Raw genomic sequence first — 137214 nt, 5'->3', positions numbered from 1 at the left:
AATGTTTGAACAATGTCAGTAATACTCAGTAAATCAGAATCTGACATTTCTTACTTTAGTGGAGGAAATGATTTTACCGAGGATCCAGTTCTGATGCTGACTTGCAGTTCAGTCCTTTTTTCCTGTCTTTGCTTCAATCTTGTTGGCTTCCAGGTAATTATTGCCTTTGAGTGAAACCAACATATCTTGCTCATTTAATTTTTGGCATCATTGTCAGGAAGTGGGTGGAGAGAAAGGTCTTTGGATACTAATCTTTGCACAGAGGGTGTTCTTTTATTATGTCAACAAACCAGGCAGATGACTGAGAGAGATATCGTTCAGGTTAGTTGTGAAATTATTATCAGACTGCTGTAGTTCAGTTTACCTCTCCTCCAGGCACCTGCAAGAACTGACAATCCATCACGTTTTGGTTCATCATGATATCTACAGACTTCCAAACTTCATGTGGGCTTCAGATAAGCTCTAGAACAGTGCATAGCAAACTAGATGAAATAGGTTTCCATGGCTGCGCAGCTCGATCCAAATCCTACAGCATCAACTACAATGCAAAGCCTTAGATGAAATGGTGTAAGGCACACTGCCACAAGACTCGTGAGCAGTGGAAACGTGCTCTTTGGAGTGGCGATTCAAACTTCTGAATCTGACAATCCAATGGATGAGCTAGGAGAACAGTACTCGTCTGACTAGGTTGTACCAAATGTCAAGTTGGGTGCAGGGGAGTGTTTGGGGATGGCCCCTTTCTGTTCCAACATGACTATAAACCACTGCACAAAGCCAGGCCCATCGATGAGTGAGTCTGGTACAGAAGAACCTGACTGGCCCACATAGAGTCCTGACATCAACCCGACAGACCACCTTTGGGATGAATTAGAGCAGCGGCTGTGAGCCAGGACTTCTTATCCAACTTCAGTTTCTGACCTCACAAATGCGCTTCTGTAGGAATGGTCAAAATTTCCCATAAACACTGTCCTAAACTTTGTGGAAAGCCTTCCCAGAAGACTTGAAATTGTTACAGCTGCAGAGCCGACATCAAAAGAATGGGATGTCACTTAAGTTCATATATGTGTGAAGGCAGGCGAGCAAATACTTTCGGCAGCATCACGTGAGTGTGAGTGTTATTTTGTTTCAAACTACTTCTGGGTGCTTTTTGGTTTCTTTGAGAACCAGCTCCTCTATGTGTCAAAGTTGTTTTAGCTAAGATTATAAAAAAGACACTGAGTGCATATAAAAGACAGACTTGGCCATTGGTTTGTGAACTAGACATCGCAAGTGTGAAACCAAGGGACACTCATATTTATGTGGTACCTAACTGTCAATCACAAGGTAGGTTCACTGCTAAGCACATCCTGTTTCAGCATCCTTAGAGATACTAAGGGAAACTCAAGTCTACGGGATAAAAATCCGAACTAATAGGATTTGAAACTAGAATTTAGAGAAATGTATTTCATACCATAATCATATATACAGAAATTTAACATTGCAGCATGGACAACAGGTGACATGAATTTCTCCATGAACTTATACATTTATAATGACAGCAGTATCCCATAGAGACAATCTAAGTTTAAGGCACATTCTTATTTCTTCATTTTTCAACTCAGAAGGTGCGGCCAGTTGTTTTATGCAGTCTATCATCTAAACACATCTCTTTATAGACATACACTCTATAACTGTCTGGGAAATGATCTGCAAATATTTCCTTTCTGCCAGCTGTCTGTTTAGTTTAGTTATGGATATTGGCATTAAGGCTTTGTTTTTGTTATTTTGGTACCACAGATCCTGAAGCCAGAATGGAGACCTTTATGTTCATGTAATAAAATGCCTTAATAAAACAATTTAAGAGCTGATAACTGAGAAACAGCTGAGCATTGCAGTATTATCTTGGTTTGGTTTTATGACTTTACAGCTTCAGTTCAGTCACTCCTTGACAGATTGTACCTGACACAGCAGGTAGCTGTTTTAGCAAAATGGCCCTAATAACCACTGAAGAAACATCTATTGGACAAGGTGGTGAGCATAGTGGATCATTTTCAGCTTAAGAGGAATATATTTCTTTGTTTCATAGCTGGAGAGCAGAACACAGAGTGAAAAGTGGAGTTGGTGGGTGGTAACTAACGCAAGTACAAATGAAGAGCTGCTCTGTGTCTGCTAACTTTGAAAAGCACCTTAAAAACCTGAAGCCCTATTTTTACTTTAAGTCATTTATTGTGATTCAGACCAGTGTCAGGGTTTTACTTTTCAGATATTTTTCATCAATGTGGCTGTGATGATTTGTTGAAATCCTCACATCGAGTATTTAATCCAAGTATCTCAATTAGGTTCTTGTGGCTCGTAGAATCACATAAAAACACCTCTGTGGAGGTCAGTGTAGCTGCTTACAGGCTGCTGAGTCAGTTCCAAACAGACGGGTCATAAAGTGAATCCTCTTCTCTGGTTAGTCTCTGCAGCTGTTCACTGGGGTGAACTAGTGTCACCCGGTAGGAGAGAGAAGAGTTTTGCAACATGTTCTCACTGAAATGCATATAATGACCACAACCTTTTAATACATGAAATGAACAATACACAGGTGTAGACGATCAGGCAGAGACAAGAAGCAATAAAGAGAAAAACACACTGCAGTGGCATTCTGTCGGGGCAGGCAGAGCAGCACTGAAATCTAGAAAAAGGCGTCAATTCAAATGTACAAAAGGGAAAGTGCCTTGAGGCAACTGTTGTTGGATTTTGGCGATACATATACACACATATAAATATACAAACACACACACAAACACCTATACGGGTTTCTATGTATTGTAAGGACACTTTTTCCAAACCAGTCCAGGTGGTGGACTATGGGGACACCACTTTCCGCTTGCCCCTGAGAGATGCTGAATACCACAGAGCACAGGTCTCACTTCAAAGTTCCCATACACGCAACACAACTAGAGATATAAGAACCGTTTTTTTTGCAACCTTATTAGGACATATACTATTGTTAAATCCTCCCAATTCTTTTAATCTCTGGGCTGAAGGAAGGACAATACTCGGTGTATAAATGCTCAATCAACAATCTTTTATTCCATACAATTCAACACTTTATGAGCATAAACCATCCGGATGGGGAGACATGCACGAAGAGGGTCACAGCAAATCTCAAACTGGTGGAGGGTTACTCAAGCTCTTATAGCCTCTAGTGGCCCCCACCTAGTCGTAAAAACCTAAACATCACATACTTTCTAACTCTCAGTGAGCCTGAGTTATGACCTTGGCTCCCTGTTTTTCTGCTTCCAACAAAGGTGGGGGTGAAGCTGAATGTGCTCTGTGCTCTCTGCACACAATATTCTCTTCTTACCTCAGCAGTATGAAATGTCATGAAACAGTAAATCAGCAGTATAGGATAATACAAACCTATCTAATAAATCTAATGATTTTCACACTTTAATTCAGAAGTATAATGCAAACTAAAACTACATACTGATTATACTCTTTATAATAAGTAGTATGATGTGGCTTACAGCAGTATCATGTTCCCTTTAAGTCCCTTTAGAGGCAAAAAAAATATCACAGCCAGCCTGCTGGTGAAAGGTCAAGTTTATTTCAAACACGTACTGCAAACTGGAGCAGGGCGATATGACTTAAAAATATTTATCACGATATACATTTGAACATTTGCGATAACGATATAACTGACAATATAATTGACACCAGACAAAATACTTTACAACTCCACAACTTTATTAGTGCAAAAAACCCCATCAATGTATTTTCACTTAAACAAGCAGCTGTTTTTTATCTGCATTAAAGTTATATAAAAATGTAACAGTGCAAATGCAAACTCCTCGCTGACAGTTTAACCAAAAGGCATTTCCAGTGGAAACTGGCCGACACATCCTCAGCATAACCATGTATAATATCCACAAAACTTACAAAGAGCTTATACACACAATACGGTAATATTATGTTGAAGCACAGTACGTATCACTCCGCGAGGCTCCGCCTACGACAGCCGTAATGCTCCGACAATCCATCGAGCGGTGCGGCTTCGTAGCTCAGCAAAGTCGTACTGAAACATTTGACAGATTTTCGAGCGCCGTGCACATAAAATCGTTTCCAGGTCAGTAAACACAACCAGAGTTCATACATAAGGCACACGGGATTATAAGGGGCGCTGTCGACTTTCAGAAAAATCAAAGGATTGATTTTAAGTGTACCGTATTTTCCAAACAACACTGTAATAACGACGGCCCGCTAGCATGCTCTACCAAAAATAGTGCTTTGTTGTGTATCTGAGGGACGAAAGCCAAACCAGTTCCACACCACTGAAGTTGCAGCATTTTTACAAACCAGTTCTGGTTCATCTGTTTCAATTCAATTCAATTCAATTCAATTCAATTTTATTTATATAGCGCCAAATCACAACAAAAGTCGCCTCAAGGCGCTTCATAGATACAGAGAAAAACCCAACAATCATATGACCCCCTATGAGCAAGCACTTTGGCGACAGTGGGAAGGAAAAACTCCCTTTTAACAGGAAGAAACCTCCGGCAGAACCAGGCTCAGGGAGGGGCGGGGCCATCTGCTGCGACCGGTTGGGGTGAGAGAAGGAAGACAGGATAAAGACATGCTGTGGAAGAGAGACAGAGGTTAATAACAGATATGATTCAATGCAGAGAGGTCTGTTAACACATAGTGAGTGAGAAAGGTGACTGGAAAGGAAAAACTCAATGCATCATGGGAATCCCCCGGCAGCCTACATCTATTGCAGCATAACTAAGGGAGGATTCAGGGTCACCTGGTCCAGCCCTAACTATATGCTTTAGCAAAAAGGAAAGTTTTAAGCCTAATCTTGAAAGTAGAGATAGTGTCTGTCTCCCGAATCCAAACTGGAAGCTGGTTCCACAGAAGAGGGGCCTGAAAACTGAAGGCTCTCCCTCCCATTCTACTTTTAAATACTCTAGGAACAACAAGTAGGCCTGCAGAGCGAGAGCGAAGTGCTCTAATAGGGTGATATGGTACTACAAGGTCATTAAGATAAGATGGGGCCTGATTATTTAAGACCTTGTATGTGAGGAGCAGGATTTTGAATTCAATTCTGGATTTAACAGGAAGCCAATGAAGGGAAGCCAAAACAGGAGAAATATGCTCTCTCTTTCTAGTCCCTGTGAGGACTCTTGCTGCAGCATTTTGGATTAGTTGAAGGCTTTTCAGCGAGTTTTTTGGACATCCTGATAATAATGAATTACAGTAGTCCAGCCTGGAAGTAATAAATGCATGAACTAGTTTTTCAGCGTCACTCTGAGACAGGATATTTCTAATTTTAGAGATGTTGCGCAAATGGAAGAAAGCAGTCTTACATATTTGTTTAATATGTGTGTTGAAGGACATGTCCTGGTCAAAAATGACTCCAAGGTTCCTCACAGTGTTACTGGAGGCCAAGGTAATGCCATCCAGAGTAAGAATCTGCTTAGATACCATATTTCTAAGATTTTCAGGGCCGAGTACAATAACCTCAGTTTGATCTGAATTAAGAAGCAGAAAGTTAGCGGCCATCCAGGTCTTTATGTCTTTAAGACATTCCTGCAGTTTAACTAATTGGTGTGTGTTATCTGGCTTCATGGACAGATAGAGCTGGGTGTCATCTGCATAGCAGTGAAAATGTATGCTATGTCTTCTAATGATACTGCCTAAGGGAAGCATGTATAATGTAAACAGAATTGGTCCTAGCACTGAACCCTGTGGAACTCCATAATTAACCTCAGTGTGTGAAGAGGACTCTCCATTTACATGCACAAACTGGAGTCTATTAGATAGATATGATACAAACCACTGCAGTGCAGTACCCGTAACACCTACAGCATGTTCTAATCGCTCTAATAGGATATTATGGTCGACAGTATCGAATGCTGCACTAAGGTCTAGCAGGACAAGCACAGAGATGAGTCCACTGTCAGAGGCCATAAGAAGATCATTTGTAACCTTCACTAAAGCTGTAATCTGGTAGAAGGTTCCGCATCTTCCGGGCAAGGACAGAGAGACTCAAGAGGAGCTTCTATCCCCAAGCCATCCGTGCCCTAAACACACACACCCGCCCTCTCACATCATCTATAATTGACTGAGACAGGACTCTTCCAGACACTAAACCAAGGCACAATGTACATTTCAATTCCTTTAATTTTAAATATGTTTATATTGTCTATCCTGTAAAATAGTCAGATATCTATTCATATTAATGTACAGAATTCACCTGCTTGCTGCTACTACTGCACATTCACCCAGTGTATATACTATATGTGTATATATATATATATATATATATATATATATATAATGTTCTTCCTCTACACCCCCCCCCCCCCCAATTTTTGCACATGTCGAGGAACGTGTCAGGCTACATTTCACTGTGTGTTATACTTGTATAACTATGCATGTGACAAATAATAAAGAACCTTGAACCTTGAACCTTGATATCAGGCTGATCCTGCCACGATTTGTTCCCCCGGTTCAAATCACAAACGGTATCCCACAGTTGTTTATGTTGTTGAACCCATTTTGCACAGAGAGGCATTTTTTGAAAAATGTATTGATAGCAATGTTGATTATTATTATTATTATGTTATTATTATTATTGTTATTACACAGGAAAAAAACAACGACATGTAAAATAATTACACCTTGACGCCTCTGCCTTTCTAAATGGAGGGACAGTAACTGCGTAACTGCGTGTGTATATGTAAGCATGTAAAACCTGAAGATAGTCAGATTAACAGTAACAGTATTTCTTCTCTGTCTGCCATTCTGCAAATATATTAAATATTCAGGTTAAGAAACAGTCTGGATAATTCTTAGTATTGTTCATGGTTAAATGTACAGTACTCAGTACAACTTACTGTATTTATAATTTTAATAAATGACAAATTAAAAAGGCATGAACATTTTTTTTGTATCGAAAAAAATATCGAACCGTGACGCCAAAGTATCGAACCGAACCGTGAATTTTGTGTATCGTTGCACCCCTAATATATATATATATATATATATATATATATATATATATATATATATATATAACACCCAGCACGCCCCTGCGGGCGGTTTATCCTTCAAGCTCGGGTCCTCTACCAGAGGCCTGGGAGCTTGAGGGTCCTGCGCAGTATCTTGGCTGTTCCCAGGACTGCGCTCTTCTGGACAGAGATCTCCGATGTTATTCCCGGGATCTGCTGGAGCCACTCGCCTAACTTGGGAGTCACCGCACCTAGTGCTCCGATTACCACGGGGACCACCATTACCTTCACCCTCCACATCCTCTCGAGCTCTTCTCTGAGCCCTTGGTATTTCTCCAGCTTCTCGTGTTCCTTCTTCCTGATGTTGCTGTCATTCGGAACCGCTACATCGATCACTACGGCCGTCTTCTTCTGTTTGTCTACCACCACTATGTCCGGTTGGTTAGCCACCACCATTTTGTCCGTCTGTATCTGGAAGTCCCACAGGATCTTAGCTCGGTCATTCTCCACCACCCTTGGGGGCGTCTCCCATTTTGACCTCGGGACTTCCAGATTATACTCGCCACAGATGTTCCTGTACACTATGCCGGCCACTTGGTTATGGCGTTCCATGTATGCCTTGCCTGCTAGCATCTTGCACCCTGCTGTTATGTGCTGGATTGTCTCTGGGGCATCTTTACACAGCCTGCACCTGGGGTCTTGCCTGGTGTGATAGACCCCAGCCTCTATGCATCTTGTACTCAGAGCTTGTTCTTGTGCTGCCATGATTAGTGCCTCTGTGCTGTCTTTCAGTCCAGCTTTGCCCAGCCACTGGTAGGATTTCTGGATATCAGCCACCTCCTCTATCTGCCGGTGGTACATACCGTGCAGGGGCCTGTCCTTCCATGATGGTTCCTCATCTCCCTCCTCTTTCTTGGGTTTCTGCTGCCTGAGGTATTCACTGAGCACTCGGTCAGTTGGGGCCATCTTCCCAATGTATTCTTGGATGTTCGTTGTCTCATCCTGGACTGTGGTGCTGACACTCACCAGTCCCCGGCCCCCTTCCTTCCGCTTAGCGTACAGCCTCAGGGTGCTGGACTTGGGGTGAAACCCTCCATGCATGGTAAGGAGCTTTCTTGTCTTTATGTCAGTGGCTTCTATCTCCTCCTTTGGCCAGCCTATTATCCCAGCAGGGTACCTGATCACGGGCAGGGCGTACGTGTTGATGGCCCGGATCTTGTTCTTACCATTCAGCTGACTCCTCAGGACTTGCCTGACCCTCTGCAGGTACTTGGTGGTTGCAGCCTTTCTAGCGGCCTCTTCATGGTTCCCATTCGCCTGCGGGATCCCCAGGTACTTGTAACTGTCCTCTATGTCTGCAATGTTGCCTTCTGGTAGTTCAATCCCCTCAGTTCTGACTACCTTCCCTCTCTTTGTTACCATCCGACTACACTTCTCCAGTCCGAACGACATTCCAATGTCATTGCTGTATAGCCTGGTAGTGTGGATCAGTGAATCGATGTCTCGTTCACTCTTGGCATACAGCTTGATGTCATCCATGTACAGGAGGTGGCTGACAACTGCTCTGTTCCGTAGTCGGTATCCGTAGCCAGTCTTGTTAATGATCTCACTGAGGGGGTTCAGGCCTATGCAGAACAGCAGTGGGGACAGAGCATCTCCTTGGTAGATCCCGCACTTGATGGTGACTTGTGCTATGGACTTGGAGTTGGCCTCTAGTGTTGTACGCCACATCCCCATTGAGTTCCTGATGAAGGCTCTTAGGGTCCCATTGATCTTGTACAATTCTAGGCATTCCAGTATCCAGCTGTGGGGCATTGAGTCATAGGCCTTCTTGTAATCAATCCAGGCAGTGCACAGGTTGGTCAGTCTGGTCTTGCAGTCTCGGCTGACTGTTCTGTTTACCAGTAGCTGGTGTTTTGCGCCTCTGGTATTCTTGCCAATCCCTTTCTGTGTCCCGCTCATGTATTGACCCATGTGCCTGTTCATCTTAGCAGCTATGATGCCTGACAGGAGCTTCCATGTAGTACTGAGGCAGGTTATTGGTCGGTAGTTGGAGGGGACCGGTCCCTTCTTGGGGTCCTTGAAGATATATATATATATATATATATATATATATATATATATATATATATATATATATATATATATCATAATAATCTGACAATAAATATAATATAATGACCAAAGTGAGATGATGAAGGGTGATAAAAGCTGACAGCTGATAATGGCTGATAAGGAGTGATAATGGCTGGTAACAGCCTGCAGTAACACAAAATCTACATCAAAGCTCAAAAGAACACAGTATTATCTTTTAGTATTATCTGTATTGGTTCATACATTTCACACACACAAGTAAAACCTGTTTTCATGTACACTCTTGTGCTTACACTAAACAGCAAAACAACAACAAATAATGATTTTTGTAAAAACCACAGACACATCCTGCTGTTAAGCGATATACCCACAACTGTTTAATCAAACACATTACAAAACTCTTTTCACATATATCCGTCACCGAGTTCTCAGTGCAAATGATCAGTGTACCCAAAAGATCCATTACACATGTAAGTACCCACAAAATTATTATGAACTGACAGTTTGAGCAAACCTACAGTAAAGAGAGTTGAGGTTTTATCCCAGTGCTTGTAGTTTTAGAGCTACACTGTCATGTTTTTATTATAAGTGACTAAATATTAGTTCACATCTCTAAGCAGTCTTAAACATGTCCTTTTTTTTTTTTTAACAAATATAAAAGTTATCACAGTAATAAAGTCTCTTCAAGGAATAAACATGAACTAAACCATCATCTCTGCCACTCTGTACACCCAAAAAACAACCTTAAACCAAAACATTTAAATTTTATCAGGTAACAACACATGCACGGTGACTGAAGTAGTTAAAATAATATCTTACTGTCAATAAATAAAGTTTGTTTGGAGTGGATGTAAGGAGTAAAGGAGTGGATGTAAGGTGTGGTTGTCCTACAGATGCCTGCCAATAAACACTAAAATAGAAAACCTGTTTCTCTGTAAATCTGTAAAACTGGATTACAACTTTCTGATGAGACAAAGAGACGAACTGAATCTTAAACTGGAGACACCAGCTGGTAAAAGTACATCAGCAGGAACACATCTTTGGGACAAAAAAAATTAAAGGAACATCTGCTTATAAAACATACCAACCCAGACAACAAACTGCAGGTGTGAACAGTGTTGTTGGTATCCCAAAGTCATTGTGCTGTTTCAGATTTCAATAATCTGACTGTTTATGGACTTTAGATGTACAGATATGATGCAGCTTCCTCAGATTAATCAGAACGTGACACTGCACTGCATGACTGAACATAAAGAAAACATTTGATCTTACACCCTGATTTGTTTCTGGTGTAAAGAAAACAAAGACACTCTCAGACATCGTGCAAAAACTGTCCAGCTGGAAGAAAAACAGGAGGAACTGTGACTGAAACCAGAACAATGAATATTCCTTTGTTTTGTTTGATGTTGGTAAGTAAAACTTGATGTGTCACAGTGTGTCTGTGTTCTTGAACAGATGTTTCTTTGAGACTCAGAACTCTCATAACTGTTGGGTTTACAACACTAACAACATATGATTTAAGAAAACACCTCTAAAACTCAAACCTCTGACACTTTCACACAACAAGTTCTGATGTTCAGTCAGTCTCACATAAACCTGTGAGATCAAATGTCTCCTGATGTTTCTGGCTGAAGACACAAGTTCTGTCAGTCAGTCTGAGGTGGAAACCACAGTTTAAACATGCTCCTTTCGGACCAGTTGTTCACTCTCCTGCTGTTATGGCATCGAATATTGTAGCTCATCACAGCTCAGCAATCCACGTACTCTCTTGATGAGAGGTCGATGTAGGTATCAGGAGCATTTTGGGGATATTGTGAATGACCTTTTGATGGAGGGTTTGTGCCATCGTTCTGATCAAACTGGTCCAGCTCTAAGGAATGGTTGGCCTCTTTCTGCTCCCTCTCACATGAATCAGTTTCCTGGTTGTTTTTTTTGCAGAGTACTCTGCAGAGCTCAATGATGCTGACCACCAATGACACCAGTGAGACCACCAGCATGAAAATTAGGAAAATGGTCTTCTCTGTGGGACGGGACAAAAAACAGTCCACCCGGTGTGGACATGGGGCCCTCTCACAGATGTAGACTGGATTCAGAGTGAAGCCATAAATGCACCACTGAATAACCAGGAAGGCCACTTCTAACAGAAACTTGAAGAAAATACTGACTGCATAGATTTTAAACAGTTCTTTACTCATCTGATTTTCCCTGTCTTCTTCCATAATTACATAGTGTTTATTTATGAATTCTATTATCTTTAAAGATTTTTCAATAACATTTTTATCAAATTTATTATAATAAGAATTTTCTGGAATTGGCTCGCATGCTCTCTTAAGATCTATGTTTTTCTTGTTTTTCCAAACTTTCCTCCTATTATAAACACGAGTAAGGAACAGAAGTGTGGGCATTGACACAAAGACGATCTGAAGAACCCAAAGGCGCATGTGGGAGATGGGGAAGGATTTATCGTAACACATATTCTGGCAGCCGGGCTGCTGGGTGTTACACGTGAAGGCAGACTGCTCATCCCCCCAGGCAGATTCCACCGCAGTGCCTAGAAGCAGGATCCTGAAGATGAGGAGTGCCAGCCAGAACTTCCCCCACCTACTGGATGAAGCCTGGACCTTTTCCAGGACTCCATACAGTTTGCTCCAGTCACCCATTCAGAAGGAGTTTCAGCTGGTGGGAAAAGGGGACAAAGGTCACCTGACTGTAGGACACCAACCTTTAAATGTTTATTGTAAAGAACTAAATGCATAAAAACGACATAAAATTCTGAATTTTACAGATCCAAACTTGTGGTGTAACCTACAAACTGACGAAACATGTTTCGTCAGCAATTTTGTGTAAAATATTTCCTCAAATAACAAACTAGAAATAATGTAGTGGACATGAAGCAATGATGAGCTGGTGCTGATCTTCCTAAAGAAGAACAGGAACAAACTGAGATTCTGGGTTCATCTAGTTCTCAGCAGCAGGGAGAGTATTATGGTTTGGTCCAGGAGTTGAAGCTTTATCGCAGCTGCTTTTGTCCATATTTCAGGATGTCGGTGGGAAGTTCAACTTTAGCAGAGTTGGAATCACATATGAGGAGGTAGAGAAATCATTTCAGAGAGACGAGTGAGCTGGAGTCGTGTTCAGCTGTGTTTCTGAGGTAAAATTCTCAAAAGATGAGTTTTTAGATGTTTTTTTTTAAAAAGAGACGACTCAGTCTACAGATCTTAAGCTCAGTGGGAGAGAGTTCCACAGTCTGGGGGCCACAGTGGTAAAAGCTCTGTCTCCCTTAGTTCTCAGCTTTGTGTGCTGTATAACAAGTAGGCCCTGATCACATGACCTCAGGGACCTGCTAGGGACATAGGGCTGTAGAAGTCCAATGATGTAAGCTGGTGCTTGTCCATAACGAGTTCTAAAGGTCAGAACCAGAATCTTAAAATGGACTCTGAATTCAATGGGGAGCCAATGCAGATGTATTAGCAACGGTGTCACATGTGAGTACTTGGATGATTTGGTCAGTAGCCTTGATGCAGCATCTTGAACAACCTGCAGATGCTCCAGGGAGTTTTTGCTTAGATATGTAAACAGTGAATTACTGTAGTCCAATCGTGATGAATAAATGCATGAATAACAATCTCCAGTTCAGTACGAGATACAATAGGACTTAATTTAGCAATGTTTCTTAAGTGATAAAAGCAGGACTGAAACAGAGATTTTACGGGAACATCCAATGTGAGAGCCGGGTCAAAGGTTACCCCTAGGTTCCTGATGGATGATTTCACAAACGTCGAAAGGGGACCAAAAGGATTCATTGTCTTATGTACATATCTGTCAGGAGCACATATAATGGCTTCAATCTTTCCTTCATTAAGTTGGAGGAAGATGTCAGCCATTCAACCTTTACAGGGAGTGCAGAATTATTAGGCAAGTTGTATTTTTGAGGAATAATTTTATTATTGAACAACAACCATGTTCTCAATGAACCCAAAAAACTCATTAATATCAAAGCTGAATGTTTTTGGAAGTAGTTTTTAGTTTGTTTTTAGTTTGAGCTATTTTAGGGGGATATCTGTGTGTGCAGGTGACTATTACTGTGCATAATTATTAGGCAACTTAACAAAAACAAATATATACCCATTTCAATGATTTATTTTTACCAGTGAAACCAATATAACATCTCCACATTCACAAATATACATTTCTGACATTCAAAAACAAAACAAAAACAAATCAGCGACCAATATAGCCACCTTTCTTTGCAAGGACACTCAAAAGCCTGCCATCCATGGATTCTGTCAGTGTTTTGATCTGTTCACCATCAACATTGCGTGCAGCAGCAACCACAGCCTCCCAGACACTGTTCAGAGAGGTGTACTGTTTTCCCTCCTTGTAAATCTCACATTTGATGATGGACCACAGGTTCTCAATGGGGTTCAGATCAGGTGAACAAGGAGGCCATGTCATTAGTTTTTCTTCTTTTATACCCTTTCTTGCAGCCACGCTGTGGAGTACTTGGACGCGTGTGATGGAGCATTGTCCTGCATGAAAATCATGTTTTTCTTGAAGGATGCAGACTTCTTCCTGTACCACTGCTTGAAGAAGGTGTCTGCCAGAAACTGGCAGTAGGACTGGGAGTTGAGCTTGACTCCATCCTCAACCCGAAAAGGCCCCACAAGCTCATCTTTGATGATACCAGCCCAAACCAGTACTCCACCTCCACCTTGCTGGCGTCTGAGTGGGACTGGAGCTCTCTGCCCTTTACCAATCCAGCCACGGGCCCATCCATCTGGCCCATCAAGACTCACTCTCATTTCATCAGTCCATAAAACCTTAGAAAAACCAGTCTTGAGATATTTCTTGGCCCAGTCTTGACGTTTCAGCTTGTGTGTCTTGTTCAGTGGTGGTCGTCTTTCAGCCTTTCTTACCTTGGCCATGTCTCTGAGTATTGCACACCTTGTGCTTTTGGGCACTCCAGTGATGTTGCAGCTCTGAAATATGGCCAAACTGGTGGCAAGTGGCATCTTGGCAGCTGCACGCTTGACTTTTCTCAGTTCATGGGCAGTTATTTTGCGCCTTGGTTTTTCCACACGCTTCTTGCGACCCTGTTGACTATTTTGAATGAAACGCTTGATTGTTCGATGATCACGCTTCAGAAGCTTTGCAATTTTGAGACTGCTGCATCCCTCTGCAAGATATCTCACTATTTTTGACTTTTCTGCAGTGACGCATTGTTTAGCCAGGGATTTGATGTCCATTCAGAGTGTGGAAAGAGAAAGGTTTCACAAAGATGCATTTGCGCTGTTAAATTTTTATATAGCTTTAGTGCACATAAAAAACAACTGCTTGTTTAAGTGAAAATACATTGATGGGTTTTTTTTTGTTGCACTAATAAAGTTGTGGAGTTGTGAAGTATTTTGTCTCATGAGAGCCCACAAAGAGGCTCAAAAGTTGGCAGTTTGTCTTGTAATCGGAAGGTTGCCGGTTCGAGCCCCAACTCCAACAGTCTCGGTCACCCGTTGCCTACTGGTGGTGGTCAGAGGGCCCGGTGGCGCCAGTGTCCGGCAGCCTCGCCTCTGTCAGTGCGCCCCAGGGCACCTGTGGCTACAATGTAGCTTGCCATCGTGGATGGGTGGATGACTGAATGTAGTGTAAAGCGCTTTGGGGTCCATAGGGACTAAGTAAAGCACTATACAAATGCAGGCCATTTACCATGTCAATTTTATCTTCGGTTATATCGTTATTGTAAGTTTCTGAATATATATCGTGATAAATATTTTTGGCCATATTGCCCTCCCCTAGTCTAAGCACTCATTCAGAATCTGCAGCTTATAAACATCTTGGGACTTAAAAGAAATGTATAACTGGATGTCATCTGCATAGCAGTGGTAGCCAACGTCCTCAAAGGGACTCAAATAAGCGCCCAGATACAGAACCTTGTGGCACACCATAGGTGAGGGAAGTGGAAGATGACCTGTACTTAGAAACAGCCACAGAAAAATGTTGTTCATACAAAAATGACGAGAACCAGTCTAAGGCAGATCCAGATACACCGAACCCATACTTCAGCCTTTCAAGCAGAATGTGGTGGTCAACCATATCAAAAGCCTGACGCGAGGTCCAACATCAGCAGAACAGAACATTTTCCTGCATCGTTTTTCATCAAAGTGTCACTGGTGACTAAGAAGGGCTGTTTCAATAGAATGGGTTCTACGAAAGCCAGACTGAAACATGTGCAGAATGCTGTGTTTGTCTAAAACTGCTGTGAGGTGCTTAGCCACAACCCTTTCTACAATCTTAGCAATAAACGGTAGTTTTGAGATTGGTCTGCAACTGCTAGTAAGAGAAGAGTCTAACTTTTTTTTTTTTTAAAGAGGCTGTATGGCAGCATTTTAAAAATAAGCATGAACTTTACCAGACACCAGGGTTAATTGTAGTGTTAATTATGGCAAGCACACAGGGACCAATAGACTGGAACACATTTTTGAATAACGATGCCGGTAAAATGTCAAGTGAACAGGAGGATGCTTTCATTGCATTAACTAATTTTACCAGCTCGGGTTGTGAAACAGGTGAAAAACTTTCTAAAATAACAGGCCGAGCTGGAGTAGGAACTGACAATGCAGATGCTGATGGGGAAAATTTTTCTTACATTACTGATTTTTCTAGAAAGAAAGAAAGGAAATTTTCACAGTCTTCATTTGAAGAAATAGGGGCAGCAGGTGGAGCAGGAGTAATAATATCACTAATGGTGTCAAATAGGATTATTAGCATTACATCTGCTCTTTAACCTCCTAGGATCTGGCGTCCACATATGTGGACATCACATTTCGGGTTGTATAGACCAAAATACTAAATTTCGCTCTACAAGGAGCCAGATATCCACTTACGAGGACATTATACTGCCACTGTTCTATTGAAATTTAAAACAAATGTCCTCATATGTGGATCTTTCCCTCCTGCTCTGTTCTAGTGCTACTGTGAGTGTAACTACAACCTAGTGATTTGCAAATCATGAACGAATCGTTCAATACTCAAATGAATCATGATTCACAAGCCCAACTGACTCACTGACTCATCCCTGTTGCTGTTAGCAAACTATTTCAATATTAGAAATATATCTAGCTTAAAATTAAAATTGTGGAGAAAAACACAACATCCAGTATCTTAACAGAAACATTTCTGCTCTGAACTGGAAGAAAAAAACCCTGAGTAGAAGCTCACATCAAGACAATAGCTCCTCAGTTCAGAGTAGCATCGCTCTGCTAACATGCTAACAGCACATTTGAGCTACTCACTCCCTCCCTTCCTGTGCTGAATCGTAGCACGAATGAATTACTCAGGACTCACTAACTCCCTCCCTCTTGTGCTGAAGTGTAGCATAAACTAATCACTCACTCACACACCCCCTCCCTCCTGGCTCACAGCTTCTTCGTCTTCTTGGTTGGCAACTTACCTACTACCGCCCCTCCCCCCTCTGCTCGGCAAACATAAGGCTGTATTTACGCCCCTCCCCCCTCTGCTCAGCACAAACACAAGGCTCACGTGTGGCATGGGAAAAAAGTGAGAGAGAGAGGGTGAGAGAAAGAAAAAAAGAAAGACGGCTCCAAATAAGTAGTCGGATGCTGTCGTTCACTTCAAAGATCCGGCTCTAAGAGCCATTTTGTTCGTGACCAACATATCACAAGTATATATGGACACGGAGTCGGAACCAGGAGTGGTGGGATTGGACGGCGCTGATAATTGGCGCCTGTCTTATGTCAGTAACGTAAAAGACGGATTTAATGCGACATGACCATTCAAACAGCAGTCGCTTTCTAAAACATCAGATATGTATCAGATTCAGTACCACATACGAACGAGACCTAGGCCGGATTTGAAAATATCAAATTTGTGCTGTTCAAACTGTCATACCACGATTGGATATGGGTCGCATAGGGTCAAAAAAGTCAGATTAGATGTGCTTTCACCTGCAGAGTGAGCATAGCCTAATTACATTATTAAAGAAATTAAAAGATCCCTTCCGTAAAAGGGATGAACATTTAAATGAATTTTAGCTTTACGAAAGTCACATTTTAAGCAGTGAATACTGCCATTTAGCCAAGGTAAGGACTTGGAAGCAGAAGCTAGTCTCATTTTAACCGGACGGATTTCATGTAACATGGAAAGACAATGATTATTAAAAAGATGTGTTAAGAAATGAACACCGTTATAAGCAGATAAAAATAAATAAAAAGCTTTAGAGAATTTCTCTACTGTGGAGGAATTTAAGATGTGAGACTGACCATCCGGTGAACAGAGGCTCGTGAGGAGTGTAGAAAAACTCCGTCTTTCAATCATTCGAACAACAATAACAGTCCTCACCTGTTGTGTTTCACTTACACAAAGCAACAGTGATTCGCCCGCTGCTCTGGAGCTGTGGGAGCGCTGTCTCGTGCAAAGTCCCTGCCTTTACCTGCACACACCTGCAGACACCCAGAAAGCAGGAGGACAAGCTTTTTCTGACTCAATAAATCTGTTGAGACACCTGGAGCCCTCCTCCACCTGTGGAACAGAGGAGGAGACAGTGTACTTTGTGTTTGAGGAGGCAGATGTTTCACCCCGAGTCAAGCACATGCGCGCGCGCACATGCAGTGGTTCCACCTGTTGGCACTTTTCTGGTGTTGTGCCAAAAAAAGTGATTGTCTGCCAAAAAGTGATTGCCGTCCAAGGGAGCGCACGCAGTTGCTTGAAGCTGCAGGGCTCCGATTACTTACGTAGAATCATGAGAATCGCAATGGACAGAAACTCTAAGAATGAGGTTATTTTCACAATTTTGAATGTTCTTGGAATGAGGATGCTCACAGAACATCCTCGTTTGTACCTGACATGTCATTTAGTTTGAAGAATGTCAAAGCTCTTGTAACACCTGCTTAGTATAGTAGGGTTAAACTTATAGACTAGATTCGAGAGGAGTAAAATAAATTTGAGAGAATTGAGTGTTGAACAGCCGGCAGATTTATTACAATGTTACAGTGGTGCAATAATCCAATGTAAACAGCATAGAAAATTAACAGAAGATCAACAGAGAAGAGCGCTCTTTTGAAAATAACAACAAAATAAAATAAAATAAGTAGTCTCTTTAGACCTGACTCCTGATGAGCAGGATATTGGGAGTTCAATAGTTTCCCAGAGAAACAATCCGTATGAAGTAAGCAGTTTTTGCTCTTGCTTATCTGAAATCCTGCGATTCGAAGTAATTCAGACTGTAGCTCTGCTCCTGCATCCAGAACAGCTGGCCACACTGCTTTTGGATTCGCCAAGAGTTTTCACAGGGTCTGGCTCGCCATCCATATCCAGAACCACTTCAGATCCAGGATCACAAAAAACCAGTCTGCACATACAGTACAGAGCAATAAACAAAATAGTTCTTAACAGTTTTTCTAAATAAAATGAGATCTCATAAAGTTTTCAAAATCAAGTACACTGTCGTTTTAACATTGTTCTGTCTCTATGAATTCCATTTGTATTGCTTTACAGCATTACAATCAATTGTATTTAAATACCCCTTTTTAAGGCATATGTAATCACATCATGAAATGTTTGTAACGTAACTAGTTTTAAATAACTTATTTACATGTATTAACCTATAACTGAAATGACAAAGTGCAGAAAAGGCACTGGACAACATTTATGGCTAAAAGAGAAGTGCATCCTGCATTAGTTTTGCACATTTGTGAAGATGCCCAATCAAATAGACAATAAAATAAAATACTTATCATCTCTAGTAACTCACCGGAATTCCCAAGAAACAAATACACGCTCTGCCTGGTTTTGGTCGAGAGTAAAACACATAAAGGCCTCTGAAAAGTACATAACTTTAAGTTAGAGACTGTTGAAAATACTTTATAACACTTATTTTATACCAAAAGACTCACTGTGTAGCTTGTTATTTGCTCTCGGTGTCTTGCTCCGTTTTGCCTAGCTTAATGCAGCAACGTGCTTTTGTTGCATTCACTGAACTACGGAAAATCAAAGTGTGTTCAAGGGGTGTCGGAAATAATAATACCAGGTAAAAACAAGAAAATACTAGTAACCATGTCTATAGGGGTTACACTCTCAATAAAAATAAACACAGTGGGGAAAAGATAAGATTGCAACACAAGGGTGTGACACATCCTTGATTGTTCTCACATATTTAAGATATTTATCTCTTTCAAAATTGTTTCAAAGTTGGATTCAACTGAATTCACTGGACAAAAAGAGAACTTACAGATTGTATCTGCCTCTGGTCACCCTCAAATGGTTGTGGCTGATGAAGCTTACCTTGGTGTTAAAAGTGAGATTGTGCAACTTCCGCCAAGCAGTCCAGCTCCTGGATACTTGAGTGTATATTGTTGAGTTGTGTTAAGAAAAAGAAATATTTTTAATGTGTAGCTGCTCATTAGATTGTTTTATGTACTTTAATAATGAAGGCTTGTAGAGCAAGGCCACTTTTGACTCACAAACTAAGTGCTCAGCCAGACTGAAAAACAGGAAGTTTTAGTGCACAGCCATATTAATAGATAAGACACAGAAAAGAGGAACTTTCCATATAAGCAATGTTTGAAACTGTGTGACGTGTAAAGTACCAAAATAACACCTATATGAAGCACAGTTTATGATTCTACTGTTAGAGCTCTTGCAACTGGCATTTGAGCTGTGCAGGGGTCTCTCTCTTCAGGAAGATGATTGAATAAAAAGAAATATCAATATTTTAACACACTATGAGAGCTGGGCGATATGAGATTTTTTCATATCACGATATGTTTTTTTCATTTCAGGCGATAACGATATAAGCCAAATAACTATATTTGTAAGATTTAAATGTGCCGTTGCTCACAAGTAAAATGTGAAATAATCAGCAGCTTGTTTTTATTTAAATATTTATTTCCCATAATAAGTTCAACAGGGTAGATGTACTTAAGGAACATGAGACTTTTTCAGATAAATAAAGGCAAATATTACAAACTACACAAAAGGCAGCCCCTAAAGCATTTAAGTTTCAAAATAGAACAAACGAAACAGACTACTAAATTGTCAGTTCCACTTAGAAACAAAATATTAATTCTAAAAATAAATCTTAGTTCGTTTTACAGAAGAACAGACAAAACTGACTAACTTTTGTCAATATCAAATAAACTGAGAACTAAAAGGAAATTCTCAATCTCTCCTTGTTGTATAGCTGAGCTTTTCAAACAGTTTTAACAGTTACTTTAGTCTGACAAAAGCCGAATGACGAATTAGCGCTTCCAGTCAGAGACTGAGGCTACGTCCACGCGTACACGGGTATTTTTGAAAACGGAGATTTTCCGTTTTCGTTTTAAAACAATAATCCCGTCCACACATAAAGGCAGAAATGAAGGAAAACGCTGCTATGAACATGCCAAAGCAGCAGGTGGCGCTAGATTCCTAACCGTGCAGAAATGTTGGCCAATCAGAAGTCTAGAAGCCTCGGTGGGAAAAAATAAACAAAGCTGGGGCATAGAAGCAGAACCGAGTTGTATGTGTGGAGGGACAGTAACTGTGTGTATATGTAAGCATTTAAACACTGCAGAGAGTAGAATTAACAGTATTGTAGAAATTCATTTCACCGAAACAATAACGTGGCGCACAGTGTGACGCATGCACCAGTTTATTGTATTTCCAGACTTGCTTTCGGCACAATTTACAGTGCACGCTACTCTGTTTTTTGTCAGACTTGAAATAGCCGAAATACCTTCACACTACGGAACTTCTATGGCTCTTCCGTTTGACAATCTCTCCGGCGTTGGAACCATCATCTGTTTTCTCTTCGGTCACGCTCGGTTGATTTTTCTAGTCGGCACACTCATTTCCTCCATTACCCGCTGGCTGCTTCCCAAACAAACACACGTGCTGCTTGGCACTTGTGCTGTACGTAACAAGTCACGCGACGTGACGCTGCGGCTGTGATTGGTTCGGCTCTGCGCTACTTAATTTGGATTGGCTGACCTTTTTTTTTTTTTTTTTTTTTTTTAAGAGGACAAGAGCGGCGAAGTCTATCGCGATAGTTTAATTTCTCTATCGAGTAAAAGTTATATCGCGATACATATCGTTATCGTTCTATCGCCCAGCTCTAGTTGAGTTTATACCAAAAAGTTCTACTTTGGTTTCATCTGACCACATGACATTCTCCCAATCCTCTGCTGTATCATCCATGTGCTCTCTGGCAAACTTCAGACGGGCCTGGACATGCACTGGCTTCAGCAGCGGAACACGTCTGGCACTGCGGGATTTGATTCCCTGCCGTTGTAGTGTGTTACTGATGGTGACCTTTGTTACTTTGGTCCCAGCTCTCTGCAGGTCATTCACCAGGTCCCCCCGTGTGGTTCTGGGATCTTTGCTCACCGTTCTCATGATCATTTTGACCCCACGGGATGAGATCTTGCGTGGAGCCCCAGATCGAGGGAGATTATCAGTGGTCTTGTATGTCTTCCATTTTCTGATGATTGCTCCCACAGTTGATTTTTTCACACCAAGCTGCTTGCCTATTGTAGATTCACTCTTCCCAGTCTGGTGCAGGTCTACAATACTTTTCCTGGTGTCCTTCGAAAGCTCTTTGGTCTCGGCCATGGCGGAGTTTGGAGTCTGACTGTTTGAGGCTGTGGACAGGTGTCTTTTATACAGATGATGAGTTCAAACAGGTGCCATTCATACAGGTAACGAGTGGGGGACAGAAAAGCTTCTTACAGAAGACGTTACAGGTCTGTGAGAGCCAGAGATTTTCCATGTTTGAGGTGACCAAATACTTATTTTCCACCCTAATTTACGAATAAATTCTTTACAAATCCTACCATGTGGATTCATGGATTTTTTTTTCACATTCTGTCTCTCACAGTTGAAGTGTACCTCTGGTGCAAATTACTGACCTCTGTCATCATTTTAAGTGGGGGAACTTGCACAATCGCTGGCTGACTAAATACTTTTTTGCCCCACTGTAATTACAAGTGATACTTGGCAGAGGAAACAATGTAATTTAAAAAACACAAGTTGCGCAATCTTTCTTTGTGACTTTCTTCTATTTGTGTTCCTAATTCCAGCTTCTCGTGTCCTTGTTTCTCCTTGGTATGCTGCTGCCAGTCCGGTGGTCTTCAGGAAAAGGAAATCTACCTGCTGTGGAAAACAGAAGGACACTTATCTACTCCTTACAGGGTTTGTTAGCTTTGGCAGCTGCCCAACCTCCACAAAGCAACTGTTTTCTAGATTAAACTGGCTTTTCCTTCTCCTGCAATATAAATGACATAAATCTGTAAAATTCTTATAAATACTAAAAAGACCTGCAGAGTTTCGAATCAGAGTACTTTAGTAATCTCAGAGGATGTGATTTATGTGATTATGTGGAGATATCTGTTCCCCTGTAAATATTCCATATCACTATACTGACCATGTCTCCATGCCCTTCATCAGTAACAGACTCTTTTCATTTCCTTAAGGCGGTGCAAACCTGCACAGGTTGATATGTTTTAAATCAGATCTGTAGAGCGCTCTCTCAGCTAAAAATTCCCATTATGTTAAAGGACCAGTTAAATAGTACTGTTGTGGCTACTCCAACCAATGGCCGCGGCAGGCTAAACATGAGGACACCGATGACGCGCAACAATTAACGCACAGAACACTTCTGTATCATTTGCTTCTTTATTTACACATGCCACTGTCCAAACTACAAATCAGCACATGGGATCAACTGTCAAACAAACGCACAGAATATCAAATCATTCAAATTGCGGTATGTTGCGATATGTTGCGGTCAACAGAAAGTTTTGCCTCGTGCTCACCCTACCTTCTGCTCATCACATCAGGTGCTGTGCACAAGTGAGTGCAACCACATTTACCTTATACCACACCCATGAGACACGCCCCACACCCATGCACCAATACAGTGAGTCCATTTAAACCAACCCACTTAGTCAGACGGAAACAACTCATATGGCTCCTACATACCGGCCCCTAATTATTTTAGAGCAATAATTACATCATACTTACCATGTAGGAGACATACTGATAAACATGATCAATCTTTTATCGAACATTCAAAGATACAATTTCAATTCCAAATAAATAAATATACATTAATGCAAATAGATATTTGAAAAAAGTCAATTTTCATGACTCTTCTGTTTCCTGTAGAAGACACACTTTAGTGATCGGCCTGTCCAAACAACCAGTCTTTGTCTTAACACGAACCCGACGTACAAGTCCTTTACTGTCAGTAATTGCTTCCACAATCCTTCCAGTCACCCAAGAGTTACGAGGCGCAGAATCATCGACAACGATAACCACATCCCCAGGAATGAAGTTCCGTCCGATTCTCTGCCACTTCTGACGCTCTTGAAGCTGGGGCAGGTACTCCTTGACCCAGCGCTTCCAGAACAGGTCAGACATGTACTGAACTTGCCTCCATCGACGTCGTCCATACACGTCCCCTTCTGAAACACTCCTGGTGGTATCAATGGCTTGGTCTTAAGCAACAACAGATGGTTAGGAGTCAAAGCCTCCAAATCATTAGGATCAGTAGAGGCTTTAGTTATTGGTCTACTGTTCATAATAGCCTCTGCCTCACAAAGAACTGTACAAAGTCCTTCTTCGTCCAAATTCTGCACTTTCAAAATGGAATTTAACACCTTCCTGACAGACCTTATTATTGTACATTATTGTACATTATTGTACATTATTGTACTTTATTGAGCCCCGTGGGACGTTCCCAAACACCGCCATGATGGGAACCAGCAGGAGGATTAAAAATCCACTTTATGCCCTTTTGCAGCAGCATCTCCTGAATCTGTGCCTGATTCCATCCTTCCACTGCCTCTTTCAACTCACGTTCACCACCCACAAAGTTGGTACCATTATCCGATCGTATCTCCAATACCTGACCTCGCCTTGATATAAATCGACGAAGTGCATTAATAAAAGAATCTGTGCTCAAAGATGACAATACCTCCAAATGCACAGCTCTCACAGCCAGGCATGTAAAGATAATTCCATATCTCTTTACTTCACACCTTCCACGCTTAACTTGAAAAGGTCCGAAACAATCCACTCCAACCCGAGAAAATGGAGGTTCATCGGGTGAGATGCGATCTTGTGGAAGGTCTGCCATCATCTGATATCCTGATGCTGCATGAAGTCTGCGACACACTATGCATTTAGCCAAAATCCTCCTTATGGCAATGCTTGCACCTGGAACCCAATACCTTTGCCGCAATTCGGACAGCATGTGGTTACGTCCACCATGCCCTATTTTCTGATGTACATGTTGAAGTATTAGGTCAGAAATATGCAAATCCCTGGCTATAATTGCGGGATGCCTTGCATCTTCAGGCATAGCTGCTCTACTAAGCCTACCTCCCACTCTCAACACACCATTCTCAAGCTTAGGATTAAGCCTATAGAGCTCACTACTCTTCTTCACCATTTCACCCCTCTGCAATCTACTGATCTCATCGGCATATCTCCTCCGTTGACAAAAGGAAAGAACTGCATTCTCAGCATTGTTAAGTTCTTTTACCGAAAGAAATCCTTTAGCAGCATGGTCCTTGACAGTTTGCAACTCTCTTTTAAGCTTTTCCTCAAGATTTTCTTGAGTCACGCTAGACGCAAAGCTCTCTTCCAGCTGTTTCCTCTTTTTACTAAGTTCCTGCAACAAATCTTTGAGTCTAAGAACCCATGCAACCATCCTTTTTAGACGAGTCCACGAAGAAAAATAAGTAATGAACTTCATCGCACCATCCTTATGTTCACTTGCATCAACAGCATTGACTAAAACGGTCATTTTAGTCTCTGGATCATTTATGGAAATCTGTCCAAAATCAAGGTTCACTGGCCAATTAATTTCTGGTTCAGCAAGAAACTTTGGCCGTGACAACCAGGAATCATCCTTGACAAACATCTGTTTAAGGCTCATAGCTCGCTGTTCTACAGCCTTCCTATTATTTGGCATGTTTACCTGATTGTACCTAAAAAGTGAACCAATGGTGTAATGACCATCAACCAACTTAACCGAATCCATCACTGACTTCATAAACTGCTGATCTTCTCTAGACAAAGCAAACTGCTCATCCTGAATACATTCTGGAAAATCAGCCTTCATTTGACGTTCCCACAGCTCATCCAATCTTGCTACGGAAATCCTATTGACACTCACATCAAAAATATCAGTATTACAATCCTCTCTGAGAGGACCATTCACCGTCCAACCCAGCATAGTTTTTACCGCATAGGGACCTCCATTTTGACTTCTGATAACATCCCATGGCTCCAAAGCCTTGGGCACATTGGTCCCGATCAACAGGTCTACCCCGGAATTTATCTCCAGTATGTTAATATGGCGCAAATGTGGCCATCTATCGAGATCTTCCTGTCGGGGAATATTACGTTGATGAACAGGCATGCTTTTTTGAGTAAATAAGTCAGGCAAATCACAGTAATGATCTAAACCCAAACCAGCTACTTCCAAATCTGAAACCACATAGCTACTGACCATTTTCTCCTGACCCATTGTCCGCAAAAGAATGCCAGTTTTCCTTCCTGAAAGATTTAGTCTATTCATGAGCGCTTCAGTACAAAATGAAGCTGAGCTCCCAGGATCTAGAAAAGCATAGGTTACCAATGACTGAGTACCTTTCTTAGACTTCACTCTAACTGGTATTACAGACAGAGCACTATTTTGCTCACCGGCCCCAGTAACACCACTGCTTTGCACAGCACAAGAAGGACCTTCATCTGATGGTTCTCTCCCTCCTATAGTTTGCACTGCGACACTTTCCCTCCGCTTCGAGTAGATATGTAAGAGTGTGGGGTGTTTCTGATTACAAACTTTACACAAGAGACGTTTCCTACAGTCTCTGCTTCTGTGCCCAATGTGCAGACAACCATAACACACGCCATTCTCTTTCAAAAAAGATAATCTTTCACAGTGTAACTTTCTTTCAAATGAAGGACACAACTCCAACATATGCCCTGCTCCACAAAACAAGCAGGCCTTGGTCATAACTGAACCATTTTCTCGCCTCAATGCTGGCTCAATCTTCCCTTCCACCTTGGCCACTGTAGTAGCAAAACTACTCCGCTTAGCCTTAGTGTAAAACTGAGATTTACTATTCCTCGCATCTTTTCTGGTGGCTGTCGGAGGATCCTGTATATCCCCAAACAATGGATCACTTGCAATCTTAACTTGCCTTTCAACAAACTCAACAACATCGCAAAAAGACACTTTACGTTGAAATCTCTCCTGCAAATCGCAGGCAACATTTCTCCACTTATCCCTGAGCTTGTAAGGCAACTTTTTTATAACTGCTTGCATATTAGCAGAGACATCCAACTCATGCAAGGACTCAACGTCTCCCATTGCATTGCAACATTGCCTTAATAAAAACCCATATTCCTGCAAAGCCTTCACATCATCAGATTTTATAGATGGCCATTTACTGACCCTTTCAATGTAGGCAGCAGCAATTTTCAGCAAATTGCCAAAGTTCTCTTGGAGCAACGATTTAGCTTTAGCATATCCATACTCAGCAGGCATATACTGACAGCTTCTGACCATTTCTCTTGGATGGCCTCTAGTGTATTGCTCGAGAAAATATAAACAAATTCAAATTCAAATTTTAAATTTTATTCAAATTCAAATTTTATTTGTCACGTACACAGTCATACACAGTACGATATGTAGTGAAATGCTTGGACAACTGCTCGTGACCTAAAGAAAACAAAAAAGGAAAAGGCTATGAATAAGATAGGAAATAAATATGAAAAATTAAAAAGGGTAAATTTAACTAGGAAGGAATAAAATATAAATTAAGGTTAAAAATGAAATAACTGTACAACACAAATTAGAATGAAGGGTAAATTTAACTGGGAAGAATAAGATAAAGATAAATATATAAATTAAAGTTGAAAATAAAATAACTGTACAACAAAATACACAATACACAATATAGAACTATATAAGAATGTATGAAGAAATCTAAATATAAATAAATATATACACAATAACAGCAGCTGTACAAGTATTAACTGGAAATGAAGAATATAGTGACCAGTGTTGTGCAAAACCAAAGTCCAGAAAGTCCAGTGTGTGTGTAAGAACTGTATGTGTGGGTCAGTACTGTGTGGTGGTGTGATTGAGAGACCGTATCGCCTGCGGGAAGAAGCTCCTCCTCAGTCTCTCTGTGTTGGTCTTCAGGGAGCGGAATCGCTTTCCTGACCTCAGCAGAGAGAACAGTCTGTTGTTGGGATGGCTGAGGTCCTTCACCATCTTCCTGGCCTTGGTCCGGCACCGCCTGCTGTAGATTGAGTGCAGGTCAGGGAGCTCGGAGCGGATGGTGCGCTCAGCTGACCGCACAACCCTCTGTAGAGCTCGTCTGTCCTGCATGGTGCTGTTCCCGAACCAGGTTAAGATGTTTCCCGCCAGGATGCTCTCTATGGTGCACGAGTAAAAGTTCCTGAGCACCTTGGAGGGCAGTTGGAAGTCTCTCAAGCGTCTGAGGTGGTAGAGACGCTGTCGGGCCTTTTTCACCACGGTGTTGATGTGACAGGACCATGACAGGTCCTGCGTGATGTGAACTCCGAGGTATTTGAAGCTGTCCACTCTCTCCACTGGGCACTCGTTGATGACGGGGGTCTGGTAGTTCCTCTCCTGCTTAGTGCTGAAGTCCACTATCAGCTCCTTTGTCTTACTGACGTTTAGAAGGAGGTTGTTCCTCTGGCACCAGTTCTCCAGATTCCTAATCTCCTTCAGGTAGGCCGTCTCGTTGTTATCAGAGATCAGGCCCACCACGACGGTGTCGTCAGCAAACTTGATGATGGTGGTGGAGCTGGTAGTGGCCACGCAGTCATATGTGTACAAAGAGTACAGCAGGGGGCTCAGAACACACCCCTGGGGGGCTCCAGTGCTGAGAGTGGTGGAGGCTGAGACATGTCCGCCCATCCTTACTGCCTGTGGTCTGCCAGTTAGGAAGTTGGAGATCCACTGACACATAGATGAGCTGAGTCCCAGATGCTCCAGCTTGGTGGTGAGTGTGGAGGGAATTATGGTGTTAAATGCAGAGCTGTAGTCTATGAAGAGCATTTTAACATAATTCCCCCTTCTAGTGTCCAAGTGAGTGAGTGATGTGTGGAGGAGATGAGAGATGGCATCGTCTGTGGAACGATTTGGACGGTAAGCGAACTGTAGTGGGTCCAGTGTGTCTGGTAGTGAAGAAATGATGAAGTCTCTGACCAGGCGTTCAAAGCACTTCATCACTACTGAGGTGAGGGCTACAGGGCGATAGTCATTGAGAGAAGCAGGGTGGGGTTTCTTCGGGACAGGAACAATGATGGACTCTTTGAAGCATGTGGGGATCACCGACTGAGGTAAAGAGATGTTGAATATCTCAGTGAACACAGGAGCTAGCTGGTATGCGCAGTCTCTTAGGATACGACCTGGGATGCCGTCTGGTCCTGCTGCTTTCCTGGTGTTCACTCTCTTGAAGGCTCTCCTTACTTCATGCTCGGAGATGACGAGCACGTTTCCGGTGCTGGCAGTATCTTCCTGTCTGCAGCCGTTAGCGCCGCTAACACTAGCATTGTTGGAGACCTTAGCTGCAGCCTCGAAGCGAGCATAGAAAGTGTTCAGCTCGTCTGCCAGAGTCACGGCCGCGTTCGTCATACCGGTTGTTGGTGCTTTATAGTCCGTTATTGTCCTTAGTCCCCACCACAGGCTCCTAGAGTCACTCTGTTGGAGTTGTGACTCTAGTTTCCTCCCGTAGCGCTGCTTCGCCTCTTTCACCGCCCTCCGCACGTTATATGACGCGGCTTTGTACGGGTCCATGTCCCCCGTCGTGAGTCCCGTGTTGTAGGCAGCGGTGCGGGATCTCAGAGCGTCGCGGATGGTTTTATCCACCCACGGCTTCTGGTTGGGAAACGTTGTGATAGTCTTTGTCTCCACGGTATCATCCGCTAGTTTCCCGATGAATCCCACAACCGCTTCCGTAAACACGTTGATGTCATCGTCGGAGCTGTTTCTGAACATGCCCCAGTCTGCGTCATCGAGTGCGTCCTGTAACGCGGCCACCGATTGATCCGTCCAGCGCGCGACCTTCCTCTGAACCGGAACTTCCTGTTTCAGCCTTTGTTTGTATTTTGGCATGAGGAAGATGGCGGCGTGATCAGATTTGCCAAACGGGGGGCGGGATTGTGCCTTGTAGCCGTCCTTGACCGTAGTGTAGCAGTGGTCCAGTGTCCTTTCACCTCTAGTGGGGCAGGTGATGTGTTGATAAAAGTTCGGCGCTGCGCGTTTGAGGTTGGCGCTATTAAAGTCCCCCGTCACAATAAGCGCAGCGTCCCGGTGTTGTGTCTGGTGCTGTGTGAGTGCCTCATGCAGCTCGCATAAGGCGGTGACCGTGTCCGCTTGTGGTGGAATATAAACGGCACAATCCTTAGCACAACAATCCTTAGCACTGTGAGCTTGACTCTCCACCATGTGCTCAAAAGCTCTCATAAATGTTTGATATTGCAAAGGATCGCCATCAAATAACTGAATGTCACGTCTTGGTAACAAAAACAGAGACTGCTGCTCAGCTAATAAAGTTGTAATTTCATTTTGTTTCTTCAAAACTGTGACTAGATGATCATGACCCTCACCACCTTGCACTGTATGTGTGAGAGGTTTTGATTGTGCGTGAGACTGCGAAATCATCTGAGTAGTTGAAACTGCACCTGGAAATACTTGATGTAACTTCGTCTCTGACTTTTCCAATGAAACGACCTTGGGTTGAAAAGTATTTTTAAACTTGGGCCTTACATCCAATACCTGTGCTTGATGATCACTAGCATCCACACCCTGATATGGTTGTTCTGGTAACACAGGTTTGAACGTCGGAGCATTTGGATTTAAAACGGCTAAACGCCCCTGCTCTCGTTCTAAATACGAATTCATTCCATCAGATTTAACATTAGCAGCACTTGAGACTCGGGACATTTCAGAAGTTTTTAAAACATTCACCTTTGCTGCTGAGGCTGCTATTTCAGTTTCTAAGTCAAGCAGCTCCTTTCTTTTCTTAAGCTGTATTTCTTGTTCTTCCAAAGCATGCTTTTCTTTCAACAACCTCTGTCGAACAAGAAGGGCAGCCATGTCAGCTTCTGCCATTATGCGTGCTGACAAGGCAGATGAAACCATTGAGCTACTGAGTGATGATTTGCTTTTCCTGCTTTTGTTTCCAACATTAGAGACGCTATCACTTGGATTAACATCATCTATCGCAGCACCTTTACCAACATTCCCGGTGTGCCTAGAAACACCAGAACCATTTCCAGCAGGTAATGGATCAGAGGAATCAACACCAGGTGGATTTAAATGTGGCAAATCAAGCTCAGACACCTGATTTTTGCTCTTAGGGTTTCCCTTTGCATCATGAAGCCATTTCTTTATTTCTTCCATAAACTCAGTATTATGTGTTCGCACACTTATAAACCAAGCAGTTTGTTTTTCTTGCTCTTCTTGAGGAAGCAAAGGAAGCAAGGTTTCATGCAGATGAGTCGCCTCTTTAAGCAACACAGACAAACTCTCTAACTGAGCCTGAACAGTTGAAACATTATCCTCAGATTGCTTTAACTCTTTAATAATTTTTATGACCTTTTTAATTTTATTAATCTTAGTGTGCCGTTCTGTTTGCAGCCTTTCAATCTGATTCTCCAAAGCCTTAGCAGTCGGTTTCGGCTGTCTTTTCTTTCCATCCACATCACCACATTGTGTTAATTGGTGTGTCTCCATTTTTCTTTAAAATATTACAAAAAATCCAAACGCTGAACTGTACCTATGCCACCCAGCTTCATTCCAAAGCATCAACTTGATGACATTCACTTCATAAACCCTGGCCATACACAATTGACAGGAGCAATATCCCCCACTAACTGCCTATTAAACCTAACTAACTTAACCTAGTCTTCCGTACATACTAGCGGTGGGTATTTATGTACCTCCATACCGTCAGCTGTGAGAAAAACAAACTGTCTTAAACACAAACTGCGGCGGTACTCCCAAGCCAATGGCTTCAGCCGCCTGATGCACAAGAACTAGAAAGAAAATCAGTACAACGCCTTGTGCAGCTGTACTGCTAAAACCTAACAGGGGAACAAAACTCCTGAACAAAATGTGCTCGTGTAGCCAAAGGCTTAATCTAAAAGCGAGTGGTAAAAGACAACAGCAAACTACAAAACTATCATCAATAAAACTCATCTATTTATAAATAATCCAATAAAACCTACAAAGAGCAACTTTCTGTTGACAATTTGTTGCGGCTACTCCAACCAATGGCCGCGGCAGGCTAAACATGAGGACACCGATGACGCGCAACAATTAACGCACAGAACACTTCTGTATCATTTGCTTCTTTATTTACACATGCCACTGTCCAAACTACAAATCAGCACATGGGATCAACTGTCAAACAAATGCACAGAATATCAAATCATTCAAATTGCGGTATGTTGCGATATGTTGCGGTCAACAGAAAGTTTTGCCTCGTGCTCACCCTACCTTCTGCTCATCACATCAGGTGCTGTGCACAAGTGAGTGCAACCACATTTACCTTATACCACACCCATGAGACACGCCCCACACCCATGCACCAATACAGTGAGTCCATTTAAACCAACCCACTTAGTCAGACGGAAACAACTCATATGGCTCCTACAAGTACAATATATTACAAAATTAGAATAAGAAGCAGCAGCTCTCAGTCACATAGAATATTAAACACCTTCTTATAAAGACACTTTATGCTTTTCACTTGGTTTGTTACCTGTTGAAGTTCAGGGTCTAATTGCTGGGCTGATGTCTGCATTCACTCACCTTTAACTCCTGACTAGCCTGTCGTTAGCATGCTTTCTGTGCATATGCTTACAGCCTTGTGTTGCATAATGCAGCTGTTTCTGTCCTGGATTTTACCGTCACACTCTCTTTTGTGTAATAAACAAAGTAACACAGCATGCACAGCACATAGCACGCTGCTGCTGCTGCTAGACTGAAATCTGCTCTCCACTCTGGGATTTTAATGTTCAGTGCTTATTCTGCACAATAAAGAGAGGCTTTGTATGAATTAATAATCTTTAATGTAAAGCAGCCCTCTTGATTTGGTGGTTTGGTGAGTCTGAGACAACGCTCAACCTACTGAATCTGTGTAAAGAAGAGCTGATCTGGGTCTACACGATCTCAACATCTGTGTCAGAAGTTGAGAGTCTCAGGTCTGGGCTTGTGATTTAGCGCGAGAACTCACACCGAGTTTAAAATCAGCCTGTGTTGTGCCAAAAAGTGATTGCCATCCACTGGTGCACGCGCAGCTCCTAAAAGCTGCAGCGCCCAGATTACTTAAGTAGACAGTAGGGGTGGAGCCGAACCCGAATACAGTATTCAGAAAGGCACAAATAACGTGTTTTTTTTTACGAATACTTTTTTCGAACAAATTCTTTAAAAAATATTTGTATTCGGGAACAAGGAAAAACTTTATATCAAAAAAGCTGAGTTTCCTTATGAGACCGCAGTGCATGACTGGATGAGTGAGTGACACAGGCTGCTGCACACAGCAACAGAGAGGCTGAGTGATAAAAGACTCAACTGCATCACTATTATTGTTGAATAGATGTTTTTGTACCATAACTGGGCCCCAGAGGCAGTTTATAACTTTTGTGGAGATCGGGAGATTATTCCATTACGCTGCATTACTGACGTCTGCAGTCGGGTCTCTCATGTTCGCTCTGTTTACGTAGTTCTGTTAGCTCGGTCATTTAGACAATAGGCTGGTGACAGAGTAACATTAACATTTGGTTTAAAAGATTAAAACAATGGGAAGCACCCATTTGTTTTAAACAATGGGAAGCACCCATTGTTTTAAGCACCCAATGCAAAGAAGAAGCTTTGCATTGGGTGCGTGGGATCAGCCGCTATGCAAAGGGCTTTTTTAGTGAGACGGGTGCTGTAAATGTCCTGGAGGGAGGGGAGAGAGACACCAATGATCCTCTCTGCAGCCCTCACTATGCGTTGGAGGGTTCTATGACAGGACGCATTGCAGGCTCCAAACCACACAGTGATGCAGCACGACAGGATGCTCTCGATGGTGCCTCTGTAGAAAGTGTACATGATGGGGGCTGGTGCTCCTGCTCTTCTTAGTTTGCGGAGAAAGAAGAGACGCTGCTGTGATTTCTTGGCCAGTGCTGTGGTGTTGTACGTCCAGGAGAGATCCTCTGTGATGTGCACACCCAAGAACTTGGTGCTGCTCACTCTCTCCACAGACGCTCCGTCAATGGTCAGAGGAGCATGTTGGGTGTGCATTCTCCTGAAGTCCACGACAATCTCCTTCGTCTTCTCCACATTCAGAGAGAGATTGTTGTCAGCACACCACATGGCCAGGCGTCTCACCTCACTTCTGTAGTCGGTCTCATCCCTTTTGCTAATGAGACCCACCACCGTTGTGTCGTCCGCAAACTTGATGAAGAGGTTGGAGCTGTGTGATGGAGTGCAGTCATGGGTCAGCAGAGTGAAGAGGAGGGGGCTCAGCACACATCCCTGCGGGGCCCCCGTGTTTAAAATGATGGTGCTGGATGTATTACTGCCGACCCGTACTGCTTGAGGTCTTCCGGTGAGGAAATCCAACAGCCAGTTGCACAGTGAGGTGTTGAGCCCCAGCTGGACCAGTTTTTGAGTGAGCTGTTGGGGGATTATAGTGTTGAATGCTGAACTGAAATCTATGAACAGCATTCAAACATATGAGTCTTTTTTGTCCAGGTGTGTGAGTGCCGAGTGGAGTGCAGTGGAGATGGCATCATCGGTTGAGCGGTTGGGCCGATACGCAAACTGGAAGGGATCCAGGGAGGGGGGCAGGACAGTCTTGATGTGTTTCATGACTAGTCGTTCGAAGCACTTCATCAGGATGGGAGTAAGTGCAACAGGACGGTAGTCATTAAAGCAGGAGGGAGATGACTTTTTTGGAACCGGAATGATTGTGGTGGCTTTAAAACATGTGGGGACGACAGCCTGGATGAGTGATATGTTGAAGATCTCTGTGAAGACATCAGTGAGTTCCACTGCACAGTCTCTCAGTACACGACCAGGAATGTTGTCAGGACCCGGAGCTTTACGTGCATTGATCCTGCTGAGGGATCTCCTCACGCTGTCCGGGGACAGAGTCATCACCTGGTCACGAGGAGGGGGTGGGGTCTTCTGTGCAGTGGTGCTGTTTTGGATTTCAAAGCGAGCAAAGAAAGTATTCAGCTCGTTCAGCAGGGGGATAGTGCTATCACAGGTCTGTGGTGGGGGCTTGTAATCTGTGATGGTCTGAATGCCCCGCCACAGGCTCTGTGAGTCTCTGCTGTCTTTGAAGTGATGAGATATTTTCCTGGAATACTGTCTCTTAGCCTCTCTGATGCCACGGGAAAGGTTGGCCCTAGCTGTCCTCAGGCTCGCCTCGTCTCCATCTCTGAAGGCAACATTCTGAGCTTTCAGCAGCCTGTAGACCTCTCCTGTCATCCATGGTTTTTGATTTGCCCATACAGTTATGGTTTTCGTGACTGTTACATCCTCAATACACTTGTTGATGTAGGCAGTAACAGTCTCTGCGTACTCCTGGAGGTCAGTGGTGTTGTTATAGGTGGCAGCCTGCTTAAACATGTTCCAGTCTGTGGTGTTAAAGCAGTCCTGTAAAGCCTCTGAAGACCCTTCTGGCCACACTTGTATCCGCTTACGAACCGGTTTGGTGGTTTTAACGAGCGGTCTGTAAGCAGGCATTAGCATGACAGTGATATGGTCTGAGGCGCCGAGGTGGGGGAGGGGAAAAGCTTTGTAAGCTCCTCTCTGGGTGGTGTAAACAAAGTCCAGTGTGTTATTTCCCCTTGTTGGAAAGTCTATGTGTTGTTGTATTTTTGGAAACACGCACTTTAAGTCTGCATGATTGAAATCCCCAGCCAGGATGAGAAAAGCATCAGGATGGGCTGTCTGCTGCTCACTGATGTGCTGGTACAGTTCATTCAGTGCCTCACTCCTGTTGTTGACATTGGAGGAGGGAGGGATGTACACAGCGCACAGTAGTATGGCTGTATATTCCCTCGGTAGATAGAATGGCCGGCACTTAATAACCATAAACTCCAGCACTGGTGAGCAGTGTTTGCAGACCGCAACAGCATCGCGACACCAGGCATCATTGATGTAAACACAAAGTCCTCCCCCGCGGGTCTTACCTCCCGCGACGATGACTCTGTCAGCACGGTAGCATGTTAGCTGGTCGAGCTGAATGGCGCGGTCCGGGACACTGTCGCTAAGCCATGTTTCCGTGAACACAAAAGCACAGCAGTCCTTTACATTCCTTTGAGATGAACGTAGCAGTCGGATGTCGTCCAGTTTATTTTCTAGCGAGCGTACGTTGGCCAGAACGATAGAGGGGATGGCGGGTTTGTGTGGGCTAGCCGCTAGCCTAGCTCGGATGCCACCGCGCTTACCCCTCTTCTGCTTCCTCTCACACCGCTTGAGGCGCATCCATTGTGGGCGAAGTGCAGGAGTGGGGGTCGGTGATTGAGTAGGCCTTCGGAGCAGACCCAGATCTTTCAGCTCCTCGATGTCCACAGAGTTTAACTTAAAAAGTTTGTTTCTGCCGATGTCGAGAAGAAGTGTTCGGGCATATCCTCGCTTGCACACAGATAGACGCGACAAAGACTTACAAAAACACTGCAACTTACAGGACGAAAAACACGAAAAAGTAGTTTGTTTGGGAGAGAGAGAAGCACGCGCCGCCATGAGCCATTATCTATGGCTGATAATTACCATTTTGATTATTTAAGTCAGAGCTGAATCTGCTCAGAGAAACAGGAAAGAAGAAGTGACACCAAGTTACTTTAATTCTGTCAGCACATAGTTAAACAGTCACAAACCGTCAGTGTTGTGTTACATTAGTTACAGAGTGCTCTTACTGTGAAAATCTGTCTGCCCTCAGGTGAAGCCCTGCCTTTCCAGGAAGCAGCTGAGCTATCAGGAAGTAAGTGGAGCTTGTTGTTGGTGTGTGTGAAGAAACTGTAAGTTTGCTTTGTTTCCTCCTTTAACAGTTCAGCTCATGTTTGATTTCTTCACACAACAAACTGTGTGTGTTTGTATTTCCGGTCTCTCCATTAAAGTCAGTGTGTAATGTTTTCCTGGCTAACATCAGCTGTGTGCAGCTTAGTTCCAGCACAAATCTGCGGCTCCATAGTTCACGGTAACGGACTCACAGCTGGACCAACGAGGCCGAGTGTGTCCACCACTCCGAGGTACGTTCGTGTTTGTGTACTTACAGTTTGTACTTTGTGAGTTCATTCAGAACCCACAGAGGACGCAGCGTACGTGATGACGTCACAGCCCTTTACCTCTGCTGTCACTAGTGGTGCAACGGATCACGGTTGATCCGAAATCCGAACCGATCCCACTCCACGGTTCGGTACATACGTGATTCGAAGATTCAAAAAAGAAAAAAAAAAGTATGTGTATGGTGCGCGTGGTCAGTCTTTCAAGCGGTAGTTATCGCTAGCGCTAGCGGTCCAAGTGGAGGAGCAGAGGAGTTTGCGGTATTTAAGCAGCCCTTTGCTGCCCAATCCGACTGGGCTAAAGCTATTACAAAAGCTATTGGGGTGTTTAGCTGCAGACGGGAGGCCGTATGCCGTTGTGCAAAAAAAGGGGTTTAAACTGTGATGAACGTGCTTGAGCCATGCTATGATTGCGCGTCCACTTCAGTGACAAGATCGTTCAGAGCATGTATGAGCAGGAAAAGTTTAAAGTTATGGCTGAACTGTCCCAGGCATCTTCTGTTGCTCTAACTACAAATGGGTGGACCTCCAGGGCAACGGAAAGCCACGTGACCGTGACCGCTCGTTATATCACAGCGGAGTGGTAGACAGAAAGCCCTGTACTGCCCTATAGATTAGATGAAACTTTATTTATCCCTCGGGTGGGTTCCTCCGGGAAATTCAGTTTCCAGTAGCACAGCACCGACAGAAGTTGCAGAATGTGAGCAGAAATATACCATGGATACACATATATAAATACAGAGAATACAAAAGGAATAAATAGAATAAATAGGAATAAGAATACAAGGGAACGGCACATTTCAAGTATTGTGAGTCTATTACACCGTTGGATATTAACAAAAACTATTGCACAGTGAAAAGGCACTAGAGCTTACTTGTTCCCCCCTCCTTTGTCCCCATTTCCCCTCCCTCTCCCCTCCAGTGAGGAGTTAAACAGTTTGATGGCGTGTGGGACAAAGGTCTTTTTAAGTCTGCTGGTCCTTGACTTTGGGAGAAGCACTCTGAACAGACTCCTCTGGTTGTTTATGGCCGTGTGCAGAGGATGCCCAGCATGGTCCATAATGTCCATATTGCACCTCACATTATACCGGAAATACCGGTATAATGTGAGGCAATGATAAGAAAATGAAATATTGTGATAGAATATGGGCAGTGCATGCGCAGTGCCTTTGTTTTCATATGCACATGGCGGCGACGGAGAATGAGAAGGGCGAAAGCGGATCGTTGAATGTACCAGATGAACCAGAATTGGTTTGTAAAAATAGTGCCAACTTCAGTGATGTGGAACTGGTTTGGTTTTTGTCCATCAGACATCCACCAAAGCACAATTTTTGGTAGAACATGCAAGCCGAAAAACCTGTGGCTGCACGGCGTCAACGTGTCAGTGCCGTTCAGCCCCATGCATGGGGCGATCGCTAACGGAGATTTGCATTGTTAATGTGGTTATTGCGTTAATGTCAATTTTAACGAGACTAACGCTGACAACACTAGTTTTAATACGACTTTGGTAAGCTAGAAGGCACACCGCTTGATGAATTGTCGGAGCATTACGGCATATTTTCAAATATATATTGTGTATTTGTATTTTGTATTTGGCCAAATTGCCCTGTCCTAATGTTCACAATGGTATTTTATTAGTTGTTGGTTTAACCATGGATGAGTCAATGGCTGATATGTTATTTTCTTTTCAATGATTTTTCATTGACTTTTAAGCCTATTTTGAATTTTGCTCCAATACAAATACAAATACTCCCCCCCCCCCCTCAACAAATACAAATACAGATACAAATACCGGCTGCTTTGTACAGGCTGGTGGCAGCATTGTAATCAGTTTCTGTCTAATACCGAAAATTTTCCCTGTGGAGTCATTGTAAATATCTTGGTGCGCAAATGCTAACTAGTAACCAGCACTTTCGTTAGCATGTGTCTGTGAAGGTTCTCAGTCATCCATGTCATCTTAGTTTAAGGAGCTTGGAAAGAAAAGCGTCTGGACTTCTTTAAGTTGCTTGAAGACGTTTCACCTCTCATCCGAGAAGCTTCTTCAGTTCTAAGGTCAAATGGTGGAGAGTCCCAGATTTAAACCCATTGAGATTAACCCACTGAGAGGGACAAAAGGACCCCCTGATGATCCTCTACCTAATCACATGAGCCAAGTTGTGAAAACGAGTGTGGGCCCCAATCAGCCAGGGTTTCAGGTGAGCTCATTGTGAGACCTGGCCCCACCCTATCATGTGATTTCCTGAGGTCAGATGACCCAGGATGTGAGTGGGCATTAAGGCGTCTGGGCAGGATCTCAAAACTGGATTATAGATGTCAGACAGGAAGACGGGAGGACGTGAAGTTGTGAAGCTCTGTCCTCAGTTCTCAGCTCTGAACCCTCTAATCTGAGAGAGCTGGACCTGAGTAACAATAACCTGCAGGATTCTTGTGTGAAGCTTCTATCTGAAGGACTGAAGAGTCAACACTGTACATTAGAAACTCTCAGGTAAGATCAAGCATTTTTTTCTCTTCAACTGACAGAATTAGCAAATTAATACTAACGTAATCCTTTTAAACTAAACTATTTTAATTCAGTGTTTTGACTAGTCTAGTATTTTATGCATTTACTACCACCAGCATTGGTCAAGTTACTTGAAAAAAGGAATCAATAACTAATTACTGATTACTTCCCCAAAAAAGTAATCCCGTTACTTTACTGATTACTTATTTTCAAAAGTAATTAATTACTTAGTTACTTAGTTACTTTTTAAAAACACGATTTACACCCTGAATATGTGATAAAGCGATAGATCTTTCAGCCCAATTCTACTTTTTCTACATAATCCATCATACAAAATGTAATCAAATGGAAAGGTCCCTTTTTAAAACTTGTTTTATTAGTTTTAATCTTTTAACTTTATGCATCAAGCAAAAATTTAACTATATGCAACATTCTCTGACTGGAAGAAATTAGTTTAATATTTAAACCTATTTTCTGCACATTCCAGCACATAATATTTTTTTTTTGTGTTTACAGTCACTCTTTCAAATAGATGCAAGTAAAACACAGCAGAAAATAAATAAAATCAAAGACTAGCGGTCCTGTTGCTCTATTTTCACCTGTAAAGCAGGAGTGGCATAGGCGGAGGTTTACCCTGGTGCAGGTGTGCCGCGGTGGTCAGTGGAAGAATCCGTGAGTTTCTCTGTGAGTTTCCCATTACATCGTTGCGCACTCAGTGCTTGCTTGGAAATTTAGGGGGGTTTTTTGCTGTAAAAAGAAGTTTTCCTTTACTCAAAAAGCCATCTCTAGACCCAGCAGTCTTAGCTAATTATAGGCCAATCTCCAACCTTCCTTTCATATCAAAAATCCTTGAAAGAGTAGTTGTCAAACAGCTAACAGATCATCTGCAGAGGAATGGTTTATTTGAAGAGTTTCAGTCAGGTTTCAGAGCTCATCACAGCACAGAAACAGCTTTAGTGAAGGTTACAAATGATCTTCTTATGGCCTCTGACAGTGGACTCATCTCTGTGCTTGTCCTGCTAGACCTTAGTGCAGCATTCGATACTGTCGACCATAATATCCTATTAGAGCGATTAGAACATGCTGTAGGTATTACAGGTACTGCACTGCAGTGGTTTCTATCATATCTATCTAATAGACTCCAGTTTGTGCATGTAAATGGAGAGTCCTCTACACACACTGAGGTTAATTATGGAGTTCCACAGGGTTCAGTGCTAGGACCAATTCTGTTTACATTATACATGCTTCCCTTAGGCAGTATCATTAGAAGACATAGCATACATTTTCACTGCTATGCAGATGACACCCAGCTCTATCTGTCCATGAAGCCAGATAACACACACCAATTAGTTAAACTGCAGGAATGTCTTAAAGACATAAAGACCTGGATGGCCGCTAACTTTCTGCTTCTTAATTCAGATAAAACTGAGGTTATTGTACTCGGCCCTGAAAAGCCTAGAAATATGGTATCTAAGCAGATTCTTCCTCTGGATGGCATTACCTTGGCCTCCAGTAACACTGTGAGGAACCTTGGAGTCATTTTTGACCAGGACATGTCCTTCAATGCACATATTAAACAAATATGTAAGACTGCGTTCTTCCATTTGCGCAACATCTCTAAAGTTAGAAATATCCTGTCTCAGAGTGACGCTGAAAAACTAGTTCATGCATTTATTACTTCCAGGCTGGACTACTGTAATTCATTATTATCAGGATGTCCAAAAAACTCACTGAAAAGCCTTCAGCTGATCCAAAATGCTGCAGCAAGAGTACTGACAGGGACTAGAAAGAGACAGCATATTTCTCCTGTTTTGGCTTCCCTTCATTGGCTTCCTGTTAAATCCAGAATTGAATTCAAGATCCTGCTCCTCACATACAAGGTCTTAAATAATCAGGCCCCATCTTATCTTAATGACCTTGTAGTACCATATCACCCTATTAGAGCACTTCGCTCTCGCTCTGCAGGCCTACTTGTTGTTCCTAGAGTATTAAAAGTAGAATGGGAGGGAGAGCCTTCAGTTTTCAGGCCCCTCTTCTGTGGAACCAGCTTCCAGTTTGGATTCAGGAGACAGACACTATCTCTACTTTTAAGATTAAGCTTAAAACTTTCCTTTTTGCTAAAACATATAGTTAGGGCTGGACCAGGTGACCCTGAATCCTCCCTTAGTTATGCTGCAATAGGCTGCAGTAGGCTGCCGGGGGATTCCCATGATGCATTGAGTTTTTCCTTTCCAGTCACCTTTCTCACTCACTATGTATTAACAGACCTGTCTGCATTGAATCATATCTGTTATTAACCTCTGTCTCTCTTCCACAGCATGTCTTTATCCTGTCTTCCTTCTCTCACCCCAACCAATCACAGCAGATGGCCCCGCCCCTCCCTGAGCCTGGTTCTGCCGGAGCTTTCTTCCTGTTAAAAGGGAGTTTTTCCTTCCCACTGTCGCCAAAGTGCTTGCTCATAGGGGGTCATATGATTGTTGGGTTTTTCTCTGTACCTATGAAGCGCCTTGAGGCGACTTTTGTTGTGATTTGGCGCTATATAAATAAAATTGAATTGAACTGAATAAATATACGGACAACAGGCTCTTACACGGCAATCTCTTGTGGTCAATAAGCAACGTTAAGGAAGCTCTATAGTATTCAATGAGAGGACCCTGCACGTCAATTCTCGGTGTGAGGGGGGTACCCTGCGCGTCGATAAGTGAAGCAGAGGAAGCCTGACCATGCGTCACACATTTGACGAGTTGGGAGTGAGAACGTGTTGCACAGATTTACAACAGCCAGTCAGTTTATTGATTCCTAAAAGGTAGCAGACGTCAGGATGAGCATGGCCAAAACAACAAACAAAACTCTCTAGAAACAGAAGGAAAAACTGGCTTACCTAACAAAGAAAATCCCAAAAGAAAATGCAGTTCTCTTACCTGCCTCCCTAACCAAAAACAGGAGAAACGGTTCCAAAAGGCAATGGCTTCTCACCCCTAGAGTTACCGAGTAAATATATTTACAACTATTTACAGCAAAACAATTTACAACACAGCAAACGTCCAGAACACAGATTCACACGCAGCAACATCCATTGCTAAAGGAGGTAATAAAGGAAGCACTGAATCATTTACTCTATTATTTGAAGAATTCAAGCAGCTCTTATTGTGTTTCATGCTTCCTGTGCGGCACATGCAAATATGACAAAATAACCAGTTTCTCTCATTACATTTCAAACAGGACAGTGGTAACAACAGCAGGCTATGGATAATGTTAAGTTTTAGATTTTAAAAAGGCTGTATAGATTTCAATGGGAGCAACAGGACGGGCAAATATCACTGATTTTACTACAGAGTAGGACGGATTGTAGGGTAGCAAACATCGTCGGGAAACACGTTTTCAACACAGCAGGTTACCTGGGTGTAATGTTTTTCAGTTAAAAAGAAACATGGCCTGCCTCCTACCTAACTATATAAAGAGTAACTGAAGGTTAAATGCAGCTAATATGTCCTGTTTTAAGCCAGACACTAAACCACCTCCACTCCGCTGCGTCTCAGCCACTATCAGAATCAGAAACTTTATTGTCATTGTCACAGGTACAACGAAATTAAGAATGGTCCCCGATCATTGCATCATCCCGAGCAATATCAAAATATAAATAAAACAATAAAATTCAATAAATAAAATAGATAGAATACTTAAAATACTAATAAGATGTAACAGTAAAACATTCACATACATTCCCACACACATGCTTCAGACCGTGCATAGATTAACACAAGAGTGGCGTGATGGACATTTTTTTTGTAGCATTCAGATGTGTTATTGCAGTTGGATAACAGCTGTGTTTGAGTCTATTAGTCCTTGCGCTGATTGCCCTGTACCGTCTGCTTGAGGACAACAGTTCAAACGGAGTGGCCAGGATGTGAGGTGTCTTTTATGATGTTTTGGGCCTTTTTAAAACAGTGGGCGTTGTGTAGAACTTCCAGTGTGGGGAGAGGGCAGCCAGTGATCTTTTGGGCGGTGTTAATGATCCCTTGGAGTGCTTTCCTCTGAGCCCCTGTGCAGCTAGTGTACCAAATACATATGCAGTAAGTTAGAACACTCTCAATGGTGGCTCTGTAGAAGGACACCAGCAGTCTCTGTGTGATGTTATTCCTCCTGAGAAGGAAGTACAGTCTCTGTTGGGCCTTTTTCAGCAGCTCGGAGGTGTTCACACTCCAGGAAAGGTTCTCCTCTATATTGACTCCCAGGAAGCGGAAGCTTGCCACCCTTTCTACACAGTCCCCATTTATGAATAGTGGTTGGATCTCTGCCTTTTTCCTTCTGAAATCTATTATGAGTTCTTTGGTTTTTGAAGTGTTGAGGAGGAGGTTATTGGCCTTACACCATGACGTCAGCTGCTCCACCTCGTCTCTGTACGTAGACTCGTCTCCCTTGGTAATGAGCCCCACCACTGTGGTGTCGTCTGCAAATTTCACAAAGATGTTGCTGTGGTGGCGAGGAGTGCAGTTGTGTGTGTAGAGAGAGTAGAGCAGTGGACTGAGCACACAGCCCTGGGGTGAGCCAGTGGTGAGACTCAGGGCTGAGGATGTGTGATGGCCAACTCTGACTCTCTGTCTACGGCCCGAGAGGAAGCTATTGATCCACACACAGGTGCTGTATGGAAGCCCCAGGTCTTGTAGCTTGGCCACCAGTTTGTGTGGAAGGATGGTGTTAAAAGCTGAGCAGTAATCCACGAAGAGCATCGGCACATAGCTACCAAGCTCTTCCAGGTGTGTTACTGCAGCATGGAGTGCTGTGGCTACAGCGTCTTCCGTGGACCGGTTTGCTCTGTAGGCAAACTGGTGTGGGTCCAGGCTGTGGGGCAGGGCTGCTGTGATGTGTCTGTGGACCAGCTTCTCAAAGCATTTCATTACCCAGTAGTAATGAAATGCTCTGGCAGCAACGGCGCTAGAGCCAGAGCAGGGGAGAGGCGAGCTGGAACAAACCATTTTGGGAGGGGGGAGGGGTTATCTATACATTTGTTGTTAAAATGTTCCATCTCAATTAAGTACTGTATGCTTTTTATATTTTTAGTAGTGTGTCACACAAACAACAAATATTGTCAAAATCTTTGGGTGTCCTTTGATTCATTTTGGGGGTACTGGATCACAAAGAAATTTGAAAGAAATCTCAAAGGTATCAAATAGTAGAGATCTCTATAATATTTGACCTGACCTGAACACAGTCATGTCCTGACCTGTTCATTAAAGTCAGTATTAGCTCGCTACTCTGTTCTAAATCATATTCATGAGCAACAGAGGTATTTTTTAATTATGTAAGGTGTTTTCAGCCAAGGAAACATTCTTTAATGGAAGTTTCAACAACCAAACTAGAAAAACTAGTAACTGTATGCGGTATAGTTTCAGTTTTCAGCATACCTAATCTTTGTGAAGCATCAACAGTAACAACACTTTATTTAACAGACCTGTAAAAAGGCTAACACAGATCATGAGATTGATTTACACTTGTTGTGGCCATTTTTGTTGAATGTTTATAAAATGCAATTTGTATTCATTTTTGTTTTTTTCTTTAAAGGTGTAAGAATATACTGACCTGGTTTTGTTATGTAAATTTGTAATTAATTTTATTGGAGAAGCTTTTGGAAAGTGATTGGTTTATTAGCTTATGGACCCTCCCATTAATCAAGAGATTAAGAGCACCCTGGATGGGTGTGGTAAAGAGGTTTTTTGTTTGCCAAATGTCAGATGGGAAGACGGGAGGGTTAGAAAATGATTTTTTTTTTGACCACTTTTGAAGTTGTTAAAGCAAATTAAGTTAACTTTCGTTTAATTTTAAGTTTTAAGAAGTTATTTGGCTGATTTCTGTTTATAATTTTCCACGAAATAAACGGCATATGATTTTTAAACAATGGAGTCAGAAGTGCGTTCTAAAACAAACCTCCCGTTGCCACCCACGGCCTTTTCTTGGACTTTTTTGGTGTTTGGAACGTAAAAGGCCGCGACATTTAAGTCAAAAAATCATTTTGACTCGCTTGGATGTCAACTCGGAAGATGGGAAAACTTGCAAGATTGGACTTGGAAGATTGGATCTTCGCAGAATGGACTGAAAAAATGACGCAAAGTTCGTGAGTAAATGCGAAATTTTGTTTGGATCAACCGAGATGCTGAGCTGCAACATGAAACATTTGTATTAAACAATTATCTTTTGGACCCTGTGAAATGAATTTTCTGGTTAAAATGGAGGAACAAGAAAGAGAGCTTTTTAATTTAATTAAAAAACGCAGAGCGAAGCTTGGCGTTCTGACAAGAAAACGAAATGACATTAATGCTCTCATTGATGCTGGAGAATCAAAAGCCTCCATAGATGAACACATGAGAACATTTAATGATTATTTGGGAGAGTTTATGGACTTACAGACTTCAGTTCAAAAATTGCTGAACGATGACGAAAAGGAAACAGATCACAGCGATTGGTATGAACCTAAGCTGATCAGTTTTAAAGACTTTCTGCATGAAATCGACACTTGGATAAATGCAGACCCTGATCCACAAAAGGATGAAGTTGTAGCCTCTAATGTTGAATCAAAGGTAGCATCTCATGACAGTGACATTGCGCCGCATGATAGTGTCTCACAAGTAGCGCAAGAAGCGAGCGACATGATTTCTGAACGAGTTGCTAAACCTGTCAGCAAGGGCTCTAGTAAAGCGCCCAGTAATGTTACGGCAGCCTTAAGTTTAAGGAGTAAAAGCTCGCATGCGGCTTCAATGGCTGAAGTGGAAAGAGCCGCTTTAAAAGCGGAGGTGGACGCACTGCAAGAAAAACATGCGAACTGGAAGAAGTTCAATTAAAAGCAAGAAAAGAAGCATTGGCTCTAAGAACTAAGTTGGTTAAGGCTGATGCAAAAATGCAAATTCTCACCTCTGCTCAGGATCGGCAGAGCCTTGCATTCAGGGCTGAGGTTGAATCAGAAGGTGGGATTACAGCTCCTTCTGGAACATCTACTGAGTTCATACCTGCTGCTACAGCTCGAAAGGCTCCAAGAACAAAGAAAGCCCCTTTAGTTCATTCTCCTTTGCCAATGCCCCTAGAGACACATCCACCTGCTAAGGTTAAACCAGAAGGGGAAAGCCCAAGGCCAATCTCTTCTCAGGTTGATGTTCACAGCAGTGCCCTAACAGAGATTATAACAAAGCAAAATGAAATTACTCAGATGCTTGTAAAACAACAGAGGTTGTCACTGCTTCCAGTTATAGAAATTCCTGTTTTTGGTGGTGATCCTTTGCGTTTTAGATCCTTTCTTAAGGCTTTTGAGCAAGGAATAGAAACTAAAACTGATAACATGCAGGATAGGCTTTATTATTTAGAACAGTTTACTACAGGACAGCCCAGAATTTTAGTGAGAAGTTGCATGCACATGAGTCCACAGACAGCTTATGTTGAGGCAAAAAGGCAGCTTGAGTGGAACTTTGGTAATAGAGCAAAGATAACGTCTGCATTTATAGACAAGGCTCTTAACTGGTCAGTTTTAAAGTCTGATGATGCTTCAGCATTACGAGCTTACACATTCTTTCTAAGAAGCTGCTTCAACACAATGGATGAAGCTGGGTTTCTTGATGAGCTGGAAAATTCAACCAATATGAGGATTCTTGTTTCAAAGTTGCCTTTTAGACTTCGTGATAAATGGCGAATAATAGTCGTTGATATAACAGAAAAGTGCGATCGCAGAGAAGGATTTAAAGATCTTCTTGATTTTCTTGAAAAGCAAACAAGAGCTGCATTAGTCAAGTCAAGTCAAGTCAACTTTATTTGTCAATTCTGCCACATGTACTGGACATACAGAGAATAGAAATTTCGTTACTCTCAAACCCTAGATGAAATAGCAATGAACATTTAAATATAAGAGAGTGATTAAAAAATGCAAATAAAATAATTAAAAAGTAAAAATTTAAATAAATACAATACAAATTAACAAGAAAGCTATACAATATACAATATACAGTATTCAGGTAAGGGTAAATGACATTGAGTGTAAACCAGGCAGAGTAGTGCAAATAGGCAAATAGTGCAAATGGAGATTTAGTAATATACAGTAAGAGATAGTATAACAACAAAGTCTTATGAGGTGGTGGCAGTCCAATGCTCCACAATGTGACTGGTAACTTGTGTGTGTGTGTGTGTGACAGAGTTCAGTGAGACCGTGGAGGAGAAGAGGGGAGAGGGGGCAGAATCGGGAGGGAGTTAAGCTTCCTGACAGCCTGATGGATGAAGCTGTCCTTCAGTCTGCTGGTCCTGGCCTGGAGACTCCGCAGTCTCCTCCCTGACGGCAGCAGCTTGAAGAAGCTTTGCATTGGGTGCGTGGGACCAGCCGCTATGCAAAGGGCTTTTTTAGTGAGACGGGTGCTGTAAATGTCCTGGAGGGAGGGGAGAGAGACACCAATGATCCTCTCTGCAGCTCTCACTATGCGTTGGAGGGTTCTATGACAGGACGCATTGCAGGCTCCAAACCACACAGTGATGCAGCTCGACAAGATGCTCTCGATGGTGCCTCTGTAGAAAGTGTACATGATGGGGGCTGGTGCTCCTGCTCTTCTTAGTTTGCGGAGAAAGAAGAGACGCTGCTGTGATTTCTTGGCCAGTGCTGTGGTGTTGTACGTCCAGGAGAGATCCTCTGTGATGTGCACACCCAAGAACTTGGTGCTGCTCACTCTCTCCACAGACGCTCCGTCAATGGTCAGAGGAGCATGTTGGGTGTGCATTCTCCTGAAGTCCACGACAATCTCCTTCGTCTTCTCCACATTCAGAGAGAGATTGTTGTCAACACACCACGTGGCCAGGCGTCTCACCTCACTTCTGTAGTCGGTCTCATCCCTGTTGCTAATGAGACCCACCACCGTTGTGTCGTCCGCAAACTTGATGAAGAGGTTGGAGCTGTGTGATGGAGTGCAGTCATGGGTCAGCAGAGTGAAGAGGAGGGGGCTCAGCACACATCCCTGCGGGGCCCCCGTGTTTAAAATGATGGTGCTGGATGTATTACTGCCGACCCGTACTGCTTGAGGTCTTCCGGTGAGGAAATCCAACAGCCAGTTGCACAGTGAGGTGTTGAGCCCCAGCTGGACCAGTTTTTGAATGAGCTGTTGGGGGATTATAGTGTTGAATGCTGAACTGAAATCTATGAACAGCATTCGAACATATGAGTCTTTTTTGTCCAGGTGTGTGAGTGCTGAGTGGAGTGCAGTGGAGATGGCATCATCGGTTGAGCGGTTGGGCCGATACGCAAACTGGAAGGGATCCAGGGAGGGGGGCAGGACAGTCTTGATGTGTTTCATGACTAGTTGTTCGAAGCACTTCATCAGGATGGGAGTAAGTGCAACAGGACGGTAGTCATTAAAGCAGGAGGGAGATGACTTTTTTGGAACCGGAATGATTGTGGTGGCTTTAAAACATGTGGGGACGACAGCCTGGATGAGTGATATGTTGAAGATGTCTGTGAAGACATCAGTGAGTTCCACTGCACAGTCTCTCAGTACACGACCAGGAATGTTGTCAGGACCCGGAGCTTTTCGTGCATTGATCCTGCTGAGGGATCTCCTCACGCTGTCCGGGGACAGTCATCACCTGGTCACCAGGAGGGGGTGGGGTCTTCTGTGCAGTGGTGCTGTTTTGGATTTCAAAGCGAGCAAAGAAAGTATTCAGCTCGTTCAGCAGGGGGATAGTGCTATCACAGGTCTGTGGTGGGGGCTTGTAATCTGTGATGGTCTGAATGCCCCGCCACAGGCTCTGTGAGTCTCTGCTGTCTTTGAAGTGATGAGATATTTTCCTGGAGTACTGTCTCTTAGCCTCTCTGATGCCACGGGAAAGGTTGGCCCTAGCTGTCCTCAGGCTCGCCTCGTCTCCATCTCTGAAGGCAACATTCCGAGCTTTCAGCAGCCTGTAGACCTCTCCTGTCATCCATGGTTTTTGATTTGCCCGGACAGTTATGGTTTTCGTGACTGTTACATCCTCAATACACTTGTTGATGTAGGCAGTAACAGTCTCTGCGTACTCCTGGAGGTCAGTGGTGTTGTTATAGGTGGCAGCCTGCTTAAACATGTCCCAGTCTGTGGTGTTAAAGTAGTCCTGTAAAGCCTCTGAAGACCCTTCTGGCCACACTTGTATCCGCTTACGAACCGGTTTGGTGGTTTTAACGAGCGGTCTGTAAGCAGGCATTAGCATGACAGTGATATGGTCTGAGGCGCCGAGGTGGGGGAGGGGAAAAGCTTTGTAGGCTCCTCTCTGGGTGGTGTAAACAAAGTCCAGTGTGTTATTTCCCCTTGTTGGAAAGTCTATGTGTTGTTGTATTTTTGGAAACACGCACTTTAAGTCTGCATGATTGAAATCCCCAGCCAGGATGAGAAAAGCATCAGGATGGGCTGTCTGTTGCTCACTGATGTGCTGGTACAGTTCATTCAGTGCCTCACTCCTGTTGTTGACATTGGAGGAGGGAGGGATGTACACAGCGCACAGTAGTATGGCTGTATATTCCCTCGGTAGATAGAATGGCCGGCACTTAATAACCATAAACTCCAGCACTGGTGAGCAGTGTTTGCAGACCGCAGCAGCATCGCGACACCAGGCATCATTGATGTAAACACAAAGTCCTCCCCCGCGGGTCTTACCTCCCGCGACGATGACTCTGTCAGCACGGTAGCATGTTAGCTGGTCGAGCTGAATGGCGCGGTCCGGGACACTGTCGCTAAGCCATGTTTCCATGAACACAAAAGCACAGCAGTCCTTTACGTTCCTTTGAGATGAACGTAGCAGTCGGATGTCGTCCAGTTTATTTTCTAGCGAGCGTACGTTGGCCAGAACGATAGAGGGGATGGCGGGTTTGTGTGGGCTAGCCGCTAGCCTAGCTCGGATGCCACCGCGCTTACCCCTCTTCTGCTTCCTCTCACACCGCTTGAGGCGCATCCATTGTGGGCGAAGTGCAGGAGTGGGGGTCGGTGATTGAGTAGGCCTTCGGAGCAGACCCAGATCTTTCAGCTCCTCGATGTCCACAGAGTTTAACTTAAAAAGTTTGTTTCTGCCAATGTCGAGAAGAAGTGTTCAGGCATATCCTCGCTTGCACACAGATAGACGCGACAAAGACTTACAAAAACACTTCAACTTACAGGACGAAAAACACGAAAAAGTAGTTTGTTTGGGAGAGAGAGAAGCCGCTGCGTGTGCACGCGCCGTCATGTTGAATCAAAAGATCCTGTTTTTGGAGAGAGTCAAAACACAAAAGAAAAGAGAGCTTCAAAACCATCAAAGACACCGCTTAAAACTAAAAGCAGTAGCTTTGCTACTTCTGTTGCTGTAGTTTCAGAACAGAACAATGACAAACACAAACCCGAACGGATTCAGATACAGTAAGCCATGAAGATAAAGGGTTAGATCAAACTCGGTGCTTGTTTTGTGACCAAACTCATTTTTTGGACGTATGTGACTCATTCAAACTAAAAGCCAACAAAGAAAAGGTGACATTCCTTAAGAGTAAAGGTTTATGCTTTGGTTGCTTACAGAGAGGCCACATGAGTAAAGCTTGTCCACATCGTTTGACGTGCCACACCTGTAACAAAAATCACCCTACTGTTCTCCACATAGACTCAAAAGAACGGCAGTGGCAAGCAGCTAAAGCTGAATGTAAAGAATCATCAGTCTCAAATGCTCTTGTTTCTTTGAACTTTGGTAGCCATACTGGGGCCGGGTCTAATGAATGTGCCTTGTCAGTTGTTCCAGTAAAAGTGAAGTTGGAAAATGGGACGAAGGTTGTGGAGACGTACGCCTTTCTTGATCCCGGCAGCTCTGCAACTTTTTGCACTGAGGCGTTGATGATGCAGTTAAATGCATCTGGAAAGAAAGTGGAAATCATGTTAAAGACTATGGGTCAGGAAAGGCCAGTAAGTAGCTATAAACTTTTTGGTATGGAAGTAGCTGCTTGGAAATAGAATGACTATTTGAGGTTGCCTGATGTGTACACTCAAAAGTTTATTCCTGTCACTAAAGAAAATATCCATGAAGAAGAAAACTTAAGAAAATGGCCTTACTTAAAGGATGTTGAGTTGACACCGATAAATGCTGGCATTGGGCTGCTTATTGGTGTAAATTCGCTGCAACCTTGGAGAATCATTAACAGTGAGGGTAATGGACCCTATGCTGTGCTAACTCGTCTTGGTTGGGTTGTCAATGGGCCACTCAATCAGGGTAGTGAAAAGGATGAGCATGATGCTAGTTTTGTCCAGGTAAACCGCATTTCTATAAGTAGTTTAGAGGAAATGCTGGTTAAGCAGTATAATCAAGATTTTGTGAAGAACCAGTGTAATGAGCGTGCAGAAATGTCTGTAGAAGATAAACAGTTCATGAACATAATGTCAGTCAGCTGTACTTAAGGGTGGCCATTATTACTTGAAATTACCCTTTCGTAAACCTGAAGTAAGAATGCCAAACAACAAGCAGGTGGCTCAGCAGAGGGCGCAATATCTGCTAAAACGGTTTCAGAAGGACCAGTTATTCTTTGAAGAATACAAAGAATTCATGCACAATGTTAGTATGGAGGGACATTCAGAAATCATACCACAAGAACAGTTGAAGAATGAGGAAGGGGAGGTGTGGTATATACCTCATCATGGGGTCTACCACCCCCGCAAGAAAACACTGCGTGTTGTGTATGATTGTGCTTCAACATTTTCTGGAACATCACTGAACAAAGCGCTATTACAAGGCCCAGATCTGACTAGCACTTTATTAGGTGTGCTGATTCGCTTTCGGCAGGGTCCAATAGTGCTTATGACAGACATTAAAGGGATGTTTCATCAGGTCAGAGTAGCTGAGGAACACGTAAACTTTTTACGTTTTCTCTGGTGGCCCGATGTGACATCACAAAACAGCTGGTGGAACATAGAATGCTAGTCCACATTTTTGGTGCAGTATCCTCCCCCAGCTGTGCCACCTATGCACTACTAAAGACTGCTGATGACAACCAACATCTGTACCCAGAGGAGGTTATACATACAATCAGGCATAGTTTTTATGTAGATGACTGTCTTAAATCTACTCAGTCTGTTGAGCAGGCCATCTCACTTTATCAGCAGCTTACTGAGGTGTGTGCCAAGGGGGGATTTAAGCTCAATAAGTGGGTATGTAGTGATCGCTCTGTCCTCTGTCAGATCCCGGAGGAAAATAGAGCCACAGGTGTAAAGATGCTGGACCTTAGTCGGGATTAGATACCCACAGAAAGAGCTCTCGGTGTGCAATGGGATATTGAACGTGATGTTTTCACATTCAGTATTGTGAACAAGAACAAACCACTTACAAGACGTGGTATTCTGTCCAATGTCAGCTCCATTTACGACCCTTTGGGTTTCTTAGCTCCAGTCATTCTGCCTGCAAAACAAATTCTGCAACATCTATGTAAACTAAGGTTTGGCTGGGATGAGACAATACCAGCAGAAATGGCACAAACCTGACAAAAATGGGTTGAGGATTTAGTTCTTCTTAACAAGTTTAGTATTAGTAGATGTGTCACACCCAAAGGATTTGGGGAGATAAAAAATGCACAGCTGCATCACTTTTGTGATGCCAGTGATATCTTAGGCTATCTCATAGCAAGCAGGAAGTGTGTGTTTCCTTTATTATTGGTAAAGCAAGGGTGGCGCCGTTAAAACAAGTCACCATCCCACGTCTTGAGCTGGCTGCTGCAGTCTTAGCTGTGCGCTTGGACAAAATGCTATCAGTTGAACTTAATCTTAATCTGAGTGAGTCAGTCTTTTGGTCTGACAGCACAACTGTGCTACAGTACATTGCAAACACAACCACACGGTTCGTATGTAGCTAATAGAGTTTCCATCATTCATACTTTGACAAAAGTTGAGCAGTGGAGGTACATCAGTTCAAAGCTGAATCCAGCTGATGCAGCCTCTCGAGGAATGACAGTTGGCTGTTTCTTGAAATCTTCCACCTGGATCAGTGGTCCAGAATTTCTCAGTAAACCTGTTGTTCACTGGCCTGTAGGCATGAATTGTGTATCTGTCCATTTGGAAGCTGACCCAGAAATAAAAGGTGTTAAGGTTCAAAATTGAGGAGGGAGAGTACAAACCACCCTTGGTCCAGAAGGTCTTGGTCAAACAATGATTTTAATGACTACACACGTGTGGGAAGAACACTCTGTACGCCGACAGCAAGTGATCTCCGACTTCCTCAAAGCATACACAGATTTTATACCGTCAGGGCTTGTTTACTGACGCCCCTTCATGCGTCACAGATACATTTTATACATAGATCAGATCAACACCACAATGACTTTTAACCCAGAAGATCATCTTCTATTTTCATGGCTGGTACTTTCCGTTCTTGTCTTAAAGTGAATTGTTCCTCTTTCTTGCCGAGACATGACTAATCTCTCCTCTAAATAAATCTAACTCATGTGTGTGTGTCACGACCTCACATGCTCTTTGTGTCACCTCTTCACCTACTAACTGTCTGTGTCTCGTCCTCAAATGCTCTTTCTCAATTCACCTGTTGCACTTCTGACCTTTCACCAGGACAGAGGCTCACTGAGACTATGTGTATGTCTTCTACTAAATAAATGTTTTAACCAAGAACCTCTACTAAAACCTTAATATGAAATGACCTGATATATAAGTGTTTTGTAAGCATGTATTGCAATTCCTTCTATGGCTCCAAATCACTTGCACAATAGATTGTCCGAACATCGCGCCGAACAAAGCTTCCAACCCCCAATTAATTGACCGAGCTCCAACTCTTTAATAAGCACAGATATGCATTGTGTATAAAATAGTCATAACTGCACCTGAAATACAAAATTAACATCATCATAAACATCTTAAGGCCATCTTAAAGCTATCTGTTACATTGTTAAAGCCTCGTCTTAGCCTGCTTAGCTCAAAATAACTTCCTGCTTCTGCAAACTCTCTGCAAGCCTGTTTCCTGTCAGCCTGTGACTTTTAGCCTTTCTGAAAGACACACTGTTCAACCCCTGAATGCAATATAAACTCCAGATTATATTATTAATGCAATGGTAATAATGATGATTATTTAACAATAGCAGTAAAATAATTTCCCTGCTCCACAAAGGGGAGGGCCTGATGTGTGCAGCTGTGCTGAAAGAAGATGTGTGTCCCACTACTAAGCTGCTGTTGTACTTCTCCAGCTGGACAAAATTAAAAAGGTGTGTGGCATGGATCCTGAAAGTAAAAGAAAGACTTAAACTGCAAACAAGGAAAAGACAGAAGTTGCTGGGCACGCACTGTGGAAGTCAAATATGTGTTAAGCAAGATGATAAATGGAACACTCTGCTCAAAACTGAGGATTTGTCCAAGGCTGAGGAAGCTATAGTGAGCTTTGTGCAGAGAAAACATTTTGCTGATGAAATGACTGCCCTAAACTCTGGCACTGTAAGGAAGTCAAGTCATCTGTATAAGCTTGATCCTGTAGTTGCTAATGGTGTCTTGAGAGTGGGTGCTGAGCAAAGCGGATTTACCTGAGGAAACAAAACATCCTGCAATTTTGCCAAAAGAAAGCCATGTTTCAAAGCTTATTCTTCAGCATATTCACGAAAAGATTGGTCACAGAGGAAGAAATCACATGCTTTCAACCCTTCGCCGTCAATACTGGATTCCTCATGCTAATTCAGCAGCTAGAAAAATAATCAGAGATTGTATAGTGTGTCAAAGACAACGGCAAAAGCCAGGTGAGCAGAAAATGTCTGATCTTCCTATTGACAGAATCTCAGCTGATCTTCCACCATTTATTTATGTTGGTGTTGATTATTTTTGGACCAATAGAAGTAAAGAGAGGCAGGAGTCTTGTTAAGAGGTATGGAGTTCTCTTCACATGCCTAACCTGTCGTGCAGTCCACCTTGAGGTGGCACATTCTCTTGATACAGGCTCCTGCATTAATGCCATCAGGAGATTCATCTGCCGCAGAGGACAGGTCAAAGAAATCGGGTCAGACAATGGAACCAACTTTGTCAGCTCAAATCGTGAGTTAAAACAAGCTATGTTAGAGCTAAACCAAAGTTCGCCGTGTTCTAGTTAAAACACAAACAAATGAGCTGGCGAGGCCAATCAACAAAATATGTCTCCTGGTGTAGGCCATCTAGAGGAAACAATGAATGTTTGCCTCCAACTGAGCCAAGTTCTGGAACCTCTGGCTCTACATTTACACTGACACTCACTTTGCTCTACACTCCATTATGCAACATCCACCTTTTTTGAATACACACAAAGCAAACACATGAACATCAGAGACTTGAAATCATAGAACATTGACCTTTCCTTTTGTTTGGTTTTTAAGAAGACTTCTACGGACTACTGAAGAAAATTATTGGTATTGCATTTTGTGATGGCCACTTAGACAGATATAATTCATGTTACACAGGAATTAGGGGCCGGAATGTTGTGGCCATTTTTGTTGAATGTTTATAAAATGCAATTTGTATTCATTTTTGTTTTTTCTTTAAAGGTGTAAGAATATACTGACCTGGTTTTGTTATGTAAATTTGTAATTAATATTATTGGAGAAGCTTTTGGAAAGTGATTGGTTTATTAGCTTATGGACCCTCCCATTAATCAAGAGATTAAGAGCACCCTGGATGGGTGTGGTAAAGAGGTTTTTTGTTTGCCAAATGTCAGATGGGAAGACGGGAGGGTTAGAAAATGATTTTTTTTTTGACCACTTTTGAAGTTGTTAAAGCAAATTAAGTTAACTTTCGTTTAATTTTAAGTTTTAAGAAGTTATTTGGCTGATTTCTGTTTATAATTTTCCACGAAATAAACGGCATATGATTTTTAAACAATGGAGTCAGAAGTGCGTTCTAAAACAAACCTCCCGTTGCCACCCACAGCCTTTTCTTGGACTTTTTTGGTGTTTGGAACGTAAAAGGCCACGACAACACTTTAATCCAGATCATACCTTAAATTTACTTCATGTAAAGTAAATCAAAATGTTTCACTTTCTGTTCTGCTCTTTCAATTTCATCTGTTTCTTTGATGAGTGTGGAATAGCGATGGGTATCGTTTAGGTTTTATCCAAATCGGTACTTTTGAAACGGTGCCGGTGCTCAAAACAGTGCTTAAAGAATGGAGAACACAAAATTGGTCCAAAAACCTCTCATGTTCAGCTGTTTGTTTGTTTTTTGGTTTTTTTTTTGTAAAAAGATAGCAATGTTAACCTTTTCTGCAGCTATGGGGCATATATGGTATCACTCTTGGCTGGAAGCAGTGCTTAAACAATGGAATAAACACAAACTTTGTCCAAAAACCTCTCATGTTTAACTGTTTTCCACTTTTTCTTTGGTAATTTTAGCCTTTTTGGCCAGGGTGAAGGGAGTATCTGCCATCAAATAAGAAGACAGCCGCATGTAGCTATGATGGTGTTTGCTAGTTCACCTTACATGCATTAATGTAATAACGTGGTTAGCCTACTCAATCTAAATTACACACGAACAACATTAAGCTACTCACGCAGAGAAGAACGGCTGCTACTGCATCATCATCCTCATCATTTCTGCTACACTGGCAGGGCTAGGGGCCAGGACGCTATTCTTCGGGGTTTTTGGGGGATGTTGCTAAATCCGGGTCCGATAACAGGCACCACACCCGCAGTAGATGTGCTCGGTGTGAGGTCTCGTAGCAAGCTATCAAATACGGCACATTTCTCGGCTTTTAAAAAAAACAAAAAAAAAACGCTATGCGTCGCCAGGTGTTTCATCGGATTTGAGGTGTTACCTCCTTTGACAGTATCACAGTATCAGCTTAAAGCACTTGTTGCAGGCTGCTGAGTTTGCATCTTTTGCTGTGAAGTACAGCCAGACTTTTGACCGCTTCGCCTTGGGCATTTTTAATCTGTAGCTCTGCTCTAAAAGAACGTACGTACCTGGACCCGCCTACTATCCTCGGAAACGTAAAATGATTGGCTAGAAGTGTATCACAGCTCAGGAAAAAAAAAGCACCGAAATAAAGCACCGAAATGTGCGCTGCTTTTCGGTCTGGTTACTACCGTTTATGTCAGAAGCGGTGCCACAATGGCACCGGATACCGGTACCCATCCCTAGTGTGGAAATATTACCCAGGTTATTAAAAATTGATTGCAGTGCTTCTGTTTTTAAATCTATTCTTCAGTGTTTTATCAATAAGTCTCACTCTTTGTAAAAAGAAAGTAAAAATAGTCTGGCTCAAATTGCTTCCTTCTCTTTAGATTCTCACCTCTGATGACCAGAAGCATCATGAGGTCTCAGACAGACTGACTGATCTTCTGGTAACAAGCAACTGAGTCATTATTAAAGTAGTTCAGATCTTTACACTTTAACATTTCCAACACACTGAGAACAGACTCAGTTCAGTGTCTGTAAATACAGGGTATAGCATCCCCTGGGTAACCCCCTCGATGATATGTAGGGTGGTTGATGATTTTGTCCTTTTCAAGTTCTTGAAGACAAGACTCAATTTCACCATTTCTCCTCAACAGTTGCCCATAGTGGACCACATCACAGCCACAGAAACTGGGATTAATCAGAGGGATTAATAAATTACCACATACAAAAGCAGGGTAAATCAAGATGAAGGTTTCAGCCACCTTCTCCAGTGCTAAAGTCCCTCTGTCTACCCTCACTATACAAGAAAATAAGTCAGTCACTTCCCTGAGTGAACCCACAACATCACCATATTACCAGCTGAAAGGGGGGGGGGGGGGGGGGGGGTGCACTGTTGTTCTAAAAAACAATGGATTATCACACAAAAATTCTGTGACAACAATACCTTAAAAAGCCTTAAAACAAGATCCCACAAGCAGGTACAAAAAGAAAGTAATCGGTTGCCTTCAAGAACTTGAAAAGGAGAAAATTATTGACCGCCCTGCACATCATCGTCTATACCAGGGGTGTCGAACTCCAGGCCTCGAGGGCCGGTGTCCTGCAAGTTTTAGATCTCACCCTGGATCGACATACCTGAATCACATGATTAGTTCATTACCAGGCCTCTGGAGAACTTCAAGACACGTTGAGGAGCTAATTTAGCCATTTGAATCAGCTGTGTTGGATCAAGGACACATCTAAAACCTGCAGGACACCGGCCCTTGAAGCCTGGAGTTCAACACCTGTGGTCTATACCAATGGGATTCTATACTGACTTCACCAACAAAGTCCAGAAACTTACACTTGACCCAGATGAAACCATAGTGTCCTTTGATGTAGTCTCTCTCTTCACTTGCCTACCTGCAACAGAGGCAGTGGAGACTGTCAAAAAATGAATGTAAAATGTAAATGTGAAATGTCAAGTACTGCTGTAGCAACAGTTTAACTTTTTAAGCATCAAGATGGTCAATCCCTCAAAGAGCTGTTTAACTGAGTTCAGCCTATGTATTAAAGAGCTGTGATGTGTAAATTTTGAAGTGATTAAGGGGCACTCTTCCACATGAAATGAGTGTTAGCACCTTGAAATGGCACCAATGAGCTGGGACGAGTCAAATCTTCAGTGTGACATTAGTTAGAAAAGGAAGTGCTCTTATTGTGAAAATCTAACTGTTACTGCAGGTGGAATCCCGCCTCCTTCCAGAAAGGAGCTCACCTGTGTGTCGTGTTTAGTGTCCAGGTGTGGATGGGAGCTTGTTGTTGGTGTGTCTGTGTGAAGAAACTGTAAGTTTGCTTTGTTTCCTCCTTTAACAGTTTTACTGTAGGTTTCTGCTCTGTAATGTTAGGACCAGATCTTCAGCTCTTAATTCAGGACAAATCCACATGATTATACATTGTCTGTAATCAAACATGTATAAAGTCTGTACCTGCTAATAATATCTGCATATGGAGGCTGTGACTTATGTCAAGCATAAAGTGCAGAAACATTGTTGAATTATTTCAGCTTTTTCATGTTGTGTCACTGTCATGTTCATTTTGTACTTTTGTGTTCTTAATCAGAGGATTTGATTTTTCTTCTTTTACTCTTTCAAGCTTTTAATCATCAGTAGTTGGTTAGATTTTTCTTCTTTGTGTTTCCCTCTATAATCGCTAAAAAACACCCACTTTGAACATGGTTCTTTTAAAACTGTTTTCAGTCTGACTGAAGCCTCGCTTAGTTATTTGAGTTTGTTGCAATAAATTTGGCTACAAACCTCTCCCAGCTAATGCCAATAACCTTTTTGTTAAATTCATTAGTGCCTTAATGATACATTTGGATGAGTTATATATTAGAACTGCAACATATTAAAATTATGTTAGTTGTAATCAAGTAAAATTAGTGAATCATGACTTTTATGTCAAAGAGAGGTCTCACAGCCAAAAACAAATTTATGCCTCTCCTTCCATAAGGAAAGAATGTAAGTTATAAAGTGCAGAACCTAACCCTGACACCTCTGTTTAATCAATTTTCATTTTTTCTTATTTACTACTATTTCAATAGCCAGTTCATTATTCTGTCAAAATACTGTCGATTTAGGGCATGTATAAAGGTTAAAATCTATCCATGTTACGTTCCATCACCACATCAGATACAAAAAGAACCACAAATAATTACAAATGACCATTAGTTAGTAGAGATTATCTGTTACCCGCATATCTGTCCTTATATATTAGACAGTCAGTGAACTCGATCTGTTTTTAGTGTTGGAAATGTTCAGGTGTGAAGATCTTAACCATTTTAACAAGGATCAGATAGTTGTGTCAGAAGATCAGGTCTCAGTCTGTGTAAGTCCTCATTGTCTCCTGGTCAGTGGAGCTGTGACCTACAGAGCAGGAAGCAATGTGGGCAGACTGCCCATCCTTTCCTTTAAGGCAGGGGTGTCAAACTCAAATACACAGTGGGCCAAAATTCAAAACTGGAACAAGGTCACGGGCTAACTTTAATATTTATTGAAAAAAAAAATCTTCCTCCAGATTTAAGAATGAATCTCTTCTTATGGACTCAAACAAGTTTTGCTGAAAAACTGAATATAGAACAAGCAAAGCTTAATACTAAACAATATATATATTAGCTGTATAATACCAGTAGGCCAGCTCTAACAATAATTTGGTATGGCTTTGCGGGCCAAATGTAATTAGGCTGCGGGCCAAATTTGGCCCACGGGCCAGAGTTTGACACCTATGCTTTAAGGACTCCGATTTATTCATGAAAAATCAAAGAATGGATTTAAAATCAGAAGTACAGAGTAGAACACAGTGTGACACACTCAGACATGAGGAAGTGTTCAGTTAAACATTCCTCTGCTGACAGCTGATGATTGAGGCAACACAAATACTGATGAAGCTGATAGAAGAAAGTGAGACTTTTCTTTTCTTTCATTTACATAAAAATAAATAAATAAATTGGACATATAATCTGAATTGGGGTGTAAATCAAACTCCCGATGTGTGTTATTCCTTTTACAACTATGTTAAATAAAATGTTGTTCCTGTTGATCAAAGATCAGCTGTGCTGAAACTACATTGCATACAGTTACTAGTTTTTCTAGTTTGGTCATGGAAACTTCCAAGAAAGAATGTTTCCTTGACTGAAAACACCTAACATCATAAAAATACCCTTGTTCCGATTGAATATGATGTAAGACAGAGCATCATGCTAATGATGACAGTAGTGAACAGTTCAGGACCTACCTCTTGTGACCCGACTTTTTTTTTTTTTTTTTTAGGGATCTCTATAAGATTTTATACCTCAGAGCAGTGGTGTCAAACTCCACTCCTTTAGGGCTGGTGTCCTGAAACTTTTAAATGTGTCACTGCTGCAACACAGCTGAATAAAATTAGTAGGTCATTAGCAAGACTATAGAACTTGGCTACATGCTGAGGTGGCAACCCCTAACCCTACTCAAGTAAATTTAAGCAAATGTAAGTACATGTATTGCACCATGTTCATTCACTTATAAGCTGCTGTAATATGAATCAAATGGCTTAATTGCCAGTCTTGTTAATGACTGGCAATTACAACACAGCTTAATGTTTATTAGGCTGTGTTGCAGCAGGGAGATAGTTAAAGTTTCAGGACATTGGTCGACGAGGACTGGAGTTGGACAGTTGGCCGCCACCTTAGAAGTTTCTTATGTACTTCTTAATTTCGGTACCTCTGGATTCCCTTTATTCTGGATCATGAATAACTTTGATGTCTGCTCATTGTTGCATCAGTAAAGTCTAGACTAATAATTCTGATGGTATTATGATGTCTGTCTGGTCTGTCAGCTTTCTGCTGGTGCATCCAATGTAGAAACAGTTTGGTCTCATAGTCTGTACTGATGGAGTTAAGTCAGTCACTTCTTTCTGTGTTACTCTCCCAGAACATGTGACCCTGACCAAAGAATAGTTGTTGGACTTATAGGTTTCTCTTATAATGTCCGGTTAGGTAATGCTGCTGATGTGTACTAGCTCACTTGTAGTGGCTGTTTGGCGGGGCCTGGCCCCCCCGGCTCTGTTGGGCCCCTTCCGGGTGTGGAAGGCCCTCCGATCTTGGGTCTCTGGGTCCAGAGCTTGGTCTGCTCTGGGGTAGCCGGCTGCTGGTGGAGACTGCGGGCTCGTCGCTTCTGCGCCTTGGCTGCTGGGTGAACCCCATTTGGGGCCCTCCTGAGCTCTTTTCTAGTTAGGAGACATGATGTGTTTACACAGATGTACAAAGAGGTACTCACACATACACACTGCCTTGGTAGGCTGCTGCCTCTAAAATGTGTGTTGTTAGTCCTGTGTGCTGCTCAGCAACATTCATTATTGATTATTTACTGTTGCTTATAAGATAAGATAACCTTTTCTAGTCCCACATGTGGGAAATTTGTTTTCTCACAGCAAGAAGTGGACAGTGCAAAAGTTATATAGCAAAAATTAGAATACAATGAGAATAAAATGCTGTACACAACTGTACAGAATAGAATAGAATAAAATACTATATACAATAGAATAAAATATACAATAGGATAAAAATAGAATACAAATTCTATATACAACTGAGCAAAAATACAACTTTGTCAGAAAAGAGTATTGCACTTAGTCTTATTGCACATGTGTGGATGTGTTTGATCAGTTAAAGTCTTTGTTGTGGAGTCTGACAGCAGTGGGGAGGAAAGACCTGTGAAATCTCTCCGTCCCACACCGTGGGTGCCGCAGTCTCCCACTGAAGGAGCTGCTCAGTGCTGTCACAGTCTGCTGCATGGGGTGGGAGATGTTGTCCATCAGGGATGACAGCTTAGCTACCATTCTCCTGTCACTCACCACCTCCACTGGGTCCAGAGGGCGTCCTAGAACAGAGCTGGCCCTTCGGATCAGCCTGTTCAGTCTCTTCCTGTCCCCGGCAGAGATGTTGCCGCCCCAGTAGACCACACCGTAAAAGATGGCTGAGGCCACCACAGAGTCATAGAAGGTCTTATGCTTATGTTGGTTCCCAAAAGGTTGATTTTGTTCATCTGGACGTAGCTAGCAGTTAGAGTATGAACACTCTGTAAGCAGTCAGCTTGGTCCTGAGCATTGTTGGTGAAATAAAGCTGCTCTCTGTCATTTCTACAGCCATGTTTTACCTGCTGCTTTCTATGACTACAGTAATGGAGGCATTTCGGCTCTCTGTGACACTTTTTGTAGTGAACTGATGAAAGCTGTGTCTCAGATGGAGTGCATGTTAGTCCAACACATCCCACATGAACTCTGCAGCTCTCAGTTGATGTGCACATGAATGATTTGTGTTTCCTCTGCAGGTGAAGGTAGAAACTGTGTATGTGAGCTGATGTGAATTCAGCAGCATGGGTCAGTGTTGTAGAAGAGAGCAGGCAGTCTCTCTCTCTAAAACCACTCTGTGTGGGGAACATGAGAGCCAGACCAAAGCTCAGAGGTGAGATGACCATCTCTAACTGTCCATGACTCTTCTCCATGTCACAGCTCAGCACTCACATCACTGCTCCATCATTATTCACAGGGACCCACCTGCACCCGCACCCGGCTCTTTGTCCTCTAGGAGTAAACGGTTGAAGAATTTCTTCAGTATTTCCTCAGGGAAAAAGTCATTTGAGAACAAGTAAGTTTATGTTTATATTAGATCATCTAAAATTGTAGGAGTTTATATGTCATGAAGCTTTTATTGAGGAGTTGAGCTTTTTATTTAGGATCCATCAGAGAGTCAAGCCTGGACTTCAACCCACCTTAAGGAGTGATACCCCTAAAGGTTGCCTCATTGATTTTAACGTCCAGCAGGCTTCTCCTGCAGAGAGGTAAGCTGTTAGTAACATGAACTATTTGATATCAGTTTGGTGTCTGATTTAAATGATTTTGATGTTTCCTGTTTTCTAAAATGCATACAGGGAGTGCAGAATTATTAGGCAAGTTGTATTTTTGAGGAATAATGTTATTATTGAACAACAACCATGTTCTCAATGAACCCAAAAAACTCATTAATATCAAAGCTGAATGTTTGTGGAAGTAGTTTTTAGTTTGTTTTTAGTTTGAGCTATTTTAGGGGGATATCTGTGTGTGCAGGTGACTATTACTGTGCATAATTATTAGGCAACTTAACAAAAACAAATATATACCCATTTCAATTATTTATTGTTACCAGTGAAACCAATATAACATCTCCACATTCACAAATATACATTTCTGACATTCAAAAACAAAACAAAAACAAATCAGCGACCAATATAGCCACCTTTCTTTGCAAGGACACTCAAAAGCCTGCCATCCATGGATTCTGTCAGTGTTTTGATCTGTTCACCATCAACATTGCGTGCAGCAGCAACCACAGCCTCCCAGACACTGTTCAGAGAGGTGTACTGTTTTCCCTCCTTGTAAATCTCACATTTGATGATGGACCACAGGTTCTCAATGGGGTTCAGATCAGGTGAACAAGGAGGCCATGTCATTAGTTTTTCTTCTTTTATACCCTTTCTTGCAGCCACGCTGTGGAGTACTTGGACGCGTGTGATGGAGCATTGTCCTGCATGAAAATCATGTTTTTCTTGAAGGATGCAGACTTCTTCCTGTACCACTGCTTGAAGAAGGTGTCTTCCAGAAACTGGCAGTAGGACTGGGAGTTGAGCTTGACTCCATCCTCAACCCGAAAAGGCCCCACAAGCTCATCTTTGATGATACCAGCCCAAACCAGTACTCCACCTCCACCTTGCTGGCGTCTGAGTGGGACTGGAGCTCTCTGCCCTTTACCAATCCAGCCACGGGCCCATCCATCTGGCCCATCAAGACTCACTCTCATTTCATCAGTCCATAAAACCTTAGAAAAACCAGTCTTGAGATATTTCTTGGCCCAGTCTTGACGTTTCAGCTTGTGTGTCTTGTTCAGTGGTGGTCGTCTTTCAGCCTTTCTTACCTTGGCCATGTCTCTGAGTTTTGCACACCTTGTGCTTTTGGGCACTCCAGTGATGTTGCAGCTCTGAAATATGGCCAAACTGGTGGCAAGTGGCATCTTGGCAGCTGCACGCTTGACTTTTCTCAGTTCATGGGCAGTTATTTTGCGCCTTGGTTTTTCCACACGCTTCTTGCGACCCTGTTGACTATTTTGAATGAAACGCTTGATTGTTCGATGATCACGCTTCAGAAGCTTTGCAATTTTGAGACTGCTGCATCCCTCTGCAAGATATCTCACTATTTTTGACTTTTCTGAGCCTGTCAAGTCCTTCTTTTGACCCATTTTGCCAAAGGAAAGGAAGTTGCCTAATAATTATGCACACCTGATATAGGGTGTTGATGTCATTAGACCACACCCCTTCTCATTACAGAGATGCACATCACCTAATATGCTTAATTGGTAGTAGGCTTTTGAGCCTATACAGCTTGGAGTAAGACAACATGCATGAAGAGGATGATGTGGACAAAATACTCATTTGCCTAATAATTCTGCACTCCCTGTATCTGTAGGAGAGCAGTGTCTCAAAGGAAAAACAGGCTAAGGCGTAACTTTCATTTTTATTTTCTTTTTAGCCACATTTTGACAAAATTGTCTGTTTTAACTATTTTAACCACGTGGAAATTTAGACATCAGACATCTGGATCCTAAACTATCATAGAAAAAACTGCTAGCAGTGGGTAGTTTGACTTTAGCCTAGTGGCTAAGCTAACAGAAACAAGTGTACCAGCTGCGCTCTGTGAGGAGCACAGCTGGTACACTTGGTACATCTGCTCAGCTGATATGCTGCTCTAGAAAGCAAACCAAAGGTTTGCAGACCTTAAAGAGGACATCACTCTGATCAGTGGAAGATGAAAGCTTCATAGACGTGACGAAAATACAGTCTGAAACATTGGCTTGCTCAGCGCAGCCCTCCAGAACACAGCTGTGTGGGTTCCTTCCACCTGTCCTCACCCTCCCCCTGCTCCTCACCTACATGTCAGTGGTCCTGGGCTGAAGTGTTAGTCCCCAGTCACAAGAGCGACTCCGAGCTTTTTCTGAACTGCAACACGTGGTGTTTTAGCAGACTGCTTAGCTTCAGCACCTGGCTGCAGAATACAGAGCTTCTAACACAGGTTTTACTGACACTTTAATCTGTTTGTGAAATCATTCCTCTCTTTTCTAAACAACTCTAACACCTGTCGGCGTACAGCTGCCGCTCCCGATCCTTTGTTTCTGACCTGATAAAAAAAAAAAACAAAAACAAACAAACGACTCAAGATAGACTTCTTCCCTTCAACAACTTCTTTATTAAAGTGGTCTTGCTCAACAATTCATCTCTCCTTCTATTCGTGTGTGTGGGTGTGGGTGGGTGGTATATGTCCCTATCTGCTGTGTGTGTGTTGCCGGTGGGGTGTCTACGTGTGCTACGTTCTCTACCTAGTTCTGCTTTTTGGTCTATACTTGCCATCTATGTTAGACTATTATTAATGCTGCCCTTTTGCACCCTTCTCTTCTAATGCTACTTCTGCATTCTTTCCTTAGAAAGAAAGCGCTATATAAATACAGGCCATTTACCATTTACCATTTAGAACACTGTCTCTGCACCTCTTCCTGTAATGCTGCTTTATGATAACTATTTTTGCTCCTGGAGTTACACAGGGGCCTGCTTAAAAGTATAATGCTAAGCAGTATAAGGCTATATCCAATCCCACACACCCTAACAGCATGTCTCCAGAACCACTGTCATTTGGACTCCTTTAAGAGAGTAACAACAAAGACCTCACAGAGGGGATTTTTCTCAATGAAGCCCTCTTCCTTCAACTTGGAGATCCTGCTGTTAGATTTGTACAGGATGTTTGTGAATCTGCACATTCTGTCTGTAATTAATTCCTAACTTCTGATTGGTTCTGTCCCTGTTTAGAAAAATGAATCAATTATAATAATAATAATAATAATAATAAAAAAAAAAAAAATAATAATAATCATCGTCATCATTAATAATAATAGTGATGTCAAAATTAACGCGTTAACGCAAATTAATCCGTCGACGTGATTAAAATTTTTAATGCAATTAACGCATCTTGAGTGCAGAATGACTCAAAATCCCTGAAATGTTTCTGTCAACACATTTTGGGCAGTTTGTCCAAGTAGAGGTACCTTCGCACATGCGCCAATGGGCAGTTGAGCTGGTAGTGAGCGGCAGCTGAACCAATCAACTCAATATGGAAGATGATAAACGTACGTTTCTTAAGTCTGTTTGCGCATGCAAAATGAAATGTGATTAATATAGAAAATGAATGATATTTAATTGTAATTAATCAAAATTAATCCAGTTACCCTGTGATGAATCTGATTAAACATTTTAATTGTTTGACAGCACTAATATATATTATATATTAGTGTATACTTACCTATTAGTATATAGTTTTTTTCAAAAGTTGTATTTCACAGGAGAGAACCTGTTTTAAAAAGATTGACAAACTATTCAAATTCTCTTTGAATTTAAGCATACATCCTTTGTGTTTATTCTGCATTTACTTCATTATATTGCATAAATATCAGTCACAAGCTTAAATATAAAATTGAAAAAATGTAATTGCAACCAGGCTATTGATTAAGTAATTGCGATTAATCGCGATTAATTACAGAAAATTGTGGGATTAATTAGTTAGTTTTTTTTAAAATTATTATTGACAGAACAAAATAATAGTCAATAATAATAAAAATGATAATAATCAATAATAAAATGGATTCACAAGAATTGGGTTAATTACAATGAGATATTAGAACTTAGTGAACTCGTACTGATCAAACTTACATTTCTTTATCCACAGTTCTATCTTTGCCTGGATTAGTTCCTTTAAGTCTATCTTGTAGCTGACACAGATCAGGATTAAATCCAAACCTGAACTGGACAGGGAGAGAGATTTCTTTCTTTCTGTTTTTTGTCTATGCTGTGATTGTGATGCATAAATTAATCACTGGAGGCATTTATATTTTTTCTGTTTCCCATAAACCAGCCAGCAGTTCAAACCTACCCTAGTTTGTGGTTTGTTATTTTGGAACTTCCAGTCAGAAACTGCTCCTGCAAACCTAAACTTTGGCCGAGGATTAGGTCTTGGAGTTTCCTTCTGCTCATGCTCTACTTGCAAAATAGTTTCTCTTTGGGATGATGAAGCTATTCTAAGTCTTCATTAGTAAGCTCTGTGGCTGCAAATGATTTTTATTTTATTTTTATTTAATAGGATCTATGGGAGACCTGCGGAACCTGGACCTGAACCCAAACCCGGACCTGGACCTGAGTCCATATGTGTGTTCTTCAAAAGTGATCAGTCTATAGAAGGCCCCATTACTTTTGAACACCAGCAAGCGTCTGCTGTAGAGAGGTGAGCTGTTAGTAACATGAACTCTTTGAGAGCTGATTTAACTGCTTCTTGTTGTGTGTAGAAGGACTCAGTGCAGAGCTACATTAAACAGCCAGATTTTGAGATAGTGCTAACAGCTTCGAGCAGTCAACCTGAGCAGTTCTGATCACATCAACTCTCCTGCAGATGCAGCAGCTTCAGCTACATCACATCCAAATAGCACATGTTTTTATATGTTTTAAAATGGGAAAGGTTTAAATAAATTGGCTCCCAAACCTGGAGTAAGTCAAATTTCATAATAATTATATTGAATTTTATTAACTTGAACTTGTTTTATAAATTCACTAAAAATAGCACCAATAAGAGAAGACAAACAAAGTTTATTACTTACAAATTTACAGTGAATTATCTGCTAAGGCCTCAGTAAATCAAATTGTTACAATATTGTTAAATTGTATAGTATATAATATAAGTTTATTTTTACACCACCTTTGTAAGCCATTGTATAATACAGCAATACAGAAAAGAAGAGAAAAAGAAGAAATCCTAACAAAAACAAAAATACCAAACTCAAGAATAAAACATTAAGTTGACTTTACACAATCATCAGTCTATGCAGGTAGCTTTCACGTATGGATTTTGAAACTTAAAAAAACAATAACAAATAAAAGGGTGTGTAATACAGTATTCTTAACCACTAGAGTGGAGAGTAAGTTAGGATCTGAAGACATTTTAATTTGGATTCTGAGTTATTTCAGTGATAGGAAGCAGTTTGTGAAATTGAATGGTTGTTTCTTTTTATGAAACAGCAGTTACTGCAGTCATGAACTGAGAATCATCGCCACATCCAAGATGGCGCTAGTGTGCACGGCAAGCCGTCTCTTTCGCTTTTGTTTGCCGTTTGCTGTCCTTCTCTCTCTGTGCTGCCCTGATGTCTTCATGTTACTTGCCTATGATTGTCAAACTCTTTTGAATCTCCGGCCTTTGGATCACCAGACGCTAGATTTGAAATGGAAATCTGAGAATCCTCCTCCGCTCCCGATGGACTTTCCTGATTATCTACGCCATTTACCATCTACTCTCCCACAAAAGAAACATTCACGAAGACAGGGTAAATGCCCCGGTATCCGCATTCACATGAAGGCCTATTTAAACTCACATGTTGTGATAAATCATCGCTTATCTATTGACGTCCTATTATCTCTCTCTGCTCTCCGCGACCACACTAACTTCAGACTGTTCTGTCATCGCTGGATTTGCCCTGTTGGACTTCATGCTTACCTGGACCACACCCAGCTGATCTTCCACCTGCTGGGTGTGGTCCTCTAGAGGAGGTGTGAATCACGCCAACATTCGCCTGCTCCGGTGTTCTCCAACAAACAGCACTGTGACTCCAAATTACCTTGTTAAACACAAGGTCACTGGCTAATAAGACTTTCATTTTAAACGATTTTATTCTATCATAGTGGCTGGATTTCTTATTCTTGATGGAAACTTGGCTGCGCCCCAGTGAGCTTTTTTCCTTCTCGGAACTGCTTCCACCTGACTGCAGTTTTATTAGCTCACCCTGGACCACTAACAGAGGTAGAGGGCTAGCTTCAGTTTTTAAAAACAAATTTCAATGTTGGCAGCTGCCTCCTGTTCTTTACCCCAGTTTTGAGGTGCAGTTATTGAAACTGAATTGTATTCCTGAATTTACTGATCTACTGGGGAGTCTTGTCTTACGTTATGACCGTATCCTAATTGTTTGTGATTTTAATATTCATTTTTGCTATGATGACAGTTCACTCAGTAAGGATTTCCTTGCCATTATTAATACTTTTAATCTCACTCAGTGAACCAACTCAGACAAAAGGTCATATACTTGACTTGGTATTGTCTTATGGGCTGGACATTTGCGTCATGGACATTAGGGACTCTGGGATTTCAGATCACTTCCCAGTTTTGTTTAATACAGTGGTGAGCAATGTGGAATTGAACAGTGATGGTTTTTTGTGGCAGATGCGCACGATTAACTCCAAGTCAATTGTTCACTTCACTGCTGCTTTCTTTGATTCTCCCCTCTCTGATGCTAACTGTAATGTGAATTTATCAGCGGATGAGCTTGCCAACCATTTTAATTCTATATCTGCTGATATTCTTCATTCTGTGGCACCTCTGAGGACTAAATGTGTCAAATTCTCAAGCCAACCCTGGCTAAATGATATTACCCGTGCCCTCATGCGTGAATGTTGTCGTGCTGAGAGAAAATGGAAAAGATAAACTTCATGTCTCTCTGGATATCTTTTTTTTTTTTATCTTAGTATCAAAAGTCTGTCAAAGCTGCTAAATCTGCCTTTTTGTCTAGCATTATTATGACTAATAGCCATAACCCCCGAGCCCTTTTTAATATCTTCAACTCTGTGACAAACCCTTGCACTATCGCTTATAGGGATGCCTCCCCTGCACTTTGTGATAATTTCTTAAATTATTTCACTGAAAAAATCTCAGCTCTAAGGACTTCTCATTCATCTCATTCATCGTTACTTTCCGACCTTGTTACAGTTTCTGAATGCTTGACTGTCTTTCAACAGTTCAAGCCAGTGTCTTATTATGCTTTAAAGGATACAATTGATCATCTTAAAATCTCCGATTCTCCACACAATATTCTTCCCTCTATTTTTTTTTTCATTTTTATCTGGCTTGCTGTGTTGTCACCTATATTGTTTCTTGCCATGTTCCTTGTTCACTGTTTTGCTCTAATTGTCTTATGCTATTGGTCTGTCTGACCGTAAAGCACTTTGGTCAACTCCGTTGTTTTAATATGAGCTATAGAAATAAATTTAGATTTTTGATGTATGCCTGTGGTGTACCCCAATGGGTCAGTTTTGGGCCCCAAATTCTTTAACTAATGCATCAATGACATTTTTAAAGTATTAAAATTTGCACTCTTTGCTTGTTATACGAATATTTCCTGCTCTGGTCATGATCTGCAGCATTTATTGGATAAAATGAGTAATGAAATAAGCAAAGTAAAACTCTAGCTTGATAAAACAAATTATCATTAAAGTTGAATAAAACTAAAAGGAACACTGGACCAGCTCGTTATCCTCTCAAGGATATTTGAGGGCGCATGGGAGTTTGCCCAACCAGTCTACATGTGTTTTGCTGACTTGGAGAAGGCATTCGACCGTGTCCCTCAGGTGTCCTGTGGGAGTATGGGGTGTCTGGCCCATTGTTACGGGCTATTCAATCCCTATACAACTGTTGCAAGAGCTTGGTTTGCATAGCCTGCAATAAGTCGGGATTTGTTCCCGGTGGGTGATGGGCTCCGCCAGGGCTGCCCTTTGTCACCAATTCTGTTAGAAACTTTTATGGACAGGATTTCTAGGCACATCCAATTGGCGGATGGCTTTTCACTTAGGTAGCCTCAGAATCTCACGACCACATCATCCTAATTTTTGCGGATGATGTGGTTCTGTTGGCTTCATCGGGTGATGGACGACAGCTCACACTGGAACAGTTCGCAGCCGAGTGTGAAGCAGCGGGATAAGATAAGATAAGATAGAACTTTATTAATCCCTCGGGTGGGTTCCTCTGGGAAATTCGATTTCCAAAAAGCACAGCACCGACAGAAGTTACATTTACAGAATAATATATATATATATATATGTATATGTATATATGTATATGTATGTATGTATATGTGTATATGTGTGTATATGTGTATATATATGTGTATATGTATATATATATATATATATATAAAAATACAAGTGAATTGCACATTTCAAGTATTGAGTCTATTGCACCATTGACTATTTACAAAAAGTATTGCACAAGGTATTGTACAGTGAGGTGAAGAGGCACTACAGCTTAGTTGTTCCCCCCTCCTTTGTCCTCCTGTTTCCCCTCCCTCTCCCCTCCAGAGAGGAGTTAAACAGTCTGATGGCGTGTGGGACAAAGGAGTTTTTAAGTCTGTTAGTTCTTGTCTTGGGGAGAAGCAACCTGTCACTGAACAGACTCTTCTGGTTGTTTATGGCCGTGTGCAGAGGATGCCCAGCATTGTTCATAATGTCCAGCAGTTTCTTTAGTGTCCTTTTCTCTGCCACTGTCACCAGAGTGTCCAGCTGCATCCCGACTACAGAGCCAGCCTTCCTGATCAGTTTCTCCAGCCTGCATGAGTCCTTCTTTGCTGTGCTGCTCCCCCAGCACACCACAGCATAGAAAAGTACTCCAGCAACCACTGACTGGTAAAACATCCTCAGGAGCTTCCTGCAGATGTTGAAAGACCTCAGCCTCCTGAGGAAGTACAGTCGGCTTTGGGCTTTTTTATACAGATGCTCTGTGTTGCATGACCAGTCCAGTTTATTGTCCACCCACAGCCCGAGGTACTTGTACATGTTGACCACGTCCTCCCCCTCTATCTGAACCGGCAGTGGACCTTCTCTGGACCTCCCGAAGTCCACAACCAGTTCCTTAGTCTTTGAGGTGTTGAGTTGCAGGTGGTTTGTGTGACTCCATGCGACAAAGTTCCTCACCAGACTTCTGTACTCCTCTTCCTGATCATCCCAGATTGAGGATCAGCACTTCCAAATCTGAGGCCATGGTTCTCAGCTGGAAAAGGATAGAGTGCCCACTCTGGGTTGGGGACGAGTGCCTGCCCCAAGTGGAGGAGTTTAAGTATCTTGGGGTCTTGTTTGCGAGTGATGGGAGAAGGGAGCTGGAGATCGACAGATGTATTGGGGCTGCGGCTGCAGTGATGCGGACGCTGCACCGGTCCGTCGTGGTGAAGAGGGAGCTGAGTGTAAAAGCGAAGCTGTCAATTTACTGGTCAATCTATGTCCCTACCCTCACCTATGGCCACGAGCTGTGGGTAGTGACCGAAAGAACAAGAATGCAGATACAAGCGGTGGAAATGAGCTTTCTCCGAAGGGTGGCTGGCCTCTCCCTTAGAGATGGGGTGAGAAGTTCAGCCACCCGGGTGGGGCTCAGAGTAGAGCTGCTACTCCTCCACATCGAAAGGAGCCAGCTGAGGTGGTTCGGGCATCTGACAAGGATGCTTCCTGGGCACCTGCAGTAGTGGTTTGTGATACGGGCGACACGGGCGGTTGCCCGCGGTGGCATCATGGTGGGGGGCGGCATCACGGGCATCGGGAAAAAGAAAAATTACTCGTAGTCATGCTTCCCCGACATCATGCCAGCGCATATCGGGAATGTCGTAGGCACAGATTGGTTTTCTATCGCCCATTTGCTGGGAGTAAGGGCGCCCTCCATTTGCGAGGTGCGCCTGTTGCTTGCTGCACAGGGAGGTGGGGGATTCACTGGCTGGCTGGAGCAGCACCTAATAACCAGACATTATTATACAGACTTATAATTTGCACCGATGTTTTTTCAAAATTCTATACACAAAAAGTGAGTGCGAGGAAAAAGAGAAAAGAGAGCCCTCAGTGCGCCTGCTCGCTGCTGAAGTCAAAGTAAACTTTATTGTCATCTCCGCTACATACAGTCCAGTATATAGAGAGACGAGACGACGAGGCTCCAGTTACAGCAGTGCAAGTAAACAAACAGTGTGTATATATAAGAAGAGTAAGAAAATAAATATACACTTTAGGACTAGGGGTAAAGGGATCAATAACAATTTAAAATATATAATTTACAGGTTGATGATTTAAAGTCTCACACACAACACATCGAAACGTTGAGGGGGGCCGGCTGCTTCCAAATAGAGCACATTTCATTCATAATGCTGTAAATCCAAGCCCATTATGTATTCATGATTTGAATCCTGGGTTGTGCGAAATCCCAAAAATAAACCCTAGACAAAGCAAATCTGTGAACTAAGGTGTAGGTCTATTAGGTTATGTTGTGGTAATCCTCGGGTTGGGGGATGGGTGTTCATACTGTGCAAAATTAAAACCAAGGTGGAATAGAAAAGTTCAAAGCCATCAGGTGCTCAGTTTAGAAAAAAAGAGAAAAGAAGAGGAGGAGAAACGAAAGATACAGGCAAGCAGATGTGTGATTGGATAATGGCGGGTTATGTATCCTGAAACAATCAGAATACTTTATTAATCCCTAAGGAAATTATGTGGGTTACAGTTGCTCCAAGAACTGGTAAAAATAGTAACAGTAACAGACTAAACTCCAAACAATACATTATATTACAGATTTTAATATTAATTAGTCATTGTCAGTTGTTGATTTGTCCTGTTCTCAATGTACGACGAATTATGATGGCTGTTGGTAGTCGTTTGCATACTATGCATACTCTCTCTCTTCGCGTGTGTGTGTTTCTGTGGTGAAATTCAGTATGGTTCCGACAACAGTTTTATGTTAATGTACAATCGTTAATTTTTATGTATGTGTGTGTGTGTGGGAGTGGGGCGCCAGAGGGAGTGTTCGTCCAGGGCGCCAAACAGGCTAGGACCGCCACTGCTGTCAAAGGTACTTGTCTTTGAGTGAAGATTTAAGGTGACAGGAAATATAAATAACTGCAACTTGAGTCTCTGACCCAGAGTTCAAGCTCACTAATCAATCTGACAATACATATAATATTGTCCATATTATATTTACATCACCACAGTGAGATGATTTTAGTCTCATGAACAACATCAGCTAATTGTTACTTACTAACTAATCTTGAATGACTGTTCAGCACAGAAAGGAAGCCCAACAATCATGTTTACAGTCCTGTGGTCTCAGCCTCAGATACTCAACTAATCAAAGTGATGTCATGACAAAAATGAATGACCAACAAAACATTTTTTCTCCTTCATTTCTGTCACACAAAGCTGTGTGAAACATTTCTCGCGGTTAGTATCATGGTTGCTAGGCAACCTGAACAGCGCAACGAAGGCAAGACCGTCCCATTTCACAAGCCTCTCACTTCCGCACTGCTCGTGCGCACCATACGTAGTGCGCGTACTTCAAGCGTGCGGTCTCCTAATTGGGATACAGGCTGTGTCCCAATTCAGGGTCTGCACGCTTGAAGTACGCATTTCAAGTGCGGTTACGTCACCGCCACGCGACGACGGCTGTCCCAATTCGAAGTGTACTTCAAATGCATACTCCAAATTCGCCATAGATTTCCCTAAATATAAGGCGTGGTCCAGTGCACACTTCGTGGTCCCATATATCCCACAATTCATAGCGCGGCAGTGGGTGTGGATAATTTTGCCGCAAAATACGGCAGGAGGGAGCGGCCGAAGGTTCTCTTTTTTTTTTTTTTTCTTTTTTTTTTTCCCCAAACTTTATTGAACTTATAAAGCTGGAATGCAAAATCAAAACCAATGGAAGATGGACAAGAAAAGTTCAAAGCCATCAGGTGCTCAGTTTAGAAAAAAGAGAAAAGAAGAGGAGGAGAAACGAGCAGATGATACAGGTAAGCAGATGTGTCACTGGATAATGGCAGGTCATCCTGAAACAATCAGAATCAGAATACTTTATTAATCCCTAAGGAAATAATGTGGATTACAGTTGCTCCAAGAAGAAATGGTAAAAATAGTAACAATAACAGACTAAACTCTCTCATATAAACCAATAATAATCAGCATATAAGCATTTAAGATTATATATTTATTACCTAACAGGACCTCATTGTGTCTCCATGTGTATCTGCCTTGAGTAAGGCTAGTCCTACAACCAACAAAGATGTGGTTGAGTATTGCTGGGACTGTACACGGGGAGCAAGATGGGTCCTTTCCAAACCAGAGCCGTGTCATGGTGGAGTATGCCAGTGTATTTTCGGTATGGACCCAAAAGCAGACAGGGACGGAGACGAAACGGAGTCGCAGATGAAAAACAAGCCTTTATTGTGGCTGATAACATTAATACACAACTCAAATTAAGGCAAACGGGTGAGAGATAACTGAAAACCTAAACTGGGAAAACTAAAATAACTGAGATCATCAGAGATGAGACCAAGGAACTATGAAACAACTATGATAACTCTGATAAGACTATAATAACTATCACTATGAATACATGAAAAAAAGCACACAGACTAAATATGCACAGGAGGTGATCAGGGGAAGTGGAGACACACAAGGAAACATCTGACCCAAATAAACACCACATGGGAAAGTAACACTAAGCACGATGAACATAGAAACAAGACTTAAAAAACAAACAAAAAAACAAACAAAAAGAAAACAGAATGAGATGCCGACAGGACACAAGCTTGACAACATGACACACACAGAAGCAAAACATGACAGGTTAAGACATGAACCAGAGAGACCTGGTGAAGACGCAAAGGGATTTAATAAGCAAAGAACTAAAACTGAGCAATCTAGGAGCTAATATCTAAATTAACATGACATAAACAATGGATGTCAAAATAAAAGGAAACACAAATCCTAAATAGCATTAGCAATACAAGACGTCAACAATGCAAAATGAACACAAAATTCTGGGTCACAGGCTGCAGATTTACGGGGGAAGGTAGTACATCATATGTGGCTCGGATGAAGAAACTAGCCTATTCTACTCCATTCCCCAGATTTCACTCCATGTGAGAGATAATTTATTGAGTACGAAGCTACCCTCTATTACTGTTTTGCATACTGTGAGAATGGGAGGGAGAGCCTTCAGTTTTCAGGCCCCTCTTCTGTGGAACCAGCTTCCAGTTTGGATTCAGGAGACAGACACTATCTCTACTTTTAAGATTAGGCTTAAAACTTTCCTTTTTGCTAAAGCATATAGTTAGGGCTGGACCAGGTGACCCTGAATCCTGCCTTAGTTATGCTGCAATAGACATAGGCTGCCGGGGGATTCCCATGATGCATTGAGTTTTTCCTTTCCAGTCACCTTTCTCGCTCACTATATATTAACAGACCTCTCTGCATTGAATCATATCTGTTATTAACCTCTGTCTCTCTTCCACAGCATGTCTTTTATCCTGTCTTCCTTCTCTCACCCCAACCAATCACAGCAGATGGCCGCCCCCCTCCCTGAGCCTGGTTCTGCCGGAGGTTTCTTCCTGTTAAAAGGGAGATTTTCCTTCCCACTGTTGCCAAAGTGCTTGCTCATAGGGGATCATATGATTGTTGGGTTTTTCTCTGTATCTATGAAGCGCCTTGAGGCGACTTTTGTTGTGATTTGGCGCTATATAAATAAAATTGAATTGAATTGAATTGTGAGATTAATAATTTTATGTATTAAAATTGCTACTCCCCTTTGTGTAGAGTTCCATTTCCCACTTCCCACTCCTTTTCGATATGTAACTGAATGAGAACAGTTGAAGCAATATTGAAAGGTATTAGCTTTAGTTTGTATTATTATTATTATTATTACTACTATCATCATTATTTTATTAACATTTTTTCTTCTTTTCCTTACTAAATTAACTTTGTGTATTGTTTACATGATTGAAATAAATTAACTAACAAACAAACAAACACACAATAATGGATTACACAGCAGTGGGGAATAGATTTTATCACTGATTTCTCTAAAGGTGGTGAACAGCTAAGGATGCAATCCAGTCAGTCAGTTTATTTATAAGCACATTTAAAAAAAACAAGCAATAACATCTTAAAATCAATTCTAGAACATAATGGAAATGGGCCAAGACTGGGGAAATATGGTCGTGTTTATGTGTGCCTTTCAAGAGTGGGGCTGCAACATTCTGAACAAGCTGAAGATGAGATAGCAGAGCCTGGTTGATATCAAAATAAATCCAATCCAATCCAATTTTATTTATAAAGCACTTTAAAATACCCAGCACAGGAACAAAGTGCTGTACAGAAAATAAGTTAAAACAATAGAATAACAAAAAACAGCAAAATAAATAAATAAAACACATAAAACATAAAATTAAAACAGCCCTATGTTAAAACAAGATAAAACAGCATCGAATCACCTAAAAACAACTAAAATAAAAAACCAACATCTCACGTGGTGTCAAAGGCCAGGGTAAAGAGGTGGGTTTTCAAGAGTGACTTAAAAACAGATAAAGAACTGGCCTGTCTAATCTCTAAAGGAAGCTCGTTCCACAGTTTGGGAGCTAAAACACCATTACAGTAATCAAATCTGGATGAAATAAATGCATAAATCACTTTCTCGTAGTCAGCAGACAACAAAATGTTCCTTCTTTTTGCAAGGGCCTTAAGCTGGAAGAAGCAGGCTTTTACAACAGAATTTGTTTCTCAACTGAAAAACTGCCATCAAAGAACACTTTGAGATTTTTTTGCAAAGGGAGTTCTGAACTTAGCCAGAGAAGAACGTGTATGTTTCATATATACTGTATGTATATATATATATGTATGTATATGTGTATATATATATATATATGTATATATATATATATATATATGTTTTTTATATATATATATTTATATATATATATATATATATAAAAACACCCAGCACGCCCCTGCGGGCGGTTTATCCTTCAAGCTCGGGTCCTCTACCAGAGGCCTGGGAGCTTGAGGGTCCTGCGCAGTATCTTAGCTGTTCCCAGGACTGCGCTCTTCTGGACAGAGATCTCCGATGTTATTCCCGGGATCTGCTGGAGCCACTCGCCTAGCTTGGGAGTAACCGCACCTAGTGCTCCGATTACCACGGGGACCACCATTACCCCTCCACATCCTCTCGAGCTCTTCTCTGAGCCCTTGGTATTTCTCCAGCTTCTCGTGTTCCTTCTTCCTGATATTGCTGTCATTCGGAACTGCTACATCGATCACTACGGCCGTCTTCTTCTGTTTGTCTACCACCACTATGTCCGGTTGGTTAGCCACCACCATTTTGTCCGTCTGTATCTGGAAGTCCCACAGGATCTTAGCTCGGTCATTCTCCACCACCCTTGGGGGCATCTCCCATTTTGACCTTGGGACTTCCAGGTTATACTCGGCACAGATGTTCCTGTACACTATGCCGGCCACTTGGTTATGGCGTTCCATGTATGCCTTGCCTGCTAGCATCTTGCACCCTGCTGTTATGTATATATATATATATATATATAAACTAACACCCAGCACGCCCCTGCGGGCGGTTTATCCTTCAAGCTCGGGTCCTCTACCAGAGGCCTGGGAGCTTGAGGGTCCTGCGCAGTATCTTAGCTGTTCCCAGGACTGCGCTCTTCTGGACAGAGATCTCCGATGTTGTTCCCGGGATCTGCTGGAGCCACTCGCCTAGCTTGGGAGTCACCGCACCTAGTGCTCCGATTACCACGGGGACCACCGTTACCTTCACCCTCCACATCCTCTCGAGCTCTTCTCTGAGCCCTTGGTATTTCTCCAGCTTCTCGTGTTCCTTCTTCCTGATATTGCTGTCATTCGGAACCGCTACATCGATCACTACGGCCGTCTTCTTCTGTTTGTCTACCACCACTATGTCCGGTTGGTTAGCCACCACCATTTTGTCCGTCTGTATCTGGAAGTCCCACAGGATCTTAGCTCGGTCATTCTCCACCACCCTTGGGGGCATCTCCCATTTTGACCTCGGGACTTCCAGGTTATACTCGGCACAGATGTTCCTGTACACTATGCCGGCCACTTGGTTATGGCGTTCCATGTATGCCTTGCCTGCTAGCATCTTGCACCCTGCTGTTATGTGCTGGATTGTCTCTGGGGCATCTTTACACAGCCTGCACCTGGGGTCTTGCCTGGTGTGATAGACCCCAGCCTCTATGGATCTTGTACTCAGAGCTTGTTCTTGTGCTGCCATGATTAGTGCCTCTGTGCTGTCTTTCAGTCCAGCTTTGTCCAGCCACTGGTAGGATTTCTGGATATCAGCCACCTCCTCTATCTGCCGGTGGTACATACCGTGCAGGGGCCTGTCCTTCCATGATGGTTCCTCATCTCCCTCCTCTTTCTTGGGTTTCTGCTGCCTGAGGTATTCACTGAGCACTCGGTCAGTTGGGGCCATCTTCCCAATGTATTCTTGGATGTTCGTTGTCTCATCCTGGACTGTGGTGCTGACACTCACCAGTCCCCGGCCCCCTTCCTTCCGCTTAGCGTACAGCCTCAGGGTGCTGGACTTGGGGTGAAACCCTCCATGCATGGTAAGGAGCTTTCTTGTCTTTATGTCAGTGGCTTCTATCTCCTCCTTTGGCCAGCCTATTACCCCAGCAGGGTACCTGATCACGGGCAGGGCGTACGTGTTGATGGCCCGGATCTTGTTCTTACCATTCAGCTGACTCCTCAGGACTTGCCTGACCCTCTGCAGGTACTTGGTGGTTGCAGCCTTTCTAGCGGCCTCTTCATGGTTCCCATTCGCCTGTGGGATCCCCAAGTACTTGTAACTGTCCTCTATGTCTGCAATGTTGCCTTCTGGTAGTTCAATCCCCTCAGTTCTGACTACCTTCCCTCTCTTTGATACCATCCGACTACACTTCTCCAGTCCGAACGACATTCCAATGTCATTGCTGTATAGCCTGGTAGTGTGGATCAGTGAATCGATGTCTCGTTCACTCTTGGCATACAGCTTGATGTCATCCATGTACAGCAGGTGGCTGACAACTGCTCCGTTCCGTAGTCGGTATCCGTAGCCAGTCTTGTTAATGATCTCACTGAGGGGGTTCAGGCCTATGCAGAACAGCAGTGGGGACAGAGCATCTCCTTGGTAGATCCCGCACTTGATGGTGAGTTGTGCTATGGGCTTGGAGTTGGCCTCTAGTGTTGTACGCCACATCCCCATTGAGTTCCTGATGAAGGCTCTTAGGGTCCCATTGATCTTGTACAATTCTAGGCATTCCAGTATCCTCTCACAGTTGAAGTGTACCTCTGGTGCAAATTACTGACCTCTGTCATCATTTTAAGTGGGGGAACTTGCACAATTGGTGGCTGACTAAATACTTTTTTGCCCCACTGTATATGTACCGTATTTCCCGGACTACAGAGCGCACCTGAATATTAGCCGCACAAGCTAAAATCAGGGGACAATCCTGTTTTGTACATACATTAGCCGCACCTGACTAAAAGCCGCAGGTGTTTCAATGTTGACTTATCATATATAAGAGAATATGCACAAAGGGAATTGTCAGGAAAGAGATGGCTGTTTGGAGACACACCCCTTTTATTAATATTTTGAAAAACAAGTTATGGGTACATATTTGCACATGTAGTACATAACAGTAACCTATAGCACACCAGAAAAATAGATCCGGCCTACCTTTTAGGCTCAGGTGCAGTGACACGGCTTTAACAAGAAGAAAAGTCAGTCATTCACCACCATCTTTCTCTTCTTCCTGCGCACTAAAACCACCAAAGTCCTCTTCTCCAGTGTCGGATACAAACAGGCTCAGGGTGGCTTCGTCATCCACTCTCCGCTTCTCTCCTTCGTTGTCACTTTCAAAACCAAACAAATCCTCGTTGTCAGTGTCAGAGTCGAACACCCTCTGAAGGGCCGTGGCGGTGTCCTCTCCATCATGCAGCAGTCCAGCCCTTCAAAATCCGTTAGTGATCGTGGATGTTTTCACACTTTTCCACGCTGTCAGAATCCACCGGTGGAGTTGAGCATAACTTACTTTTCGCAAGTTTATCATCCACACCTCCCGCTGAGCGCTACTTTGAAGTTTGTTTTTCGCGCTACTTCGTACGACACTACGTTGCCTGGCGGACGGACATGTGACCAACATACCACTCTTGAACCCCGATCCTTCCGCCAGGCAACGTAGTGCCGTACAACAGCGGAACAAACAAAACAAATCCTCTTACGATATGACAAAAATCACGGACAATCCATAGAAAAGCCGCACCTGACTAAAAGCCGCAGGGTTCAAAGCTTGTGCAAAAAGTAGCGCCTTATAGCCCGACAATTACGGTATATGTGTATATGTATGTGTATGTATATGTGTATATATGTATATGTGTATATGTGTATATATGTATATGTGTATATGTATGTGTATGTATATGTGTATATATGTATGTGTATATATGTATGGATATGTATATGTATATATGTATGGATATGGATATATGTTTATATGTGTGTATATATGTGTATATACATGTGTGTGTGTATGTATGTATATGTATGTATATGTATATGAAACACAGACACTAACCAGACTAACATGTTGCCTAGAAACCAAGTCAGCTAGGGACACTATGACAGTTTTATTATTATTATTGTTATTAATATTGTTATTATTGTTATTGTTAACTCTCCTGGAAAAAATGTGTCTTTAAATCCATGAGCAGACAGTAAATGATTATTTCTAGTTAAGGAAATAGTAAACCTGACTGTTTCTTAGCAGAGAACTACTCCACCTTTTCTCTGTGCTTTACCTAATTCTCCATGGTTCCTCCACAGAGTGGACCAGGAGAGCTCAGAGGTTCCCAGTGGTCAGTCTTCCCAGCAGGATCAAACACACCTGGACTCCATATTTATGGTCTGTACATGTACAACAACTACTTTTACATCTATCCTGTTCACAGTCATCTCCATGCTGCTCGTTGTAGACCAGTGGATTGTCAGTGTGTCCGAAATGGATCTGAAGTTTGGCTGTATGATTTCAGTCTGATTGGGTCATTCATAAAGTATTCTGTTCCAGCTGTTGGAGGACAACATCATCACTTTTGTGAAGAGCGAGCTGAAGAAGATCCAGAACGTTCTGAGTCCAGATTACCCAGAATTTTTGCAGCATCAGAAGGAGGATGATGTGGAGAGGAGCAGCAGCAGAGAGGCAGTTATGAAGATCACACTGGATTTCCTGAGGAGAATGAAGCAGGAGGACCTGGCTGACCTTATGCAAAGCAGTAAGAGGATTTCTATAAAGATTTAAGCTGCTGGATGAAGGAATATTTGCAATTGTCATATGAGATTAACAGACTTGTATTGAGTCATTTCTTGAGGGAACTGAAACGTCATAAAGATTTTGTTAACTGATTGTTGATGTTGTATTTTTTATTATTGTTATTCAGAACTTCTAGATGCAGTTTATCCACAGAAATTTAAATCTGCACTGAAGAAGAGGTTCCAGTGTGTATTTGAGGGGATCGCTAAAGCAGGAAACCCAACCCTTCTGAATCAGATCTACACAGAGCTCTACATCACAGAGGGAGGGACTGCAGGGGTCAATGATGAACATGAGGTCAGACAGATTGAAACAGCGTCCAGGAAACCAGACAGACCAGAAACAACAATCAGACAAGAAGACATCTTTAAAGCCTCACCTGGAAGAGATGAACCAATCAGAACAGTGCTGACAAAGGGAGTGGCTGGCATTGGGAAAACTGTCTTAACACAGAAATACACCCTGGACTGGGCTGAAGACAAAGCCAACCAGGACATCCAGTTCATATTTCCATTCACTTTCAGAGAGCTGAATGTGCTGAAAGAGGAAAAGTTCAGCTTGGTGGGACTTGTTCATCACTTCTTTACTGAAACCAAAGAAGCAGGAATCTGCAGCTTTGAAGACTTCCAGGTTGTGTTCATCTTTGATGGTCTGGATGAGTGTCGACTTCCTCTGGACTTCAACAACACTGAGATCCTAACTGACCCTAGAAGGTCCACCTCAGTGGATGTGCTGCTGATGAACCTCATCAGGGGAGAACTGCTTCCCTCTGCTCACCTCTGGATAACCACACGACCCGCAGCAGCCAATCAGATCCCTCCTAACTGTGTTGACATGGTGACAGAGATCAGAGGGTTCACTGACCCACAGAAGGAGGAGTACTTCAGGAAGAGATTCAGAGATAAGAACCAGGGGAAAAGGATCATCTCCCACATCAAGACATCACGAAGCCTCCACATCATGTGCCACATCCCAGTCTTCTGCTGGATCACTGCTACAGTTCTGGAGGATTTGCTGAAAACCAGAGAGAGAGGTCAGCTGCCCAAGACCCTGACTGAGATGTACATCCACTTCCTGGTGGTTCAGGCCAAAGTGAAAACGGTCAAATATGATGGAGGAGCTGAGACAGATCCACACTGGAGTCCAGAGAGCAGGAAGATGATTGAGTCTCTGGGAAAACTGGCTTTTGATCAGCTGCAGAAAGGAAACCTGATCTTCTATGAATCAGACCTGACAGAGTGTGGCATCGATATCAGAGCAGCCTCAGTGTACTCAGGAGTGTTCACACAGATCTTTAAAGAGGAGAGAGGACTGTACCAGGACAAGGTGTTCTGCTTCATCCATCTGAGTGTTCAGGAGTTTCTGGCTGCTCTTCATGTCCATCTGACCTTCATCAACTCTGGAGTCAATCTGCTGGAAGAACAACAAACAACCAACAATTCTGAAAGGAGAGAATTTGCTGCGAAACACTTCTACCAGAGTGCTGTGGACAAGGCCTTACAGAGTCCAAGCGGAAATCTGGACTTGGTCTTGCGCTTTCTCCTGGGACTTTCACTGAAAACCGGTCAGGCTCTCCTACGAGGCCTGCTGACACAGGCAAGAAATGGCTCAGATTTAGGTCAGGAAACTATTGCGTATATCAAGAAGGTGATTAATGAGGAAGACCTCTCTGCAGAGAAAAGCATCAATCTGATCCACTGTCTGAATGAACTGAATGATCGTTCTCTGGTGGAGGGGATTCAACAGTCCCTGAGATCAGGAAGTCTCTCCACATACAAACTGTCTCCTGCTCAGTGGTCAGCTCTGGTCTTCATCTTATTGTCATCAGAAAAAGATCTGGATGTGTTTGACCTGAAGAAATACTCAGCCTCAGAGGAGGCTCTTCTCAGGCTGCTGCCAGTGGTCAAAGCCTCCAACAAAGCTCTGTAAGTAAATATCTACTTATCCTGTCATTTTTTAAATGTTGATTATACTTAACTAAAAGCAAGCAATAAAAAGCAACAATTAATCTTGTCTCCAAGCTCAAGCATTTTTTCCACTTATGTCTTATGCATATCTGTAGTCAGGCCGTAACTACAGTGCTGTGAAAAAGTACAATCAGAGTTCCAGAAAAATTGGGACATTGTTAATATATGAATAAACGGAAAACCAAAAGACAAAAATAACATAAAAAAAGTTTAAACTCATGAACAAAATTTGCTGAATTTCATCATTTGATTCAATTTTGATTCTTGCTACATGTATATTAAAAAAACAAAGAAGCTGTTCCTAGGACTGCGCTCTTCTGGACAGAGATCTCTGATGTTGTTCCCGGGATCTTTTGGAGCCACTCGCTTATCTTGAGAGCCACCACACCTAGTACTCCGATTACCACTGGGACCACTGTTACCTTCACTGTCCACATCTTCTCGAGCTCTTCTCTGAGTCCTTGGTAATTCTCAAGCTTCTCATGTTCCTTCTTCCTGATATTGCTGTCTTTTGGAACCACTACATCTATCACTACGGCTGCCTTCTTCTGTTCGTTTACCACCACTATGTCCGGTGGTTTAGCCACCACCATTTTGTCCGTCTGTATCTGGAAGTTCCACCGGATCTTAGCTTGGTCATTCTCCAGCACCTTGGGGACATCTCCCAATTTGCCCTCGGGACTTCCAGGCTATACTCTGCACAGATGTTTCTGTATACCCGGCCTCCTTCCTTCTGCTAGCATACAGCCTCAGGGTGCTGGACTTGGGGTGAAACCCTCCATACATGTTCAAGAGCTTCCTTGTCTCGATGTCAGTTGTTTTTATCTCCCCCTTTTACCAGCCTATTATCCCAGCAGGGTAGGTGAGGTAGGTGTTGATCTTGTTCTTACCATTTATCCGACATGGATAAGAACCTCTGCAGTGTCAAGTGATAAAACTTGATTGATTTTAGCAATGTTCCTCAGATGATAAAGGGTAGTCCTTGTTGTCTATTTAACATGGGAGTCGAAGGAGAGCCTCGTGTCAAACCACACATCCAAGTTTTTTACCTTGTCCCTACAATTGATGACATAGTCATCAATTTTCAAGGTGAAATTTTGGGACAAGTACTGAAATTATCAGTATTAAGAAGCAGGAAATTATCAGACAATAAGCTCCTAATTGCAGATAGCTGGCTTCTAATTTAGGCAAGTCAGCAGAGTTTCCAATGGTTAAAGGAACATATAGCTGCAGGTCATCAGCGTAACAATGAAAGGTTACATTAAAAGAACATAGAAGAAGTCCAAGAGGCAGCAGATACAGAGAAAACAGCAACGGGCCAAGTATAGAGCCCTGAGGGACCTCATGACTCACTGCACAGGTCTCAGAGAGATCATTTTTAAAACAGAAAGGATTTCAGCTACAATAAAACATTTCCTGTACCTCTGATAAAATGTTCTAGCTTATCCATTAAAGTACAGCGATCCACAGTGTCAAAGGCAGCACTTAGATCTAGCAGTAATTAAACTGAGGTGTGATCATTGCATTTACCAACGGATCATTTACCACTTTGATTAAAGCTGTTTGTGTGTAATGATTTGGTCTAAAACCAGACTGAAATGGTTTAAACAGATTGTTTGTTGACAGATGGTTGGTGAGCTGCTTAAAAACAACTTTTTTAAACGCCGTAGGCAAAGATAGTTGTGAGATGGGTCTATAGCTTGCAACCATGTCAACATCTAGTCCAGACTTTTTCAAGATTGGTATTACCAAAACTAAAAAATTAGGAAACATGAGAACCATTTGGAATGCATCTACACAGGTAGGTTTATTTTACTGTAATCGCTTTGGAAAACACAATCTAACATGATTAAGGTGGTGGTTAAGGTTGAGATAAGGTTATGGTCAGGGTTAGGGATAAGGTTACTGTTAGGGCTGGAATGCACGGCTGGAAAATGTGGTATCATAGAAACACGGAAGGTTAACTTTTGTATATTGCACTGCTGGAAATAGTTTATTTTGATGCATATGCTGCTTTTTTGCAAATTTGCAGTATAATATTTATTTTCGTTTTTCCTGCAGTGTATAAAAATTGGTGTATTTCAAAAATAAAACTATGAAGACACTCAAAATAAATTTCCTGTGGTAGAAAACTATTTTGTGCAACTTTTTTGTATTTACAGTTTTGAGGGATAAGCCTCTTAAATTTCTCTAACTACAAATATATGTTAAAAAAGCAAAAACGATTTTCAATTTTTTTGTAGTTTATTGCACTTTTTTGCAATTTATGTAATTACTATGCACTTAATGAATACATATTATTCAAATCTGGGCTATAATGGTTGTATTGATGTATAGCAACTTGAAATGCTCCCAAAAATGGCTCCACAGCATGTAAAAATATAATATAAGCTCTGGCGGACTTGGTTCTATGGTAGGTCTTAAAGGGTTAAGATCAATTCTAGCTTGAATAATGCGATAGCAATTCATTAAAATTCTGAATCGATTTTTAAATATAAATTTATTTTGCCCAAAATGCCATAATCTCAGGTTAAACCTCACAATTCAACAACTACCAAACAGCTAAAACAGTAAATGGGAGCAGGTACACAAATTCTGCACAAAGACCTAAACACAAAGAGCGGTCCTGCTGATGTATCCAGAGGTGGGTAGTAACAAGTTACATTTACTCCGTTACATTTACTTGAGTAAGTTTTTGAAAAAAATGTACTTTTAAAGTACCTTTTTTGCACGATACTCTTTACTTTTACTTGAGTACATTTGTGAAGAAGAAACGGTACTTTTACTCCGCTACATTTGCAAAATTCGACTCGTTACTTTTTAAAAAAAAATTATTAGTTTAACACATTAGATAACATGCCGCCAATGGACTTTCCGGTAACTTTTTTTTACCAATGAGATGTGGCCATGCAGTCACATGACCAGTTTGAAACTGTAGCGGGAAGAGCGGCCCAAGCGTTTCAAAGTAGCGACACACGGAAAGAAGAAACATGAAAACATGGCAGAGCCACTTGTCTAGACTAGAGCTGAAGAGGATGAACAGCCTTGGCCTCATGTACAAAGAATGTTTCGCTTAAAAGCAGTACAAAAGAACAGCTATGTCTTCAGCGTCGGTGTCTTCAGTGAGAGCCAAAACAAACCAACTTTTCAGCGTGAAACAACTCAACTCGTGTAACCTGAGGAAATGGTACGTTTTCTCTAAATCTCTTTTTAGCTGTGGTTAGCTGGATGTCAGTCTTATGTTACAGCAGCTGTGTCGAGCTCGAGCTGCGAGTCATATTTTCGGCACTACGTTGTAGTGAGATAAGTTTGTGGGTGTTTTGTGCAGCTTCAGCTGTCCTTTTAACTGCTCGCTGGTTAGCTAGTGTGAGCTATAAGCTAACAGCTAGCCTGGTTAATGACGCTAGAGTTCCACGCACATGTAAACGTCTCTACTGCTTTAACTGTTAAAACAGAAGGCAATACTGCGGGTGACAGGGTTTATTATGTGAAACAGCAGCTTGTTTAGTTTAAACAGTCTGCATTAAGCTGGGCAAACACTGTGCGATTTTTTTTTTTTCAGTCACGTTATTCAAGGTTCAAGGTTCAAGGTTCTTTATTTGTCACATGCATAGTTATACAAGTATAACACACAGTGAAATGTAGCCTGACACGCTCCTCGACATGTGCAAAAATGGGGGGGAGAGGAAGAACATTATATATAGTATATACATTGGGTGAATGTGCAGTAGTAGCAGCAAGCAGGTGAATTCTGTACATTAATATGAATAGACATCTGACTATTTTACAGGATAGATAATATAAACATATTTAAAATTAAAGGAATTGAAATGTACATTGTGCCTTGGTTTAGAGTGTCTGGAAGAGAGTCCTGTCTCAGTCAATTATAGATGATGTGAGCGGGCGGGTGTGTGTGTTTAGGGCACGGATGGCTTGGGGATAGAAGCTCCTCTTGAGTCTCTCTGTCCTTGCCCGGAAGATGCGGAACCTTCTACCAGATTGCAGAAGTTGGAACAGTTTGTTGCCAGGATGGGACGGGTCCTTCAGTATCTGCGCTGCTCTAGTCCGGCATCTCCTGGTGTAGGTGTCCTGAAGCGGGGGGAGAGCAATCCTGCAGCAGCGTTCTGCTGTACGGATCACTCTCTGGAGAGCTTTTTGGTCCTTCACACAGCTGTTCCCAAACCACGATGTCATGTTCTGTGTGAGGATGCTCTCCACAGCGCCTGTATAGAAAATCCTGAGGATCTTTGGAGAGACCCTGAACTTCCTCAGTTGTCGTAGGTGATACAGGCGCTGCCTAGCCTTTTTGGTCTGGACCTGAATGTGGGCAGCCCATGTCAGGTCTGAGGAGATGCGGACACCAAGATACTTGAAGGACTGCACCCTCTCCACTGGAGCTCCATTGATGATAATGGGCTTGTAGTCTCTGTGCTGACCCCTTCTGAAGTCCACCACCAGCTCCTTGGTCTTGCCGACGTTCAGCTGGAGGTGGTTGTCCTGGCACCATGATGCCAGATTCTTCACTTCATCCATGTAGGCCGCCTCATCGTTGTTGGAGATGGCACCCAACACCACTGTGTCGTCAGCAAACTTCACAATGGTGTTGGAGCCATGGGTGGCCACACAGTCTGAAGTGTAGAGGGAGTAGAGCAGTGGTGAGAGGACACATCCCTGAGGTGCTCCTGTGTTGATGGTGATGCTGTTAGAGACGCATCTACCCACCCTCACCACCTGAGTTCTGCCAGTGAGGAAGTCCAACACCCATGCACACAGACGGTTGTTAAGTCCCAGATCCCTGAGCTTTGTGAACAGTCTGCAGGGCACTATTGTGTTAAATGCTGAGCTGTAATCAACAAACAGCATTCGCACATAGTTACCCTGTTTCTTGTCTACGTGGCTGAGAGTGGTGTGTACGTGGGCGATGGCATCCTCTGTGGATCTGTTAGATCTGTATGCGAACTGCAGCGGATCTGTGGTGTCTGGGATGGAGGAGGAGATGATGTTCTTCAGCAGCCTCTCAAACACCTTTATTACTACCGAGGTCAGTGCAACTGGCCGGTAATCGTTCAGGGATGAGGGTTTGCTTATTCTTGGGCACAGGGATGATGGTGGATCTTTTGAAGCATGTGGGGACCACAGACTTCGCCAGGGACTCGTTGAAGATGTAAGTGAACACACCTGCTAACTGGTCAGCACAGCAGTGCAGCAGACGGCCGGTGATGCCGTCTGGCCCCGCCGCTTTCCTTGTGTTCACTCTCCTCAATGCTGCTCGGACGTCATGCTCCATGATGCTGGTCACCGGTATCTCGCTGATGACGTCACTGTCCTCGGTAGTCAGGCGGTAGATAGCATTAGCCACCTGGCTAACCTCGAAACGGGCGTAGAACTGATTCAGCTCGTTGGTGAATACAGAGTCGGCGTTGATCGGCGCAGTGTCCCTGGCTTTGTAGTCCGTAATGGTGCGTAGTCCGTGACACATACTCCGTGTGTCGCCCTGTAGGAAGCGGGACTCCACACGTCTCCAGTACCGGCGTTTGGCATCTCTCACCGCGCACTGCACGCCGTATGAGGCCGCTTTGTAGACGCTCATATCGCTAGTGGCGAGACCCGCGTTGTAGGAGGCGGTCCTGGCGTTTACTGCAGTGCGGATCGATCTGTCCATCCACGGTTTCTGGTTTGGGAATGTGGTGACTCTGGCAGTGGGGATAATCTCCTCCGCTAGCATACTGACGAAGCATAATGCTACTTCCGTAAACTCGTTGATGTCGACTGCACATGCTCTTAACATGTCCCAGTCGACGTCGTTGAGTGCGTCCTCATCATTCCGCTCCTGATCAAACTGTACAATTAAATTGCAGGGGTTAGAAGTTCATAGGTCAAGATGCAGGGTCTCACACTATACGGCCTGATGCTCTGATGCGACCTGAGTGCTCAAACTGTGCGTCCATAACATGAAGCTTATCATACAAAATCTGTCCCTCGCTCTCCCTCTCTCTGTCTTTTACCTACACAGATACACACACCATCAACTTTGCTAAATTACTAATGAAAAAAATTAACCAGGCAGCTGTGATTGAGCAGCAATGTCCATCCAGCTCTTTTCATGGTTGTTGTAGTCGTGATAATTTTGTGAGGCCACATTGAAAAGCCTCGGATATGGAAGCGTAGAGCTGCCACCCAGGCAAAGAAAAATAGAGCTATATAACGTTTATAACATGAAAAGTATATTGTTCTAACAATATACCTTTCACGTTTGAACAATATAATATCACGTTATTACAATATACATAATTATCACGTTTGTACGATATAAATATTATATTGTACGAACGTGATATGATATTGTTTAAACGTGAAAGGTATATTGCACGAACATGAAAGGTATATTGTTAGAACAATAAACTTTTCACGTTATAAACGTTATATAGCTCTATTTTTCTTTTGCCTGGGTGGCAGCTCTACGTCTATGTACTCTGATGAGCTTGCCTCATCCTACAAGTTGTGCCTCCATCTCTTGTGTCCAGATCACACGCTGCACTGCCGTGCTGCTCCACCTTTTCTCTTTCTGTGTTTGTGCGTGCGCAGTGTGAGAGGCTGCGTTGAGGGGCGACAGGATTTCAAACAGGTTTGATTATCTTGTAACCATACAATTGATGATTGGGAGCTGGTCGTGAGGTGTTTACTGCTTTTCGTTACCCCATGTAAACTACACGATGCACACACGATTAAGGCAAAACACGGCTGATCCCCAAAACGGTTGCGTGACTGAAAAATCGTCTCAAAATGGGCCAAAAATCGCACAGTGTATGGCCAGCTTTTAGAGGCTAGCTCCAAACAAACATCTGCAGCTTGGCAGTGTATACAGCACTATAATGACCAGACCTAATTCTTTTGAAAACCATACATCTTTCCACAGGTCTCCACTTCATCAGACATCACCTAGACTCAGAGCTGGATGAGGCCAGAACAAACAATAGAATAGAATAGAATAGAATAGAATAGAATAGAATAGCCTTTATTGTCATTGTACAGAGTACAACGAAATTGGAGTGCCACTCCCTTGGTGCAAGTTTCAATAATAAATATAAATGTAAAATATAAAAAGTACAAAAAAAAAAACAATCGTAAGTACTCAAACAATAGTATGTACAATATATACAGGATAGCAGCATTAATATAATGACAGTATGAATAGCAGCATAATATAATGACAGTGACGGTATGGAATAGGTTCAATTGTTTTTGTGCTTATTTACTACGGTGATAGCTCTGGGAAAGAAGCTATCCCTGAATCTGTTTGTCCTGGTTTTATGTGACCTGTACCGTCGGCCTGACGGTAATAGTTCAAACAGTTGGTTGCTGGGGTGAGAGTGGTCCTTGATGATATTGCCAGCTCTGCTGAGGTACCGAGAGTTTGCAGTGACCTCCAGGCTGGGCAGAGAGCAGCCAGTGATCTTCTGGGCTGTGTTGATGACCCTCTGCAGTACTTTCCTGTCTGCAGCTGAGCACCCTGCATACCATGTTGTTATGCCGTACGTTAGGATGCTCTCTATGGTGGCTCTGTAAAATGTCACCAGCAGCCTCTCCTCCAGGTTGTTCCTCCTGAGCACTCTCAGAAAGTGGAGACGCTGCTGGGCCTTTTTAACCACCGCTGTAGTATTTGCAGTCCAGGAGAGGTCATCAGATATCTGCACGCCCAGAAACCTCATGGAGTGTACCCTCTCCACACAGCTCCCGTGAATGTAAAGTGGGGCCGGGTCTGCTCTGCCCTTCCTGAAGTCCAAGATAAGTTCTTTAGTTTTCGTGGTGTTCAGTTGGAGGTTGTTAACTGAACACCACTCAGTCAGTCTGTTGACCTCATCTCTGTAGTCCGACTCATCCCCCCTTGAGATGAGTCCAACCACTGTGGTGTCATCCGCGAACTTTATGATGGTGTTTGAGAGATGGGTAGGGGAGCAGTCGGATGTGTAGAGCATAAACAGGAGGGGACTCAAAACACATCCTTGTGGAGACCCAGTGCTGAGTGTGATGGTGCTGGACCGGTGGGGGCCGAGTCTGACAGACTGTGGTCTATTTGTCAGGAAGTCCTTGATCCAGAGGCAGATGGGGGTGGAGAGTCCCAGGTGAGACAGTTTCTGGACCAGGATCTCTGGGATGATATGATTGAATGCTGAGCTGAAGTCCAGAAAGAGCATTCTCACATAGCTTCCTCGGTGCTCCAGGTGACTCAGCGCAGTGTGGAGCGCTATGGTGATAGCGTCCTCGGTGGAACGATTTGTCCTGTAGGCAAATTGGTGGGGGTCCAGAGTGGGAGGCAGACCGGCCCTGATGTGCTGACAGACCAGTCTCTCAAAGCACTTCATCACTACAGGCGTAAGTGCAACAGGCCTGTAGTCATTTGGGCTGGCCACAGCTGTCTTCTTGGCGATGGGGATGATGGTGGAGGTTTTGAGGCAGGGCGGGACGGTGTTTGATGAGAAGGAAAGGTTGAAGATTTTAGTGAAGACTCCGGTCAGTTCGTCAGCACATGCTCTGAGAACCTTTCCATGTATTCCATCAGGACCTGCCGCCTTCCTGGGATTCACTGACCTTAGAACACACCTCACTTGGTGCTCCCTAAGTGTTAGTGTGCCAGTGCTGGGGGCGGGTGGAAGTGGTGTGGCAGCTGAGGGCTTGGTTGACTCAAAGCGGGCGAAGAAACGGTTTAGATCCTCAGCCAGTGAGGCATCAGTCCTAGATGTTGCCTGGTTATTGCTTCTGTAGTTGGTAATGTGATTGATCCCCTGCCACATTTTTCTGGGGTCGTTGTCAGCAAAGTGATCTTCAATCCTCCTCCTATAGGCAGCCTTAGCTTTCCTGATGCCTCTACTCAGGTCTGCCCTGGCCGCCCTGTACGCAGCCCTGTCCCCTGACTTGAAGGCAGTGTTGCGGCTTTTTAGGAGGGATTGCACTTCGCTATTCATCCAGGGTTTTTGATTTGGAAACACCCTGACCCTTTTGTTGACGGTGACATTGTCAACACAGTTCCTGATGTACGAGAGTACAGTGTTCGTGTACTCCTGGAGGTTGTGGCTGGAGAATAAATTCCATACAGTTGTTGAGAAGCAGTCCTGCAGTTGAGAAAGGGCTCCTTCAGGCCAGGTTTTTATTGTCTTTGTCTGGGGCTTTGTTTTTCTCAGCAGGGGGGTGTAGGTGGGGGAGAGGGACATGCAGAGGTGGTCAGATCCAGCCAGGTGGGGGAGGGGTGTCGCTCTGAAAGCATGCCTGATGTTTGAATAGACATGGTCCAAAGTGTGTTCTCCTCTCGTAGCAAAGTCCACGAACTGGACAAATTTAGGAAGCACAGTCTTTAGGCACGCTTTGTTAAAGTCGCCGGCGACAATAAAAACCCCATCGGGGTGGGCAAGCTGTTGTTTGTTTATGGTGTTGAGCAAGAGGCTGAGAGCCGTGCTAACGTTAGCATCAGCAGCCTAACCGACGAAGATGATGGATCCATGGGGTCAGGAAAGCCAGAAGCAGGGGAGCTGGAGAGGTACCTTTCATGTCCATTCACTGGAGGTGTGGATCTATTGCATGGCGTTCCTCACATCAAGAAACTGTCGATCAAAATCAATACAGCTCTTCCTGCATCTGGAGCTTGTGAAGGACTTCTCAGTCATGCAGGATTCCTGTTCACTGCTAAAAAACAGTTACAGCTTCACAGAAAGAACCTTGAGAGCAAACTGCTGCTGAAGCTTAACCATCACCTCACTGAGTGAAGAAATGGTACATTTCTGCTAAATATGCAGAAATAAATGCACACCCATACAACTTATGGTAAACTGAGCTGCCTTGTATGAACATACACTGAACAAAAATATAAACGCAACACTTTTGTTTTTGCTGCCATTCCCCATGGGATGGACGTAGAGACCTAAAATTCATTCCAGATACACAATATAACCATCCCTCCCAAACAGTGGTCACAAATCAGTCCAAATGTGTGGTAGTGGGCACATCTGCTACATTGAGATAATCCATCCCACCTCACAGGTGTGCCACATCAGGATGCTGATCTGACATCATGAGTAGTGCACAGGTGTACCTCAGACTGCCCACAACAAAAGGCCACCCTGGAATGTGCAGTTTTGTCTCACAGCAAAATGCCACAGATGCCACAAGCAATGAGGGAGCGTGCAATTGGCATGCTGACAGCAGGAATGTCAACCAGATCTGTCGCCCGTGCATTGAATGTTCATTTCTCAACCATAAGCCGTCTCCACAGGCGTTTCAGAGAATATGGCAGCACATCCAACCGGCCTCACAACCGCAGACCTCGTGTAACCACACCAGCCCAGGACCTCCACATCCAGCAGGTTCACCTCCAAGATCGTCTGAGACCAGCCACCCAGACAGCTGCTGGAACAATTGGTTTGCACAACCAAACAATTTCTGCACAAACTGTCAGAAACCGTCTCAGGGACGCTCAACTGCATGCCCGTCGTCCTCATCGGGGTCTTGACCTGACTCCAGCTCGTCGCCGTAACAGACTTGTGTGGGCAAATGCTCACATTCGATGGCGTCTGGCACGTTGGAGAGGTGTGCGCTTCACGGATGAATCATGGTTCACATTGTTCAGGGCAGATGGCAGCTGAGAATGTCCCAGTTCTTGCATGGCCAGCATACTCACCGGACATGTCACCCATTGAGCATGTTCGGGATGTGCTTGACCGGCGTATACGACAGCGTGTACCAGTTCCCACGAATATCCAACAACCTCGCACAGCCATTGAAGTGGAGTGGACCAACATTCCACAGGCCACAATTGACAATCTGATAGACTCCATGCGACGATGTGTTGCACTGCATGAGGCAAATGGTAGTCACACCCGATACTGACCGGTTCTGGGTCCCCAGACCCCCAATAGCGCAAAAAACTGCACATTCCAGGGTGGCCTTTTGTTGTGGGCAGTCTGAGGTACACCTGTGCACTACTCATGATGTCAGATCAGCATCCTGATGTGGCACACCTGTGAGGTGGGATGGATTATCTAAATATAGCAGATGTGCCCACTACCACACATTTGGACTGATTTGTGACCACTGTTTGGGAGGGATGGTTATATTGTGTATCTGGAATTAATTTTAGGTCTCTACGTCCATCCCATGGGGAATGGGAGCAAAAACAAAAGTGTTGCGTTTATATTTTTGTTCAGTGTATGTTGAAGATGCCTTGTTCTAATGTTTTCTGTGAGGCTGCTGTGCCATTTGGAGCAAAAATGAATATAAAGTTTAAAGCATATCTTGTCACTGGAAATTGTTTGCACTGTTTATATATTTATATTATTTACTGTAAGTATTGGTGAAAAAAGCTTTATGTTGTGAAAAACTGAAATCTGGAAATTAGAATTGTTGTGCCTTATTTTGTTGATCTTTTTACATATATTCCTTTTGAAAATAGTTAAATTAGTATATTTATTTATTTTTGTTTGATAGCATTTATTTAAAAAATAAATCGGACATTTCAAACAGTTACTCGCTACTTGAGTGGTCTTTTCGCCAAGTACTTTCTTACTCTTACTTGATTAACTTTTTTGACGACTTCTTTTCACTTTTACTTGAGTAAGAATATTTTAAAGTAATGCTACTCTTACTTGAGTACAATTTTTGGATACTCGACCCACCTCTAGATGTATCAGAATTTCACCCGACAGCATGTCACGTCTTATCACGTCGTCTTATACAGGATGTTATCATGAATAATAAGCAATGCCAATTTAAGTTTGAGGCAGTGAATGCGGAAATGGTAGAGCGCTTATTGATATCACTTCCTGACGATACATCCTCCGGCTCTGATAACATAGAGAGTAAACTGCTCAAAGTTGCAGCCAAGTTTGTGTCCCTTCCTATATGTCACATATTTAATAGATCGTTGGCATGCAGCTTATTTCCATTGCAGTGGAAAGAATCAAAAATAATTCCCATTCCTAAAAACAAGAATGACATTTTTAATGGTGTCAATAGCAGACCTATTAGTCTACTCCCCGTTCTAAATAAAATTATGGAGAGGATTGTCTATGAACAAATTCAACATTACGTAACAGAAAATCAGTTACTCACTCAGTTTCAACATGCTTACAAACCTGGTTATTCCACCAGTTCAGCTCTCATTCACATGACAGATAACTGGTATGAATATCTAGATAATGGGATTTTCTTTAGATTGTTTTAAACCTGTAATTAGTTTAGCAACTTCAGTGTCTGAAATATGAGTGATGGTGAACAAATTTTGACGAACATCATTCACATTATCAGAGCATATGACTGAGTCAAAGCTCTGATTGATCTCCTTAACAGATGAAATAAAAAAAAAGTGTTTAAGTTACTGGCAATAGATAGAGGCTCTCTAACAATAGTTATTTACATAAATGGTAAATGGCCTGTATTTATATAGCGCTTTACTAGTCCCTAAGGACCCCAAAGTGCTTTACATATCCAGTCATCCACCCATTCACACACACATTCACACACTGGTGATGGCAAGCTACATTGTAGCCACAGCCACCCTGGGGCGCACTGACAGAGGCGAGGCTGCCGGACACTGGCGCCACCGGGCCCTCTTACCACCACCAGTAGGCAACGGGTGAAGTGTCTTGCCCAAGGACACAACGACTGAGACTGTCCAAGCCGGGGCTCGAACCGGCAACCTTCCGATTACAAGGCAAACTCCCAACTCTTGAGCCACGATCGCCACGATAAAGTTCAATTGTGTTTTTGCTTTTGTTTGAATGACGGCCAAGTAATTTATTTAGGTGTTGCCAGATAATTTTACCTTTACCTTTGGCTCTTTCAATTATATTTATAAAAAAATTTGCTTTGGCCTGTCTCAAACTTCTTGTTATTTTGTTCCACATTGAAGTCAATCTGTCTATCCAGAGTTGGACCTGTTTTCAGGAACTGTTTTAGTAATTGATCTCTTGTTTTCATTAGATTCTTGCACTCTTTGTTTAACCAGGGCAGATTAGATGTTGTCTTTATTTTTTGTTGACCTCTAATGGAGTATGTTGATATAACATCCTTGACAATGTCAGTGAAGTGACTGCTGCAGAATTGTGGCTCATCACTACACAATAAACGCTCCCAGTTAGCTGATGCTAATGCTTCTGCTACATTTTGTCGCTGACTTCTTGGTATAAATTCATAAAAGGATCTCCTATTAGATGAAATATGAAAGTGATTCTTAACCCGTGATTTTATAAGTTTTCTAGAAAATAATATAAAATTGTGGTCTGAAATACCAGTGATAAAATTATAAGATTTAATAATTCGCTCGAGCTTATTACTGAAAACCAGATCTATTTTAGTTCTAGAGTGTCTCGTTATTCTTGTGGGTTGTTCAATGTGTTGAGTAATGTTTAAAGTCTCCATTATGTCCTTGAGTGTTTTTCTGTCCTTTTCACAGTCCCAGTTGACATTAAAATCTCCCATTATAATTATTTCATTAGACTTATTATTTATAGTATGATATTCAAGTACTATCTGTAGTTGTTCATAAAAAATATTCTTTGCGGAAGGAGGGCGATATAAACAGATCAACGTAAATGACATTTCTGGGGAAAGAGTGATTTTAACAGAAATATGTTCTATTTCAACATCTATTGGTGAACTAAGTAAAGAGCAATCCAGGTGTTTTTTTTTTTTTTACATACACAAGTATTCCTCCTCTTGTTCCAATTCTATCCCTTCTAAATACTGTGTACTCTGGAAAGACAACTGCAGACTCAGGAGAAGAACTTGAGAGCCAAGATTCAGAGATACCCAAAATAGAAATATTGGAATTGCTTAGAATATGTTCCAGTTGCTCATGCTTTGGTAACATACTGCGAATGTTAATGTGTCCACATAGAAGCCCCTTTGGTTTATTTTTAGTGTCCCAGAGTACTTTAGCCTGATTAAATGTCTTGCAGATCTTTGTTCCTCTGTAACTTTTAATAGCAGGATTTCTTGTCCTTTTGTTGACAATGCTATGAGCATTTAATGATGAGAAACCCTTTACCGGAGACTGTAGTTGGGGTACAGCAGATGGAGGCCCAGGCAGCCGAGATGGGGGCCCAGGCAGCCGAGATGGGGGCCCAGGCCGCCGAGATGGGGGCCCAGGCCGCCGAGATGGGGGCCCAGGCAGCCTGGTACTTCGGCGGGTCCACTCTTAGTGTGTGCACATCTTTTTTTGTGCTAGATTCTGAAGCTGCAGCTTTTGTCTCTCTCCAAACAAAATTGACTGAACAGCAGCAAGAAGATCCAAACTACGCTTCACATTTTGCTTCACATAAACATCGTCAGGAATTCCATTTTACCTTTTCTGTTTTGCTTCCACCACAATAAAATGACACTTTCTGCAGAGTTCTCTCTCTCAGTGTACAATTCCCATCTAAAAACCTCTGCTTTCGGCATTATTCACTTGTCTATTACCCACCAGTTTACTGTTGCTTACAGCGCTGTCAGGCGCTTTTTTTTTGGGGGGGGGGGGTTGTTTGTTTGTGTTTTTTTAAATCATTTGCAACAAGAAAGCCTAATTTCTGTTGTTCAATACTGAAGAAAGTTAAATTTATGCCAAATTGCAAAACGCTTATCTGTGTCTCTAATCAAACCACTGTAACTTTGCTCTGCTTCACTTCAGCAGCATAGGGTATTGTTCATATGTTGATTCATGTTTTTATTCCGTTTTTGTTCTATTGCAGAATATTTTTAAGGTTATCTGCTATAAAAATTTGGACCAGGAAAATGTCTTTCATGTTTTTCTGTGTTTTATCCTCAGTTACTTTGGCATAAAGTCATCTGCTGTGATGCTTGCACCTTCGATAAATTCTCGCAAGTGTCAGCTTTCTTTTTATAGATATAAAAGTATGGATATGTACTGATAAGTGATCAGAGTTATATTTCTGACTGAGGCAAAATTTCCCCAATTAGAGTGATTCTAGAAATCAGTGACGATATCCAGCCCTACTATGAAGGTAAAGCAGCATGCTTTCTGAAAGTGGCCAATGAAAATAAAGTGGTCTTTCTGTGACAGGTGAACTGAGAGGGGAAAAGGTTCTAAAACCATTAAATCTTTCTTCTTTTTCCATACATAAATTGTAATGTATTTATGTATATATTGACTAATGATAAATAAATTATATTGCACATAAATATATATTCCTTGTCTTGATTCAACATATGGAGGATTTCATTTGATTACAAATTGTTTTTCAGACTGAGTGCTTGTAACCTCTCAGAGAGAAGCTGTGACGCTCTGTCCTCAGTTCTCAGCTCCAAGTTTTCTAGTTTGAGAGAACTAGACCTGAGTAACAACAACCTACGGGATTCAGGAGTGAAGCTTCTTTCTCTAGACCTACTAAGTCCCCATTGTACACTGGAAACTCTGAGGTCAGAAATTCCTGTTCTTATTCTGCTGTTTTTAATATATTTAATTGCTGCCATAATTGAATCCAGTGTAGAGTAAATGCCAAGATTTCTTATTTTAAATGGCCAAAGGTAACCTTAGTTTTTGTTTTTCTTTTCTGTCATAAGCTGCAGCAGAGCAGTACAAAGCATGCTTTACTAGAAAGCTGTCATAAACAACCCCTTTTAACAGGGATTCTCTTTTATATGGTCAATGTTCCAAAGAAGAATGTTTCAAACACTGACCACATTATAAAGTTTACCACACAGGGATGTCTTTGTTTAGGTTACTTTTTGACTCATGCGCTAGAAATTGTTTTTAATAGGTTTACAGTTTGTTTTCACATCTTCTGCATCAGAAGGCTGAGGAGTTGAAGTAGCATGCTTCTTGAAACTTGCAAATAAAAATGAGGTAGTTTTTTTAGGATGGGTGAACTGAAATGGGGAATGAGGTAAAATGACTTCTTTCATATAAAGGATTAAGTGGGGACTACACCAAGGTCAAAACATGTTTCTTTTTGTCCCCAAAACATAAACTGCAATGTATTTATATCTTTATTCATGTTAAATTATATTGCACATAATCATATTTCTTGTCTTGATTCACCATGTGATTTTGTTTGATAACAAATTGTTTTTCAGACTGAGTGGCTGTAACCTCTCAAGGAGAAGCTGTGAATCTCTGTCCTCAGTTCTCAGCTTCCAGTCCTCTAGTCTGAGAGAACTGGACCTGAGTAACAATAACGTGCATGATTCAGGTGTGAAGTTTCTGTATGCAAAACTGCAGAGTTCACTTTGTACACTGGAAATTCTGAGGTCAGAACTTTTTACTTTTTGTTTGAATGAATTTATGTTCTTTTTTACTATATTCCTCGATTTCCCCACCCCACGGTTAACTGACAAGAATTTGATGGATCATTGGACGATTCAATGAAATTAACTAATTAAAACTTTAGCTTGTAAAGTGTTTATTGCTGTTTCTTAGTTAACTCCATTATTTCTAAGTTTAAGTAAACTGCCACATTCCTAACCTTTTCATTTGACAGTAAGATTCCTTAACAAAAAGTTTGTTATTTATTTTTAATTTTCAGACTGAGTGACTGTAACCTCTCAGAGAGAGCCTGTGCAACTCTGTCCTCAGTCCTCAGCTCCAAGTCGTCTAGTCTGAGAGAGCTGGACCTGAGTAACAATAACGTGCATGATTCAGGCGTGAAGCTTCTGTCTGATGGACTGAAGAATCCACAGTGCAAAGTAGAAACTCTCTGGTCAGAATTTTGATTTTTTTCTACTCATTACAACTTAAAATCTAAATCATTAAACTGCGCAAAGAGCTACTTTTTATAAGGAGCACTATTATGTTTTGGTGGAATTTTACACACTGAATTAGAGTCTACAAATTTGTCATAATAAGAATTTTCTTTGTGATTGTTAAAAAAAAACATTACTTGATGCCCTTTTTCAATTTATAGATGTACGTTGCATCTTTATTACATGTTATATAGAAATATATGGGTCTGCCCCGGGGCCTCCTCCCGGTGGGGCATACCCAGAACACCTCACCCAGGAGGTGCCCAGGAGGCATCCTTGTCAGATGCCCGAACCACCTCAGCTGGCTCCTTTCGATGTGGAGCAGCAGCGGCTCTACTCTGAGCCCCTCCCGGATGGCCTAAGTTCTCACCCTATCTCTAAGGCAGAGGCCAGCCACCCTTCGGAGGAAGCTCATTTCCGCCACTTGTATCCGCGATCTTGTTCTTTCGGTCACTACCCACAGCTCGTGGCCATAGGTGAGGGTAGGGACGTAGATAGACCGGTAAATTGAGAGCTTCGCTTTTACACTCAGCTCCCTCTTCACCACGATGGACCAGTGCAGCGTCCGCATTGCTGCAGCCCCAATCTGTCTGTTGATCTCCAGCTCCCTTCTCGCATCACTCGCGAACAAGACCCCGAGATACTTGAACTCCTCCACTTGGGGCAGGAACTCATCCCCGACCCGGAGTGGGCACTCCACCCTTTTCCGGCTGAGAACCATGGCCTTAGATTTGGAGGTGCTGATCCTCATTCCCGCTGCTTCACACTCGGCTGCAAACCGTTCCAGTGCGAGCTGGAGGCCCCCACCCGATGAAGCCAACAAAACCACATCATCCGCAAAAAGCAGAGATGAGACTCTGAGGCCACCAAAGTGAAAGCCCTCCGCCACTTGGCTGCGCCTAGAAATCCTGTCCATAAAAATTCTGAACAGAACCGGAGACAAAGGGCAGCCCTGGCGGAGCCCATCACCCACCGGGAACGAGTCCGACTTATTGCCGGCAATGCGAATTAAGCTCTTGCAACAGTTGTATAGGGATCGAATGGCCCGTAGCAATGGGCCAGACACCCCATACTCCTGCAACACCTCCCACAGGACACCCCGAGGGACACGGTCGAATGCCTTCTCCAAGTCCACAAAACACATGCAGACTGGTTGGGTAAACTCCCATGCACCCTCCAGTATCCTTGAGAGGATAAAAAGCTGGTCCAGTGTTCCGTGACCAGGACGAAAACGGCATTGTTCCTCCTGTATCCGAGGTTTGACTAGCAGACGAACTCTCCTTTCCAGCACCCTGGCATAGACTTTCCCAGGGAGGCTGAGGAGTGTGATCCCCCTGTAGTTGGAACACACCCTCCGGTCTCCCTTCTTAAAGATAGGGACCACCACCCCGGTCTGCCAGTCCAGCGGTACTGCACCTGATCTCCACGCAACATTGTAGAGGCGTGTCAACCAGGACAGCCCTACAATGTCCAGAGCCTTCAGGAATTCGGGGCGGACCTCATCAACACCAGGGGCTCTGCCACCAAGGAGTTGTTTAACTGCCTCAGTGACCTCGCCCCCGGAAATTGGCATTTCATTTCCCTCATCCCCAGACTCTGCCTCCTCCTCAGAAGACGTGTCAGTGGGATTAAGGAGGTTCTCGAAGTATTCCTTCCACCGCCTGACAATTTTCTCAGTCGACGTCAGCAGCACTCCGCCAGCACTATACACAGTGCAGGTAGAGCACCGCTTTCCCCTCCCGAGACGCCTGACGGTTTGCCAGAATCTCTTCGAGGCAGTCCAAAAGTCCTTTTCCATGGCCTCTCCGAACTCCTCCCACACCCGAGTTTTTGCTTCAGCCACTGCCCGAGCCGCATTCCGCTTGTCGATACCTGTCGGCTGCCTCCGGAGCCCCACAGGCTAACCCGTATATATATGTATATATGTGTGTATATATGTATATGTAAGATAAGATAAGATAAGATAGAACTTTATTAATCCCTCGGGTGGGTTCCTCTGGAAAATTTGGTTTCCAAAAGCACAGCACCGACAGAAGTTACAGTTACAGAATGATATATATATATATATATATATATATACACACACACACACACACACATATAAATACAGAGACAAATATATATATATAATACACGAAGGGGATAAATAGAATAAATAGGAATAAAAATAAAAATACAAGTGATTTGCACATTTCAAGTATTGAGGTCTATTGCACAATTGACTATTTACAAAAGTATTGCACAAAGGTATTGCACAGTGAGGTGAAGAGGCACTACAGCTTAGTTGTTCCCCCCTCCTTTGTCCTCCTGTTTCCCTTCCCTCTCCCCTCCAGAGAGGAGTTAAACAGTTTGATGGCGTGTGGGACAAAGGAGTTTTTAAGTCTGTTAGTTCTTGTCTTGGGAAGAAGCAACCTGTCACTGAACAGACTCTTCTGGTTGTTAATGGCCATGTGCAGAGGATGCCCAGCATTGTTCATAATGTCCAGCAGTTTTTTTAGTGTCCTTTTCTCTGCCACTGTCACCAGAGTGTCCAGCTTCATGCCGACCACAGAGCCAGCCTTCCTGATCAGTTTCTCCAGCCTGCATGAGTCCTTCTTTGCTGTGCTGCTCCCCCAGCACACCACAGCATAGAAAAGTACTCCAGCAACCACTGACTGGTAAAACATCCTCAGGCGCTTCCTGCAGATGTTAAAAGACCTCAGCCTCCTGAGGAAGTACAGTCGGCTTTGGGCTTTTTTATACAGGTGCTCTGTGTTGCATGACCAGTCCAGTTTATTGTCCACCCACAGCCCGAGGTACTTGTACTTGTTGACCACCTCCACCTCCTCCCCCTCTATCTGAACCGGCAGTGGACCTTCTCTGGACCTCCCGAAGTCCACAACCAGTTCCTTAGTCTTTGAGGTGTTGAGTTGCAGGTGGTTTGTGTGACTCCATGCGACAAAGTTCCTCACCAGACTTCTGTACTCCTCTTCCTGATCATCCCAGATACACCCCATGATGGCTGTGTCATCTGCAAACTACTGAATATGGCATAATTCAGAGTTGTAGCAGAAGTCAGAGGTGTACAGGGTGAAGAGAAGAGGGGACAGCACAGTTCCCTGTGGTGCTACTGTGCTGCTGACCACAGTGTCAGACGTGATGTCCTTCAGCCTGACGTACTGTGGTCTGTCGGTGAGGTAGTCGGAGATCCAAGCCACCAGGCAGGGGTCCACCTCCATCCTGTTCAGTTTTTCCTGAAGCATACAGGGCCGGATGGTATTAAAGGCACTGGAAAAGTCAAGAAACAGGATCCTGACCATGCCTTTTCCCCCATCCAGGTGTGAGTGGGCTCTACAGTATGTATATGTATATATGTATATATATATGTATATATGTGTATATATATGTATATATGTGTATATATATGTATATGTGTGTGTGTGTTTATATATGTATGTATATGTGTGTATGTATATATGTATATATATATATACGTGTATGTATGTATATACGTATGTATATATTGGCATGAATACACTTGAAGCTCTTTATGAACAATTCTCTTCTAGTAACTGTTCATCATTCCAGCCTACCAAGCAGTTCTGCAAACTCTCCAAATGACGTGCCAACAGAATTGTAATGATCATCTTGGTGTTGTGACCACCCCTAGTAAATCTCCTGTGCTAATTTCAGCTGGCTGCACAGTTGTGGTCGAGGGTTCTGCCAAGCTTCTCAGCCCAGCTAGTCAATGTGTTGTCATTCAGCACCCGGGTTCAGGCCTGCCGGGTGGTTTGTGTGTCAGTAATTGTCTAGTCGCTCTTAAAGCTGGTACACACACTCAGGTTCCAGTTGTTGTATCAAACGGAACAGAGCAAGAGATCTACATACCAGCTTTGAGTGTTATTGCAGAGCTGGGAGGCTATGACTGCATAGTCTCTGAGCACAGTGTGACAAACCCCCCAGATCGGGAGATGTTGTCAACACCCCTCACTTTCAATTTCGGTGAGTCACCAATACCAGCAGAATGGAAAGAACGGATCACAACAAAACTGAATGCCATGTCTGAAGTTTTTTCACATCATGACTTGGATTTTGGTTGCACTAAAGAAGTGAAGCATCACATCAAGCTCCATGACAATACCCCTTTTAAACACAAAGCAAGACCTATTCATCCCCAGGACATAGAAGCTGTTCGTAAACATCTTCGAGAGCTTCTAGATGCTGGTGTTATGAGGGAGTCGGAGTCATCATTTTCATCACCAATAGTGGTTGTCAAGAAGAAAAATGGAGACATTCAACTATGTATTGACTACCGCAAACTCAACCTGCAAACGATTAAGGATGCGTATGCATTGCCCAACTTGGAGGAATCGTTTACAGCACTCACTGGATCGAAATGGTTCTCTGTGCTTGATCTCAAATCTGGTTATTATCAGATAGAGATGGATGAAGCTGATAAAGCCAAAACCGCTTTTGTAACACCAATTGGGTTTTGGGAGTTCAACCGAATGCCTCAAGGAGTTACTAATGCACCTTCAACGTTCCAAAGACTTATGGAGAAGTGCATGGGAGACTTGCACCTGAAAGAGGTCCTGGTGTTTTTGGATGATTTGATCATATTCTCCAACACTTGAGGAGCACGAAGACCGTTTGCTGAGAGTGTTGAATCGCTTGAAAGAATTTGGGTTCAAACTTTCTCCAGAAAAATGCAAATTCTTTCAGACATCCGTCCGATACTTGGGCCACATTGTTTCAGAAAATGGTGTTGAGACAGACCCAGAAAAGGTTGCCACCTTGAAATCCTGGCCAATTCCATCCACCTTGAAGACCTTGAAATCTTTTCTGGGATTCGCTGGCTACTATAGGCGTTTTATTAAGGGATATGCCATGATCGACAAGCCACTTAACAACCTCACACGCGGGTACCCATCCACACAAAAAACCTCTAAAAATGAGACTTCTAAGAGCTCACAGTTTGATCCCAAGCAATCCTTTGGTTCCAGGTGGAGTCCTGAATGTCAGTTGGCTTTTGATACTCTCATTGACAAACTTACCACTGCACCAGTTCTAGGTTTTGCTGATCCGGCACTGCCTTACATTCTCCACACAGATGCCAGCACCACCGGATTGGGTGCTGCCCTTTACCAAGAGCAAGAGGGGAGACTTAGGGTGATAGCCTATGCTAGTAGGGGTTTGTCATCCAGTGAAAGTCGTTACCCAGCTCCCAAGCCTGAATTCTTGGCACTGAAGTGGAGCGTGACAGAAAAATTTCATGATTACTTGTACGGAGCAAGTTTTACAGTGGTCACGGATAACAACCCACTTACCTATATCTTGACATCAGCAAAGTTGGATGCTACCGGCCATCGTTGGCTGGCTGCTCTTTCTACATTCTCATTCAAGATACAGTATCGAGCTGGCAAGCAAAACCTGGATGCAGATGCACTTTCCTGTCGGCCCCATGATGGTACTTCCTTTAGTGAACCTGCTCAAAAAGATGAGGAGCTAATTAATCAGTTTACTCAACATCTCTCAACCAGCAGTGGCGGTGAAATATCAGCTGAAGTTGTCGATGCGATTTGCCAAAGTTGTGTTGTCAGGACCCAAGCTGAGAATAGTTTGGTCGAATCCCTGTCCATCAACACAGCAGTGCTTCCTGAGAATTACTCAGAAGATTCCCATGGACTTCCTGTTATTTCCACCATATTCCATTCTGAGCTTTATGAAGAACAGAGAACTGATCCAACTCTCCGGGAGGTTATTCACCAGTTGGAGTCAGGAGAAAAAGTTCCTCTGACAGCCACGAAAGAGTTTCCTGAAATTCCTCTTCTCCTTCGAGAACTGAACAAATTGGAGCTGATTGATGGTATTCTCTATTGGAAGTGATATGAAAATGAACAACCATCATACCAACTGGTCCTTCCGACAGAACTGCGGCAAACTGTTCTCCACAGCCTCCACAATGATATGGGCCACCTGGGAGTGGAACGGACCCTTGACCTTGCCAGGACTCGGTTCTATTGACAGGAATGGCAGTGGATGTGGAAAATAAAATAAAAACCTGTGGCCGGTGTATTCGCCGGAAAAGCTTGCCGGAGAGAGCTGCTCCTCTTGTTAACATTCGGACATCACGTCCACTTGAACTCATTTGTATGGATTTCCTCAGTCTCGAGCCCGATACCAGCAACACCAAAGACATCCTGGTACTGACAGATCATTTCATCAAATATGCCCTTGCCATTCCAACACCAAACCAAAAGGCAAAAACTGTGGCTAAATGTCGTTGGGAAAACTTCATCATTTATTATGGAATTCCAGAAAGACTCCATACAGATCAAGGGCCAGACTTTGAGTCGAAATTGATAAAGGAGTTATGTGCCCTGTTGGGAGTCCAAAAGTGTCACACAACACCGTACCATCCAAGAGGAAACCCAGTAGAGAGGTTTAATCGCACTCTACTGGCCATGTTGGGAACTCTTTTTTTTTTTTTCCTGCCTGTCCCGTTTGGCTCTTTTGCCATCAGAATTATTGTCTAAAGGCAAAGAAAGATGCCCAACGGATTTACTTTACCAAATTGACCATACCAGCCTTGCCGTAATGGTCCATTTGATTCACCTTTTATTGTTTATTTTATTTTCACTTGCTGAATACGGGACAGACTTGACTGGGGGAAAGAAGGGGAGAAAGAAAGAGGGAAAGAGAAACAGCTGAGAAGAGGGACGGGGGAGAAGGGCAAAAACAAAAACCAACAGAATGGGCAGAAAAAATAAAAAATACAAAAACAATGCATCTATCAATCACCTGGATCACCTGTTGAGAAAGAAAAAAGAAAACAAGCAGAAGAGAACAAGAGTAATAGAATAAACAACATCACAATGATATATGGGAATATGACAGTAAATACTAAATATTAAACATTATTGTGCAGCACATAAGATCAACAGAACACAGTGTGCTTTGAGTTAGGAGCCAAAAAGGGTGTAGTTTGTGGGTGTGATCACCCGTGTGTACACCTGTGAGCATGGACGCGCTTGTTTTTTTTAAAAGGTTCCTTCATGTAATGATCTGCTAGAGGGTGTGGGGGAGCCACTGTCCCGTCCTCCAGGGCATGAAGCAGGTATGGAGGAGATCGAAACTCCAGACATCCAGAGGCCCCCAGAACACAAGAGACCAAGGAAGACCAACAGAGGGGCAGCCGTGCCACTGTCCCAGAAAGAGCTGAGGAGAGTCCCAGATGAGGGCTCACTCAGCAGCCGCGGAGCAGAAGCCAGGGGGAGTTGCAGTGACGCGCCCGTGAGCTCCGCCGGCAGCCAGCCGTGCCTGAGTGACCGAGCCCCAGGCCGAGAGGCCGGGGGCACCCCACCTCCGAAGTGGCCCGAGCGAGCCCCAGGCTCCAGGCCCCGATAAGCGGCCGCCAAGGAGTGAGCCGATGTGTACCTGGACGCCCATCCCCGGACACAAAGAACCACCAACGCACCGATGTCTGAGGGAGTCCGCCACTGGCAGGGGAAGTGGTGGTAGAGGGAGATAGGCCTCCAAACCTTGGAGGGCCTGAGATGTCCCCAGAGAGGTGGCGTCTGACACCCAACCTGAAATATAGACACAGACATACAGGCACACACATATACAAACATCCATTCCCACCCTCATGCTCTCATATGCACTTACTCCACACTCAACCAATGTGGAGACAGACATAAAGAGACACTGTACACACGATCACACTCCCCAAGCGTACTCTACGAACTGGGTTTAGGTACCCTTGCCCCTGGAGGGGGGAACTGCACCCAGACCCAGGTGGTGTTACCCTTTTCCCTTCGGTGGGGAGAGGCAGACCGCCCCGACTCCTCAGCAGCAGGGAGGCCCCACATTCCAGACCCCAGTCGGATGGACAACTCCTCCTCCTAGCCCCCCCGCTCCAGCAGGCCGCAGAGAACGGGGGTGAGAGAAGACTCCAAACCTCCCTCCACCCGCTCATTGTAGTGTTGATGCATGTGTGTTCTAAGGTGCATTTAAAACCCAAGAGGGCATGGAGCTACCTGCCAGAGAGCAGCAGGTAAGCGCATAGTCCCTCCTGCTAGCCCTCAATGTCTACGTGTATTTAAAATTGAGAGGTGGGCAACGACACCAGGGGTGAGATGTACACCCTGATGGTCTTTTGGAATCCGTGTAGCGTGCCCACCCCCAAGATCCTATATGTATGTGTAATGAGAGTGTGAGTAATGTGAATGTCTAAGTTGTGAGATAAAATTGAGGCAGAGGCAGCCAGAAGGGGACAGGGGACAGGGGGGGGGGGGGGGGTAGCCTCCTCTGCATATTGGGAACTCTTGAATCCAAAGGTTGCTAACCAACCGGACATAGTGGTGGTAGACAAACAGAAGAAGACGGCCATAGTGATCGATGTAGCGGTTCCGAATGACAGCAATATCAGGAAGAAGGAAGACAAGAAGCTGGAGAAATACCAGCTATATATATATATATATATATATATATATATATATATATATATATATACATACATATGTATGTATGTATGTATGTATATATATATATATATATATATATGTATCAACAAGAAGGCATCGGTGGGCAAGAGACGAAAACAAGGCGTTGTTGGATTGCTACTACACAAGTAACCCCGGCGGAAGGGGCTACATGAACAGGATGAGAGACCTATGGATTCTTCGATACCCAACATCCACAATGACGGCGAAACAACTAGTAGCTCAGTGTTCCAACATTCGAAAGAAGGGACTGCTCTCACAGCTAGAGATTGACGAGGTACAACACAAATGCTACGGCAAGGAGGAGTCAGGACGCCAGGTCAGGGGGGAGATATCATCACCCCCACCCGAGATTGGGTACATAGCCCCAAGTGCAATAGGAGAAGGATCGTTGAGTGCGAGAGGAACTGACCTGAAAAATAGGATCATGGCCAAGCTTGAAACCTGGATCCCTCGTAGCCGGTTATCAAGATTAAGTGAAGTACCCTCAGAAGGTCTGCTAGATGATGTTAATGCAGCACTACGGACGATACCTACAACCACGATTACCGACACCAACAAGCTGATCTACAATACGGCAGCAGTGATCAGTGAGATGCTTGGCTACAAGTTGAACAGCCACAAGGGGCAGTACCCTCCATGGAGAAGGAGGCTAGAGGGCAAGATCAAAGTAGCACGGAGGGAGGTTAGCCAACTAACGGAGTTGCAGAAAGGTGCGACAAAGGAGGTGCATAAGAAATACAGCAAGCTGTCCATACCTGAGGCCTTGGAAACTGCCAAGCAAAGACTCACAGCCTTGGCCAGCCGCTTGAGGAGGTACACCAGAGAGATAGAAAGCAGGAGAATAAACCAGCTGTTCTCCACAGAACCAGCAAAGGTGTACTCTCAGTGGCAAGGGAACAATAAGAGAACAGCACCACCAAGGCTGGAGACGGAGCAATACTGGAAGAGCATATGGGAGAAGGACACAACCCATAACGGCAATGCTCAGTGGCTAGTGGATCTGAGGGCAGACCACAGCGACCTCCCTGAACAGGGTCCAGTAACCATCACAGTGGCAGATATCCAAGAAAGGGTCTCCAGTATGAAGAGTTGGACAGCACCAGGGCCAGTCATGGTTCATGCCTACTGGCTAAAGAAGCTGACTGCACTCCACGAGCGTCTGACAGCACAAATGAACCAGCTGCTAGTTAACGAGAAACACCCGGAATGGCTAACCGAAGGTCGGACGGTCCTGATCCCCAAGGACCCCAAGAAGGGACCGGTCCCCTCCAACTACCGACCAATAACCTGCCTCAGTACTACATGGACGCTCCCGTCAGGCATCATATTGGCTAAGATGAACAGGCACATGGGTCAATACATGAGCGGGACACAGAAAGGAATTGGCAAGAATACCAGAGGCGCAAAACACCAGCTACTGGTAGACAAAACAGTCAGCCGAGACTGCAAGACCAGACTGACCAACCTGTGCACTGCCTGGATTGATTACAAGAAGGCCTATGACTCAATGCCCCACAGCTGGATACTGGAATGCCTAGAATTGTACAAGATCAATGGGACCCTAAGAGGCTTCATCAGGAACTCAATGGGGATGTGGCGTACAACACTAGAGGCCAACTCCAAGCCCATAGCACAAGTCACCATCAAGTGCGGGATCTACCAAGGAGATGCTCTGTCCCCACTGCTGTTCTGCATAGGCCTGAACCCCCTCAGTGAGATCATTAACAAGACTGGCTACGGATACCGACTACGGAACGGAGCAGTTGTCAGCCACCTGCTGTACATGGATGACATCAAGCTGTATGCCAAGAGTGAACGAGACATCGATTCACTGATCCACACTACCAGGCTATACAGCAATGACATTGGAATGTCGTTCGGACTGGAGAAGTGTAGTCAGATGGTAACAAGGAGAGGGAAGGTAGTCAGAACTGAGGGGATTGAACTACCAGAAGGCAACATTGCAGACATAGAGGACAGTTACAAGTACCTGGGGATCCCGCAGGCGAATGGGAACCATGAAGAGGCCGCTAGAAAAGCTGCAACCACCAAGTACCTGCAGAGGGTCAGGCAAGTCCTGAGGAGTCAGCTGAATGGTAAGAACAAGATCCGGGCTATCAACACATACGCCCTGCCCGTGATCAGGTACCCTGCTGGGGTAATAGGCTGGTCAAAGGAGGAGATAGAAGCCACTGACATAAAGACAAGAAAGCTCCTTACCATGCATGGAGGGTTTCACCCCAAGTCCAGCACCCTGAGGCTGTATGCTAAGCGGAAGGAAGGGGGCCGGGGACTGGTGAGTGTCAGCACCACAGTCCAGGATGAGACAACGAACATCCAAGAATACATTGGGAAGATGGCCCCAACTGACCGAGTGCTCAGTGAATACCTCAGGCAGCAGAAACCCAAGAAAGAGGAGGGAGACGAGGAACCATCATGGAAGGACAGGCCCCTGCACGGTATGTACCACCGGCAGATAGAGAAGGTGGCTGATAACCAGAAATCCTACCAGTGGCTGGACAAAGCTGGACTGAAAGACAGCACAGAGGCACTAATCATGGCAGCACAAGAACAAGCTCTGAGCACAAGATCCATAGAGGCTGGGGTCAATCACACCAGGCAAGACCCCAGGTGCAGGCTGTGTAAAGATGCCCCAGTGACAATCCAGCACATAACAGCAGGGTGCAAGATGTTAGCAGGCAAGGCATACATAGAACGCCATAACCAAGTGGCCGGCATAGTGTACAGGAACATCTGTGCCGAGTATAACCTGGAAGTCCCGAGGTCAAAATGGGAGATGCCCCATAGGGTGGTGGAGAATGACCGAGCTAAGATCCTGTGGGACTTCCAGATACAGACGGACAAAATGGTGGTGGCTAACCAACCGGACATAGTGGTGGTAGACAAACAGAAGAAGACGGCCATAGTGATCAATGTAGCGGTTCCGAATGACAGCAATATCAGGAAGAAGGAACACGAGAAGCTGGAGAAATACCAAGGGCTCAGAGAAGAGCTTGAGAGGATGTGGAGGGTGAAGGTAACGGTGGTCCCCGTGGTAATCGGAGCACTAGGTGCGGTGACTCCCAAGCTAGGCGAGTGGCTCCAGCAGATCCCGGGAACAACATCGGAGATCTCAGTCCAGAAGAGCGCAGTCCTGGGAACAGCTAAGATACTGCGCAGGACCCTCAAGCTCCCAGGCCTCTGGTAGAGGACCCGAGCTTGAAGGATAAACCGCCCGCAGGGGCGTGCTGGGAATTATTATTTATTATACATACATACATACATATACACTATGTATGTATATATGTGTATATGTATGTATGTATATATATATATATATATATATATATATATATATATGTGTGTGTATATGTATGTATATATATATGTGTGTATATGTATGTATATATATATATATATATATATATATACACTATGTATGTATATATGTGTATATATATATATATATATGTATGTGTGTGTGTGTGTGTGTGTGTGTATGTATATATGTGTGTGATTAAAGTGGTGGGTGAGTTCTTTTACATTTTGAGAAAAGCCAATTGAGCCTAATAACAGATTAAATGTTTTGTTGAGGCTGTCGTTTTTAGCATCTACAGTACATGGATGTTAAAATCACCCATCCATCCATCCATCCATCCATCCATCCATTCGCTTCTGCTTATCCTTTTCAGGGTCGCGGGGGGCGCTGGAGCCTATCCCAGCTGTCATAGGGCGAGAGGCGGGGTACACCCTGGACAGGTCGCCAGTCTGTCGCAGGGCCAACACACAGGGACAGACAACCATTCGTGCTCACATTCACTCGCACATTCACACCTAGTGGCAATTTGGATTATCCAATTAACCTATCCCCACAATGATTATTTTATCTGAGCTGGGCACTAAATCAGATAAAAAGTCTGAGAAATCAGACAAACTCTGTGTAAGGCCCAGTTGGACGATAGATGATAACAAATAAGACTGGGTTTTGAGTTTTACAGCTGGGGTGGACAAGGCTAAGCATCAGGATTTCAAATGAATTAATTAAAAGTCTGTCTTGGTCTTTCGTTGAATAATAGGCTGGTGTGAAAATTTGCTGATTTCTTAATCAATTATTAAGTCATGCACTAACAGAGACTTGGAAGAGAGAAACCGAATGTTTAATAATCCACATTTCACTGTGTTACTCTTTGGTTCAGTTATGGATACTGTATTGTTCTTTCTTTGTGATTTTTTTTATGTTTGTTTTTTTGCTGGTTTTTAGTTTGTTGTTTTTCTGTGTGGGAGCTGACACAATCTCTATGGAGAAGTGGTTTGGGGGGAATAACAGGAGAAGCTGCAGAGAGGCGTGTAAGACTGCAACTCTGCTTCCTGGTCCCAACTCTGGATAGTCATATTTTGTGAAGTTTAATAAATTTTCCCATATTTCTAGAAATGAGAGCTGCTCCATCCAAAGTGGGATGGATGCCGTCCCTCCTAACAAGACCAGGTTTCCTCCAGAAGGTTTGCCAATTATCTATAAAGCCCACATCGTTTCTGGGACACCACTCAGACAGCCAGCAATTTAAGGAGAACATGCGGCTAAACATTTCACTCCGGGTTTATTTGGGGAGGGGACCAGAGAAAACTACAGAGTGCGACATAGTTTTTGGCAAAGTTACCTCCAATTGACGTAACCGGGTGTCATTACTGCCAACGTGAATTATAATTTTACTTAATTTCCATTTATACTGAGCCAGCACTTTGAAATATCCCCCAGTGTCGCCTGCTCTGGCTCCTGGAAGACAATTGACTATGGTTGCTGGTGTCTCTAGTTTCACGTCTAAGAACAGAATCGCCAATTACCAGAGTTTGAACCCCGGCGGGTGTGTCGCTGAGTGGGGAAAAACATGTAGACACATGAACAGGTTGGTGGTGTACCTGGGACTGCTTTTTAAGATTATGCTTCCTCCTCACCGTCACCCAGCCACCCTCTTTCCACAGCTGTATGTGCAGGTATGTATGGGTGTATTCGTATGTACGCATGTGTATACATAATTTGTACATGTCCTTTTTGTGTAAATGTAAATGCCTGTGTTATTGTGTTGATACTTATGTTATTGTGTATTACACACAACGGAGAGATGCCAAACTTACAATAAAGGGGTATTCTATTCTATTCTATTCTAGCTCCTCCAAGACCATGAATTAGACAAGCAGACGAAGTTTAATAAATGAAATTGAATCGATGTTATTGTATCTGACAAACAAAAACAAATCATTGCTCCCAGATGGACTAGTTTTCATTTGAATCTCTCTGCAGTCTGTCAGGCTGTCTGATCACAGAGGGTGGCTGTACTTCTCTGGCCTCAGCTCTGAGCTCCAACCCCTCCCATCTGAGAGAGCTGGACCTGAGCTACAATCATCCTGGACCGTCAGGAATGAAGCTGCTGTCGGCTGGACTGAAGGATCCAGGCTGGAGACTGGACACTCTCAGGTATGGAGAGAATGTCTGATAGACGAGGAAGAGCTGGAAACATTCCCTGGGTCCTTCACTCACTTCCTGTTTGTTTGTTTCATGTTGATATGACATGAACAATCATACATGCAGGAACATTTTCTGGGACAGAAAAAAATATTCAGAATCAGAATCAGAAAGGGTTTTATTGCCAAATGTTGAGCGGGTTTACAACATTAGGAAATTGCTGCGGTGCTTCAGTGCAAACATACTGTTAGAAATTAAGCTTAAATAGACATGAAAATAAAAATGAGAATAAGAATTAAAAGTGCTAAGTAGATAGATAGATATATACATGATATATACATGAGTGCAGGTGGTGATCAGTGCCAAACATGGAATGATGCAGTGAACACAGCGTAGGGTCATGTGTTAGTGGTGGGAACAGTTCAGGCTGAATAATAAAGAGAGAAGGGATTTGGAACTAACTAGTTATACTTAATTAAACACAAAATAACACTTGTAATTCACCTCTTCGCTGTCAAGTTCTACCATAGTTTGCTTGAATAAAACATTACCTAATTTATTTTTAATGTTTTGATCAAGCTAGGCTAATAGCTTCCAGTCCTTGTACTAAACTAGGGGGAACAGTTCCTTTATCAGTGTCTAACAGTGTGTGTATGAGAGCCATGTAATGTCCATGTGTGCATGCTGATTGTGCTGGTCTGACCCCCTCCTCCTTTCAGTTTGGAGCCTGCTGGAGTCCGATGGTTGAGACCAAGTCTGAGGAAGTGTAAGTGTGTTTTTAATGGGATTCATGAAAACAAACAGCACACATTCAACCATCTTCATCATTCACATCTCTGATGTCATGAGTCATCATCAAAGTGTCAATCAATGAACAGATGATGGATCAATAACTGCAGCTGGATTGTGTTTGTTCTCTCCATCAGATTCCTGTCAACTCACAATCGACACAAACACAGTACATACAAACCTCCAACTGTCTGACAACAACAGGAAGGTGACACATGTGGAGAAGGTTCAGTCATATCCTGATCATCCAGACAGATTTGATGTTCCTCAGCTGCAGTGTAGAAATGGTCTCACTCGTCGCTGTTACTGGGAGGTCGCATGGAGAGGAAGGGTTTATATATCAGTGAGTTACAGAAGAATCAGAAGGAAAGGAGGCAGTGATGACTGTAGGTTTGGACACAATGATCAGTCCTGGAGCCTGGACTGCTTTGATGATGGTCCTCGTTCTGTGTGGCACAATAACAGAGAAACATTCGTCTCCTCCTCCTCCTCTGTCTCTAACAGAGCAGCAGTGTATGTGGACTGTCCTGCTGGCACTCTGTCATTCTACAGAGTCTCCTCTGACACTCTGATCCACCTCCACACCTTCAACACCACATTCACTGAACCTCTTTATCCTGGGTTTAGACTCTGGTCTGGTTCCTCAGTGTCCCTGTGCTGAGTGGAGTGTAAAGAGTGTCTCCTGTTAGAGAAACACTCTGACTGTTGAACAGATAGTTCAGTCTGTACATGTCTGTCTCTTTCACTCAAACACATTTTCAGATTCATGGATTAAATCAGTTGATGTTTGAAACTCTTCTAAATGATTCCTTGTAAACTTCTTCCTCTTCAGTTCTTTAAAGACTGAAGCTCCCATTATTCCAGGATCCACATGTTGTTTTTCTGTCTTTTCCCACTCAAAGCTTCACAGTGAATCTCAGTATGTTGTGTTTCTCTGAAGCTCAGTTCACAACCAGCTCCTCTCCATTTTCAACAAGTCTGAGCTCATTAAAATGAAACCAAATGTTTGATTTCATTCTTAATGAGATTTGTCTAAACTCTCTACATGCTTTTACTGTTTCACTCATTATTGGAAGCTCATCATTTAAAAATGTTTCAGCCATATAAGCTGAAAATATTGGCTGAATAGTTTTGAATGCAGTTTTAACCAGAATATGATTGTATTGAGGGATCATAATGCATGCAACACATGTAGTAAAAAAGCAAAGGCTGCATTAACCATTTAAATGAAAATGTGTAATGTCTGTGTTTAAAAAAAAAAAAAGACTTTCTTCTACTATTCTTTCAAAATAAATCCCTTGTTAAGAAACAGGAAGATATGATGGCATTTATTTCATCGCACTTTGGATCTGGCTGTTTAAGAGAGCCTTTGTTTGTCTTCACAGTCCACAGCTAAAATAATATTCACATATTGCCCTTTTTCCTTTATATGTTACCCTATGTAAGTTTATCTATGTAAGTTTATTTATGAAAGATGGCGCCGGTGAGGTCGGCTGCCGTCACGACTGCTCCGACCACTTTTTCTTTGTCTTTGTTTTTTAAGTTAGTTTTCAGCGTTTCTAAATCGGCAAAATCATCACCATTGGGTACATTAGGTATGACAGTGACACTCTTGTTTCTATTGGTATACAATGTACTCACAATTCGAAGTTTTTAACTCCGGATCCGAGCTGGCCGAGTGAGATCTCGAGGGAGAACAAAGGGAAGCGGCGGCGGCCTAGAGGGAAGCGAGCTGGCGTCAGGAACAGGCTGAGAGCTCGTGCACACCGCACACCTCTGCCTAGCATCCTGCTCGCCAACGTCCAGTCACTGGAGAACAAGCTTGACGACCTCAGGGCCAGGATAAAGTTCCAGAGAGACATTCGGGACTGCAATCTCCTCTGCTTCACCGAGACATGGCTGAACCCAGCGGTGCCGGACCACGCCATCCAGCCGGCCGAGTTCTTCTCGGTTCACCGCATGGACAGGACACGGGACTCGGGGAAGTCAAGGGGAGGCGGCGTGTGTTTAATGGTGAACAACAACTGGTGCAACAGTGCGAACGTTGTTCCTCTCACACGCTCCTGCACACCAAATCTGGAACTACTGTCCATCATGTGTCGTCCTTTTTATCTACCTCGGGAATTTACATCGGTCATTGTAAGTGCCGTTTATATTCCACCACAAGCGGACACGGTCACCGCCTTATGCGAGCTGCATGAGGCACTCACACAGCACCAGACACAACACCGGGACGCTGCGCTTATTGTGACGGGGGACTTTAATAGCGCCAACCTCAAACGCGCAGCGCCGAACTTTTATCAACACATCACCTGCCCCACCAGGGGTGAAAGGACACTGGACCACTGCTACACTACGGTCAAGGACGGCTACAAGGCACAATCCCGCCCTCCGTTTGGCAAATCTGATCACGCCGCCATCTTCCTCATGCCAAAATATAAACAAAGGCTGAAACAGGAAGTTCCGGTTCAGAGGAAGGTCGCGCGCTGGACGGATCAATCGGTGGCCGCGTTACAGGACGCACTCGATGACGCAGACTGGGGCATGTTCAGAAACAGCTCCGATGATGATGTCAACGTGTTTACGGAAGCGGTTGTGGGATTCATCGGGAAACTAGCGGATGATACCGTGGAGACAAAGACTATCACAACGTTTCCCAACCAGAAGCCGTGGGTGGATAAAACCATCCGCAACGCTCTGAGATCCCGCACCGCTGCCTACAACACGGGACTCACAACGGGGGACATGGACCCGTACAAAGCCGCGTCATATAATGTGCGGAGGGCGGTGAAAGAGGCGAAGCAGCGCTACGGGAGGAAACTAGAGTCACAACTCCAACAGAGTGACTCTAGGAGCCTGTGGCGGGGACTAAGGACAATAACGGACTATAAAGCACCAACAACCGGTATGACGAACGCGGCCATGACTCTGGCAGACGAGCTGAACACTTTCTATGCTCGCTTCGAGGCTGCAGCTAAGGTCTCCAACAATGCTAGTGTTAGCAGCGCTAACGGCTGCAGACAGGAAGATACTGCCAGCACCAGAAACGTGCTCGTCATCTCCGAGCATGAAGTAAGGAGAGCCTTCAAAAGAGTGAACACCAGGAAAGCAGCAGGACCAGACGGCATCCCAGGTCGTATCCTAAGAGACTGCGCATACCAGCTAGCTCCTGTGTTCACTGAGATATTCAACATCTCTTTATCTCAGTCGGTGATCCCCACATGCTTCAAAGAGTCCATCATTGTTCCTGTCCCGAAGAAACCCCACCCTGCTTCTCTCAATGACTATCGCCCTGTAGCCCTCACCTCAGTAGTGATGAAGTGCTTTGAACGCCTGGTCAGAGACTTCATCATTTCTTCACTACCAGACACACTGGACCCACTACAGTTCGCTTACCGTCCAAATCGTTCCACAGACGATGCCATCTCTCATCTCCTCCACACATCACTCACTCACTTGGACACTAGAAGGGGGAATTATGTTAAAATGCTCTTCATAGACTACAGCTCTGCATTTAACACCATAATTCCCTCCACACTCACCACCAAGCTGGAGCATCTGGGACTCAGCTCATCTATGTGTCAGTGGATCTCCAACTTCCTAACTGGCAGACCACAGGCAATAAGGATGGGCGGACATGTCTCAGCCTCCACCACTCTCAGCACTGGAGCCCCCCAGGGGTGTGTTCTGAGCCCCCTGCTGTACTCTTTGTACACATATGACTGCGTGGCCACTACCAGCTCCACCACCATCATCACGTTTGCTGACGACACCGTCGTGGTGGGCCTGATCTCTGATAACAACGAGACGGCCTACCTGAAGGAGATTAGGAATCTGGAGAACTGGTGCCAGAGGAACAACCTCCTTCTAAACGTCAGTAAGACAAAGGAGCTGATAGTGGACTTTTTTTTGTTTTTTTTGTTTTTGCTTCTGAAGTATGAGGAAAGTTTTACCATGGCACCAAGTTTTAGATTTGGTGTTTTCTCACCTATAAGAGAAAGAATATTCTGTGACAAGTCCTAAGACCGGGCTTCTGTATTTTTATTTACTTTTGTTTTTCAGTTTTATCTGTCATTTTTCATTTTATTTTTATTTTTTGAACAGTGCACTGATTTCTCTTTGTGAATTTCTTTTCTTTAAGCAGATTTGCACGTCGGGAATTAAAAGCGCTACACGTCGTCGAGAAAATTGTTGCAAGTGAGTTTCTCCACATTAAAATGGGCTCTGGAGAAAGCCACTTATTTGGGACAATTAGAAAATGAGAGTCCCAGCCTAAAAAAGATTCAGCGAGGTAATCCGACCTAAAGTTCTTCTTTTTCTTTTTGAAATGACGTCATTTTGCTGACAGTGGAAACTAAATGCGACGATGGTTTCCACTATCAGCAAAGAAAGAAAGAATGGATGAATGAATGAATGAATGGAAATAAAAACAAACTGACTGACTGGTAAAAGCTGACAAGACTTGACCATGACTCAAGGTTAACCTCCACCTAGACAGGACAAAAGGGTGGATGAATTTATGTGTTTCATTTTACAGGAGCAGAAAGATGACAGCACCATTCGAGGTTGCGTGATGATTTAACCTTTTAAATGCCACTTTCTATGTTTGTGAATCTACCAGGGGTGTGTTATTCATAGGCTTGTGTTGCTCACAGAAGTTTTTTTTTTTTTTTTTTTTTTTGCCTGTCCCGTTTGGCTCTTTTGCATCAGAATTGTTGTCTAAAGGCAAAGAAAGATGCCCAACGGATTTACTTTACCAAATTGATCATCCCAGCCTTGCCGTAATGGTCCATTTGATTCACCTTTTATTGTTTATTTTATTTTCACTTACTGAACATGGGACAGACTTGACTGGGGGAAAGAAGGGGAGAAAGAAAGAGGGAAAGAGAAACAGCTGAGAAGAGGGACGGGGGAGAAGGGCAAAAACCAAAAACCAACAGAATGAGCAGGAAAAATAAATAAATAAAATACATATATCAATCACCTGGATCACCTGCTGAGAAAGAAAAAAGAAAACAAGCAGAAGAGAACAAGAGTAATAGAATAAACAACATCACAATGATATATGGGAATATGACAGTAAATACTAAATATTAAACATTATTGTGCAGCACAAGATCAACAGAACACAGTGTGCTTTGAGGTAGGAGCCAAAAAGGGTGTAGTTTGTGGGTGTGATCACCCGTGTGTACACCTGTGAGCATGGACGCGCTTGTTTTTTGTTTTTTTTTAAAAGGTTCCTTCATGTAATGATCTGCTAGAGGGTGTGGGGGGGCCACAGCCCCGTCCTCCAGGGCATGAAGCAGGTATGGAGGAGATCAAAATTCCAGACATCCAGAGGCCCCCAGAACACAAGAGACCAAGGAAGACCCACAGAGGGGCAGCCGCGCCACTGTCCCAGAAAGAGCTGAGGAGAGTCCCAGATGAGGGCTCACTCAGCAGCCGCGGAGCAGAAGCCAGGGGGAGTTGCAGTGACGCGCCCGTGAGCTCCGCCGGCAGCCAGCCGTGCCTGAGTGACCGAGCCCCAGGCCGAGAGGCCGGGGGCACCCCACCTCCGAAGTGGCCCGAGCGAGCCCCAGGCTCCAGGCCCCGATAAGCGGCCGCCAAGGAGTGAGCCGGTGTGTACCTGGACGCCCATCCCCGGACACAAAGAACCACCAACGCACCAATGTCTGAGGGAGTCCGCCACTGGCAGGGGAAGTGGTGGTAGAGGGAGATAGGCCTCCTAAACCTTGGAGGGCCTGAGATGTCCCCAGAGAGGTGGCGTCTGACACCCAACCTGACATATAGACACAGACATACAGGCACACACATATACAAACATCCATTCCCACCCTCATACTCTCATATGAACTTACTCCACACTCAACCAACGTGGAGACAGACATAAAGAGACACTGTAACCACGATCGCACTCCCCAAGCGTACTCTACAAACTGGGTCTAGGTACACTTGCCCCTGGAGGGGGGAACTGCACCCAGACCCAGGTGGTGTTACCATTTTCCCTGCGGTGGGGGGAGGCAGACCGCCCCAACTCCTCAGCAGCAGGGAGGCCCCACATTCCAGACCCCAGTCGGATGGACAACTCCTCCTCCTAGCCCCCCCGCTCCAGCAGGCCGCAGAGAATGGGGGTGAGAGAAGACTCCAAACCTCCCTCCACCCGCTCATTGTAGTGTTGATGCATGTGTATTCTAAGGTGCATTTAAAACCCAGGAGGGCTTGGAGCTACCTGCCAGAGAGCAGCAGGTAAGCGCATGGTCCCTCCTGCTAGCCCTCAATGTCTACGTGTATTTAAAATTGAGAGGTGAGCAACGACGCCAGGGGTGAGGTGTACACCCTGATGGTAATTTGGATTCCGTGTATCGTGCCCACCCCCAAGATCCTATATGTATGTGTAATGAGAGTGTGAGTAATGTGAATGTCTAAGTTGTGGGATAAAATTGAGGCAGAGGCAGCCAGAAGGGGACGGGGGGGGGGGGGGGGGGGGAGGGGGGTAGCCTCCTCTGCACCCTGGTGACATACTCCTACTCCAAGGTCCTGCATGTGTGGGTGGTTGTGGTGGAGTGGGAAGGGGGAGGCAGCTGGAGATGGGGAGGGAAGGAAGGGAGGGGCAAGTGACCCCTCCCTGGGGCCAGCTCCCCCGCTGACCCTAGTAGGCACCCCCATACTCCGCGACCCGCCAGGGAAAGGGGGCCCAGGCCCATCCAGACCGGGGCCCAGTGCAGCAGCGCCTCCCGGCCCCACAGAGCCCGGGACAGTCCACCCAACCCCACCACAGAGAAAACTGTACCCACCCCACCATCCACTCATCTTCCAGACTACATAAGACAATAAACACCCAGGCTGAGATCTTCCTCCACCTCTCCTGTATCTCCTCCTCCTGCAGAGAGAGTTCCTGAAGAGAGGAAAGTTCCTGCAAGATGTGACAATCTCCCCCACCAGTTGAAGAGCCCCCCAGTTGGCTCGATGCACCGGCGGCACCCTGCTCCAGGGCTGGGCCCCCATGCACCCACCCGCCCACAACCCCGGCAACACACCAACCAGGACCCAAGCCCCTGAGGCCCGGCCCGGGCCCCAGCCCAGAGACGGAGCGCCCCCAGAACCTCACGCCCATCCCGGACCCACCCAGGGGCAGCCAGGCTAACAGGTCAGTAACCCACGTCCGTCAGCACAGACCCTCCCCTAGCCCCGCTGCACGCAGCCGCGAGGAAACAGTCACCTGAGAGCCAACAGAGCCCCTAACCGGACATGACCGCTACCCCGGGTTGAGCCCCCCAAGGAAGATGCCTCCGGGGAACCCCCCGATGCCCTAAGCCTGTCCCTACCCCCACACCAATCACAACAGTGAAGGCGGGACCAAACTATGACCCCCCACCCCCACTAGGTGATGGAGCTGATCAAAGGAGCCCAGAGCAATTGATCTGATGTGGTGGCAGAGGCTGTATCAAGACTAATGTAATCTAATAGATAATTTCTATATTGGTTAGAATTAAGATTACTTTTATTTTTCCAGTTCATGAGGACAGTTTTCTTGGCTATGCATAGGGCAGTGAAAACCATATGGGCGATATTCTTTTCTGAAGTGACATTATCTAAGCTGCCCAACAAACACACTAAGGGGGAAGTTGGAATGTTAGATTTCAGACACTTCGATAAGTCTTCACATGTCTCGCGCCAAAACTTCTGAACTGGTGGACAGAACCAAAGAGCGTGGATATAATTGTCCGGTGAGTTGGTTTGGCAGTGTGAGCAGTTGTTGGTAGACGTAAAGCCCATCTTGAACATCCGATGACCTGTATAGTGCACTGTCAATGGAAAATTTCTTCATACATTCTTATATAGTTCTATATTGTGTATTGTGTATTTTGTTGTACAGTTATTTTATTTTCAACTTTAATTTATATATTTTATCTTATTCTTCCCAGTTAAATTTACCCTTCATTCTAATTTGTGTTGTACAGTTATTTCATTTTTAACCTTAATTTATATTTTATTCCTTCCTAGTTAAATTTACCCTTTTTAATTTTTCATATTTATTTCCTATCTTATTCATAGCCTTTCCTTTTTTTGTTTTCTTTAGGTCACGAGCAGTTGTCCAAGCATTTCACTACATATCGTACTGTGTATGACTGTGTACGTGACAAATAAAATTTGAATTTGAATTTGAATTTGAAATTTGAATTTGAAATTGTATTTAGTAGTCAGTATAATCTTTTAGTGATATAAGTTTGCTTATGGTAGGATGCTGTTTGTAGTTATTTGGTAGTGACAGGATGTGTGATTTTTAGCAGGCTTGGTTCACCCCCGCATCCTGGGAGCATGGGAGAGGTCGTACCTTGTTTTATTGTTTTAACGTAGCTATGTCTGTTTTAGTCTAAGTGCTTTAACTGCTGGACTTCCTCACCGTGCCATCTAGGGTGGGGGAGACTACCCTCTTTATAACCAAGGATGTACCTTTTGTGCTTTCATGTTATATGACCCTTTGATCAGCAGGACACACACACACACACACACACACACACACACACACACACCTACTGAAGTATAAATAAAGATTGGGGCAGTTTCTTAGTGCGAGTCTCTCAGTAGGGAGCTGCCCTTGCAAGCAAGAACTCTGTGTGTTTCTCTTCTCTGAGTCTTTACTGAAGAAGTGTTTTAGAATATTTTCCCTAACATTGATTTGGTCCTTCGAGCCGGAGCAGAAAATATCAGAATTGTTATCTGTGACTCTGTTCCAAGATCCAGCACTGATTCCTGACGCCGTGGGGAGCCAGCACCGAAGCCTGTGCACAGCCCTCTTGGATGAGGAGAGAGCCCCAGGACGTTAAATTCGGGTCTGAGCTGGTGTTATAATCTGGTCCACGGCGGTGGGATTCAGTCCAATGATCTGAACCACCAGTGGGACGTCAGGGGTGAGAAACACTATTTTGGTATATAAGACGGCCGCAAAGGTTTAAAGAAACGTGATAAATTAGGTTGGGTTCGCCGAAAGGAGCTGAATTAGACTTAGGTTTTAGAGGTAGCCGAAATTACTTCGTGACAAATTAAAAAAGGTTGGGTTCGCCAAAAAGAGCTGAATTAGACTTGAGTTTTAGAGGTAGCTGAAATTATCTCGTGACAAATTAGCGCGCAAATGTCTATGTGTGTGTATGTGTCTGGAAGTAAGTTGATTTTACAGCACAATACGCTGCTGAACTACTTCCATTTTTGTTTTCTTTGCTGAGGCTCACGTGCTGGTGACAAAGGAGAACGGTTGAGTTTCATCTCATAAAACTGATACCGCTTCACCGTTAGGGTGAAGTTGAAGGCCGTATCAGTAAACCACTCTGAAGTCAAGCGTGCCAGCGACGGCCCAGCAAAATCTTTGAAAATGGGTGATAAACAAGTAAAATTAACACCTGATGAGAAATGTCTAGAAAAACAGCAAGCCGGAGCAGGACTAATCCAAAAGAAAGAGAGAGGAATGCATCGTGGAAGAGCAAGAGGTAGAAGAAACAAAGTAGACAGTAACTCAGAATAGGATAGCAGCTCAGGTGAAGAGAGCAGTTCAGACTAGGAAGAACATAATAATCCCTCACCCAGTGAAGATTAGAGATCACAGTAGTTTGAAGTAGTTTAAAAAAGGGTTGGGAACAGACCCGACTGAATAGATATAAATGCAAGAGGAATAAAGTAAAATAAACAAAAAGCTAAATTACAACTTAATTTTAATGCATTCAAACTAATAATAAAAAGGATAACAACCTATAAACTGGTATTAATAATGAAAGCAGATAATTCACACAAACAGAACTGTGATAACTAGAGTGTGCAGCGTTTCCGTGAGCAGTTTTCCTGCATCTTGACTTGTGTGTAGAGTGTTCATAGCATCAGCATCATGTTTTTGTTTATTTGTTTTGTTGGGTTGAAAAATAGTTAAATAAACTGGTGATCATATTTATGGATCACCATGGTACATATCATCAGCCATGTGATTTATTTACGCAGATGAAAAAGTGAGTGTGAATGTGTCTGACGTCACAGTGCTTCTGTGCGCTGTGTAAAAGTGATTGCCTCTGATTGTGAGAGCGGTGATTCTGCAGGTCACCGGCTATTTAAAAAAAAAAGGAGTGAAAAAGAGAGAATTTACTTTGTAGATGAAAAAAATCATAGGAAAAAGGTTTTGTGTTGATCAGCCAAGAACAACTACAATCTTATTTTCTGCTTTTAAGAAAGGACTGTTCACAAAAACAGAGAGAGAGAGAGATGTGTGTTGATTAAGCAGTGATGATAATAATGAAAATGTCTTAGTTTGTCACTTTCAGGTGAAAAGCAGACCTGAATCAATTTTCCACATGCAGCAGTCGGAAGAAAGTTATAGTTTAACATCATTGGAAACATGCAGGCCAAGTTTCTGGCTGACTTATTTACAGCGCAATGTGTATGTGTCTCTCAACCTCACAAGCAAGTGCTCACTCCTCCCTGAAGAATGCAGCTCCAAAGAGCAATAAAATGGCAGATAAAGAGACAGCAGCAAGTCCTGAGCAAAGAGTCCCAACAAGCAGCAGCAATGTGGACAAACAGCATCAGAGAAGAAGAGCAAACCCATCATCCTGACTGATCGGATGAATGGCACTGTGTCTACAACAAGCTGAAACTTCACTGTGCATGTGAAGAAAACGTTTGAGGAGAACTGAACAGTTGGAGTTTGACATTTGCCACCTGTGGAGTAAAATGGCAAGAAGAGACAGTGGAACACGGGACAAAGCTGAAGGAGAACTGCCGGGACTGTTGAAGTGGGAGAGGACAAAAGAGTGAGAGGACAACAGAGTGAGAAGACTAGGTGAGAACACAGAGGAATGCTGTTATTTAATGTGGGAAATCAAAATTTGGGTTAGCAAACCTGGGGAAAAGAAAACTGACTGCTTAAGTTGGAAAATTGAGAAGGAGTCTGGATATATGCAAATATAAAAAACATATACATCATATACAAAATCACACACACAAGAAGAACATGCATTAACCCTACTAACACTTCCAAACACAAGAGAGCTCATGAAGATTAGACAACATCTTAAGCATGTGAGTCTGTTTATCATCTTGTCCAAGTCACTTAGTGTGATGCCAATACCAGTGGACTCATAGCACATCAGTTAAGAAATGATCAAACAATAGTAGAGAAGTGTGTAGGAAAGGCAGCTTTAAGAACATGCTCTGTTGGATATGCAGCTCCACAGACATGCATTAAACCTGCCTAATAACACAAACACACATGTAATGAAAATTATCTTGTTATCTTTCATCAGTGTTAAAATAGTGTCAATTTAGCAGACACTTGTTATTAAATACTGAATTTATCCAATGCAAAAAATTGACTCTCTAGGTTGCAGGACAACAGTTTAAACTTTTGTGGGAAAAAAGATCCTGGTTTGACCAACCAGTGATCAGACAATAAATTTAGTTGTTGATATGGTAAATTGGGAGAAGCTTCCTGCTTGATTGAGGCAGCACATGTAATTTACTGTATGAGGGAAATTGTCTTTTGTGATACTATTTTGAACATGCTTTTCTGTTGTCCTGTCAACTTAGTGGGTTAATAGCTGATATGCAAATTAGTTGATCGGTTTTAGATTAATGAAAGGTGACTGAATTCTAGCACGAGTGGATGAGATGTGTTTGAGTGGAAACTCTAAAACACTGAGTTTCCTGCTTTGATGTGCGAGTGAATTCTGTATCTAGATATACAACTCTGAATACGTCAGAACAAACGTCTTTTGTGAAGTGCATGACAGCATGTCACATGTTTTATGATGAAGGGAAAAAAGGAAAATTGAATAAAATAGATCTGTGGCCTAAATGAGTGAAGAGCACAGACCTGGGGATTAAACTCATAAGTTAAAGAAGACATTAGGCTTATGTTGTGTGTTGTGCAGCTGATGGTTGGTTTGGAGTGAATCTAGCTGATGATTCTTCTCCTGTTGTGAAGTTGATGAGGAGTTTGTGTCATGACTTAACAAGGCCTTTTTATTTTGATACTTTCACAGTGCACTGAAAGTTTGGTTTGATAATCTCTGTTATTTTTCATTTTTCATTTTTGAACAGGCACTGATTTTGTTTGTCTATTTCTTTTCTTTAAGCAGATCTGCACGTCAGAAATTAAATGTGCTATACGACCGGTCAAGAAAGCTGTTACAAGTGAGTTTTCTCCACATTGAAATGGGCTCAGGAGAAAGCTACTTATTTGGGACAATATTAAATGAAAGTCCCAGCCTAAAAAGAATTCAGCGATGTAATCCAAACTAAAGTTCTTTTTCTTTTTAAATGACGTCATTTTGCTGAGAGGGGAAACTAAATGTGACGATGGGTTCCACTATCAGCAAAGAATGAATGAATGAATGAATGAATGGAAATAAAAAACAAACTGACTGACTGGTAAAAGCTGACAGGACTTGACCACAACTCAAGGTTAACCCCCACCTAGACAGGACACAAGGGTGGATGAATTTATGTGTTTTTTGTTACAGGAGCAGAAAGATGACAGCAACATTCGAGGTTGCATAATGGTTTAACCTTTGAAATGCCATTTTCTGTGTCTGTGCATCTACCAGGGGTGTTATTCACTACCTTGTGTTGCTTACAGAGGTAACGGAGACAAAGTATGCTTACGCCTGCGCAGCGCTAACATTTGCATTTTCTCTTCTACAGCATTGCAGTTTTTCATGTGTTTGATCATGTGATTTATAAGAGGATTAGTTAATGTTTTTTTTACTATAGGATTTCTGGGTTTATATGTGAATGACATTCTTTCTACAGCTAGGGTTGGCTAACTTTATGGTGTTTTTATGGCACCTCTGGAATGTGGATGGCCGACGCCTGCCCACCAGGATAATCAATGTGTGTTGCTAATGTTTGTTTTTTGAGACTGCATGTACAAGATTCAGCAGAAGCGGACAAGTGACATGAGACAAACAAATAAGAGATGCGGTGTTATGGAATAGTTAATATGGGCTCATTTGCTGGCCACTCTTGAGCCCATAAATAATATATGAGTGGAGTGACTTTGCTTACGAGAAGTCACTGTTTACATTACTGTTGACTGAGTACATGGGATGATCCATGTCTGAGGCAAATTATGGTAATAATTGTAGTTTACTGATTTGAGAAAACCTGCACATGACACTTGTCTTGCTAGTGCTGAATGCTTATTACTTTTATGATATAATTGTTTATAGGTGTGAAGTTTGATTTCACTTCCAGATTTTGCTTTCCAGGCCATGATGGTGTGTATGCAGGCTCCTGGCAGAGCCAGGTGTTATGCAAAACACACTAACATTTTTATTGCAGGATTATAGGTCCAGGGTGGTGCTGCTCCAGGGGAGGAGATGCCCTGATGTTGCCTGGGATATGATCTAGCTAACCTTTTTCTTTAAGACAGGAATCTGATTTTGATGAGTTGACTCATGGGAGTGTCCATGTGTCAAGAGAAGGGGTCCAGGATTAATATGAAACAATAAATGAACATTAAATTTTGGAATTAACATTAAATTTTGTTTACAATAAATTAACATTAAATTTTGGAATTAACATAAAATTTTGTTTTATATAATTTTTGCAGCAATTTGTGTGATTAACTGTTTATTTACAGGTATTAAACCTATGCAAGTGGTGCATCCATGTTCAGATGAGGCTTTGATGGCCTATAAGTGAAGTTCACTGATTACAATGTGGAATGATGTTGAGATGTTAAATAATTTAGAATAAATTATGGGGAAAAATAGGAGTTTAATGAGTTTAGAATAAAACCGCAATGATACTTGTCTCTGTGATGTTGAATACTTTATCACTCTCATGATCTATAGTTCGTTGCAAATGTGAAGTTTGATTTAACAGATTTGTTTACAGGCTCCAGGTGGAGCTGGGAGTTAAACAAGCTTAACATGTGACTGCTGATTAATGTTTTGAGACTGTGCAACATTCTTGTGCGTGTCTCATTGGGGAGTTAACACATGGCAAAAGCCGTGTGGCGAGAGGAGTGTTTTGTTTTTTTGTTTTTTTTCAATTTGTAGATGTCGTGAGGTGCCATGACGAGAAGGAGTGGCTGAGAGGATCGTCCACAAGATGGGAGCTGAGGCCAGGAGAGAGGCTTCAGGAGGATCAGAGATCATCTTCAGCACAGCGGACATCACACAGAGAGCTGTGCTACTGAGCTTCCAGGAGATCAAGAGGAGACTTCCCACACAGCGTTGGAATATGAAAACTTGAGGGATGGAGAGAGCATGCCAAGCTCCATCGACAGCGCAGAGGGAATCTAAGGATGGCATCATGATTCTGTGAAAGCACAGGAACCAGAAGCTATGGTGGTGATGACAGCAGTTTCCTATGAACATCATCTAATGCTGTGCCACTGTACTGTGCATACGATGACACACTGAAGACTGCTGGATCACAACAGCAGTAAGATAACTGAACCCAGCACCCTTTCCACAGAGAGGTTTTTCTGCAGAGGATGGACAGTAGAAGAGTCATAAGTATTCCTACCGCAGGATGAAGGCCTGAAGTGAGGTGATGGGGGTTGATAGAGGCCAATTCAAGTGCTTCTGACCATTTCAACTGCCTGCAAAATAGCGGAGAGACCCTCCTGGATATATCAGAGCCACTGCAAAGAGGTCGAGGTCCCAGGAAACCCCGACACCCTCAAGACAGCACAATAGAGAAATCTCACACTTGGTTGTTTCAGTGGTGAGGGGGGAGTGCTGATTGAGCCCCCATAGGGTAAGCTCGCACTTCAACCTCCAGCCTCTGATCAACTCTAGGGCAACCAAGTGCGAGGCGTGACGGACCTGTGTGCAACCATGGGAAGGTGGACCCTCTTGGTTACCTTGACTACGACGCTCACTTTTACAGGACCCCAGCTGGTGCCGGAAACAGCTGAACCAGGAGGAAGGCAGAGAAGATGGACACATGACAACTCTCACCTAAGGGATATGACGCAAGACCACATTCATCCGTGGATGAATAATGCCTGGTACCGTTATATCCACGACAGAACAAAAGCAGAATCGGCAAATACAGACTATTATGTCTGTTCCCATCTACCCAGCACGGCAACATACCCCACACTATATATGTTCCTGGACCAACTCCCAGGGAAGAACTACTCTATGATACTAGCAGAGAAAGGGGACTTTGTGTCCTCTTCAACAACACATTCTGCATTTACATAAAGAAGACGCACATTCATCAAATATGACTGACGCCCTGAATGTTTTGAGACAGATCCAGCAGGCTAAATCAGGACTATGTAAGTGATACAAGTGACTGGTTTTCTTGGCTTTACACTGGCTCCTGGTTACAGGTGCTAAAAAGACTACTCATCGGAGTTGGGATATTTTTACTTTTTTTTTTGTGTCTTTGTAACGTGTATATTGCCATGTCTAAAACTCATGATTAACCGCATAATATTTTCTACTGTTGCTGCATAAATAGCCATGACAAGTGATGATGATGATGATAATGACCCCGACCTGTTGGAACATGAAGACTTTGTGTGATTAATGACGATGTGACAGAAAATGTACGACAAGATGTTACAAACTGATATCTCACTTTAAAAGATTTTTCTGACAACAGGAGGGAATGTCAATGGAAAATTGTATTTAGTAGTCAGTATAATCTTTTAGTGATATAAGTTTGCTTATGGTAGGATGCTGTTTGTAGTTATTTGGTAGTGACAGGATGTGTGATTTTTAGCAGGCTTGGTTCACCCCCGCATCCTGGGAGCATGGGAGAGGTCGTACCTTGTTTTATTGTTTTAACGTAGCTATGTCTGTTTTAGTCTAAGTGCTTTAACTGCTGGACTTCCTCACCGTGCCATCTAGGGTGGGGGAGACTACCCTCTTTATGACCAAGGATGTACCTTTTGTGCTTTCATGTTATATGACCCTTTGATCAGCAGGACACACACACACACACACACACACACACACACACACACACACACACACACACACACACACACACACACACACACACACACCTACTGAAGTATAAATAAAGATTGGGGCAGTTTCTTAGTGCGAGTCTCTCAGTAGGGAGCTGCCCTTGCTAGCAAGAACTCTGTGTGTTTCTCTTCTCTGAGTCTTTACTGAAGAAGTGTTTTAGAATATTTTCCCTAACATGCACTCTATGTAATATTTTGTATTGAATTAATTGAAGACTGGGATTTCTAATTAGATGAAAGGTTTTTGAGCAAATCTGAGACCAGAAGTTTAGGTCTAAGTTAACTGATAAATCCGCTTCCCATTTTGCAATAGGAAGTGATATTGATTCATCTGTTTTAGAAAGCATTCTGTATATTTTGGATAGTAATTTGGGGGTTTTAAGAGTAAGAAATTGAACCACACTTGGTGGTGTTTGTAATCAAATCAAATCAAATCAAATCACTTTTATTGTCACATCACATGTGCAGGCACACTGGCACAGCACATGCGAGTGAAATTCTTGTGTGCGAGCCCCACAAGCAACAGAGATGTGCAAACACAACAACACAAACGAGCAAAATACAAGAATGGCCAACCTGAAACTAATAAATATATGTACAATATATAATAGTGTATGCATTTCTGGATGTGTATACTAAATATTTTCCTACGTGTGTGTGTGTGTGTGTGTGTGTGTGTATACACATTTTTACAAATTAAATAGTAAAAAAAAAAAAAAATAATAATAATAATAATAATAATAAAATATATAAAATATACAGAGTTGAATATGTGCAAAACAAGTGGCATTTATATACAGTGTGGAGTGCATAATGTTGAAGTTCCAGTAGTGAAGCTGAGGTGTCTATGACGTGTTCAGCAGTCTGATGGCCTGATGGAAAAAGCTGTCTCTCAGTCTGCTGGTACGGGACCGGATGCTGCAGAACCTCCTTCCTGATGGAAGCAGTCTGAACAGTTTATGGCTGGGGTGACTGGAGTCCTTGATGATCCTCCCCGCTTTCCTCAGGCACCGCTTCCTGTAGATGTCTTGGAGGGAGGGAAGCTCACCTCCAATTATCCGTTCAGAGCACCGCACTACTCGCTGGAGAGCTTTGCAGTTGTAGGCGGTGCTGTTGCCGTACCAGGTGGTGATGCATCCAGTGAGGATGCTCTCAATGGCACAGTGATAGAAGGTCCTGAGGATGCGGGGGCTCATGCCGAATCTTTTCAGTCTCCATACCCCAGTCTTGTAGTTCAACTTGACCCGCTTTAAATTTCTTTTTTACTGTGGATTTAATTTGTTGATATTCTAAAAATCTTTTCTTGTTGATCCCATATTGTGTAACTAGTCCGTCAAATGAAATAAATTCTGTTCCTTCTAGTATATGTTCTAAATATTTGATTCCTTTACCACTCCAATCTGAAAAGTTTATCATATTATTGTTTTGTAATATGTCAGGGTTGTTCCAGATAGGTGTACATTTGCATGGGTTTAATGAAGACGCCGTCAATTTTAGAAACTCCCACCATGCTGTCAGAGAAGAGCTGATGTTGATGCTTTTAAAGCATTCATGTCGTTGGATGTTTGAGCTGATAAATGGTAGGTCTGAGATCTCTAGATTATTGCAAAGTGCTTGTTCTACATCTAGCCAAGGTTCATCTAAGAGGGTATATTTTAGCCATCCTGAGATAAACTGAAGCCTGTTGGCTAAGAAGTAGTGCTGAAAGTTAGGCAGTTCTAGTCCTCCTTTATCCTTGGTCTTTTATAGTGTTTTTAAGCTTATACGTGGGGGTTTATTTTTCCAAAGGAATTTGGACATACATGAATCTAGAGATCTGAACCAATCTTGTGGCGGTTTAGTTGGGATCATTGAGAATAAATAATTTATTTTTGGTAAGACCATCATTTTTATAGCGGCAACCCTTCCCATGAGTGATATGGGTAGACATTTCCATCTAGCCAGATCATCTTCTACCTTCTTTAAAAGTGGGATATGGTTTAATTTAGTTAGATCTGCAAGCTTGGGAGAAACATTAATACCTAAATATTTTATATTTCCCGATTGCAGTGGTGTAGAAGAGGAATTATGGAGGGAGCAATTAATCGGTAGGACTGTAGATTTTGACCAGTTAATTGAGTAATCTGATATTCTTGCAAAAGAGTTTATCAATTCAATCACCCCAGAGATATTGGTTTGTGAATTTTGGAGAAAGAGTAACACATCATCCGCATGAAGGCTGATTTTATGTTTCACGATCTTGCATTTTATGCCCTTAATTACTGAATTCTGTCTAATTGCTGCTGCTAGTGGTTCAATAAAAATTGCAAACAGTGAAGGGGAGAGTGGGCATCCCTGCCTGGTGCCCCTCAAGAGACAGAAGCTGGAGGATGTCTGGTCATTTGTTCTAACACAAGCTGTTGGGGAATTATATAATATTTTTAACCAGTTTATGAAAGAGGATCCAAAACCAAATTTGTGTAAAGTTGCAAATAGAAATTTCCAGTTAACTCTGTCAAATGCTTTTTCTGCGTCTAAAGAGAATATTGTAGTTTCTAGGTTTTTACTGTATGAGTAGTCTATCAAATTAAGTAATCTACGTGTATTTGTTGATGAGTGCCGACCTTTTATGAAACCAGTTTGGTCAGGATGAATTAAGAGGGGGGTTATTTTCTCCAGTCTCTTTGAGAGAGCTTTGCAGATTATTTTAAGGTCTACATTTATAAGGGATATTGAACGATAGCTTGAGGGATATACAGGGTCTTTGCCTGGTTTTAGCAGGAGATTAATGTTTGCAGAATTCATATTTGATGGAAGTCTGCCCTTTTCTTTAATTTCCGACAACGTTCTGTAGAAAACTGGTGCTAGAATCAACCAGAATTCTTTGTAGAATTCTGCAGGAAAGCCGTCTGGACCTGGAGCCTTATTATTGGGCATACTTATCAGGGCTTCCTGGAGTTCACCTGGTGTCAGTGGTGAATCCAGTGCCATTGCTTGAGTGTCCAATAATTTTGGAAGAGTTATGTTGTCCAAAAACTGATCAATTTCTTTTTTAGATGGGTTTATTTGTGGTGAATACACCGTTTTATAGAAATCCCTGAAAATGTTGTTTATTTGTATCGGTTCATATAATGTGTTCCCAGATGAATCTTGAACAGCACATATAGTTGTTTTTTCTTTATTTATTTTTAGCTGGTTTGCTAGAAATCGACCGGATTTATTACCATGTTCATAATTTTGTAGGCGTAGTCTTTGTACTAAGAATTTTGTTTTTTTATCAGTTATCTCATTTAATTCTAGTTTTGTTTTGCATATTTTGTTCAATGTTTCCTGATCTTGGTGGGACGCGTAGGCTTCTTCTAGTGATTTGATGTTTTTTTCTAATTCCTGAATATTTTTGTTTTCTTTTTTCTTTTTATGTGATGAGAAAGAAATTATTTTACCTCTCATCACAGCTTTCCCTGCTTCCCATAGAACAGAAGCTGATGTTTCGGGAGTGTCATTATAGTCTAAATATGAAGTCCACTCTTTTTTAAAATATTTAATAAAGTCTTCATCTTTAAGTAGTGATATATTAAATCTCCAGTTTTTTCTTGGCGTAGTATTATTCTTGTGCATTAGTGTTAAAGATACAGGAGCATGATCGCTGACAGCTATAGGATGAATCTCAGTGTCTGAAATGTCACACAGCAGTGAGCTGCTGACCAAAAAATAATCCAGACGAGAGTAGGAGTTATGGACATGTGAGAAAAAAGTATATTCCTTACTGGTGGGGTGAAGGGAGCGCCATGCATCGCAAAGACCAAAGTCGCTCATATACTGTTTGATTATATTTGTGGACTGCCAATTACGCTGAGTTTCCGCTGTATTGAGCCTATCCATGTCTTCATTTAGTCCAAGGTTGAGGTCGCCTCCAAGAACAAGTGTGCCATCTAAGTGTTCAGAGAGTGCACTGAAAAAACCGTGAAAGAATGAGGGATCATCAACATTTGGACCATATACACTTGCAATACATAGCTTTTTATCAAGTATAGATAGTTTAATGATTAAGAATCTGCCCTCTGGATCTATAACTGTATCGAGTACCATGAAATTAATATTTTTATGTATTAAAATTGCTACTCCCCTTTGTCTAGAATTATAACAAGCTGAGAACACATTGGGAAACTCAGGTGTTTTAAGTTCATTCGAACCTCCAAGAGGTCTGTGGGTCTCTTGTAATAGGACAACATCTGCCTGTAGTTTTTTAAGTTGGTTAAATATTTTTAACCTCTTTTCTCTGGAGCCAGCTCCATTTACATTCCATGTGTCAGCCGGTGATCGGCTGTGATCAGCTGATCACGGGGCCCGGGTTAAAAGAGAGACGCCACCCACCTGTTCGCCGCTCAGACATCATTCTCTTCGTGTCAGGAGCTCCGAAACTCTGCCGACGTCAGTCTCCGCCTGATTCAGCAACCGTGAGTGATTATCCCTTTCAATCCTTTTTCTCTTCCCGGCTCCGCTCGCTCTCTGTCTGTAACGACAGTTCCGAAGCCACGCTTCGTACACTGATCGTTACTAGAATAACTGCGTGTCTGCTCCAAACCCACCGCTAGCCTTCGCCGCGCTTGGGTCTAGCCAGCACGCCACACGGGCACGCCGAATTACTGTGTGTGATCCGCCCGACCGTGACAGGATGTCTGAGCCGCATATAGACCCAGCGGAATTCGAACGGCTGAAAGCCGAAGTATTATATCTTCGCGGTGTGGTGGATCGGATGAGCACAAAGATGGAGTCTCTCACCGAAACTGTCCTCCAGCTTTCCTCTTCCGTCACCTCGCTGCAACGTCAGCCAGCGCCGGTGAGCGCTGAACCCCGGATCGGACTACCAGATAAGTGGAACGGAGTAGACGGCCGGCCTGATGGGTTGCTCGCCACCTTAGACATGATGTTTGAATGTCAACCCACTAAATACGCCACTGCCCGTGCAAAAGTGGCAATGTTAACCTCTCTCTTGTCTGGCCAGGCTCAGGAATGGGCCGCGGCTCTCTACAACAATAAATCTGCAGCGTGTAATGACTATGCTCTGTTTGTGGAGGAGTTAAAAAAGACTTTCGTTCCCCCCAGCAGTGAAGTGGAAGTGGAGTCACAGCTGCTTCATTTACGCCAGGGCAGTCGACCAGTCTGTTACTTCGCCTCCCAATTCCGTACCCTGGCTGCTAAGCTACAATGGGGAGATGCTTCTCTGCGCTCCATCTTTCTAGAGGGACTGGCTGATTACATCAGAGATGAGATGGCCGGCCGTGAGGCCCCAAAGACCTTGGATGAGGCCGTGGACCTTGCCCTGAAGATCGACCAATGCGTGATGTCGCGGCCTCGCCATGCCCCTCGGGCCTTCAAACCCTTCCAGCCTCAGCGGACCACGTCGTCGCGACCTCCTCCCCCCTCTGATGGAGCCACGGCTAGCCCAAGCAGCACATCCAGCGAGGAGCCCATGCAGCTGGGTGGACTCCCCAAAGAGGAGAAAGAGAGACGCTGGCG

At 43.2% G+C, this 137214-nt stretch overlaps 2 protein-coding genes, 2 long non-coding RNA genes and 1 pseudogene across 7 annotated transcripts; 2 read left to right on the top strand and 3 right to left on the bottom strand.

Moving 5' to 3' along the window:
- Positions 1-10822: 10822 nt before the first annotated feature.
- Positions 10823-11734, bottom strand: LOC146688693 (gap junction alpha-1 protein-like). Its single transcript, XM_085437492.1, has 2 exons — positions 11443-11734; positions 10823-11346 (listed from the first exon to the last, which is right to left on the bottom strand). Exons 1-2 carry the CDS (start codon positions 11732-11734, stop codon positions 10823-10825), a joined length of 816 nt encoding a protein of 271 aa, XP_085293618.1.
- Positions 11735-18036: 6302 nt separating this feature from the next.
- LOC146688692 (uncharacterized) lies at positions 18037-19151 on the bottom strand. The gene is made up of 2 exons (XR_014916040.1): positions 18838-19151; positions 18037-18435 (listed from the first exon to the last, which is right to left on the bottom strand). It is a non-coding gene; the product is annotated as an uncharacterized LOC146688692 (long non-coding RNA).
- Positions 19152-58512: 39361 nt separating this feature from the next.
- Positions 58513-62888, top strand: LOC146688691 (uncharacterized). The gene is made up of 3 exons (XR_014916074.1): positions 58513-58562; positions 62582-62715; positions 62800-62888. It is a non-coding gene; the product is annotated as an uncharacterized LOC146688691 (long non-coding RNA).
- A 19258-nt stretch (positions 62889-82146) lies between these two features.
- LOC146688689 (protein NLRC3-like) lies at positions 82147-116950 on the top strand. Of its 4 annotated transcripts, XM_085436455.1 has the most exons (8): positions 82147-82267; positions 82433-84230; positions 99504-99677; positions 100335-100508; positions 100784-100957; positions 114786-114959; positions 115667-115713; positions 115874-116950. In XM_085436455.1, the coding sequence occupies exons 1-8, from the start codon at positions 82201-82203 to the stop codon at positions 116395-116397; spliced, it is 3132 nt and encodes a 1043-aa protein (XP_085292581.1). In that variant the 5' UTR covers positions 82147-82200; the 3' UTR covers positions 116398-116950. The 4 variants fall into 4 exon arrangements, with proteins under 4 accessions (XP_085292581.1, XP_085292582.1, XP_085292584.1 ...); XM_085436456.1 differs by lacking the exon at positions 100335-100508; XM_085436458.1 differs by lacking the exon at positions 100784-100957.
- On the bottom strand, positions 113875-114508 carry LOC146688690 (uncharacterized; annotated as a pseudogene).
- Positions 116951-137214: the final 20264 nt, after the last annotated feature.

Source organism: Copadichromis virginalis, linkage group LG17 (assembly GCF_057382275.1).
Source record: "Copadichromis virginalis isolate Kocher_CV1m ecotype Utaka linkage group LG17, C_Virginalis_male_GT1.1, whole genome shotgun sequence".
Classification (NCBI taxonomy): Eukaryota; Metazoa; Chordata; class Actinopteri; order Cichliformes; family Cichlidae; genus Copadichromis; species Copadichromis virginalis.
This window is presented reverse-complemented; position numbering and strand designations above follow the sequence as displayed.

Bases quoted from the DNA above. Each gene is read 5' to 3' on its own strand.
- LOC146688693 (XM_085437492.1), bottom strand. From the start codon at position 11,734: ATGGGTGACTGGAGCAAACTGTATGGAGTCCTGGAAAAGGTCCAGGCT. The intron at 11,347-11,442 runs GGAGGAAAGTTT...TTGATAAAAATG, and splicing joins CCTTACTCGTGTTTATAATA to TTATTGAAAAATCTTTAAAG.
- LOC146688689 (XM_085436455.1), top strand. From the start codon at position 82,201: ATGAAGATCACACTGGATTTCCTGAGGAGAATGAAGCAGGAGGACCTG. The intron at 100,509-100,783 runs GTCAGAACTTTT...TTTAATTTTCAG, and splicing joins TGTACACTGGAAATTCTGAG to ACTGAGTGACTGTAACCTCT. The intron at 100,958-114,785 runs GTCAGAATTTTG...ATCTCTCTGCAG, and splicing joins TGCAAAGTAGAAACTCTCTG to TCTGTCAGGCTGTCTGATCA.